General features: G+C 44.4%; 2 protein-coding genes and 1 long non-coding RNA gene across 3 annotated transcripts; 1 reads left to right on the plus strand and 2 right to left on the minus strand.

Annotated features, from left to right (window-relative positions):
- Positions 1-2,446: 2,446 nt before the first annotated feature.
- ANKRD13C (ankyrin repeat domain 13C) lies at positions 2,447-74,791 on the plus strand. The gene is made up of 13 exons (XM_073593753.1): positions 2,447-2,813; positions 31,077-31,118; positions 36,991-37,095; positions 40,150-40,235; positions 43,597-43,642; positions 47,579-47,645; positions 53,560-53,704; positions 59,026-59,157; positions 65,139-65,300; positions 67,308-67,387; positions 68,572-68,670; positions 71,241-71,341; positions 73,155-74,791. Exons 1-13 carry the CDS (start codon positions 2,552-2,554, stop codon positions 73,283-73,285), a joined length of 1,458 nt encoding a protein of 485 aa, XP_073449854.1. The 5' UTR covers positions 2,447-2,551; the 3' UTR covers positions 73,286-74,791.
- Positions 74,792-83,348: 8,557 nt separating this feature from the next.
- Positions 83,349-128,136, minus strand: SRSF11 (serine and arginine rich splicing factor 11). Its single transcript, XM_073593754.1, has 12 exons — positions 127,821-128,136; positions 117,581-117,714; positions 102,632-102,741; positions 95,934-96,026; positions 94,012-94,061; positions 93,775-93,902; positions 93,605-93,689; positions 90,362-90,487; positions 90,126-90,215; positions 89,911-90,006; positions 88,810-88,954; positions 83,349-85,633 (listed from the first exon to the last, which is right to left on the minus strand). Exons 1-12 carry the CDS (start codon positions 127,940-127,942, stop codon positions 85,436-85,438), a joined length of 1,377 nt encoding a protein of 458 aa, XP_073449855.1. The 5' UTR covers positions 127,943-128,136; the 3' UTR covers positions 83,349-85,435.
- Positions 103,218-117,567, minus strand: LOC141103776 (uncharacterized). Its single transcript, XR_012235365.1, has 3 exons — positions 116,505-117,567; positions 107,893-107,956; positions 103,218-103,246 (listed from the first exon to the last, which is right to left on the minus strand). It is a non-coding gene; the product is annotated as an uncharacterized lncRNA (long non-coding RNA).
- Positions 128,137-144,179: the final 16,043 nt, after the last annotated feature.

The raw sequence follows: 144,179 nt of genomic DNA on the forward strand, positions 1-144,179 counted from the left end.
TGAGCAAGCCTACCGCTTGTCAGATTCCACATAAACTGCTTAACAGCTTTTACCAACATTTTTGCTCTCACAGACCAGCATTGTCTGCGTTTTCCAGGCAGAGAGCAAAGACTGTCTGCTCAGGTGAGCTTAAATTAGCCTGGGGAAGAGGACCAAGACCCGAACTGGATTATGGATCAGAGATTCCTGAATGTGCATGAGAGGAGCCTAGGAGACGTATAAACCCCAAACAGGACTTATCCTGGCTCTCTGGGATGCTCTACAACAATATATATATATATATATATATATATATATATATATATATATATATATACACACACATATATAGTCCCTGACAAAAGTCTTGTCGCTTGTGTGCAAATTGACCTGAAGTGCCACTAAAATATATTTCTAATCAAGATTTTGTTACAAGAAATGGGTCATTTTAATCCCAACAGCTTTTGTAATAATGTTTCAGTGCAAAACGAAACTGACAAAATGTATTCTAATATTCACAGCTTGGTAAAGCCCATTGAGTCAATTTTTGCCAAGACATAAGTGTTGTCGCCTTGTTATATGAGCTTCACCTGTGACTAATAATGGATCAATTAGGTCTCAGGTGTGTATAAAAAGAACACCAGTACACTAGACCTTCTCAACTGCAACTAGACCTCTGCAAACATGCCTAAGATTCACCCGGAGACTAAAGTGTTGATTATCAGGAGGCTGAAGACCAGATCCACTGCTGATGTGGCAGACACCTTCAATGTGTCTCAGCGTCAAGTTCAGAGGATAAAAAAAAGATTTGAAGAGACTGGAGACATTTTGGACAAGGCCAGGTCAGGCCAACCCCGCAAGACAACTGCTCGAGAGGACCGTTTGTTGGCTCGAAAATCCAAGGCCAGCCCATTTTCCACTGCAGCAGAGCTCCACGAGACCTGGTCACCTGAAGTCCCTATGTCAACCAGAACAGTTTGTCGGATTCTGTCTTGAAATGGCCTCCATGGTCGAATCAGTGCCCATAAGCCAGCACTAAACAAAAGACAATTGAAAAACCGTGTGGCATTTGCCAAGGGCCACAGCCTGCTAAAAGGATGGACTCTGGAAAAGTGGCAGAAGGTGGATTTTTCAGATGAATCTTCTGTTGAATTACACCACAGTCGCCACACATATTGCAGGAGACCTACTGGAACCCGCATGGAGCCGAGATTTACCCAGAAAACAGTGAAGTTTAGTGGAGGCAAAATCATGGTCTGGGGTTACATCCAGTATGGGGGTGTGCGAGGGATCTGCAGGGTGGAAGGCAACATCAATTATCTAAAATACCAAGAAATCTTAGCTACCTCTTATATTCCCAACGATAAAAAAGGCCAGATTTTGCAGCAGGATGGTGCTCCATCGCATACTTCCATCTCCACATCAAAGTTCCTTAAGGCAGAGAAGATCAAGATGCTCCAGGATTGGCCAGCCCAGTCACCAGACATGAACATCATTGAGCATATGTGGTGTAGGATGAAAGATGAAGCATGAAAGACGAAACCAAAGAATATTGATGAACTCTGGGAGGCATGAAAGACTGTTTTCTTTGCTATTCCTGATGACTTCATCAATAAATTGTATGACTCCTTGCCAAACCGCATGGATGCTGTCCTTCAAGCTCATGGAAGTCATACAAGATATTACATTTGGATCTCACAGCACCACTACTTAATTTGCTGACATATTTTGGGATTTTCAGTAAAGTTGTTCAATTTCTGTATAGGCGACAAAACTTTTGTCTTGCCAAAATTTGACCTATTTGTCTTGAAGACCAGATATTAAATGATAAATCTTTTTTAAGTGAAACTAATTTATTTCAGTGCATTAAACATCATTTGGGAGGGCTTTAGCTTTTCGTATGAGCTATTTCTAACACCAATTGATTAATTAAAAGTCAGGTTAATAGCGACAAGACTTTTGTCAGGGACTGTATATACACACACATATATATATATATATATATATATATATACACATACACACACACATATATATATATATATATATATATATATATATATATATATATATATATATATATATATATATATATGTTTGGGGTTTCTAAGTAATTTTCTAGCCAAAAATATTGATTAAAACTTTTAAATAAAAAAAGTTCCAGAAAAGGCCTTGTTAGCGAGTGGGTTGTTACATTCACACAGGGAATCTTCCACCACCCAGCTACTGGTATAGAAAATCTTTGCCTATAATCTATAAATAAATAACATTCTATCACAAAAGATACAATAAGTAGTCACGTGATTCAATTTCCACTTTAAGAAGCTTTAGCCCCGCCCCTTTACACCGTTGATGCTTGGAACAGGTTGGACAACCAGCTCCGCCCCCCTTCTGTGTATCCTAAAGATTCGGCCAATCACGCAAGTGTCTCCGCCCCCCCCGCCTCCTCCCTCTGAGGTGGAAGTCTCGCGCAGGGTCGTAGCGGAGATCTCGCGAGATTTGCGCCGTAAGATGGCCGCGGGAGGTGCTCGGCTCTTCCTGTGAGGGGATGTCCCGGGTGTGAGCCGCTCCAATGACCGGGGAGAAGCTCCGTCCCCTGCGCCGGGACCACAAGCCGAGCAAGGAGGACGAGCTGCTGGAGCCGGACGAGGACAGCGGAGGGGAAGGCGGGAGGAATAAGAACGCCAAGAGCTTCTCCAATCACCGGATCATCCCGTCCAACCCGGCCCTCAGCCAGGCCTGCTTCCCCGTCCATGAGTGTGTGTTCCGGGGAGACATCCGCCGCCTGTCCTCCCTCATCCGGAGCCACAGCATCGGACACAAGGACATCCATGGTACGGAGGAGGGGGGAGGGGTCACTGATGAGGGGTATGGGGGGGATGAGGGGTATTAGGTGGGGGGATGGTCAGAGGGGTAATAAAAGGACAGTATGGGGGGGAGGGGTTACAGTTCTGGAGGTGTCACTGGTGAGGGTATTGGGGGAGGGGTGATGGCCTGCTATAGGATCTGAGGGGGGAGGGGGAGAGGTATGGGGTGTGTTGGGGGTATTACTGTTAATAAGGGGGGGGGGGGCAGTGTAAGTATTAGGTGTACGGTGGGAGGACTGTGGAGTATAGGATAGGTGTGTGTGTATATGGGGGGGGGGGGATGTTTAGATGTCGGAAGGTGAGGGGGGTCAGTATGAAGTGGAGGAATGAGGGGATTGTTATGTGGGGGGGGTGTAAACAATGGGGGGGGTGAGTATGAAGCAGAAGGAATGAGGAGGTGATGTTTGAGTAAAGTAGGGGGATGGAGTGTATGGGTGGGGGGGTGTAAAGATGGTGTTGGAAGGTGAAGGGGGGGGGGGGGAGGTCAGTATGAAGCGAAGGGATGTAGGGAAGGTTGTGTAAAGTGGGGGGGGTGGAGTGTATGGCGGGGCGGTGTGAAGGGGGGTCAGTATGAAGCAGGGGGGTTGTAAAGGTTGTGTAAAGCGGGGGGGGGGGGTGAGTAGAGTGTACGGGGGGGGGGGGGGCTCTCACACGGCTCTGCAAAAACATGTTCTACATAAGAGTTTTTGCTGTATTTCCAGTGTTTTGCTCTTTTGTAAAAAGGACATGTGACCCAAAGCACCAAAAACACAACCACAAGTGCATTTTTGATGTGTGTTCAATTTATTTTAATGTGGCCGTGTTTTTTTTTTATTTATTTTTTTTTTTTTTCACCCCCCTTTCTTTTCTCCCCCCCCCCCCCCCCCCCTCCCCCCCCACCACAAAATGCAACATTCAGGATTTTTAGAAATGCAACTGAACCGCAACGGTGAAGAGCTCCATAAGATTTAATGGTCATGACTTTATTTTTTTTTCCTGCTTTTGCTAAGGCAAGAACGAATGAAGCTGGGGGGGGGTGGGGCGTACGGTAGATGGGAGTGAAGCTGGGGGGGGGGGGCATACGGTAGATGGGAGTGAAGCTGGGGGGGGGCGTACGGTAGATGGGAGTGAAGCTGGGGGGGGCGTACGGTAGATGGGAGTGAAGCTGGGGGGGGCGTACGGTAGATGGGAGTGAAGCTGGGGGGGGCGTACGGTAGATGGGAGTGAAGCTGGGGGGGGGCGTACGGTAGATGGGAGTGAAGCTGGGGGGGGGGCGTACGGTAGATGGGAGTGAAGCTGGGGGGGGGCGTACGGTAGATGGGAGTGAAGCTGGGGGGGGGCGTACGGTAGATGGGAGTGAAGCTGGGGGGGGGCGTACGGTAGATGGGAGTGAAGCTGGGGGGGGCGTACGGTAGATGGGAGTGAAGCTGGGGGGGGGGCGTACGGTAGATGGGAGTGAAGCTGGGGGGGGGGCGTACGGTAGATGTAAGGCTGCAACTAACGATTATTTTCATAATCAATTAGTTGGCCGATTATTGTTTCGATTAATCGGTTATTAACCTTAAAAAAAAAAAAAAGTGTGGTGTATAATTTAGTTAAATATGTAAAGTTTAAAAAAAGGCAATTTATTTTTAAATATCTCTATGCAGTGGTAAATATAAATAACCAACTATATGGTTAGGGAGCAAAATATTGAATCCACTCTGAGAATAACAGACAGATGACATATACTGTATATACTATTAGAGGAGATATACTGTATATACTATTAGAGGAGATATATGCTGTATATACTATTAGAGGAGATATATGCTGTATATACTATTAGAGGAGAGATATACTATTAGAGGAGAGATATACTATTAGAGGAGAGATATACTGTATATACTATTAGAGGAGAGATATACTGTATATACTATTAGAGGAGAGATATACTATTAGAGGAGAGATATACAGTATATACTATTAAAGAGTGAATCTGGTAAATATCATCAGACTCGGAGATCAAATTTTTTTTTTTTTTATTAAAGAGCATTTTAAGAACGGTTGTTCGATTTTCTAATCGTTAGTGGGCTTAAATTGATGTTCATTTTCAACCACAGTGATGGGAAAATTTGGAAATAGAAAACTTCCTGGTGAAAGGAATTTTCAGACAGTGGATGTGGTTTTCGTTCAGAAATTACATTCATTTTAAAAACGGAATGTTAAAAACAAGTGAAAATTTTAAACAACATTCTTTCATTCAGCGAATGTACAAAGATTTTTCTTCTGAATATTCTTGTCTGAAATTTTATGCATGTGGCCAGCATAAAGCTCGGTGCACACCTATGCAGTTTGCTTTTGATCTGTTTCTGCAGTGCTTTTTGCGCATGTGATTTTGCTGCAATTTGCTTTTTTTGCATTTTTTTGGGCCAATTTGTTGTTGGGCAGATTTAAAAACACAAATTGCTGCAAAAACACATTACATGCTTTTCTGCAGCTTCTCCATTGAAGTATATTGAACCAAAAAAGCACCGTTTTGTGTTTAAAAAAAAAAAAAAAGTCCCTGACCCTTTCCAAATACGCAGCGGCTGAAAAAAGCATGGATGTGAACGTGTCCCATAGGAAACCATGTAAATGAACTGTAGTGCGTTTCTGCAAAAAACACATAGACGTGAACCAGGTCTAAGATGTTTAGTAACATAATGGGGTTAAAAAAAATAAAATTACCCCTTTATAGTACAAAAAAAGCAGATCGCTACTGTAAGGGGTTAATTTTTTACTGTAGAACTGTGAAAGTAATATTTACAGTAGCCATTTGTTGCTCTTTTTGTACTATAAAGTGCTCATTTTAGTTTTTTTTAACCCCATTATGTTACTGGACGATTAATCGATTATGAAATTAATCGATTACTATTTTCATAATCGATTAGTTGTCGATTAATCGATTAGTTGTTTCAGCCCTAGGTAGATGGGAGAGAAGCGGGGGGGGGCGTACGGTAGATGGGAGTGAAGCTGTGGGGGCGGGGCGTACGGTAGATGGGAGTGAAGCTGTGGGGGCGGGGGCGTACGGTAGATGGGAGTGAAGCTGGGGGGGGGGCGTACGGTAGATGGGAGTGAAGCTGGGGGGGGGCGTACGGTAGATGGGAGTGAAGCTGGGGGGGGGGGCGCGTACGGTAGATGGGAGTGAAGCTGGGGGGGGGGGGGGGCGCGTACGGTAGATGGGAGTGAGGCTGGGGGGGGGGGCGGGGCGTACGGTAGATGGGAGTGAGGCTGGGGGGGGGGGCGGGGCGTACGGTAGATGGGAGTGAGGCTGGGGGGGGGGGGGCGTACGGTAGATGGGAGTGAGGCTGGGGGGGGGGGGGGCGTACGGTAGATGGGAGTGAGGCTGGGGGGGAGGGGCGTACGGTAGATGGGAGTGAGGCTGGGGGGGGGGGGGCGGGGCGTACGGTAGATGGGAGTGAGGCTGGGGGGGGGGGCGGGGCGTACGGTAGATGGGAGTGAGGCTGGGGGGGGGCGGGGCGTACGGTAGATGGGAGTGAGGCTGGGGGGGGGGCGGGGCGTACGGTAGATGGGAGTGAGGCTGGGGGGGGGGCGGGGCGTACGGTAGAGATGGGAGTGAGGCTGGGGGGGGGGCGGGGCGTACAGGTAGATGGGAGTGAGGCGGGGGGGGGGGGCGTACGGTAGATGGAGTGAGGCGGGGGGGGGGGCGTACGGTAGATGGGAGTGAGGCGGGGGGGGGGGGGGGCGGGGTACGGTAGATGGGAGTGAGGCGGGGGGGCGGGGCGTACGGTAGATGGGAGTGAGGCTGGGGGGGGGGCGGGGCGTACGGTAGATGGGAGTGAGGCTGGGGGGGCGGGGCGTACGGTAGATGGGAGTGAGGCTGGGGGCGGGGGCGGGGCGTACGGTAGATGGGAGTGAAGCTGGGGGGGGGATCGGGTTCTGGGGAGGGGGAATGGTGTTCCGCTGCCAGTAGTAAGTACGGTGTTGGTGGGGGAGGGTAGCTCATAGGACAACATACTAATAATCTTTTGCAGTAGGAATGTATCCCTTCCTTCTCCAGACTCTGCACCCTTCACACACTGCGGTCCCCGTCCTGATCACACTGTAGTAGGCAGGCTGCTCCGGAGCTCGGCTCTATGCTGTGAACTGTCATGATTATTGCCATTTGTCTCCGTGTGACAGGAGAGTGTCGGAGCCGACAGTTACAGCAGAGTTCTGCCCGGACTCCGCACTGTTTGGTCTTTTTTCCATGTTGAGGGGATTGTTGTGTGAAGTGGGGGGATGGAATGTAGGGGGGGGGGGTGATGTAAACATTGGGGGGGTGGTGAGTATGAAGCAGGAGGAGTGAGGAGGTGGATGGTTGAGTAAAGTGGGGCAATAGAGTGTATGGGGGGCGGGAGGGTGTAAAGATGGTGTTGGAAGGTGAAGGGGGGCGGGGGGGGGGTGTCAGTATGAAGCGAAGAATGTAGGTAAGGTTGTGTAAAGTGTGTGTGTATGGGGGGCGGGGCGATGTTAGGGGGGGGGTCAGTATGAAGCGGAGGGGTTGTAGTAAAAGGTTGTGTAAAGTGGGGGGGGGGGGGGGTGGAGTGTAGGGGGGGGTGCACCAAAAGAAAGCTCTATTTGTGGGAAAAAAAGGGACGTCAATTTTGTTTGGGGTGCAACGTCGTACGACCGCGCAATTGTCAGTTAAAGTGACGCAGTGCCATATCGCAAAAAATGGCCCGGTCATTCAGCAGCCAAATCTTCCGGGGCTAAAGTGCTTAAATGCACTTTTTTTTTTTTTTTTTAACCTGTAAAAAGGTGTTGTGTTTGGTGTGGTTTTTTTTTTTTTTTTTTTAATATATATATATATATATATATATATTATAGTGAACTTCGCCTTCAAGCTTTGACAAAACCTGAAAGCTGATTTTTATGCAGTGCTACACCAGATTTTGCACTCTCCAGTTTTAGTAAACCAGCCTCTGACTTGCAGCGGTGATTATTGGTTTATAGATTGTTGTTGTGCCCTCGGTGATGAGCCGCTCCTTCATGAGTCATATTTACATTCTCTAATATTTCCTGTTTGTTTTTTCATGTAGATGCACCAGGTGCACATGCCTTGTGTCCACACCTGTAATGACCTAAAGCAAAATATTCTCTAGTGCTACATCTTCCCCCCCTCTTTCTGGTTCGAAGTCCTTTGGCCAGATGTTGCTCTGTAAATATTTTTTTTTTCTTCTTTTGGATCTATTGGTTTTCCTGTTATATTTGCACTCGCATGCCATGCTAGTCGCTAATTAATTCGCTGCCAAACGTAAATATGATCTGTAGCCATGTCAGGGCTGATTGTTCTTTCCTGTGCGCTCTGCTCAGAACAGCCATATTTCTTAATTCAGGGTCCTAGGAGTCCTTTTCTAAGTGGTGAGATTGAGCTCAGAATTTTTTATTGGAGTAGGAAGCTTTTTATATGGATAAGATGAAGCGGAGAAGAAGCAAGCATAGCAGTAAAATCCCAGGCTCGGTAGACATTACAGTTATAGCACCCTGGTGAGCTACCGGATGGTAAGCGGAAAGGAAAATTTCCGCTCTTTAATAATTCTACATGCTTGATGTGTTTTATAAAGCAGCTGATTTAAAATGTCCTGGTGCTGAAAATGGTCTGGTTTAATGCTGTTGATAAAGCAGCTGTTCCTTTATTTCACTGTAACTTAGATTCCGTGTATGTATGTAAAAATTAGTATTCCCATACACTGTATTTTTTTTTTTTTTTTTTTTTTTGTTTACCAGTACTTTTAGGCTCCGTTCACATATATGTGAATTGGATGCAGTTTGAACCGCATCCGATTGACATAAAATGTGAATCAAGCCTTGTTTATTCATCCTGATCACACAGGTGTTATACCTGCGAGGTCGACAGCCATAAACATTCGTCGCCTCTTCACTGTTCAGTTGGAAAGTCCTAGTCCAGACACTTGGGTGGTAGTGTCCCTAGATACCCAGAAAGCGTTTGGCCATACTTAACCCCTTCCTGCCGAGCCTACACAGATATACGGCCTCACATATTGGTGGTTATACCTGGATGATGCCCGCAGCTGCAGGCATCATCCCGGTACCGTTTTTTAGAGCGGGCAATTGGCTTTCCAGGAATAACAACCAATGCGGCTAAAAGCTGATCGATTTGTTATCCTGGAGGACATCCCCCCCTCCTGCTGCTCTGACCGGGCCGCCCGTCCCACCGGGAGACCCGATCCACGACCTGCCACTTCCGGCGGCTAGAGGCAGACTGGAACGAAGCTGGAAATGGCTTCCTAACAGTCTCCTGAATATAAACACGGAAACAACGTCACTTCCTGTTTACCTGGCTGCCAATAGCGCCGGATTAAAAAAAATATATACAGTATTCAGATTTGCCGTTTTCAGCGATCCTGAATACTTTTGAAGTTTTAAAGGAGGGATTGGAGGTCTTTTAGACCCCCCCGATCCCTCCATAAAGAGTACCTGTCACCACCTATTACCCTATTGCTGTCACAAGGGATGTTTACATTCCTTGTGACAGCAATAAAAGTGATTTTTTTTTTTTTTTTCAAAACACAACTTAATAATATATAAAAAAAAAAAAAAAAATAAAAAAAATGTTTTTTTTTCTTAAGCGTCCCTGCGAGCTCGCGCAGCAAAGAAAACACATATGTAAATCACGCCTGCATATGTAAACGGTGTTCAAATCACACATGTGAGGTATCGCTGCGATCGTCAGAGCGGGAGCAATAATTCTAGCACTAGACCTCCTCTGTAACTCTAACCTGGTAACCGTAAAAAAAATTTAAAGCGTCGCCTATGGAGATTTTTAGGTACTGTAGTTTGACGCCATTCCACAAGTGCGTGCAATTATAAAGGGTGACATGTTTGGTATCTATTTACTCGGCGTAACATCATCTTTCACATTATACAAAAAAAATGGGCTAAGTTTACTGTTTCGTTTTTTTTTAAATTCATGAAGGTGTCCCTTTTCCCAAAAAGTTGCGTTTAAAACACCGCTGCACAAATACCGTGTGACATAAAATATTGCAACAATCTCCATTTTATTCTCTAGATTCTCTGATATATATATATATATATATATATATATATATATATATATATATATATATATATATATATATATATATAATGTGTGTGTTTGGGGGTTCTAAGTAATTTTCTAGCAAAAAATACGGATTTTAACTTGTAAACTTCAAATGTCAGAAATAGGCTTAGGCGTGAAAGGGTTAATAGCGGTCCTTGAGCGGCTCGGATTCTGTCCCAGATTCGTAGCCTGGGAACAAATACTGTATGCTAAACTGATAGCTCGACTGAGGGTTAATAATACCATTACAGATACCTTTTGAAATGGCTAGGGAAACTCGGCAGGGGTGCCCACTGTCTCCCCTGCTGTTTGCCCTCGCTATAGAACTGCTGACGGCCCTCCCGAGAGCAGATAAGGATATCAAGGGATGCAGAATCAATGCATTGGAGGAAAAAACATCCTTATATGCTGATTGACATGCTCCTATATCTAGCTGAAGCAGAGAGCTCCCTGACCAGTGCCCTAGATAGGATCTCTGGATTCGGGAGGTACTCAGGATTCAAAGTGAACTGGAATAAGTCCATAGTTTTCCCCCTTCTTCTTTTTTTTTTTTTTTTTTTTTGCTCTGAGTATGCTCCGAAGTTGGCCCCAGATGTCCCGCTGCAGGTGGTCTCTTGGTTTCGTTACCCAGGAGTTGAGATTCAGCTACCATTGAGCACCTATATACCTAATAATCTACAGTGGGGATGGAAAGTATTCAGACCCCCTTAAATTTTTCACTCTGTTATATTGCAGCCATTGGCTAAAATCATGTTCATTTTTTTCCCTCAATGTACACACAGCAACCCATATTGACAGAAAAACAGAATTGTTTACATTTTTGCAGATTTATTAAAAAAAGAAAAACTGAAATATCACATGGTCCTAAGTATTCAGACCCTTTGCTGTGACACTCATATATTTAACTCGGGTGCTGTCCATTTCTTCTGATCATCCTTGAGATGGTTCTACACCTTCATTTGAGCCCAGCTGTGTTTGATTATACTGATTGGATTTGATTAGGAAAGCCACACACCTGTCTATATAAGACCTTACAGCTCACAGTGCATGTCAGAGCAAATGAGAATCATGAGGTCAAAGGAACTGCCTGAAGAGCTCAGAGACAGAATTGTGGCAAGGCACAGATCTGGCCAAGGTTACAAAAACATTTCTGCTGCACTTAAGGTTCCTAAAAGCACAGTGGCCTCCATAATCCTTAAAGCGGGGGTCCACCTATCTATCTTTTTTTTTTTTTTTTTTTTTTTTTTTTTTGCAGTTCATTCACAAACTTTTCTTCTCATGATTATCTACTCACATGTTCTGTGTAATAAGTCCGCCTGTGTCCGATTTCGCTGTAAAGAATAACTTATAAAATTCACTGAAGGCGGTTTCCATCTTCATTGTGGGCATTTGAAGCCCACAAGCATGTATTTCCTGGATGCGGTGAATGCTGTGCTCCCAGCATTCACCGAGATGTAGTGATGTTGCACAATGCATGCTGGGAAGCCTGAGACTAGCTCCCAGGGGACTGTGGGAGGTCTGGGAGAGGCTAGAAACACGCCTACTCCCATGGGAGGAAAACCAGGAAGTGCTAAGAAGATTAGAAAAAAAAGGTAATTACGGCGATTTAAATTTTTTTACACAGCATGTCAGCATCTAGGCAAGGAAGAGAATGCATAGAGATAATGTTCAAAATTTGGGTGGAACCCCGCTTTAAATGGAAGACGTTTGGGATGACCAGAACCCTTCCTAGAGCTGGCCGTCCGGCCAAACTGAGCTATCGGGGGAGAAGAGCCTCGGTGAGAGAGGTAAAGAAGAAGCCAAAGATCACTGTGGCTGAGCTCCAGAGATGCAATCGGGAGATGGGAGAAAGTTGTAGAAAGTCAACCATCACTGCAGCCCTCCACCAGTCGGAGCTTTATGGCAGAGTGGCCCGACGGAAGCCTCTCCTCAGTGCAAGACACATGAAAGCCCGCATGGAGTTTGATAAAAAAACACCTGAAGGACTCCACGATGGTGAGAAATAAGATTCTCTGGTCTGATGAGACCAAGATAGAACCTTTTGGCCTTAATTCTAAGTGGTAAGTGTGGAGAAAACCAGGCACTGCTCATCACCTGTCCAATACAGTCCCAAGCATGGTGGTGGCAGCATCATGCTGTGGGGGTGTTTTTCAGCTGCAGGAACAGGACGACTGGTTGCAATCGAGGGAAAGATGAATGCGGCCAAGTACAGCAATATCCTGGATGAAAACCTTCTCCAGAGTGCTCAGGACCTCAGACTGGGCCGAAGGTTTACTTTACAACAAGACAATGACCCTAAGCACACAGCTAAAATAATGAAGGAGTGGCTTCACAACAACTCCGTGACTGTTCTTGAATGGCCCAGCCAGAGCCCTGACTTAAACCCAATTGAGCATCTCTGGAGAGACCTAAAAATGGCCGTCCACCAACGTTTACCATCCAACCTGACAGAACTGGAGAGGATCTGCAAGGAGGAATGGCAGAGGATCCCCAAATCCAGGTGTGAAAAACTTGTTGCATCTTTCCCAAAAAGACTCATGGCTGTATTAGATCAAAAGGGCGCTTCTACTAAATACTGAGCAAAGGGTCTGAATACTTAGGACCATGTGATATTTCAGTTTTTCTTTTTTGATAAATCTGCAAAAATGACAACAATTCTGTGTTTTTCTGTCATTATGGGGTGCTGTGTGTACATTAATGAGGGTAAAAAATGAACTTAAAAGATTTTAGTAAATGGCTGCAATATAACAGAGTGAACAATTTAAGGGGGTCTGAATACTTTCAGTCCCCACTGTATCTCCCTTGTTGTTGCACCTAAGGAAGAGTGTACGAACATGGACTAAGCTGCCTCTCGGCCTCCTGGGATGAATTAACATGTTAAATGATTTAGCTACCCAGGTTCCTCTCCCTGTTTTGGCATGCCCCAATTTTATAACCCTAAGAAAATGTTCACAGAAATTAATAAGATACTCTCATCCTTTTTCTTTGGGGACCTAAACTGGCTAAGGTGTCCTTGAATACATTATTTTTACCGGTACGAGCGGGGGGCTTGGCATTACCAAACCTGCCGTGTTACTACCTGGCATCCCAGTTGACGCATGTACACTGGTGGGGCTTTCCAAAACTGGATATTGCCTCGGTGGCCATCCAGGCAGCCCAGGTCCACTCATATAAGGCATTGATTAATGTACTATATTGAAATGATCCATATCCAGAACAGGGAGCTGGCATATTGAAACTTTCCTATAAAATATTTTCTCGTGTGTAATGCTAGAGTAGGGGGCACTAGCCTAACCACCTCCCCAAACAACCCTTTATGGCAAAACCCTCAGCTCAGCAAAATATCCAAGATCCCATATGGAGCATGTTGGGCAAACTATGGAGTCTAATACGCCCATCAATTGTTTAGAGATGGGACCTTTTATAACCTTCACAGAACTAAAGACCGAATATGAGATACCAAATGCGTTCTTCTTTCGGTACCTTCAGCTGAGTCATTCAGTAACAGCGCAGTTCGGTAGGGGGGAGGTGGTACTTTCCCCCTCAAGCTTGGAAAAACTAATAGCTGAGGAGGATCACTCAAAACTAATTTCAAAGTATTATTTTACCCTGCTGACATCCTCTTCCCCCTAGTGGCTGCACAGTGGAAGGTTGATAACCGTCCCTCATGGAGGAGACCTGGTCTGAGGCCCTGGATACACTGTTGCCCTCGATCTCAGCCAGAGACAAATTTATTACAGTTCAACTACTTACATAGAATACACTATACCCACAAGCACTTGCATAAAATGGGTAGGCAGGAATTCGCCAGAATGCCCTCGCTGTAGGGTAGCAGAGGGAGACTTCTTCCATATGGTGTGGCAATGCCCCTAGTGGAGATATTTTGGAAGGCAGTCCTGAAATATCTGGAAGATGTCGGCCTAGCCCTTCCAAACATCTTTTCTCCAGCCAGATGTCTATCTAACTCGCAGAAAACCCTTTTGAGAATAGTCTTTTGCTATGCTAAGAAAGTGTTGGCCCTTAGATGGAACCCGACTCCTCCATCTCTTCAAAACTGGGTGACAAAGCATTGCCAATGTACAAATTGACCTACGCTGCTAGAGGTTGCCCTAAGAAGTTTGAGAAAGTATGGACAGGTTGGATAAAATATGTATCGGGAGACGTAGAGGTGTGGTGGCTGACGGATAGATGTAGTAGGACTAAGATGGCTATGAACAAGTGGCAGGTGAGACTTCGCATTAATTGACATAAATTATGTTGTTTTCTTGAAAGCAGGGTGGGACACGAATGAAACACAAAACTTGGTTAATAATTAGAGGTCGACCGATATGGGTTTTTCTCTGGCCGATGCCAAAGCCGATATTTAGAAATCGTGGTGGCCGATATATGATGCCGATTTTTTTTTTTGGGCCGATATATTAGGCCGATTTCTTTCTTTTTTTTTTTTTTCCCTTCATCTCATAAAATCTAACAGTTAGACCCCTTTCACACTGGGGCGTTTTTCAGGCGCTTTTGGGCTAAAAATAGCGCCTGTAAAACGGCTCCCCTGCAGTCTGTGTGAAAGCTGGAGTGCTTTCACACTGAGGCGATGCGCTGGCAGGATGTTAAAAAAAAGTCCTGCAAGCAGCATCTTTGGAGCGGTGCATACCACTGCTCCACCACTCCTGCCCATTGAAATGAATGCGTACCGCTGCCGAAGCGCCCGCAAAGCGTTTCGGCAGCAGCGCTTCAGGGGCGCACTTAACCCCTTCTTCGGCCGCTAGCTGGGTTATAAGCCGAATAGCACCGCTAAAATGACGGTAAAGCGCCGCTAAAACTAACAGTGTTTTACCGTCAACGCATGCCCGCTCCAGTGTGTAAGCAGCCTTAAGTAATAAGTGATACAGAAAATTTTTTATATTTAAACAGTTATTAAACAAAACAAACCTCCAATCAGTTCACTTGTATGTATAATTTAGATTAAAAAAAAATAACTATATCTTAAATATTAAATACACAAAAACAGGTAATCAAAACTTTTGGACGAAAAAAAATGGGTTAACTTTACTGCTTTTTTTTTTTTTTTTTTTATTTCATTAGTGTATTTTAAAAAAAAAAAATTGCGTTTGAAAGACCGCTGCGCAAATACCGTGTGACATAAAATATTGCAACAACCGCTATTTTATTCCCTAGGGTCTCTGCTAGAAAAAATATATATAATGTTTGGGGGTTCTAAGTGATTTTCTAGCAGAAAATACAGGATTTTTACTTGTAAGCAACAAGTGTCAGAAAAGATTTAGTCTTTAAATGGTTAAACTGAGAACTTCTCCACGGAGTTCAGTCTATTGATAAAAGAACCTGAAAGATACAATGTATCTTCTTATCAGATTTGGCAGGCTGCCCAGAGGAGGAGAGAAGAAAACTTCAGACAACTTGCATTGACTTTTATTACAGAAGTCATTTGCAAGTCCTGCTGAAGGTATAATCGGCTTTTTTTATCAGCACAATCTGCCGATGCTGGGCCGATATATTGGTCGACCTCTATTAATAATCTTACAGTAGCTTTACTTTGTTTTACTGAAAAGAAGCAGTAACTGTTTTGACATGATGTACATATTCTGTCCATATGCTACAGAGTTATGACTGAATTCTATTACTGTTATACTACATGTGAATATGTAGCTATGAGTAAGCACTCCTCATGAGTGCGAAACGCGTCAGCTGATCTCTGTGCACTTCTGCTGTAGTGCTTTGTATATTTCTGTGATCCAGCTTTTTATGAATAAAAGCACTTATTATCAGACCGGTGTGCGGCTTCCAGATTTCCTCGTTTTTCCTTACATGTGTATATGTACCGTGGAATGTAATTGTACAACATTTTTGAAAATCTAAATAAAATGTACCCTTTAAAAAAAAATATATATATATATATAATCTCAAGCCAGCTTTCTATGGAGCCGGTGTTCTATCGAATAGTGCATCCCCGTTGGATAAATGCCTCCGATCTGCAATAGCGCCGCCTTGCCGCAATATGTGTACGTATGGCAGGCGGTTGGGAAGTGGTTAAAGAGGAGTTCCAGTCTGAAAAAAATATTAAAAGTCAGCAGCTACAAATACTGCAGCTGCTGACTTTTTTTTGATATAGCGACACTTACCTGCCCAGGGATCCCGCGAGTCAATTCGTCAATCGGCTTTGGGAGCAGGCGCGGCCATGGCAAGTAAGGGAAACTGGCCTTCAGGCTCCACAGCCATTTTCCTACTGACATGCGAGTTGCACTGCGCTTTCTGAGTGGTCCCGCCGTCTTCTGGGACCTGTGTATGTCCCAGAAGGTAGAGGGGGGGGACGGTAATGGACATAGATGGGCGATCTTACCCGGAAGTGGGAGCGGGTACTTGTCAAAACCAGGTACCGGTGTTCTAGCGATTAGTGCCCTCCATCGAAAAATGCCTCCGCCAGGCTGCGCACGGAATGGCACTCCCAGCTGATTTCCTGATCAGCTGTTGTGACTGCGTGAAGACACATCGCAAATCGTAGGAGGTAGTATTCGACGATCTGCTAAGCGCGAGGGAGAATGTAATTGTCAGATTCTTCCTTGCTGTTGTGGGGGCCTAAACACGCCGTTTATCACACTGAACCCGCTGTGCAACAAACAGAAAAAAGAGCGTTTTAATACAGGCAAAACCATCCCACAACAGCTAAGCAGAATCTGCCAAGTATTTTCTCCCTCCGCTGTGTGCATAGCCTCAGATAATGCCTCCAATGATGTGCGCATGCGCTGTTGACGTCACGACAGCTGGAGTGACATTTGTTACTATGCATGCACATACCCATCGGAGGCATTTCTCGATAGAACACAGGCCCCCCCCCCCCCCCCCAAATAGTGCTAAATGTGGCAGTGAAGGGGGGAGGGTGCGATCAAGCTTTAAGTTGGGTATAATTCCACTTTAAACATAGGTGTATGCGTAATTTATTCATATCGGATCACTCAGTATTGGGACGTGTCCCCTACCTCTTCGCAAAAAGGCAAATATGGGGCTTGCAACTATGGATGTGAAAAAGTATAAGGTGGTTCTAAAGGCAGAAGGTTTTCTTTATCTTTAGCCCCCCTAATACTTACCTGAGCTTCCTCTCAATCCAGTGATGTGCACGAGAGCCACAAAGTCCCTTCTGTTTGGCTGAGACACAGCAGCGGGTGCCATTGGCTCCCGCTGCTATCAATCAAGCTCAGTGAGCCAATGAGAGAGGGGCAGGGCCAAGCCACGGCTCCGTGTCACACAGAGCAGCTGCTCGAGTGCCCCCATAGCAAGCTGCTTGCTGTGGGGGGCACTCGGCAGAGGGGAGGAGCCAGGAGCACCAGCGAGGGACCTTAGAAGAGGATCGTGGCTGCTCTGTGCAAAACCACTACACAGGGCAGGTAAGTATGTTTGTTATTTGTACCCCCAAAAATTTAGACTTTAATTTGTTCAAAAAAAAAAAATTGCCTTTTTTTTATGTATTAGAAGGTGAGGCAAAATTAACAATTTTTTTACCATACGTTATTTTGATGGCTTCTCCCTATTAGTTGGGATTAGTTATCCCAAAATGCATTTTTTTTTTTTTTTTTTATGTTTTCTCTTGTGTGGAAAAACCTTCTGTTTATTCAAACGGTCGACTTGGTGAACGCAGAACCGTACTGTGACATTCTCTCCAAGCAGCAGAGCTCTTTTTTTTTTTGCACACAAACTGAGCCCACTTTCACAGAGCTGAATAAATTGCCGCTATGTTGTTAGCTTTCTTCTTTTTTTTTTTTTTTTTTTTTTTACAAATTGAGTTGCATGCCTATACTTCTTGCCTTACCCCAGAGAGAAAGGAACCGTTGGCCGCCTTTTAAAAGTCGATAGCTCAAAGAATCCCGTAGAGAAATGTCTAAATTAAAACATAATGGAATTACTGCCAAGTCTTCCTGTGCAGAATGTTACTCGATCGCTACGATTCTGATGCCCAGGCTGACTAATCCTCCTACCCTTATACAAATGTGCCCGTGTAATAACCCGCACGCCGCTGGCAAAGTACTGCACATTGCGCATTTTAGCTTCCTAAACCATGTAAATATATTTGTGCCAGGTGCTTTAGCTTTCTAGGAAATAGCGATGTGCTGCCGCAGCAGCTGTGCAGATTTTATAAAACCATTCTGTCGCCAAGCATAGCGATGTGTTTAAGTTGTTACAAAGTGTCAATGTGAGTAATTATAGCATTGCTGCACAAGGTATTCAAGGTACTATTTACACTTCATTGGTTTGACCTCCTCCTGGCTTTGGCATCTCCTCGATCCACAATGCTCAATCCCCTACCACTGCCATCTTATCCACTTCTTCAAGCTCCTGCGTTTTTTGTTTTTGTTTTTTTTTTTTTGCAGTTATTAAAGTTATTTTAACAGCTTCAGCCCCGGAAGATTTTACCCCCTTCCTGACCAGAGCACTTTTTGCGATTCGGCACTACGGCGCTTTAAATGACAATTGCGCGGTCATGCGACGTTGCACCCCAAACAAAAAATAGAGCTTTCTTTTGGCGGTATTTGATCACTTCTGCAGTTTTTTATTTTTTGCACTATAAACAAAAAAAAGCGACAATTTTGAAAAAAATGCATTATTTTTTTCTGTTTGCTATAATAAATATCCCCCAAAAATATATTAAAAACTTTTTTTTTTTTTCCCCCTCAGTTTAGGCCGATATGTTTTTTTTTTTTTTTTTTTTTTATATCAAACAAGGTTTTATTGAATATTTAGTGCATACAAAAAGAAAATACAAAAGGTTACGTTGTCATGTTGACACTATAACAGTATTATAGTTATTGTCATTGAATAATAAAATAAAAAGAGAGAAAAAAGAAAAAAAAAAGAAAGAAAAAAGGGGGAAACTATATATATCATTACGTTTAAACATTTCTGGCGTATCCCGACCTTCAAAGTGTGCATATTTGGTTATTAATACTGTCCTTCCATACTTATATCTATATATCACTTTATGGTCATGCAATTACATTAGACACAGGTAGAGGATTCCTGAAGCCATCTGTCCCATATCTTGCTGTACTTTGCTGGACAACCTCTATTGATATATATACATTTCTTGTATGGTAGTGTATTATTTATCTCCACCTTCCATTCCGCTATTTTAGGGGTCTCTTGTCTCATCCATTTTTTGGCTATGACCTTTCTTGCTGCAAAGAGTGTTTCGTGTAAGAAGGTTTTGGTATATTTATCGGTTGTATCTGGAACTATACCCCAGGGGCACTGTTTGGGGTCTAAGGTTAGAGGTGAACCCATCGTGTCATGTAAAAATGCCACGATTTGTTCCCAGAAGCCTTTTATTTTAGGGCATGCCCATATGAGATGGAAAAAGGTACCTGTTTCCCTCCCACACATCTGACATGTGGTGGTTTGTGTGCGCTTGTATCTTGCAACTCTGAGGGGTGTGAGGTAGGCTCTATGAAGAATATAGAGCTGGATCAAATGATCTGATAGTTTAGGAGATAGTTTTACAAGCCTCTAATGCTTCCTCCCACTCCTCATCCTCCACCGGTCCCACCTCCCTCTCCCATCTTGGTTTAAGACCATATGCCATTTTAGCAGCTACAGGGGTTAAGAGCAAGTTGTAGAATGCAGAGATCAGTTTTTGAGAGTCTGTGCTCTTAATTATGGCAATGAGTACATTAGGTGCAGGACTAGGACAGGAGTCAGGGAATTGTACTTGTGTTGCGTGACGGATTTGTAAGTATCTATAGAACATCTGGTCCTGTATTGTAAATTCTTCTTTGAGTAAGTCAAAGGTTTTAAGTTGTCCATCTTTTAATATATGATGTAGGTAAAATATTCCCTGTGTGGACCATATAGATGTGTCCTGTATTTTATTAAACTCCTGAAGGTTTTTGTTATGCCATAACGGCGTATAGTCATTAAACTGTGAGATGTCAAGTCTAAAGGTTGCTAAATTCCATATTTTCCTATAGTGGTATAGTATGGTATGTCTTCTGTCTCCTAGTTCCATCCCTCCCTTGTCTGTCGCTATTGCATATATATCGGGTCTTTGGTGTACTGTGCCCATTTAGGACATATGAGCGTAAGAAATCTCTCACTGTCGCTTTTGTCTAGATGAAAAAGCTGAGATAGCTGTGCTGCAATGTAGTATAGATTAAAATCGGGTAGAGCAGTACCGCCTAGATCAGTCGGATTTTTGAGGGCTTGCCATGTCAATTTATGCCTGTTATTTCCCCACACAAATGTATTTAAGAGGGACTCTAGAGACTTAAAATGTTTTAGGGGTAAATAAACGGGGGTGTGCCATAAAATATAGAGTATTTTAGGTAGTAGAATCATTTTGATTAAATTTATACGTCCCCAGACTCCTAGTGGTAATTTGGACCAGACCCGTATTTTATTTTTAACTAGGGAAATGAGAGGGGTTATATTCAGAGATATATAGTCTGCAGGAGATCTGGTTATATATATCCCCAAGTATTTAATGACATCTACTCTCTGAAGTGGGAGCCTGGTTTGGGATTCTGGGGGTGGAAAACTATCAATTGGCAAAATTTGGGATTTGTCCCAATTGATTTTTAGACCTGAAAATATTCCAAATTGTTCTATCGTGTGGAGTGCATTGCGTAATGATGGGCCCGAGTCTGCCAGGTACAATAGCGTGTCATCTGCATACATGCTAATTTTTTCAGTCAGAGAGCCCATTCTAAGTCCCTTGATCTCTGGATTTGCTCGGATGGATATTGCCAGTGGTTCTGCCGCCAGGGCATATAGTAGTGGGGATAGGGGGCAACCCTGTCTCGTGCCTCTACTGAGTTCGAATAACTGAGACGACCATCCATTAGCCACCACTTTGGCCCTGGGTGCCTGGTATAGAAGTTGGACCCATTTAATAAATTTTGGGCCAAATCCATAGCCCTCCAAGCACCTCCAGAGGTACCTCCACTCTACCGAGTCGAAGGCTTTCGCTGTGTCCAAGGTCACAACCACCCGTGTACCAACTTCCTCGTGTATGGTTTGCAGGTTAATGTATAGTTTCCTAAGATTAAACGAGGTGTTGCGTCCAGGCATGAAGCCAGCCTGGTCTGAGTGTATTAATGTTAATATTACCTGATTGAGCCTAATCGATAAAACTTTGGCGAGTATTTTGATATTAACCTGTAGAAGTGATATTGGCCGATAGGATTCTGGAAACCCCAAATCTTTACCAGGTTTGGGGATGAGGACTATTGTAGCCTCTGCCATAGATGGAGATAAAGTCCCATTTTCAAATAGATAATTATACAGTTTAATAGTTTAAGGGTTAGTATTTCGCTGAATTGGGAATAGAACTCCACTGGAAGTCCATCTGAACCAGGGGATTTGGACCTAGCAAAGCTAGCCATAGCAGCTGATATTTCGTCTAGAGTGAGTGGGGCTTCCAATAGTTCTACTTGTTCCTCTGTTAGCTGTGGGAAGGACACCTTTTCAAGAAAAAGAGACATGTGGTGGGTCTCAGTGGGGGCCGCCGCTGTGTATAAATCTGCGAAGAAGTCCCTAAACATTGAGGTCACTGTAGGTGGGTCTGTTATTTTTTGCCCTCCTGAGCCATGTAGTGTGATAACCACTGGGGGTCTATCTTCGCTGTGGACCAGGTATGCAAGTAACTTGCCTGCCTTTTCCCCATGTTCAAACATTTTTTGCTTAGAAAAAAACATTTTTTGTTTGGCTTTCTGGTACTGTAGCTGATTAACTACTCTAGTCTGTAGTTTAAGTTGGCCTACAGTTACTGATGTCGGAGTGTTGGCATACTCTCTTTCTGCAGAGGACAGCGCCTTACCGAGGGCGCCAGAAGAGTCCATCTTAATTTTATTAATCGCCGTTATCAATGTATGCCTAGCAAATAGCTTAAAAGAGTCCCAGACTGCGGGTGGTGATGCTGATTCATCGTTTTCAATAAAGTATGTTTTCCATTTGTCTATGAGCTCATCATCTTCTGGTAAAAGAGACAACCAGAATGGATTCAGACGCCATGTTCGTGGTGGTTTTGCCACTGGAATATTTAATGTAATCCAATAAGGACTATGGTCCGACAGTACTCTAGGGCAAAACATTACCTCCGATAATCTTGGGGTCAATCTGTGGGAGATAAGTATAAAGTCTATGCGGGACATAGAGCCTCGGGATGCCGAGAAGCATGAGTATGACTTGGCCAGTGGGAATTTATGTCTCCATGTATCTATCAGATGGAAGGTGGAGATAAGCTTAGAGAACTTAGTTTCGGTGGGAGCGGCGGGAGCTGTTGATGTCAACTGTAGCCTGTCTAGAGCCGGGTTCAAAGTAGCATTAAAATCCCCTAGCCAAACCGCTGCTACATTTGGATGACGGGTCATATATGCTATGCCTTCCTTGACCATGGATACATTAAATGGAGGTGGTATATAAAAAGCCATGATAAGCAAGGGCTCTCCATATACTTTGGCATGAATAAATACATAACGGCCATTCGGGTCAGTAGTTAGCTCACATAATTCAAAGTGTACCGATTTAGCAATTAATACAGAAACTCCCCTAGAGTGTGATGTGTGGGTAGAGTGGTACGCCCAACCAACCCATGGCCTCCGAAGCGCCATCTGTACACTCCCCTCAATATGTGTTTCCACTAATGCTATTATATCGGCATGTTGCTTCTTCAGGAATGTGAAGACTGCTGCGCGCTTAAATTTCTCACGCAGGCCCCTCACATTCCATGTTAGGAATTTTTAGAGATGTCATAGGCCACACTTTTTAATCATTAATATAGCATTTATATAAAACAATTTGCTCTTTCTGCGTAAGGCATACAGAATCTTAACTTGCAGAGATATCTGACACAAATACCTGTAATATGGCATATGAGTACTTTCCCTTAGATCTGGCACATGTAACGTTACCTGTTTGCTATAATAAGTATGCACTTTCAAAATTAACCGAACCAAGAACATGGGAATCCCCTCCCCCCCTCCCTGCCCTACACTGACCCAAACTTGTGCGGGCATAATCCCTAAACTGGTTATCTGGGAAACATTCTAACTTCCTTATGAACAGTGGAATGTAGAACAATTGGTTCAGTCTCCGGACACTAAATAAAAGAAAAAATATCAACCATATCGCTTGTAGAACATGTGGTATGGTCTCTTGATCTTCTTGTTTCCATTTATCTGCGACTGTTAAGTTCCGGATAGAGTTCCATTGTTTAGGGTGCTGCTTCCCAGAACTGTGTGGGGTAAAGTCTCGCTGCACGATGCATGTTGGCTGTAGGACTTCTTCTTACTCCGGAGCCCTGGAGGGTAACTTGACTCTTGTGCTGTTATCAATCAGGATTTGTGCTTAAAACTTGCACTGGTTGGAGACATTTCCTGGTCGCAGACACGTTATCAATGGGACTTGATCAATTAGCTTGTTGAGGGTTAGCTCGTCGTTCCAACCAAGAGATTACTTCCTCTGGGTCCTCGAAGAAAACCGCGCGCCCTTCGTGCTCTACCCTAAGGCGTGCTGGGAAGAGCATGGAATACTTGTATTGTAGACTTCTTAGCTTACGTTTGGCCTCCATAAAACTCTGACGGCGGCGCTGTACCTCTGCCGAGAAGTCTGGGAAGATAGCTACCTTAACGTTCCCAACTGGGATATTGCCCTTCTCTCTTGCCATTCTCAGAGCAGTGTCCCGATCTTTATAGTTAAGGAGTTTTGCTATGAACGTGCGGGGAGGAGCTCCTTGTGGAGGGGGTCTTGCTGGCATGCGATGTGCCCGTTCTACCACAAACATGGGGGAAAAAACTTCTCTTCCATAAGTATTGATCAGTAGTTGTTCCAAAAAAGTGGAAGTGTCCTTCCCTTCGGACCCTTCCGGCAGACCTATCAGGCGTATATTACATCTTCTCAGCCTATTCTCCATGTCATCTTGCTTTAAAAGAAGTTGCTGTATTTGCCTTTGCACTCGGTCTGAGGATGTTTGTAAGGGTGGGATAGCATCCTCCACCTCGCCCAGCCTGGTCTGTTTCTTTCACTCTTTCCCTGAGCTTTTGAAAGTCCTGCCTGATAAGGGAAATATCTACCTTGACCTCCTCAATTTGTGCTGTGAGAGAGGTTCTGCAGAGGGTGATTGCTTCAAGAAGTTTGTCAGTGTCGCTCGAAGTACGTTCTCCTGCTCCAGTTTTCTCAGTTGTTCCCTCCTCCTCCATGTCTTCTTTTTCTGTTCGGCGGTACTGGTCTAGTTTTGCTGCCGCTGCCTTTTGTGCCTTAGATGGTGACATTTTACGGAGGTCCCAGGTGGAACCCAGAGAATCTCCACACTTAGTGTAATGCCCTGACTTGTTGATTAGTTAAAGACAAATGCTGTCCCAGGCCCTGTAGCCCTCAGTATTTAATGATAGACGGTATAGTACAGTATAGGTGCGTGCAATCTCTCCTCACCTCTTAAGTTGAAGGTATACTGGGGTTGTGTCCCTCCAGGATATAGGGGATCTCAGTGGAGGCTGCCAGAAGGGAGACACCAGGGCTGTAGCTTATGTAGAACACACAGGCAGGGAAGACAGGTGTGCCAAGATGGCCGCCGTACACCTCCTGTAAGCCTAGGCCGCAGTCCGGACCGGGAATATTTGTGAGCTTTCTCGGGTTCCCCACTGTCCAGATAGACTATGTATATCCTGCCCCTCTCCCTGGGAGAGTTGTCCAGTGGTAGGGTACTTTAGATTAGTTGGTATCTCTTCACAGGGCCGATGGATCGGAGTACCAAGATGGCTGCGGCCTCCGGGAATAGGCCGAAGCCGCGGTCTTGCTTAGACTCGGCTGCCGTGTGGGAGATCGCCGCTCCGTTCAGGGCGCCGTGTGACCAATCCGTTCTGGAAGGAGCCCGGGGTGTTGCCAGAGCCTCAGGGATGTGATCCAGCCAGTTTTTGTTGCACATAGAGTCCAGGATGGGAAGGATTAAGGAGTAGTGGACGGAGCTCTCAAGACAAGCGTCCTACTCCATGCTGTGCCAGGCCACGCCCCGCCGATATGTATTCTTCTACATATTTTTGGTAAAAAAAAATCACAATAAGCGTATATTGATTGGTAAAAGTTATAGCATGTACGAAATAGGGGATAGTTTTATGGCATTTTTTATTAGCAATGGCGGCGATCTGCAATTTTTTTATTTATTTTTTTTATCATGACTGCAACATGGCGGACACATCGGACAATTTTGACATTATTTTGGGGCCATTGTCATTTATACAGCTATAAAAATGCACTGATTACTGTGTAAATGACACTGGCAGGAAAGGGGTTAACCACTAGGGGGCGATGAAGGGGTTAAGTGTGTCCTAGGGAGTGATTCTAACTGTGGGGGGGGGGTGGTGGGCTTCAAGTCGCATGACAGCGGTCACCGCTACCAATGAGCAGTGGTCTCTGTCATGACACTAGCCAGAACGGGGAAGTGCCTTGTTTACATAGGCACTTCCCTGATTTGAGGCTCCATGACACGATCGCCAGGAGATGTCCGCTGATCCCGCAGGCCCGGTCACACTGTACGTGGCGGGCGCGCGCCAGCTCTCCCTGTCTCTTAAAGGGGACGTACAGATACGCCCATTTGCCCACCGCTGCCATTGTGCTGACGTATAGCGGCGGTTGGCAACTGGTTAAAGAGGTTGTAAACTTCCCTATACAAGTTGTACCCATAGGTAAGCCTATAATTCTCATTTCTAAATGTGTGCCGATATATTTACTGTATAATGCACCAATTATGTCATTGGCGCATGCGCTCTGAAGGAACGGCCGCCCGTGCCGTTTCCTTAGGAGCGCATGCCGTAACATCACGCAGCTCCGGCCAGTAACACAGCCAGTAACACAAACCTCGCCGCAAAGTATTGGTACTCTGTATCGGCAAGTACTTGTCCGAAAGTAAAGGTACTTGTACTCGCCGATTAAAAAAAAAAACACGGTAGCAGTGCAACCCTAACTAGTATCAATCCTCCTTTGCCCCCCCCCCCTGCAGTGATTGACAGCCATTAGGAGGGAGAGGAGGAGAAGTCATCTGCGCTATAGGTGGATGGGGGGGGGGTCACTGAGCTTGAAAATGTCTGCACCATAAATTTTCCTAGGCCCCTCTGGTAAAATGATGGGGCCTGGTACAGGAGGTTCTGTGCAACCCCCTTATTGGCAGCCCTGGAGGGCACCCATATGTGCTCACTCCCGGGCTCGCTTTTCAGAGGCACAGCAGTTTAGATACAAATCTAAGCTTGGCCTAAATCCTATCTTTGTCCAACTTCTGGTCTCGTGTTTCTGTAATGTGTGGTTCCAGCGCCTTCACATGAGGGATGGAACTAGAACAAGACAAGACAATACTTGGTTTGCATTTTCACAGGCGCAGATTTGGGAGCCTTTGGAATGAGGAAGTATTTACGTATATTGTGGCAATTTTGGTAGCGGGCTAAGCAAGAGAAATGAATCGCCCAGGATGTAGTCTGTGACGTTGGAAGTAAAGCTGAGCTTGGAGAAACACAGATTGTCATTGCTGACATCTCCAGCTAATGCCGTTTTGTGTGTGTGTTTTTTTTTTTTTTTTTTGTTTTTTTTTTTTCTTACTTGTTCAGTGCAAGGGCCAAACATTCCCTGCATTAATGTAAAAAAAAGTGTTTTACAGCTTGCTGTGCTCCTCCTCCCTAAATACTTACCTGAGTCCTAAATTGATCCAGTGCTGTACACGGCTGCATTTCTTCTATTCTCTCTCTCTCCCTCTGCTCACAGTGAGGCAGCAGGGGGAGCCATTGGCTCCTACTGCTGTCAGTCAGATGCTGTGGGGAGGAGCCAAGCTGCACTGTGTATCTATGGGCGCACACAGTCTGGTTTGGGATCGACTAGGCAATCAGACTTTCTAGGCACCAAAACACAAAACTTTTTTTATAAAAATATAACCACTTTTGTTTATTTTATTTAAAAGTTGTAATATTTTTATAAAAATGTTGTGTTTTGGTGCCTATAAAGTCCATGGTTGTTGCATTTTGCCTAGTCTGGTTTAGATAGGATGTGGCACTGGTATACTGGCTAATGCATCCACAGTACCACCCTGTGATGATGCAATACACCTATTTGGTTTAGGATCGAGGCGGCATGTCTGCCCCCAAAGCAAGCAGTTTGGAGACAGACGGAGAAGGGGAGTGGACAGCACTGGTGGGAGGGATCCCAGAAGAGGAGGTTCGGGGGCTGCTTTTGCAGGTCTATTACCAAAGCAGGTAAGTATAACATGTTTATTTTTTTTACGTTTTAAATAAATGACTTTAGAAATGCTTTAAAGCCACGCATGAATAAAAACGTTGCTTGTTTCGAGAGGTTTGTCTACTTTGACAGCCAGCAGTAGCTGTATTGGAGCTGTAGGCTGGCTCTGATGTGAACTGCCTCAGGACACTCATGTTTCTGTCCTTATAGCTGCCTTGGGCATTAGAAAATCAGAGCAGGTAGATCTGGTATTTTCACACCTGAGACTGATAATGATTACTTAGACGTATTAAAGGAGAAGTGCAGGCTGAGCTTGTTTTGGATGGGCTTCTCCTATGGGTCACAGGAGTTCAACCCGTTTTGCACTCCTGTGACCCGTTTTCAGCAGAGAGCGCTCTGAAGTCCGCTCTCTGCTGACATCGCCAAGATCAGTCCAGGCACCGCGTCATCCCGACAGATTCTGGATCTACCAGGTGCCTGGACCGACACCCCGCTCAGCCTCTCTCAGCGAGCCGCTGAGAGCCTGAGACGGCCGCTCTCCGCCACCTCCACAGCTCAGCGCTCCAATGAGTGTGGAGGAGCAGAGAAGGAGGGCTGCTGATTGACAGTCAGCAGCTCTCTGCTCGGGGAGCTGCAAGAACTGAGCCATCAACTATGTTTGATCACTCGGTTCTCAGTATAGAGGCGCCGGGGAAAAGACTCAGCATCGGACCAATGCTGTGTCCACCTAGGTATGTAATGTATGATGGGTTAAAAAAGAACCCCCCCCATACTTCTTTTTCTAAAGTGTATCTGCAATTGAACACCACAAAGCAAAAACACTATTTCACTCGTTTTTAATATTCAGAGCAAACTCCCCCCATCCATCCATGTCTCTATGCTTTATTTTGTTGAGAAATCACTTTGAAAAACATCGCCCTAGCATTTCTGGCTGTCTTGAGTAAGGGCAGATGATTTATGTAGCATTTACTTTTTGGAATCCATCTGCTCTTAGCTCAAGCATGCAGAATAGTGTGCTTAGCTGAGAAAAACCTCGCCTCCTGAAGATTCCTGGAATGTATGACATCCTTTGCCTAGGCAAAAAAAAGAAAGTAACTAAAGAAATTTAAAAAAAAATAAGTTTCAAACAAGTGAACATGATACTTTCCTATCTATTTACTAATGCTAGCAGCATGCGGATTATAAATAATCAATGTTGATTGGTAGAGTGAAGTTCTACTTTAAGTCATTTTTTTTCTTTTTAAGCCTTTTTATTTTACTGAATCGACCATCTTGAGAGATTGAGCCTTCCCATATGCTTTCTCATGCAGATGCAACACTTGAAACTAGATGTGGTTTTTTTTTTTTTTTTCCCCTTCACTCTACCTGAAATATTTATATAAAATGCTGTTTAAAGTTTTATCAGAATAACTTGTGTGTTTGCTGCCCCAGTTCTGTCAGCCTCAATATGTAAAAGGGCCCCTCTAAGGCTTTTCATGGTCCCTTTTAAAAAGGTTCTCATTTCCTTCTTAAATGGCAGCCAGTTAATTAGAACTTGCGCTCCATGACACTGGAATGTGTGCTAATGGTAGAATTGCTGCCTGTGTGCCTTTCATCTTCACGTGATGAATTATTTTATTTCTGAAAGAGAAGCCTGTCTTTTAAAAAGAAAAGTATTCTTTTTTTTTTTTTTTTTTTTTTTTTTGCAGAAGTAAGCTGCCAAACTAAGTTTTGGGGCCCCCAGGAGGCTTTATGTTGCCGTTTTAGTATGCACGGCATATTTGCAGATTTACCAAGCAAAGTGATCTCTTCGGCACTGAATAGTCTGCACTTCTGTCTTCACCTTTTTTCTTTCAGGTCCCTCAGCCATCTTGATTGGGCCAGGCTGATTTAACATAATTCCCACACATGCGCTCAGGAGTTTTGTCCTGGCACAGAATCATGGCTCAGTGTACCCACAGAAAAAGTGTATCTTTTTGGCATCCTCCTTGAGCGGGCTGGGAATGTGCGTCTTCCTGACAACCCTCTTGGGGGGGTTGGAAATGTGCGTCTTCCTGACGCCCCTCTCCTGCGGGCTGGGAATGTGTGTCTTCCCGACGCCCCTCTCCTGCGGGCTGGGAATGTGTGTCTTCCTGACGCCCCTCTCCTGCGGGCTGGGAATGTGTGTCTTCCCGACGCCCCTCTCCTGTGGGCTGGGAATGTGTGTCTTCCCGCCGCCCCTCTCCTGCGGGCTGGGAATGTGTCTCTTCCCGACGCCCCTCTCCTGCGGGCTGGGAATGTGTGTCTTCCCGACGCCCCTCTCCTGCGGGCTGGGAATGTGTGTCTTCCCGACGCCCCTCTCCTGCGGGCTGGGAATGTGTGTCTTCCCGACGCCCCTCTCCTGCGGGCTGGGAATGTGTGTCTTCCCGACGCCCCTCTCCTGCGGGCTGGGAATGTGTGTCTTCCCGACGCCCCTCTCCTGCGGGCTGGGAATGTGTGTCTTCCCGACGCCCCTCTCCTGCGGGCTGGGAATGTGTGTCTTCCCGACGCCCCTCTCCTGCGGGCTGGGAATGTGTGTCTTCCCGACGCCCCTCTCCTGCGGGCTGGGAATGTGTGTCTTCCCGACGCCCCTCTCCTGCGGGCTGGGAATGTGTGTCTTCCCGACGCCCCTCTCCTGCGGGCTGGGAATGTGTGTCTTCCCGACGCCCCTCTCCTGCGGGCTGGGAATGTGTGTCTTCCCGACGCCCCTCTCCTGCGGGCTGGGAATGTGTGTCTTCCCGACGCCCCTCTCCTGCGGGCTGGGAATGTGTGTCTTCCCGACGCCCCTCTCCTGCGGGCTGGGAATGTGTGTCTTCCCGACGCCCCTCTCCTGCGGGCTGGGAATGTGTGTCTTCCCGACGCCCCTCTTGCGGGCTGGGAATGTGTGTCTTCCTGATGCCCCTCTCCTGTGGGTCAGGAGGGTGCATCTCGCTGTGAGGAAAAAAAGATGGGTACAGCAGGTCTTTTCTTTCCTTTCTTTCCTTTCTTTCCTTTCTTTCCTTTCTCTCTTTCCTTTCTTTCTTTCTTTCTTTCTTTCTTTCTTTCTTTCTTTCTTTCCTTTCTTTCTCTCTTTCCTTTCTTTCTCTCTTTCTTTCTTTCTTTCTCTCTTTCTTTCTTTCTCTCTTTCTTTCTTTCTCTCTTTCTTTCTTTCTCTCTTTCTTTCTTTCTCTCTTTCTTTCTTTCTCTCTTTCTTTCTTTCTCTCTTTCTTTCTTTCTCTCTTTCTTTCTTTCTTTCTCTCTTTCTTTCTTTCTTTCTCTCTTTCTTTCTTTCTCTCTTTCTTTCTTTCTTTCTTTCTTTCTTTCTCTCTTTCCTTTCTTTCTTTCTCTCTTTCCTTCTTTCCTTCCTTATCCAGGAAGTGAACAGGCAGCAGCTTCAGCTGCCCACAGTTAAAATGGTTGCAGCTAGAATCAGTGGAGGGAGACTTCTGCAGCATATTTGGCAAGTACAGAATCACAGTATATATAAAATAATATGCAAAGTGGTTGGAAGGAAGCTTCAGAATGGCAAAGATGTTTTTATTACAAATTATGTGAGCAGACTGCAGTTCCTCTTTAAACTTTAGTTCTGCCTGAATTTATTGTGGATATAGTTACTGTGCATCAGCCACACTTAGCTCATACTTGCCTTCCATACTGCTTGGCAGCACTGTTCCTTTTTTTTTTTTTTGGTGCCACATTATAAAAAACTCCGATACGAGACTTTCACTGAAATCGTTCCTTCCTTGAGCCCTGTCCATGAACAGACTTGCAGCACTCATTTTGCAAGATTAGGTTAGCAGTAGTTTTCATTGGTTTTCACACAGTTGACATACCACAAAAATCTGATACTATATGGGAAAGAGACGTGTGGTTGTTGTGTGTTTGTTTTTTTTCTTTTTTTTCTTTTTTTCTTTCTAATTTGAAAATTGTCTTGTGGTATTGAGGTTTTTTTTTTCCTGATTTTGTTTATTTTGCAGGTAATACTCCATTACACCTCGCTGTGATGCTGGGCAACAAAGGCAAGTTTTATTTATGTATTTTTTTTATTGGCCTTCTCAGTACTTCAGTCTTATAACTTTTCTGCTCTGACCACCAGCTGGGTCGTTACTGGTCAAAAACATTTCATCTAATGTCTAAATTGGCTTTTGTTGGTGGAGTTGTATGTTCCCTCCACATACAATGTTGCAGCGGGACTGTGACATTGCGGTGGACAAATCAGTGCTATAAAATGCGCTTATCACTGTATAAATGACACTGACAGGGAAGGGGTTAACACTAGGGGGTGATCTAAGGGTTAACTTTTCCCTAGGGAGGTGCATTATAACTGTCAGGGGGATGGGCTCACTTGGGATAGAGAGAGATCGCTGTTCCTGATCACTAGGATCAGCCTCTCTCTCCTCCCTGTCAGAACGGGTGTCCTCCTTGTTTACATAGGCAGATCCCCACTCTGCCTTTTTGAGGAGCGATCGTGGGTGGCCAGTGGACATCGCGGTTGCTGGGCACGTGCATCTGCTCCGTGCCGCAGGCGCACACCCTGTATCTATTACACACTACAACGTACAGGTACGTAGTTTCATGCAATAGAGCCGCAGTATATGTGTGGTGGGTTGTCTTAAAGTGGTTAAAAAGGAGGTTCAGTCTGGGGGGAAAAAAAATATTTAAATTGCCGTATTTATCGGTGTATAACGCGCACCTTCATTTTATGAGGGAAGTTTCAGGGGAAAAAACCTTAAATTTTAAATAAAGAACTTTAACGCAAAATAAGGGTCAGTGCCCATCAATGCGGCCTCACCATTGCCCATCTGCGGCCTCACCATTGCCCATCTGCGGCCTCACCATTGCCCATCTGCGGCCTCACCATTGCCCATCTGCGGCCTCACCATTGCCCATCTGCGGCCTCACCATTGCCCATCTGCGGCCTCACCATTGCCCATCTGCGGCCTCACCATTGCCCATCTGCGGCCTCACCATTGCCCATCTGCGGCCTCACCATTGCCCATCTGCGGCCTCACCATTGCCCATCTGCGGCCTCACCATTGCCCATCTGCGGCCTCACCATTGCCCATCTGCGGCCTCACCATTGCCCATCTGCGGCCTCACCATTGCCCATCTGCGGCCTCACCATTGCCCATCTGCGGCCTCACCATTGCCCATCTGCGGCCTCACCATTGCCCATCTGCGGCCTCACCATTGCCCATCTGCGGCCTCACCATTGCCCATCTGCGGCCTCACCATTGCCCATCTGCGGCCTCACCATTGCCCATCTGCGGCCTCACCATTGCCCATCTGCGGCCTCACCATTGCCCATCTGCGGCCTCACCATTGCCCATCTGCGGCCTCACCATTGCCCATCTGCGGCCTCACCATTGCCCATCTGCGGCCTCACCATTGCCCATCTGCGGCCTCACCATTGCCCATCTGCGGCCTCACCATTGCCCATCTGCGGCCTCACCATTGCCCATCTGCGGCCTCACCATTGCCCATCTGCGGCCTCACCATTGCCCATCTGCGGCCTCACCATTGCCCATCTGCGGCCTCACCATTGCCATGAATGCAGCCTGATCAGTGCCCATCTGCGGCCTCACCTCAGATTCCTGCTGCCTGGGAGGGGACAGGGAGGGGGGCGGATGAGCACTGTCAGATTACATACAGCGAGAATCTCCTGTTTACTCAGTGGTCTCTTTTAATACAAAGTTTTATGATGGACAGAACACTGGTCCAATGCCGGCCCAGGAGACAGAACTTCCTATTATAAGGACTTCCGAGTAAACAGGAGATTCTTGCTGTATGTAATCTGACGGCTCACGTTCAGCCCCCCTCCCCATTCCCTCCTAGGCAGCCCAAATTGGAGTATCGGCGTATAACACGCACACACTATTTGCCCCCGATTTTCAGGATGATAAAGTGCGTATTATACGCCAATAAATACAGTAAGTCAGCAGCTACAAATACTGTAGCTGCTGACTTTAATAGGACACTTACCTGTCCACGTATCCAGTGATGTCCTTCACTAGCCTTCAGGTTCCCGGCGCTGGCATCCTAACTGTGGGCAGCCAGTTATGCAGCTTTCTGCTTCACAGCCGGCTGCCCACTGCGCATGTCAAATATGGGAGAGGACTTAAAGCGGAACTCCCCTTCCTTCCCGGAACTTCAGGAGTCTACATTTTATCTGCCCTTTCATTGTTCTTTGGCCCTCCATCAGTCATTTGTGTGTGTGTGTCATCTATTTCAAGGAACTTTGGTTTGGAAATCCTCTTCCCTGTATTAGAAAACCACTTGGAGGAGAGTTGAACAATAGGCCATTTGCATGCACATACTGTAAAAACAGCTGACTCTGGCACACAAAAATAGATTTTTGGTGGCGAGTTATTTTTACACTCCATCACACACTGCAGACAATGCAGCTGTTCCCCTTCACTGGAGCGGGCTTCACCCTTCTGCTCCTACATGACAATGTCATCATATTGTATTACCCATAATGGGAATCCTGCTTTTCAAAGACACGTACTTCTAGATATTGGCCACTGTGTTATGTACATCTCTGGTTTTGTGTGGGGACCCAACTCCACCCCACTCCCACCTGATTCCCCTTTTGCTTTGTGAACAGCTTGACTTGTTTGTTTTTTTAACCACCAGGGTGCTGGAAACAGACTTGAGTATTTTTGTACTATAGAATTATTGCCCGCATAATAATTCTATTCCTTTACAAAACTCTGGTTTGGCCACATCTTGAGGATGTGTTTTGGTAACCAATCGTCAGGAAGGATGTGCTTGAACTGGAGAGAGTCCAGAGAAGGCAACATGGAGAACTAATAAGGTGGCTGGGGGACCTCAGTTTCGAGGAACAATTCCAAACATTAAACCTATTTCCCCTGCAGTAGAGATGCTTAAGAGGGGATATGATGGTGATTTATATTTTAAATGGAACTCTAGGGGAGAAAATTGTTTAACCTTGGTTCTCTAAAGAAGACAGACACACAATGAAGTGGGATGAGAAACTGTTCAATCTTATACTGTGTAAGGGGTTCTTTACTGCAACAGCGGTGAGGATGTGGAACCCCCTTCCACTGTTTTAGATGTATTTCTTGGCAAACACAATTAGAACACACACATTCACACTCTATCTCTCAAGTGAGTAACCCCCCCCCTAAATTGGCCCCAAAGTGTCATTTTGTATGGCCACCGTTATTTCCTTCACTGCCTTAACCCTCTAAGGCCCCTTCCCCACTGGGGTGGTGGGGCGTCAGCGGTAAAACGCTGCTATCAACGGCGTTTTAGTGGCAGTATCCGCTGTGCCGACGGTATAGCTGCGCTGCCCCATTAATTTCCGCTCCAAAGATGCTGTTTGCAGGAGTTTTTTTTTTTCCCTCCTGCCAGCGCCACCGCTCTAGTGTGAAAGCCCTCTGGCTTTCACATGGAGACACTGCAGCAGTGGTTTCAGGTCGGTTTGCAGGCACTTTTAATAGCGCCTGCGAACCGCCACAGTGTGAAAGGGGCCTTAGGCATGGAGTTCACCAGAGCTTTACAGGTTGCCACTGGAGTCCTCTTCCACTCCTCCATGATGACATCACGGAGCTGGTGGATGTTAGAGACCTTGCGCTCCTCCACCTTCCATTTTGAGGATGTCCTCAGATGCTCAATAGGGTTTAGGTCTGGAGACATGCTTGACCAGTCTTATCACCTTTACCCTCGGCTTCTTTAGCAAAGCAGTGGTCATCTTGGAGGTGTTTTTGGGGTCGTTATCATGTTGGCATACAGCCGTGCGGCCCAGTCTCCGAAGGGAGGGGATCATGCTCTGCTTCAGTATGTCACAGTACATGTTGGCATTTATGGTTCTCTCAATGAACTGTAGCTCCCCAGTGCCGGCAGCACTCATGCAGCCCCAGACCATGACACTCCCACCACCATGCTTGACTGTAGACAAGACACACTTGTCTTTGTACTCCTCACCTGGTTCCCGCCACACACGCTTGACGCCGTCTGAACCAAATAAGTTTATCTTGGTCACATCAGACCACAGGACATGGTTCCAGTAATCCATGTCCTTAGTCTGCTTGTCTTCAGCAAACTGTTTGCAGGCTTCCTTGTGCATCATCTTTTAGAAGAGGCTTCCTCTTGGGACGACAGCCATGCAGACCATTTGCAGTGTGTGGCGTATGGTCTGAGCACTGACAGGCTGACCCCCCACCCCTTCAACCTCTGCAGCAATGCTGGCAGCACTCATACGTCTATTTCCCAAAGACAACCTCTGGATATGACGCTGAGCACATGCACTCAACTTCTTTGGTGGACCATGGTGAGGCCTGTTCTGAGTGGAACCTGTCCTGTTAAACCGCTGTCTTGGCCACTGTGCTGCAGCTCAGTCTCAGGGTGGGTCTTGGCAATCTTCTTATAGCCTAGGCCATCTTTATGTAGAACAACAATTCTTTTTATAGATCCTCAGAGAGTTCTTTGCTATGAGGTGCCATGTTGAACTTCCAGTGACCAGTATGAGAGAGTGAGAGCGATAACACTAAATTTAACACACCTGTTCCCAATTCACACCTGAGACCTTTGTAACATGAATGAGTCACATGACACCGGGGAGGGAAAATGGCTTATTGGGCCCAATATGGACATTTTCACTGAGGGGGTGTACTCACTTTTGTTGCCAGCGGTTTAGACATTAATGGCTGTGTGTTGAGTTATTTTGAGGGGACAGCAAATTTACACTGTTATACAAGCTGTGCACTCACTACTTTACATTGTAGCAAAGTGTCATTTCTTCAGTGTTGTCACATGAAAAGATAGAATAAAATATTTACAAAAATGTAAGGGGTGTACTCACTTCTGTGAGATACTGTATTTACATTCTCCCTCACCTTACCAACTATGTAACATGGGTTTGATTTGCCAGAACAGGAAGTTGGATTGCACATTGAAAGCAGCATGGTTTCAAAAACTTTGGATTAAAGTGATTCTAAAGGCCATTTAAAAAAAAAAAAATGAGCAAGTTATTTACCTGCTCTGTGCAAAGATATTGCACAGAGCGGTTCCATGCCTCCTCCTATGTGCCCCCTCAGCAAGCCATGTGCTTAGGGGCACCCGTGCAGGCACGCTACCGAGTTTGGCTGTGTGCGCCCATAGCCACACACAACACCAGCGAGACACGCCCCCGCTCCCTCCTCACAGGAGCTGTAAAACCAAAAGCTGCTGCTAGGTACTGGCATCTAGATTGCGATTTCAGAAGACTAGAGCTATCACTCAAATGACATGCTATAGTTTTCCCTTTTGCACCTCCCCTAGCAGCTACATAAAAGGTTATGAAGGGTAGAGGAGCTGGACTGCCACAGATAGGAATTAGACCCTCCCAGAAAAGGAGTCAAGAGGCAACTTCAAAGGCACATTTCAAGTTGTATAACAATTTTTGAAAAGGAAAACAGCGCAAGCAAATATTTAAAATAATTGACTTTTGTATGCCTTTTACCTGCAAGCTTTTTTTTTTTTTTTTCTTTTCCCCTCCATGACAAGGTCTCCTCAACCCTTCCTTACTGTATCCTTGGGCTCTGTTTCCACTTGTGCAACTTGTCCTGCGACTTGGGACTGCAAAGTCGCATGACAAGTCATACCCCATGATTTCCAATGAGTCCTATTCATATCTGTGCAACTTCAAAGTAATCCCTGTACTACTTGGGTCCCACTGTGATGCGACTTGGTCCATAGACCTCAGGAGTACACAGGCATTGCTTCAAGTTGCATCAAACTCGTGGCAAAATCATGTGACTTTCAGGTCACATTAGTGGAAACCTAGGCTAATTGGGGGGGTGGCGGCTTTGGCTATACCAAAAAAAAAGTGTTAAAACTCCATTCTGTGTTCCAGTATTACAATAACCTTTTTTCTTTGTATTGCAGAATGTTCTCATCTCCTTCTGGCACACAATGCTCCAGTCAAGGTAAAGAATGCCCAGGGCTGGAGCCCCCTGGCTGAAGCCATCAGCTATGGAGACAGACAGATGAGTAAGCACCTTTTTTGTGTTTCTCTGAATTCGCACTGTACATTAGGTTCTTCTGTCTTCTTCTTTCTTTTTTTTTTTTTTTTTTTTAAACTAAATGGGAAAGACAAGTGGGCAGTTCAGGTCTTGGCTGCGGTTGTCTTGTCTTTATAAATGCTGATTGTAAAATAATGGCAGCCAGTGTCAGGTCTCCTTATGCTGCCTGAAGCTTAGAAACTGCTGTAACTCTGCCAGGGTTTCTTCTTCCTTATCCCCTTTTTTATTTTCTTGCAGCGATAACTAATGCATTTTGGATCAATACAATGACATGACAGTATTTTGTTACATCTGTATTCATCAATACGCTGACTTCAGTGTACTAATGCCAGTAATGGAAGTTTCAGTTCAGTCATTAAAGGATCAATCCACACAAATATATATCAGTTTCTGGGTAGATGCAGTTGATTCATCTACAATGTTATGTGTCCATCTTTAGAAGTAAATTGCTCTACTTGAGTTCCTGGCTCCGCCCAAATGCGTGCGGACTATGGAAAGCCGTATTGGATTTATCATAAAAGTGGTTTTTAAAGCCTCAAGTTTTTTTTTTGTTTTTGTTTTTTTACCTTTTAATGCATTCTCTGCATTAAAGTACAAACTTTCTGTGCCTAGTATCTCCCTCGCCCCCTCCTTATAATTACCTGAGTCCGATCCTGATCCAGTGTTGTGCACGAGAGCAGCGGCTCTCCGCTCTGTCCCTTCTCACTGGGCAGATTGATAGCAGTGGGAGTCATTGGCTATTGCTGCTGTCAATCGAATTCTATAAGGAGGGGGCATGGCTGAGCCCTGCTGTCTCTCCATATTTACACAGCCAGCGGGGCTCAGGCGCAAAGGAGGATAAGGGCTGCTCTGTGCAAAACCGGTAAGTATAAAATGCTTATTTAAAAACAAAGGCCCCTGATCCTTTACGATCACTCTAAAGAGCTCTATGAAGCTTTGTTGCAAAGCCAGACAACAGTGTAGGACTTTGATTTAGGAGGCCAGCTGATTTATATAGCAGCATCCCTTCCAGCTTTAGAGAGTACAATAGGTTTAGAACCAGTAGGTGGTGGGGCAGGTTGTCACCTTAACTATTCAGTGTGATAGGGTCTGTGTAGCGTACACCACTGCCTTTTTATTTTCTTCTGCTGCAACTTCCACCAAAATGTCAGAACCACTGACATTGCCCCCTCTATCATGCGACATTGCTTGTGCATAGGTTTTGGTCCCTAAAGCACTGTGCCATGTACATAGACTGTGTGTTTCTCCACATCTAGAAATGCCTGGTATTTTGCATTGTCAGCCACAGGAGGAGAAACTGGAGAGTTGAGCAATCAAGTTATCAGTGGGTGAGATTATATTGAATGGGCAAGCACTTTATTCTAGACTAGTGGTCTCCAAACTGAGGCCCGGGGGCCAGATGTGGCCCTTTGCTTACCTTTTTATCTAGCCCTTGAGGCACTATTCCTCCCACTGACTTTAGAAATGGGGCACCATTCCTCCCACAGAGAGCAATGATGGACTACTATTCCTCCCACTGATGCCAACAATGGGGCACTACTATTCCTCCCACTAAAACCAATGATGGGGCATCATTTACGCTCATAAAAAAATATTACAACGCACGCATACAAAAATTACATTTAACTCCTTTTATTATTCTCACTGATGCTTGGGCGTTTTCTACTCCCACTCCTAAAGTCAGTAAACTGGTCCTTTGTTTAGAAAGTTTGGAGATCCTTGATCTAGTATTCCAGAAGTCCAGACTCCATGTTCAGCAAGCGATTTGAAGACGCCCTGCAGGAATGGATTTGAAGATTAACCACTCGACTACAGAGCACTTTCACTTCCAGAGCCCAGGCCAATTTTCAGCTTTCAGAGCTGACACACTTTGAATGACAATTGCGCTGTCATGCGACGCTGTACCCATAATACATTTTTATCTTTTTTTTTTTTTTTTTTTTTTTTTTTTTTTTTCACACGGGTAAAACTTTCTTTTTGGTGGTATTTAATTGCCACTGGGTTTTTAACTCCCCCCCCCCCCCCCTTTTGTCTTTTTTTTTTTTTTGTTTTTTAGAAAAAAAAAAAATTTGTAAGAAAAAAAAAAAATAACCTTTTTTTTGTTTTTTTTATTTGTTATAAAATTTTGCAAACAGGTAATTTTTTTCCTCCTTCATTAATTTTGCACTGATGGAGTGGCACTGATAGGCAGCACTAATGGGCACTGTTGGGACTGCACTGCGAGTCAGTGCCCTGATTATCAGTGTAGATGTTCCTTTAACACAAGCTGGTTGTCGGCTCTCTTCTCCCTTCCTCACGCTGTGAATGAGGAGAGGAAGGCCGATAACACAAGCCAGTTAACATCTGTCCTCAGCTGTCATTGGGCACAGCTGATCACGTGATAAATGGCCGCTGTGATCAGCTGAGTCCGTAGGACTCGCTGATCACAAAGTGCCCCGTAGAGGGAGTGCAGGCTGTGTGATCATGGGAGGAAGTCAATAGACACTCTCCTGGCAAAGGCTGTAGCTGTCATTCGGCTGTAGCGTGGATTGAAAGTAGTTAAAAAGCTAAAGCTGCCGTGTTTCACCTTCCACCTCTACAATTAAGCCCTATTGAGGTGAAACGCATCAGAGGGTGTGGATTATGGGAGGAGATTGAGCTGAAGCTGATCCCTGGATCAGAGTTGGCTGGTTGACCTGGACGGTTAGCGGCCCCGTTTTCTATATTTGATGTACACACTTCAGCTATGCTACTCTTTAGGCTGGGGTAGGTTTACTTTAACTATCGGATGTAAATGTAACTTTCCCATTAGACACGTGCTGTTCTCTTGCAAGGCTGGAGTAATGGTCATGTGTTTGTTTTTAGTTTACAACTACTGATGACCATCAGATCATTTTTAATGTTAATCCCTCTTGCACCTGTCATTGGTTTGGTTTTGTATATGTGCACAGCCGGCAGATCAATAATGCAGCCAGGAGCCAACATGTTTTTTTTGAGAAAAGCATGGCCTGTGATTGTATCATTCATATATTTCTGTTTTCAGTTACAGCACTGTTGAGAAAGCTGAAGCAGCAGTCCAGGGAGAGTGTGGAGGAGAAGAGACCGCGCCTGTTAAATGCTCTGAAAGAGGTAAATCATAGAAGCGTTTGTCAAAAGCGAAAAGGAGTTCAGTTGGTACTAAAAAATATAGAGGGCTATGTTGGTTCTGGTAAACGAGTGGTTCCTAAATGTCTGTGAAGGGGTAAGAGAAATGTGTGTGCATACATTGAAGACAGCATAAAGAAAGAAGAAAATGTGCAATTACAAGGGACTTCTGTGTCATGAAATGATTTGGATTCTTCGAATTGCTTGCACAAAGCTAAAATTAAAAAGCATAATAAAAAGACGGCAGACAGCCTTGTGTCTGAGTAGTCTGTGTCCTTACATTAAAGATAATTTCTGGGAACAAAAAACCTTTTACTCTTGCAATGAGTCCCCCCCCTACCCTGCTTGTTTTGTTTAGGTAAGGTTAAATAAGGTGTTAGACTCTCTTCCCTTCCTTGCCCAGCCAGTTGCAAGTCCCTGACATCATCCCGTGCAGGACATAATGCAGAGAAGCAGGACGGTCGCATGAGTCACAGCCGCTCACTGCAGCAGAAGAAAAAAATAGAAAATGATACGTTGGGTAGGAGAGTGGGTAGTGGAGAAGAGCAAAACAGAACTATAGAAGCATCAAGACGCAAAGCATGCCAGGGAGACTGGCATGGCACATGCCCAGCGATAGTAAACATAATTAACCCCAATTCAAGGTTCCAAGGCATGCTTTGCATGTTGGGGTCTCCTATCTGAATGTAGTTGGGGAAATGTGCACAAAATACATGGGTGAACCTAAGTAAAAATGGGCGGGGTTGTGTAAGACACGCAAAGTTATACCATAGCACTGCCCACTGTTCCTTAAAGCGGGGTTCCACACAAATTTTGAACATTATCTCTATGCATTCTCTTCCTTGCCTAGATGCTGACATGCTGTGTAAAAAAAAATTTAAATCGGCGTAATTACCTTTTTTTTTTTTTTTTTTTTTTTTTTTTTTTTTTTTTTTTTTTCTAATCTTCTTAGCACTTTCTGGTTTTCCTCCCATGGGAGTAGGCGTGTTTTTAGCCTCTCCCAGACCTCGCACAGTCCCCTGGGAGCTAGTCTCAGGCTTCCCAGCATGCATTGTGCAACAGCGTCATCACAACATCTCGAGAGATCTCGGAAACTGTTGTGATGACACTGGGCATGCACGGGAACGAGCGGTGAATGCTGGGAGCACAGCATTCACCGCATCCAGGAAATACATGCTTGTGGACTTCAAATGCCCACAATGAAGATAGAAACCGCCTTCAGTGTATTTTATAAGTTATTCTTTACAACAAAATCGGACACAGGCGGACTTATTACACAGAACATGTGAGTAGATAATCATGAGAAGAAAAGTTTGTGAATGAACTCCAAAAAAATAAAACGATAGATAGGTGGACCCCCGCTTTAATGCTAATGTTTGGGACATAAAAAGCAGCCGAACCTCCTGCTTTCCCTACCCCCAACCTTAAGTGTAAGCAAGCCCTTAAAGTGGGAGTAAACTTGTGTCGGCCATTTTTACCTACAGGTAAGCTTACAATGAAGCTTACCTGTAGGTAAAATGAATTTCTCCTAAACTTGCACCGTTTAGAACAGTGGTCATCAACCCTGTCCTCAGGGCCCATTAACAAACTGGCCAGGTTTGCAAGATAACTGAAATACATCACAGGTGATATCATTTGCTGCTCAGTGATTGCACTATTCTAGTCTGCTTCTCCCCAAGGTAATACATAAAACCTGGCCTGTTAGTGGGCCCTGAGGACAGGGTTGATGACCACTGGTTTAGAACATATTCCACAGAGCAGCAGCTGGTGATGCCACTGGCGCATGCGCTTTGAAGGAACAGCATACAGTGCTGTTCCTTCAGAGGTCTGTGCCGTAAACGGTGACATCGCGGCTCCGCCATTTTAGATGGCTGCAGCCCGTGAAGATGGAAGCCCTGTCAGCGGTGACAGCTTGCTGCTTGGGGTTTTCCTTTTAAGGTAAGTCTTATAATGTACTAGTATGTGGTGCCTTGCAGGGTGGAATTTTCTTTTTTCTTTTTTTCTTTTTTTTTTCCCTTCTACGAAGTTTGCTACTGCTTTAATGCAGCTCTATAGCCATGAATATAAATTGATAAAAAAAATGAGCTGCGCTCTTAAAGTGACATGTTAACCAAATATGCAAACCTAAAACAAAATAGATAAACAGTGATTGAAAGAAACATTATAGAAAGTAAAAAAGGATGTTAGATTAGTGACGAAACGCGTCGGAAGGAGCGACATGCTGATGTCACCTCTCTGCTTATGCCTTGTTTGCACAGGCGTTTTGTATTGTTGCCGGCCTAATTTTTTTATGAATTTTGTATATGCTTTGCAAGCGATGCTGCTTTTATATTTGAATAAGCAACCATCTGGTTTTACCTATGGCGATTTTTTTTTTTTCTCCCCTGCCCTTTGTTTCTGAGTTTACATCGCCTCTTGTACCGTGTATGGGTTCACAAGCTGTACCTCCAACCACCTTCCCAACCAAACGCCTTACTACTTCATTTGACCAGACATCCAAAGTCTTTGAAGGAAAAGGCCCTGGCTGGGTATTGGCCACAAGCGTCTAAACTTGTGCAGCTGGTAAGCGTGCACTCTTGTGTGCTGGTGGATTCACTTTGTTCGTCTCGTAAAGTCACAAAATTTTCACTGAACTTTTGGCTGCTGGTCCGTTCTCCATTGGAGGAAAAAACCCTTAAAGTTTTCAATGTGTATTGGAGGACTTTACATGAGTCACATGCTTCACTGTTCGGGACTTTTTTACTTTCTATAATGATTCTTTCAATCGCTTTTTATCCATTTATTTTGTTTTATGTTTGCATATTTGGTTAATATGTCACTTTACAAGCGTGTAGCTCATTTTTTATTTATTGCTATTTGTGTGTATTTCACTTTGAGTTGCTGCTATAATTAGGTTTGTTAAATATAAATATTGATTTTATATATTTTATCAAGCAGTATATACCTGAATTTTGACTTTGTAGCAGCCTCTTGCAATCCATTGTACAGCAGAGCTCAGACTAGGGTGGAGGGGGAGTGCATGGAGTATGCTGACAGGAGAAAACAGAGTGACAGATGGATTCATTAGTCTGCTGCTTTTCCTTTCACTATCCTCACCACGCTCTTGGTTTTGTACATTTCCAGAACTGGATGGACACATACAAATTCTTTGGTAGGTCAAACGGCTCCCATATATGTATTTAATTTGTTTAGCAGTTTGCCTGCAGTACGGCTTTAAGTGGAAAAGGTTTTCCATTCCCACATTTTGCTTGTGTGTATGTGTGATTAATAAATATATATATTAATTTTTTTATTCTTTTATTTTTATGTAAACATAATTGTCTTTCTGGCTTGTTTCCATCCACAGCTGGGAGATTTTTACCTAGAACTTCACTGGGATTTTCAAAGTTGGGGTAAGTTTTGGGTATTGCCTGATGAAAGCTTAATATTTTTCTATTTTGCGTGAGTTTTTATGTTGTGTTAATAAAGCAATTAAATAGTAAAATTTAAATAGTCCTCTGCCTACAAGAGATGTGTGATTTCTATAGGGAATCGCTCTGGATTGTTCTTAGTCAGGGTCACATTGCCCATCTGTAAGAGATCCTGGACACTTTGGTTGTGATGGGTATTGAGTTTAAAGTGCAGTTCCAACCAAATTCCAACTCCAGACAAAACTTTGTTTTGGATAGAATAAGACAGGGGTTCTAACCCTTTATTTTTTATTGCTGGAGTGCGAACAGGGGCACCCCGTACCTCAATGGCATCCAAAAATGTTTTTTGCAATAAATGGTTCAAGCATGGTAAATATTTAGTCAAGGTGTTTTTCAGGGGCTTAATTGGGGTAGACCAGGGATGTCAAACTCCATTTCATTGCGGGCCGCATCCGCATTATGGTTGCTATTTTAAAGGCTGGTTGTATCTGTAATGGGGCGTACACACGGTCGGACGGACGCCGACGGACCAAATCCGGCGGACAATCCGATCGTGTGTGGGCTTCACCGGACCTTCAGCTGACTTTTCCAGTCGCAAATCTGACGGACTTTAGATTTGGAACATGCTTCAAATCTTTACGTCGTAACTCCGCCGGACCCAGAAATACGCTGATCTGTATGCTAGTCCGACGGACAAAAAAAACGACACTAGGGCAGCTATTGGCTACTGGCTATCAACTTATTTTAGTCCAGTTGTACGTCATCACGTACTAATCTGTCGGACTTTGGTGTGATCGTGTGTAGGCAAGTCCATTCGTTAGAAAGTCCATCGAAAGTCCGCTGGAAAGTCTGTCGGACCAGTCCGGTCGAAAATCCGCCAGTGTGTACGCGGCATAAGACTATATAAATGTAGCTACTCTTTATCATCATAAATGATTGCCTCTGCATTCGATTATTACTGGTTTTAGTAATAACTAAGGACTTAAGAGGTGTAGGGCGGGTGAAGACCGGCACGTATCATGCTCACACTGCTGTAGCAGATGATGCAAGTCTGAAAAGGCAGGTATCGTCCAAAAGAAACTTTATTGAAAACTTGCTCAGACAAAACCTAGCTCTTCCATTGTTCTCTGTCTGATCAGTCTCCCAATAAAGCTTATTGTGGGTGATACCAGTGGTGTGCGACCCTCTTTCAACTGGCATAGAATTGTATTATTTTTGTAATCCTTATCCTTAAGCAGATGTCCAGAGCACCCCACCCCTCTTACATCAGATGTAAAGAGGGGGCCCCCCTCTCCCATCATCAAATGTCCTCCACCCTCCCTTACATCACAGTGCACCCTCCTTGCTTTGTGCTGTTGCTGAGAAGAAGCTGGTGCCAGAGCTAGAAGGCAAGAAAGTGCAGGATCTGAAGGAGGACCAGAGGAGGGCTGGAGTCTGCTGCTGAATGCTGAGACCAGGAGAGGTGGAGACAAGGGGGTTCTGTGGCCGCACAGAGGCGCAAGATCTGTAGGAGGAGTTTTGTCCTCTCTGCTGTCGACTGTTGAGGCGGGGGGAGCAGAGATGAGCCTCACCGTGGCTGCATAAAGAAGTGCGGATCTGGCAGAGGAGTTCTGTCGTTGTCCTGTCCAGGACACATGAAGTGTGGATTCAGCCCGCAGGCCTTGTTTTACACATGTGGGGTAGAATCTCTGCAAGGCAGATTTCAAATGGCAGTTTTTAGTGTTTTGTGTTTGTATTTTCAATTAATGCTAATAGATTAACCCTAAGGCACACTCGCATACATAGTTGCAGCAGTCTTGAGCCCCCATTCACACCTCAGTGTTTTTGTCACATGTTGTTGAAGAGTGACAACACTTGAGATGAAGAATGGGCCCGTTTAGTGGTGGATTCCTTTAGTTATATCATTTCATCCTTTATATTATATTATATATATATATATTTTTTTTTTTTAAAGTAGCAGTTGATCGTGGTTTTTTTTTTTTTTTTTTTTCTCCCCCCAAGTAGAAGGGATGAATAATAGCATGACATTTTGTTTTGTGTTGGATAAATACACCAATCTTGCTTGAACCTTTTATTAGAATGAACATTTTTGGACCTCATTGGTGCCATCTGGTGGGGCACTGGAAGCCCTTCTGTTTTGTGAGAGCTGCCAACATAATGTCAACACACAACCATCTCTATACCACTGAGTTGGATACATGACCACCTTGGGGATCCAGCACCACCCGCCCTTTTTATTTCTGCATGAAATTAAAAAAAAAAAAGTTTTTGTGCTCTGACAGGGAGACAAACCCTCCCCCTGCCAGAACACCCCAATCAGCGCTGATCGGGAGATGGTCGGCTGTTGATTTTCCAGCATGCACATCCAACATACACACGGGCAGAATGTCCGCCCTTTTTTTTTTTTTTGTTTGAATCTGCAAATGTCTCCTGACATTCTGCCCTTGTGAAGAGGTTGAACCGCTCCAGGTAATGAACTGAGAGCGAAGCCCTCCTCGGTGTGGAAATTGCAGGTTTGGCTCAGCACAAGAAAAGGAATCTGGACAGGCGCACTCCAAAATAAGCCTTTATTGTAGCAGATAGTCAAAGTTCATGTAACGGCAGAAGCAGGGTAAGACAGTGGACACGTTTCACAACATCCTCGTTGCTTAACCACTTCAGTCCCGGAAGATTTGGCTGCTGAATTTTTTTGCGATTCAGCACTGCAACGCTTTAACTTATAATTGCGCGGTTGTGCGACGTTGCACCAAAACAAAATTGACGTCCTTTTTTCCCCACAAATGGAGCTCTTTCTTTTGGTGGTATTTGATCGCTTCTGTAGTTTTTATTTTTTTGCGCTATAAACAAGAGCGACAATTTTGAAAAAAACACTATTTTGTACTTTTTGTTTTATAATAAATATTCCCTTTTTTTTTTTTTTCTCAGTTTAGGCCGATTTATGTATTCTACATATTTTTGATTAAAAAAAATTGCAATAAGCGTATATTGATTGGTTTGCGCAAAAGTTATAGGGGTTAGATTTATAGCATTTTTATTTTTTTAAGTAGTAATGGCGGCGATCTGCGATTTTATTTTTTTGGAACTGCGACATTATGGCGGACACTTGACACATTTTTGGGACCATTGGCATTTATACAGCGATCAGTACTATAAAAATGCACTGATTACTGTAAAAATGTCACTAGCAGGGAAAGAGTTAACACTACGGGGCGATCAAAGGGTTAACTGTGTTCCTTATGTGTGTTTCTAACTGTGTAGGAGGGAGGGGACTGACCTAGAGGAAGTGACAGATCGTGGTTCCTAGCTAATAGGAACTCACAATCTGTCACGCCTCACAGAACAGGGATTTGTGTGTTTACACACACCTGCCCCTGTTCTGGCTCTCGTGCCCGCGATCGCTTGTGGCCAGCGGTCATCGCGACCGCCGGCCACGAGCATCAGCACCCCGGCTATGCAGTGGGCGCGTGCCTGCTATCCCGATCCCGCGAGCCGACTTATAGCTACGACAGGTTGCGGGATCGTGCCGACCTGCCGCAGTAAAATGACGGCGGCTGTTTGGCAAGCGGTTAATCGTGATGTTGTGAAACGCGTCAGCTATCTCACCCTGCTTCTGCTGTTACCTGAACTTTGACTATCTGCTACAATAACTGCTTATATTGGAGTGCGGCTGTTCAGATTCCTTTTCTTTGTTCTGCCCTTGTGTATGGAGCCTAACCTCTGGATAAGATAATGGGAGTGGGAAGGATCCTGCGTGTCCCATGGCTGGCCAGAAGACATTTAAAAAACGGTAAGTATACACATAAATTACAAGAAGGGGTAGAGGGTGAAATTGGGCTTGAACTATTCATAGGTTCATAATATGCTAGCTGTTTAACTCTGGCTCTTCATAATCATTAAATACCATATCTTTCTGTTCAGTGCCTTTACTGTCCCGTATCCTGCCTTCCGATGCATGCAAGATCCATAAACAAGGTATTAATATCAGGTGTGTGTCCATCTTTTATTCTTGAGCTGAGTGAGGTATATTTTGTCATTAACATCGTCTTCCTAATCTTAACACCTTTTAACATACATGGTTTATTAATCTTGATATTTGGTGATTGACTTTGGGGTGTCCTTTATTAGAACATGTGCTCCTCCTTCAGAGAAGCCCCCCCCCCCATGGATCACCTTATCTCAAGTGCTGCATGATTTGTGTACATTGCCAGTACCCTGTAAATGATTATTATTACTTTGCAAATAATCTTTGTGCTCCAAGTAACTAAAAATGATCAGATCTGTTTTGAGCTTTTGGTTTGCTAAGCTAATAAGTGAAAGAACCCCTTGAGTCTGGCAGGTGCCCTCTGGGGTACATGTGATATTCAGAAGCAGAGCTTTGTGTAAAGTGTCGGTGTTAAGCCTTGCTGGGTTGGATAAAGAATTTCAAGATGAGCGCAAGTTCCACTTTTGGGTGGAACTCCGCTTTTAAAGTGATTGTAAACAAATTGCCTTGCAAAACAAACCCATTCAGTTTAAAATAGAAATGAAAGGCAAAACATTTTGTGTATAAAAATACATTATACATTAAATTTTGCCCCTTTTTCATTTTTTAAATAAGGGATCACATTCCCTCTGTACTCAGTAGCATAAGTGCTGGGGGGGGGGGGGGAGAAGCAGCAGTACTCTGAGCTTCCCGGTGAAAGGCTGTGCAGCTGGGGCGTGTCAGGACAAGTCTGATCATTGGAGGAGAGCGGGCTGAGTTCCCAGCATAACTAGAAAACTGACCATGGTGTGTTCTCCTGCTTAATGTGGTCACTTTTTATTAGGAAAGCAGAGGGACTGGCAGGAACACCAGGGATTTCACAGAAAGGAAGCAATACAAAGAGAACAGGAGACTTTCTTTTACGAGTACATGGTACAGCAGGCACATATCAGGAATATGAAGTGTTAGGGTAACGAATGCTTTAAGCTGACCATACACTATAAAATCGATCTACCATCAACTATGTAAAGTTAGGACCTTGTGGATTTCTTGTTTGTCCTTCTATTACATAGTTTTGGTAAATTTTTAAATGATTGGACAATCGTATTGTAGTGTGTATGGCTACCCTTACATGGAACTGAACATCCTCCAGGCAGAAGAAGATGCGGGTTCTAAATAACTTGCTGTGGCTTCTAATGCATACTGCGAGAAGCTCACAGTGTGCAGTGAACTCAGAGTAAGCCATTTCAGTCCAGGAGAGGAGGCTGGACAACTGCAAGACTGAAGGTAAAGCCAGAGTTCTGCTTTAAGTATTTCAGCAATTAATCCTTCCCAGTAACACTGTTAACATAGCTTAGAGCAGATAGATAGAGATTTATCTCTATCTCCACATTTTGCACTGTCCTTTTCAGATTACCCAACTATAAAATAATCTGTTTTAACAGAGTTGAGGAGTAGCTGCGAGGCCGGACCGACCCCCAAGCAACAGCCTGTATTGAGAGTTGCGGTGCCAAAATAAAATCCAATTAGATTTGCCAAGCTCCACTAGCCTTAGAGCTGCTTTCCAGCACAGGTTACCCAGTTAAGCAGGACACGGCAATGGTGGAGGATTTTCAGTTTTCTCTTTGAAAGAGGAAAATCTTTTTTTGAAGGTCTTCACAGGATATAAACTAGAGATTATTTGAGACTCCTGCATATACTGTTCACAGCAGAATGCATGTTATGATTGAATCACCATATAATAAACATATCAAGCAGTGTGACGTATGGACATCTGTTACGGCTTTTACACACAAGTGCTTGGGCTCCGCGTTCATCCCAGCTGACGGAAAAATGCAGAAACCTTAAGTGTATTTCCACTTTGCAGCCAAACGGCTACTTTTATATTTTAAAACCTGTTCCTATTCATACAGCATAACGTAAAGCAGAAAAAAAACAAAATGGTTACATTTAGAGCATGCCGTCACATTTCGTTGTGCTCTCAACCAAACTGTGAAGTCATTAGATGGCTGGTGTCATAACTGATCACATGTGCAGCACCATGACAACTGCAGATCAAAAGATGCTTAACCACTTTAGTCCTAGAGCCATTTTTTTCAATTTTGTAAAAAAAAAAAAAAAAAAATTTTTTTTGTAAATTTTAGGCGTGAAGATTACTTAAAACCCCCAAACCGCATATATTTTTTTGAAAGCAGACACCCTAGAGCAGGGGTAGGCAACCTGGGGCCCTCCCAGCAGTTGCAGAACTACAAGTCCCATTTAGCGCAACCATTTATAAAAAAAAGCAACATTTTGGTAAAAAAAGAAAATACACTAAAGTTAATTTTAGGGCATATAAATGCAATAAATCATGCTATTTTTTATATATATCAAAAATGAAAACTCAAACCAACACGCCCTTCTTGAGTTCTCACCACTGCGCTCAATGCCAGCCAGAGGGATATTAACCCCCTAAAAAGGATGTGAAAAAGAATATGAAACAAATATGTGTAAACCAATGTGTAAAAAAACTAATGGAGTAAATACAGAGCTGCCACTTATTAAATAAGCAGTACAAAATTTCCTATTGTTTCCAAGAGCCCAAATACGACCCCTGTGAATCAATATAAGTGGCGCTAAATGACAGTGATTAAACCATCCAAAGTGATCTAGTGCAACTAACTATAAAGGAAAATTAATACATAAGGCAATCTATATAAAAAAACTATACAGTATAAACTATAATGGTGGAAATTGAAGCAGTGTATGTAAAGATGTACCATACACAAAGCAATTTCAATTGCAAATAAAATCAAAAGTGAAATCAGGTAGTATAGTCCATAAAAAGTCCATAGACAGGTCACCGTGCAGGGAATGTGATATATCTGGAAACAGTCCACCAATTCACTCAGTGTCAGTGACTCCACTCCCCTTGAATTCAACACTCACCGACTAAAAATGCCTCACACTCTCGTGTTTTGGCAAAAAAGCATAGGTGTATAGTTGGTCAGCTGAGGGTGTAAGCTCCGAAATCCTTATTTATCCCAGTGTCACCTCAATGCATGGAAAAAAACTCAACATAGTGTGATACCGTAAAACATATAAAATTTATTAAACTTAAAATCCTCAATCATTGAACTCACAAGAAAACTCTTGAATCAAACCAAAATGACACTGCAAAGCAAATTCCAACTTGAATATTGAGGGGCTTGAATATTGAGGTAGATCTGAATTGCTTTATTAATGATTTTTGAATAATGTACCCATAGAGACAACCTTTCATACTATATATATATACATATATTTTTTTATATATTTTTAATTATTTTTTCATAAAAATATATTTTTTTATATTTTTTATATTTTTCATCATTCAATTGAGGCATTTAATTATGGATTTTTGATATTTGTTTATTGCATGGTTATCATGCTTACACTGATTTAGCACATTAGGAGGTATAGTGGGCTACACTTATATAGGTGGCGGTAATTGTGCGGTTCAAACTTTGGTTTTTGAAAGAGAAAACTAGGGAGTCTTCTTTAACTTCGCCTCTAGAGGGCTCTGGCACTATTCAACAGTGTAGAGCCACCTTATGATTATGTAGAGATCCACTAAGCACATAATACTTTTTAGCCACTATATATATTATATGTTTATGATGTATAGATTCATGAAGGGACTCATTATCACTTCTTCACTTTTATTTTAGTAGTAATGGGGTTTCAGGGAAATAGCCCAACTTATAGCTTTGATCGGGCACTGTATGGGTTGCACTGATTGATCACTTAATTTAGTATGTCAGGTTGAACTTTTAAGTACAATAACTCTGGATGAATCTTTTATACTATCAAGTGGGGTATGTTCTAGAACTATGATGAATATATATTGTCAACCATGATCTTAGGAATAGCGCTTTGAGTGAAAGCTTCTTGGCGATCTTTGTTTGTGTGTAACCCAGTTTTTGTAACATGGTTAGCTATACTTACTCCGACATTCTATAGGATATTTTGTAATAAAAATGCCCTCTGGTGAATGTGATCGGCCCAGCGCCTCTGCGTTAAGGACTGCGGGGACACCTGGGAACGTGAAGGGAGATTTGCATACTGCTACGTCGATAGACGTGAGGGGTATAAGAGTGGGAGGAGCCGTACCGTACAGCCAATCCCATGAAGAAGTCAGTTATGACGAAACATGTCGGGGCGTGGCTGTACGGCATCCACTATTAACAGCTAGTGAAGGACGGGACGCTGCGGTGCACCTCCGGATACCGGCGGGAGCTTTTGAAGGCGCTAGAGGAACCGCGGCTTGGGCGCGCAGGTCAGCAGGAGATTCACACCAGCAAAGCGTCAGTGAAGAGGGGTGAGAACCCATCCAACCTTTTTCTTTGGGGTCCGCCGCGACCCTCTTTCCACAGTGGTGCTGGGCGTTTCACAGAGGAGGATTGAGTTGGAATTTGCTTTGCAGTGTCATTTTGGTTTGATTCAAGAGTTTTCTTGTGAGTTCAATGATTGAGGATTTTAAGTTTAATAAATTTTATATGTTTTACGGTATCACACTATGTTGAGTTTTTTTCCATGCATTGAGGTGACACTGGGATAAATAAGGATTTCGGAGCTTACACCCTCAGCTGACCAACTATACACCTATGCTTTTTTGCCAAAACACGAGAGTGTGAGGCATTTTTAGTCGGTGAGTGTTGAATTCAAGGGGAGTGGAGTCACTGACACTGAGTGAATTGGTGGACTGTTTCCAGATATATCACATTCCCTGCACGGTGACCTGTCTATGGACTTTTTATGGACTATACTACCTGATTTCACTTTTGATTTTATTTGCAATTGAAATTGCTTTGTGTATGGTACATCTTTACATACACTGCTTCAATTTCCACCATTATAGTTTATACTGTATAGTTTTTTTATATAGATTGCCTTATGTATTAATTTTCCTTTTATAGTTAGTTGCACTAGATCACTTTGGATGGTTTAATCACTGTCATTTAGCGCCACTTATATTGATTCACAGGGGTCGTATTTGGGCTCTTGGAAACAATAGGAAATTTTATATTTTTTATATATATATATATATATATATATATATATATATATATATATATATATATATATATATATATATATATATATATATATATATATATATATATATATATATATATATAAATATATATTCTCTCTAAATATAATTAGGTTGAGAACCAACCTGTCAAGCCTTAAAATTGTCTGTCCTTGAAGGCGGCGAGAAAAATCTACCCTATATTTTTCACCCAATAAATGAAATATTTTGCGCCGGACCAGGAAGTGACATGCACATCGCTTACTGGTCCATTCACTGGGGAACCGGTCTAAGAATTGGTGTCCATAGAGCTGCCTCCGTCCATTTCAATGACACCCGCCATGACCACAGTGAAGTTCCATAAACATGGGGTCCCACATCATTCCCATTGTGAAAGTGATTGGCGGCTTCAGAGCCGTTTTTATCACTTCCACATGAAAGCAGACATTTACAAATATAAACCCACTCCCAGCCAGTATAAGCAGCTGTGTTTAAAAGCACGTGCCCCCCAGTGCTGTCCCTAGGACTAAAGTGGTTAAAATTGCATTGGTCCGTACTTCTACAGACCTAGGTCTAGAGGAAGAGTCTACAGGAGCCACGACTCACTGAAGTTGCAATATTCTGTGAGCCAGAATGCCAAAAATATTAACTGCACATTGTTCATTTTATCAATTTTGGGTGCATTTTATTTTTTACATTTTTATTTTGTCTTTTTCTAATAGTGTTCAGTTAGGTTGGACAGGAAGTTATTTCTGTTTAGGAAGGGGATCTCGTGGCGTCTTAAAAACAAGTGATGCAAAGAATTTTCAGTGCATTTGCCTTTTTTGTTTTAATCTTTCGGACTGTTTTGATTGGCTGAGTCATCTGCAGTATTTCCTATTCCAGGCTTGACACTACTCTCATAGACTTCACCGACATGAAGTGCCAACGAGGGGACCTCAGCTTCATCTTTAACGGAGATGCTCCCCCCTCTGAATCTTTTGTAGTTTTAGACAATGAACAGAAAGTTTACCAGAGAATACATCACGAGGTAAGTCAATGTCATGAAAAGGAGCAGCAACTTCTAACAATTATAAGTCACTAGTACACGTGCCCAGAGATCTCGGTTTATCTGCTACGACCTTCTGTTTAACCACTTCAGCCCTGGAAGATTTGGCTGCTCAATGACCAGGCCATTTTTAGCGATACGGCACCGTGTCGCTTTAACAGACAATTGCGCGGTTGCACGACGCTGTACCCAAACAAAATTGACGTCGTTTTTTTCCCACAAATGGAGGTTTCTGTTGGTGGTATTTGATCGTCTCTGCAATTTTATTTTATTTTTTTCGCGCTATAAACAAACATAGAGCGACAATTTTGAAAAAAAAAAAAACACAATATTTTATACACTTTGCTATAATATCCCCAATTTTTTTTTTTTATAAAAAAAGCTATTTTTTTTTCTCAGTTTAGGCCCATATGTATTCTACGTTTTTAGTAATAAAAATCGCAATAAGCGCATATTGATTGGTTTGTGCAAAATTTATAGCGTCTACAAAACAGGGGATAGTTTTATCACATTTTTTTTAATTATTTATTTATTTTTTACTAGTAATGGCAGCAATCTGCGTTTGTGTTTTTTTTTTTTTTTTTTTTTTTTTTTTTTATCGTGACTGCGACATTATGGTGGAAACATCGGACACGACACATTTTTGGGATGATTGACAATTATACAGCAATCAGTGCTATAAAAATGCACTGATTACTGTATAAATGTCACTGTCAGGGAATGGGTTAACTGTTTTCCCTGAGTGTGTGTTCTAACTGTGGGAGGAGGGGATGACAGATTGTGGTTCCTAGCTATTAGGAACTCACAATCTGCATCTCCTCTCAGACCAGAACAGGGATTTGTGTGTGTATATGTGTGTGTGTGTGTGTGTATATATATTATATTATAAATATTATAAATAAATATATATATATATATATATATATATATATATATATATCATTTATATTTATTATACACACACAAGTCCATGTTCTGCCTCTCCGTCGGCCACGAGCATCGGCACCCGTGCAGTGGGTGTGTGCGAGCGCCTGCTATACCACTTAAAGGAGCCGATGTATAGCTACGACTGCCCACGGGATTGTGCCGACCTGCTGCAGTATATCGGCGGCTGGTCGACTCCTCCACAAAGGCACAGAGGAGCACTGGACACCCAGCAAGTTTACCAGAGAATACATGAGGTGAGTCCATGAAAAGAAGTAGTGACTTCTAATATCTATATATAAAGTCCACTAGTAGACATTTACTTTCTGCTATAAAACATATCCGATAAATTTTAAAATCAAATTTCTTCATTTCGGCCAATATGTATTCTGTTACATATTTTTGGGGAAAAAAAATCCCAATGAGCTTATATTGATTGGTTTGCGCAAAAGTTATTGCGTCGACAAGCTATGGGATATTTTTTATGGCATTTTTCTTTTTTTTATTAGTAATGGCGATCAGCGATTTTTAGCTGGACTGCGACATTGCAGCGGACAAATCGGACACTGACACTTTTTTGGGAACCAGTGACACTAATACAATGATCAGTGCTAAAAATATCCACAGTTACTGTACTAATGACACTGGCAGGGAAAGAGTTAACACCAGGGGCGATGAAAGGGTTAAGTGTGTCCCTAGGGGCTGCTTGCTAACTGTGTGAAGGATTGACTGACTGGAGGAACACAGAGCTGTGTTCCTGCTTAGCAGGAACACAAGATCACTGTGTTCTCCCTTGTTAGAACGACGATTGGCCTTGTTTACATGGGCAGAACGCCGCTTTGCCTCTCTGGAGAACGATCAGCGGAAATCGGGTCTGCTGGACCTGCTGATTGGCTCCCCCTCTGGCCAATCAGCGCATGCAACCCCGCTTTCTATTGCACGAAATGACTTATAGGTACGTCGTTTCGCACAATAGCCACCCTGCCGCAGTATATCTGTGGTAGGCGGTCTTTAGGTGGTTAAAGACTTCTTGTTTCTTCTACAGTTAAAGAGAACCTCTCAAAGTGGCTGTGGCCTTACAGTGAGGGCTTCCATGAATTTGGTTTAGGCAACGCACCACTCCTGGAAACAGAAGTGGCAAGTAAGCAGCCATACCAGGATACACTAATGGTTTGGCACACATAGTGTACAAAATGTTTTGCAAAGAGTTTAACTGAACATATGACAAAAAGGCACCCAAGCTTAGTGGTAAATAACTCTTGGCCCCCACAACAAGAAATGTGCCTCTATTAGTGGACAGTATATAAAAAATAAACTATTAATCATAATTATATATCTATATCTATATCTCGTATTTATCGGCGTATAACACGCACATTCATTTTAAGAGGGAAGTTTCAGGAAAAAAACTTAAATTTTAAATAAGGAACTTTGAAGTAAAATAAGGGTCAGTGCCCATCTGCAGCCTGATCAATGCCCATCTGCAGCCTGATCAATGCCCATCTGCAGCCTCAAAGTGCCATCAATGCAGCCTCATCAGTCCACATCAATGCAGCCTTACCATTGCCATCAATGCAGCAGCCTCACCATTGCCATCAGTGCAGCCTGATCGATGCCCATCTGCAGCCCAGAGGGGACAGGGAGGGGGGCAGGATGAGCGACGACAGATTACATACAGTGAGAATCTCCTATGATAGACAGAACAGTGGTCCAATGGCGGCCCAGGAGACAGGAGTTCCTATTATAGAGGCCGCCAAGTAAACAGGAGATTCTCACTGTATGTAATCTGACGGTGCTCGTCCTGCCCCCCCTCCGAGGCAGCTAAAACTGAAGTATTGGCGTATAACACGCACGCACCAGACCAGTTAGCCTAACATCAATAGTATGTAAACTCTTGGAGGGGATGATAAGGGACTATATACAAGATTTTAGTAATAAGAATGGTATCATTAGCAGTAATCAGCATGGATTCATGAAGAATCGTTCTTGCCAAACCAATCTATTAACCTTCTATGAGGAGGTGAGTTGCCATCTAGATAAAGGAAGGCCCGTAGACGTGGTGTATCTGGATTTTGCAAAAGCATTTGACACAGTTCCCCATAAACGTTTGCTGTACAAAATAAGGTCCGTTGGCATGCACCATAGGGTGAGTACATGGATTGAAAACTGGCTACAAGGGCGAGTTGAGAGGGTGGTGATAAATGGGGAGTACTCAGAATGGTCAGGAGTGGTTAGTGGTTCCCCAGGGTTCTGTACTGGGACCAATCCTGTTTAATTTGTTTATAAACGACCTGGAGGATGGGATAAACAGTTCAATCTCTGTATTTGCAGACGATGCTAAGCAGGGCAATAACTTCTCCGCAGGACGTGGAAACCTTGCAAAAAGACCTGAACAAATTAATGGGGTGGGCGACTACATGGCAAATGAGGTTCAATGTAGAAAAATGTAAAATAATGCATTTGGGTGGCAAAAATATGAATGCAATCTATACACTGGGGGGAGAACCTCTGGGGGAATCTAGGATGGAAAAGGACCTGGGGGTCCTAGTAGATGATAGGCTCAGCAATGGCATGCAATGCCAAGCTGCTGCTAACAAAGCAAACAGAATATTGGAATTAAAAGGGGGATCAACTCCAGAGATAAAACGATAATTCTCCCGCTCTACAAGACTCTGGTCCGGCCGCACCTAGAGTATGCGGTCCAGTTCTGGGCACCAGTCCTCAGGAAGGATGTACTGGAAATGGAGCAAGTACAAAGAAGGACAACAAAGCTAATAAAGGGTCTGGAGGATCTTAGTTATGAGGAAAGGTTGCGAGCACTGAACTTATTCTCTCTGGAGAAGAGACGCTTGAGAGGGGATATGATTTCAATTTACAAATACCGGACTGGTGACCCCACAATAGGGATAAAACTTTTTCGCAGAAGAGAGTTTAACAAGACTCGTGGCCACTCATTAAAATTAGAAGAAAAGAGGTTTAACCTTAAACTACGTAGAGGGTTCTTTACTGTAAGAGCGGCAAGGATGTGGAATTCCCTTCCACAGGCAGTGGTCTCAGCGTGGAGCATTGATAGCTGCAAGAAACTATTAGATAAGCACCTGAATGACCACAACATACAGGGGTAATACTGACACATAATCACACACATAGGTTGGACTTGATGGACTTGTATCTTTTTTTCAACCTCACCTACTATGTAACGCACTATTTGCACCCAATTTTCATGGTGAAAAAGTGAGTGTTATACGCCAATAAATACAGTATATAATTTTCATGAAAAAAAACTGCGCGATCACATGCAGTGCAAATCGCATGCCATATCCGTGCAGTGCGACTTCAGCCATACAGATAGTATGGCTGATATCGCATTCAGACCAAACTCGCACAGAGCCCTTTTTTTGGTCCGCACCAGATGTTCACACCCAAGCGATTCATGTCTGAACTGACAGTTCGATATGCGAGCTGAAATGGGGGTGTCATTAACAATGTATTGACACTCCCGGCAGTTTGCATTTGGCAGTGTGAACTGCTGTGCGATGCGGGAACCCACAGTGGATTTGCAGGGTTCTCTGGTTCCTGCATCCCACAAGTAAGAACCAAGCCCAAAACTAAAACCATTCAAAGGAGTAAAATATGACTAAAACTAAAACTGCATATTGGTCAAAAGTCTAACTATAATTTTATTTAATTTTTTTGGGCCTGGAAAGTATTGCATGGTGGTTGTATTGGTGCCATGCAAGGCTCTTGCAGACTGTCAGTGTTTCACACTGGCAGGAAGAATGAATGGACAACCAGAGCGCTCAACAGCACTGTGGTAGTTCATTGAGAACTACATGCCAACAGCCGCAAAGGATGTCCGTATTTGTAGTTCATTTGTTTACAGAACTCTGAGAATGAATGATATGGCTGTGTGGGCAGAGCACCGCACTCTTTTCAAAAAGTGACAGCTGGTATGGGGAACTTCTCCCCCGTACTGCTGTCTCACACAGGCTGCAGTGGCTGCAGAAGCGGGATCATGTTACGTGTTCCATCCTAAAAAACGGGTGGAATATATGTGTAACATGTTCCCAAAGGTAAACTTATCCTTTAATACCTTTCCAACTGTCCCGTGCCGGAATGTTCTCCTGTGTGCCGGTCTTCATTGGCCGGCACATGTGCAGGAGGCAGTCACTCCGTCACACAAAGACTGGACTGGCGCATGCGCAGCTTAGTTCAGTGTTGGAGAAGACAGCAGTCAGGCAGGTAGGGGCATTCATTTCAGAAGAGACATTGCATGATTCTGGCTACTTTGTGTGTCTTTGTACTCCTTTTATAATGTGACGACATTGCTGTGTTTTGTGGTACATCATGTCCTGTGCTGACAAACCTTTTCATTATAGGAATCAGAAATGGAGACAGAAGAGGAGGTGGATATTTTAATGAGTAGCGATATCTACTCAGCAACTTTGTCTACAAAATCCATCTCGTTTCAGCGTGCCCAAACTGGCTGGCTCTTCAGGGAGGATAAAACGGTATGTTGGTGGAATACGGGAAACTCATCCTGTAAAGTCACACTGTGGTCAGATGTGTCTTAGATGAACCTTCCACCGAAGCTTTTCTCCAGATATTATTGTACTGTCTGCACACATCTTTCCTTTGTAATCTGATGGTCCTGGAATTCATCTCCTGGAGAGATGCTTGAAACCCTTCCTGATGGCCCTCACATGTAGAAAGCCTGTTGTGTTTATAAGTGCTTTACAGATCCACTATTGGTGGATTGAATGTTTGTGTGTGTGTGTTCTGGGACTATGTAAAATTCAAAATAGGGTAAATTGAATTATTTTTGATAACACAATTGCAGTGTTTGCTGGATAGTAGTATTAGCTGGAAATGTGATGCAGAGTGCAAACTCTGTATAGGATTAACCACTTGAATACTGGGCACTTTTACCCCTTTCCTGCCCAGGCCGATTTTCAGCGTTGTCACACTTGGAACAACAATTGTCAGGCAACACTGTACCCAAACTAAATTTTTATCATTTTGTTCACATAAATAGAGCTTTCTTTTGGTGGTGTTTAATCACCACTGGGTTTTTTATTTTTTGGTAAATAAACAAAATTAAAACTGAAAAGTTTTGAAGAAAAAAAAGTTTTTCCTTTCTGTTGTAAAGTTTTGTAAGTCTTTCTTCATGAATTTAGGCCAAAATCTATTCTGCTATAAACTATGGTGTGTGTGTGTGTGTGTGTGTGTGTATGTGTGTGTGTGTGTGTATATATATATATATATATATATATATATATATATATATATATATATATATATATATATATATATATATATATATATAGTGTGTGTATATGTATGTGTGTATATGTATATATATATATATATAATTTTCACACATACAGCTAGATACACAGTGGGGACGGAAAGTATTCAGACCCCCTTAAATTTTCCACTCTTTGTTATATTGCAGCCATTTGCTAAAATCATTTAAGTTCATTTTTTTCCTCATTAATGTACACACAGCACCCCATATTGACAGAAAAACACAGAATTGTTGACATTTTTGCAGATTTATTAAAGAAAAACTAAAATCGCATGGTCCTAAGTATTCAGACCCTTTGCTCAGTATTTAATAGAAGCCCCTTTTGATCTAATACAGCCATGAGTCTTTTTGGGAAAGGTGCAACAAGTTTTTCACACCTGGATTTGGGGATCCTCTGCCATTCCTCCTTGTAGATCCTCTCCAGTTCTGTCAGGTTGGATGGTAAACGTTGGTGGACGGCCATTTTTAGGTCTCTCCAGAGATGCTCAATTGGGTTTAAGTCAGGGCTCTGGCTGGGCCATTCAAGAACAGTCACGGAGTTGTGAAGCCACTGCTTCGTTATTTTAGCTGTGTGCTTAGGGTCATTGTCTTGTTGGAAGGTAAACCTTCGGCCCAGTCTGAGGTCCTGAGCACTCTGGAGAAGGTTTTCGTCCAGGATATCCCTGTACTTGTCCGCATTCATCTTTCCCTCGATTGCAACCAGTCGTCCTGTCCCTGCAGCTGAAAAACACCCCCACAGCATGATGCTGCCACCACCATGCTTCACTGTTGGGACTGTATTGGACAGGTGATGAGCAGTGCCTGGTTTTCTCCACACATACCGCTTAGAATTAAGGCCAGAAAGTTCTATCTTGGTCTCATCAGACAAGAGAATCTTCTTTCTCACCATCTTGGAGTCCTTCAGGTGTTTTTTTTATCAAACTCCATGCGGGCTTTCATGTGTCTTGCACTGAGGAGAGGCTTCCGTCGGGCCACTCTGCCATAAAGCTCCGACTGGTGGAGGGCTGCAGTGATGGTTGACTTTCTACAACTTTCTCCCATCTCCCGATTGCATCTCTGGAGCTCAGCCACAGTGATCTTTGGGTTCTTCTTTACCTCTCTCACCGAGGCTCTTCTCCCTGATAGCTCAGTTTGGCCGGACGGCCAGCTCTAGGAAGGGTTCTGGTCATCCCAAATGTCTTCCATTTAAGGATTATGGAGGCCACTGTGCTCTTAGGAACCTTAAGTGCAGCAGAAATTTTTTTTGTAACCTTGGCCAGATCTATGCCTTGCCACAATTCTGTCTCTGAGCTCTTCAGGCAATTCCTTTGACCTCATGATTCTCATTTGCTCTGACATGCACTGTGAGCTGTAAGGTCTTATATAGACAGGTGTGTGGCTTTCCTAATCAAGTCCAATCAGTATAATCAAACACAGCTGGACTCAAATGAAGGTGTAGAACCATCTCAAGGATGATCAGAAGAAATGGACAGCACCTGAATTAAATATGAGTGTCACAGCAAAGGGTCTGAATACTTAGGACCATGTGATATTTCAGTTTATTTCTTTTAATAAATCTGCAAAAATGTCAACAATTCTGTGTTTTTCTGTCAATATGGGGTGCTGTGTGTACATTAATGAGGAAAAAAAATGAACTCAAATGATTTTAGCAAATGGCTGCAATATAACAGAGTGAAAAATTTAAGGGGGTCTGAATACTTTCCGTCCCCACTGTGTGTGCGTGTGTAGATAGAGAGATATAGAGATAGATAGATATTATATAGATATAGATATATATAGAGATATAGATATATAGATATAGATATAGATATAGATATAGATATAGATATAGATATAGATATAGATATAGATATAGAGATAGATATAGAGATAGAAAATATATATATATATATCTCAATCCTGATGTAATGACAGCCTATATAATTTCTTGAGGCCCAAAAATGACAGTTGCCGGATGTCAGGAGGGAGGTGGCACCCACTGAGCAAATTTTGGCTGGTTCATCACGAAATGGCCAGGTTTGAACAGTGTATGGGCAGCTTTAGTACGACTGTGACAGTCTCACCCTGGTTATAATAAAGGGATGGATAAAGATGCAAAGCATGAGAGGAAGTCTGATCTGTACTGGACTATTTACAAGCACTTTTCCTGCTGCTGGGAACATGGTGCCCCATTTAATCCAACTGAAACATCCTCTAAACAAGCAAGCTACACTGTTAAAAATTGGTTTCTTTAATGCTGTGTGATCGTTCATGAAAGAGGGGCATCTGCCCCCCTGGATAGGGGCAATAGACTGCAGCCACATACACAGTTGAAATGCATATATGTGAGGGGTTTTACCTTCCAAATATTTGTACATTAAGCTAGTCTTGTGATTCACACATCCGGTCACTTGCATAGTCGAGAAGGTGGCCGCACTATTTAGTTTAGGAGTTCTGGAGCTTCCTGTACTGCTTGCTTTTTATTAAACTGCAAGAATTATTTCCCCAAAGCTCTTCTTTTTCTAAATTGTCTGCAAGTATCTAGCAGCATTTTAATATCCTTTTTCATAAATGCATAATTGAACTAATTGTAATTTTTTTTTTTTTTTTTTGTGTGCGACTTGGGGCCAAATAGGGAGATGTCCCTAAATTAACTTTTACTGCTTCAAGTTCTGTGTCCTCGTTTCACCTGAGGACATATTCATATCTGCTGTCCTGGTTTTGAGATTTGAAACCATAACTAAAGCCCCGTACACACGGGCTGCATATCGGGCGGCTCAATAGAAACCGGCTGATATTTGGCCCATGTGTATGTCAGCCAGTTCAACAGAAAGCAGCCGAATGTCCAGCTTCTGTCGAAGGGGCATGGCAGGAAAAGGTCTGCCGTTTTGGCATCCGATCAGTGCTCTCAGCCAATGACAGAGCGCTGACTAGTGTATTCTGGTGGTGGGCCAATAGCTCAGTGGGGTGATCTCTGTACTAACATCAGATAGTTAGTACAGGATCTCCTCCCAAGCTCTTTTAGTTTTTGTGTGTGTTGTTTTTTTTTTTTTTTTTTCATTTAGCCCGATGGGTAGTCTTTCTCCTTTTTGGTTCTAGTGCTGCTTACAGGATAGGACATTGGCAAACAAAGCTATAGGCCAGCCAAGACTAACCTCCACCAGCATGCCCCAGGTTTTTGTTAGTAACTTGGGAGTTATGGATGTCTGTTCTTCAACTGTGCTGTATAAAAGACTAACTTAATATTATTAGCACTTTTTTCCTAAAATGCCTCTTGCACACAAGTGAAGGGGGGGGGGAAGCTATTGCTGTAGCTGCTTGAAGCACTGACAGCCAAAAGTGCACACTATATGCGTTTAAACGTACATGTGTTTACACGCCTATTACCTGAGGTCTTTATTAAACATGGCTTGCTGCACGCTCGTCGTCCCCCCCCCCCCCCCAACCTTCCTGGCCCACCAGGCTGCATGCTCAAATAGGGATCTGGTATGAAATTTGGAGGGATCCTCGCACGGTACCTCCTGAGGTTCATACCAGAGGGCCTGGTATGGATTGTGGGTGACCCCCATGCCATTTTGTCCCAGCTACTTTTTTTTTTTTTTTTTCATTAATTTGTCAGCCTGCAGTAGTAAGAGCTGTGAAAATGTGGAATAGACTCCATCAAGAACTGGTTCTGGCCAGCTCAGTAGATTGCTTTAAAAAAAAGACCAGTATTCTTTCCTAAATCTACATAATATAACTGGGTACTGACATTTATAGGTAAAGTTGATCCAGGGAAAATCAGATTGCCTCTCTGGGAATTTTTTTTTCCCCCTGCTTGAGCAAATTGGCTCATGCTTTGCTTTGTGGGGGGGATCAACTGTGTATATAGGATTAAATTATTATTTTTATTTTTTTCCCCTTTTTATTGGTTTTACTAGATGGACTTGTGTCTTTTTTTTTTTTTGGGGGGGGGCGGGGGTTTCAACCAGACTAATTATGTAACTATGTAGTAGCCGGCTGACCACTTAAAGTGGTTGTAAAGGCTTAACATGTGTTACCTTTTATGCATTCTATTCAGCTCCCCCCTCAGCCCCCTCAATACTTAACTGAGCCTGATCTCGATCCTGTGATGTGCACGAGACACAAGGCTCACCCGGGTCTCTCTCTCCTGATTGCCTGACATGCAGGAGCCATTAGCTCTCACTGCTGCCAATCACCGCCAGTGGGGCGGGGCTGAACAGTGCTCTGTCTTATGGACCAGCATCCTTGAGCTGGAACTTTCACAGTAAAACCTCTGCTAAATGTTTCACTTCCCGTTGTGGCCAGAGGTACAATCTACTCTACGGTAAAGTAAGGTGTAAATTGAGCTCTAACAAGCATATTCCTCCTGTATTAAAGTGTTACTAAAACCAGAACCTGCATTCACTATATCTGGTTTCCCACAATACACAGAACATGGAAATGCAATTATTTTAGTAAATAAAAACCTTTTCTCATCTACAGTATATAGCAGTCTTGTGACTTGTATCAGTCTCTGCTTAAAGCTTGTAGGAAGAGTTTTCATTCTCCCCTAACCCTCTGTCTGGACAGTGCTGATTGGCCCTGTGCTGATCACATGCACCCTCCCAAAAAAAAAATACACTCTTTAGCAATACACACTAAACTGAGCATGTGCAGAGTGACTCCTAATGCTCTGTTCTATCACGAGATGGATTGGAGTCAGTTGAAAAAAGGGGAGGATCAGAGAAGACAGGCTCACGCAGCCTTTATACACAATGCAGAGCATTAACCCCTTAGGTTCCACAGTGAGTATAACCAGCATGCTTTACTGCATATACAGACTGATTTTACTGTTGTGGGTTTAGTAACACTTTAAATTGTATTGTAACTGTACTGTCTGCTCTCATGTTGTGCAGCTTTGTGCAAAGTGTAAACTGACTCCTGTATAATAATAATAATTATAGATACTGCAAAATAAAAACATTAACGCATGCAGTAATTTTATGTATTTTTTTTTTTTTTTTTGTGAATTTGCCTGCTCTGAGAAATATCTCCCATGAGTTATTTTAACTCAGAAATTCACACAGTATTTATCTTGGCAAACTGATTTGCCCAATCTCCTTTTTAAATTTGAAATCCCAGATCCTTGTGCTGTGGTAACCTTTTGTCTGGCGGTAATTAGAGCAACCGCTGTAACCTTAATTTTTTTTTTTTTTTTTCTAGGAGCGTGTGGGAAACTTCTTAGCGGACTTCTATTTAGTAAATGGCTTAATCTTAGAGTCCAGAAAGAGGAGAGAGCACCTCAGTGAAGAAGACATTCTGCGAAATAAAGCCATCATGGAGAGCCTGAGCAAAGGGGGGAGCCTGATGGAGCAGAACTTTGAGGTAGGTGTATGTTGGCTGCCTGCCGTCATTCATTGGAGATCACACTTTCTAGCTGTCACATCATAGCGCAGACATAGCAGAATGGTAAACCAGGTTTATCTGATGGCTACTAGAGGTCAGCAAGAAATTTTTATCCTGCTAAAGTATACCTATGAGATGAAGGAAACTCTAAAGCAGGGATATGCAATTAGTGGACCTCCCAGCTGTTGCAGAACTACAAGTCCCATGAGGCATAGCAAAACTCTGACAGCCATAGGCATGACACCCAGAGGCAGAGGCATGATGGGACTTGTAGTTTTGCAACAGCTGGAGGTCCGCTAATTGCATATCCCTGCTCTAAAGCCTCGTACACGTGAGAATATCAGACTAATGATAGTCTGTGTGGTTGTTTTTTGGGGTTTTTTTTTTTTTTTTTTGCATGCTAGTCTTATATCGAAAGTGAAGAGGTTATTTAGGCTTAGGAAAATTCATACAACAGACTAGAACTTTGGAAGTGATGTGTTGTGTTTCTGAGCATGCGTGGTCTTGCTCTTCCAATTTTTTTTTTTTTTTTTTTTTTTTTTTTTTTTTTTTTTGTGCACTAATATTGTACTGATTAAATGAAAATCGTACACTCTGGTATCATACAAGAACATTTTTTGTGTTTGTTCCTTCAGATAATTTTGGATGAACTCTTGTGATCGGCTCTCGAAAGCCGTGTACGAACGATCAGATTATTGTACGATCACTTCAAAAGTGGTCCAGTTTTTCATCGTGTGTGTACAAGGCTTTAGGGCGTTGAAGGGATGAATGCAGACATTTGTCCTGATCATCCAACGCGATTTTGCTTCTGTGATCAAAGATTATCCCATTACTTCCAGTTTTTCTGTCCTTTCTAAGCAATCAGGATTAATGAGTTCAGAAAGTTTGTCACTTCTAGTTTTTGCAAGTGATTAACTTCAAAAATCGCTGGCTTGTAATTATCAGGGGTGATGTTAAAGCTGAACTCAGGTAAACTACTAAATACATGAAGGAAAGTTTTTTTTTTTTTTTTTTTTCCTTCCAGTCCTGAGATTTACACAGCTCTGCTTCACCACAGAGCCATGTCTGATGGTAGATGAGACCTGATTTTTTTTTTCTCTGCTGCAGTTAAAGTGGTTGTAAAATGAGAAGGTTTTTTATCTTAATGCATTAGGATAATAAACCTTCTGTGTGCAGCAGCCTCTCTTCATACTTACCTGAGTACAGGGCTTTTTTTCTTAAACAATAGGTGCTGGAACTTAACCACGGCCCCACAAAACCCCTCCCCCCACACACACTCTCCAAATCACATAAAATAGTGGGTGTGTTCAGTCAAATTTCACAAAAACAGTAGGAGGGTCTTAAAGGGGCATTAAATACCAGGATTGCATTACATACAGAGTGCAGAGCTGTCACTTGTAAACACAGAAACCGGACTTCTGTGTTTACAAGTGATTGTGGTGAGCAGGTACCAAAGGGTCTGAGCCAGAGGTGTGGTGGAGCTGAGTTCCACCAAGTTCCCCTTGAAAAAAAGCCCTGCCTGAGCCCCATCATCCGAGACTCTCCCTCCTGATTTGCTGAGACACAGCAGCAGCGCCATTGGCTCCCACTGCTGTCAAAGTCAGTTGGCCAATAAGGAGAGAGAGAGAGAGGGGGGGGGGGGGGTTGCAGGTCTTTGTCCGAATGGACACAGGGAGCTGTGACTCGGCTTGGGTGCTCCCTTAGCAAGCTGCTTGCTGTAGGGGCACTTGACAGAAGGGAGGGGCCAGGAGAGCCGAAGAGGGACCCGGGAGGAGTATCTGGGCTGCCCTGTGCAAATCCATGTTTGTCATTTTAAAAGGAGATTTTTCATATATATATAGTATATATAGTATATAGTGATCTGGCGCACAGCAAGTGGTTACAGAAAAGCCCTGCAGTTCCTGGATTATCGGAAAAAGCGACACTCCTAGGGATATGCCATTGAGTGATTTATGGACAGTAAAACATGTATTCTCTCATTTACAGCCTGTACGGAGACCGTCGCTGCCCTCGCCTCCCCCGAACACAATTACCTGGGAAGAGTACATGTCTGCAGAAAGTGGAAAGTAAGTTTTGGTTCTTAAAGGGTTTTTTTTTTCTCAAAGTTTAGCTCAGTTTAACTTACTTTATTTTTTTTTTTCTTTCCTTTTTAAACCTCTTCCTAAACCTTTTTAAAATGGTTCTAAAACCAAGACCTTTCCTTACCTTAATGCATTACCTATAAAAAGGTAAAAAATGTCCCAGCAGCAGTATGGCAAACCCCTAACCCCCCTAATATTACCTGAATCATTCGATCGGGGGGGCTGTGCTCCTCTATAGTTGCTCTCTCCTTTCTCCCTGCATTCACAGGACAGAGAAGCAACAGCGGGAAGCCATTGGCTCCTGCTGCTGTCAATCAAATCCTGGGGGCAGGGCCGAGCCACACTGTGTGTGTGTGTGTGTGTGTGTGTGTGTGTGTGTGTGTGTGTGTGTGTGTGTGTGTGTGTGTGTGTATGTATGTATGTATGTCTATGCATGTACAAAACCCTGCTCGGGAGCTCGCTCACACATCTGTCCCTATAACAAGCGCTTGTTATGGTGGTAGAAACTGAAGAGGAGGAGCTGAGCACAGGCTGGGGACCCCAGAAGAGGACGTTCAGGGGCGCTTTGTGTAATTCTATTTCACAGAGCATGTAAGTATAACATGTTTGTTATTTCAAGAAAAAAAAAAGCCTTTATTACCGCTTTTAACTTGCTTGATACCACTCTCATTTGACACTCTGATGTCACTTATGGGAGTAGAGACTGGTGATCCCCCGTTTATCCTGCTCAACTGTTGAATTTTTAGGCTGTATGCTCAGGTACTGTGATCATTTTACTCTTGATTATGTGGTGTGTCCCTGACTTGGATCAAAATAAATAGGTTTCAGGTAACTTCAGTGGATGCACCCTTGTTCGTGACTCACTAATGAACAAGAGTATTGATGACCACAGCTTGTACACTTTTTTTTTTTTTTTTTTTTTTTTTTTTTTTTTTATTAAAATTTTGATAATATATAGAAAACAGAATAATAAGTATTTTGTTGTTCTACCTGGTCCTTGCCATTTGCATTGTAAAATCAGGCCCTTTGCTGGAGACAGATATTTTGATTCTACTAGGGAGGCATGGACTTTTTCTGGAAATACTTAAGTACCCAGAAACTCTGCAATCGTTTTGTAAATATATTGCTATTCAGCACTGTGTGTATATTTTTGCTCTCTTATATTTTAGGGCTCCCCATCTTGGAAGAGAGCTTGTCTGCAAAGAGAACAAGAAAACCTTCAAAGCAACAATTGCTGTGAGCCAGGACTTCCCACTAGGAATTGAATCGTAAGTGCCCTTTTATTCCGGTGCAGCATTTTCTTCATTGCTATCTGTAAGTGTAAATGGTTCTAAAGCCTTAAAGTGGATGTAAACCCTCTCCTATACCCAGTGACGTTAACAGCCTCAGATGATACGCAGAGATGAAACCAATCTTCCTACATAAGTTTTACCTGTGTATCTTCTGCCTTTCCCTTTCTACATTCTTTAGAAAGTGCAGTTGGTGTTACACGTTTTGTTTCCTCATTCAGCAGTAGGTGTGGAGTCTGGGCTTACACTGTGTGAGCGCTGATTGGAGGAAAGGGACACACACCTCCTCCACATAGGCAGAGGAACTAAGGAACATGCAGAGCTGTAGTCTGAATAAATCAGCTCCTCTGCTAATCTCCCTCTAAGCACCCTCCCCGACACATTTCCAGTTGCTGTCCTCTCCTGTTTCAGGGAACTTGTCAGAAGTGACTGCTGATAACGGAGGAACAGAGCAGCAAAAAGAAATGGCACTCAGAGCTTTGGAGAGGGATAAGTAAATACTACATATATATGTGCCTAGGTCAGATTTCATTAATGGGGTTTACATTCACTTTAAGGTTTTTCACCTTAATGCATTCTATGTTTCTTACCTGAGCCCGATCCAATCCAGCGATGTGCACAAGAGCAGCAGCTCTCACCGCTGTCTACCTCCTATCTGGGCAGATTGATCACAGCAGGAGCTATTCAGTCCTGCTGCTGTCAATCAAATGCTGTGCTGCCGGTCGAGACCGAGCCACCCACTCGTTATCATCACTCAAAGTGCAACGGTGTGCTGAAAATTGACCTGGGCCGGAAGGGGGTGAAAGTGTCCAGTGTTGAAGTGGTTGGCTTGGCTTGATTTCACTGCACACTTGAAGCTTCTCACGGTAATTCAGAGCACACCTTTTTTTTTTTTTTTTTTTCTTCCTGGCTGGAGCATGTCCAACATCTAAACTTTTCCTCCCCAGCCTGACTGTCCCTGGCCCACCCCTTTTTAATCATTGGATTTCAGTTCTTTCGATCATGAAGGCTCAGCATAACGTGTTTTCCTAGGACAGGGGTGGGCAAACTGCCACCCTCCAGCTGTTGTGGAACTTTGTCCCATGAGGCATTGCAAGACTGACTGACAACAAGCATGAATCCCAGAGGCATGATGGGACTGAAAGTTCAGCAACTGCTGGTGGGCCACAATTTGCCCACCCCTGGCCTAGGAATACCCACTCCTCCAGACTGACATCCACCCATTAAGATTTGAGATTTGTATAACTCCTCACAAGAGCCACCCCACTGCTTACATCAGGGCTGAGGGCTCTTGAAAAGATGGAGGTGGTGGGGGAAGGAGGAACCAGGGAAGGCAAAATATATGCAGATTAAACTTCAGCTGTAATGTTGGTGTAGGAAGATTTGCTAGGTTGTCCTAAAAACTTTATTAACCGCTTGCGGACCGCCCCACACATATACTGCGGCAGGTCCGCCGCTCTGTGCCAGATCACGTATCTAATACATGATCTGACACTTCTGTGTCTGGGGCGCACGTGCTCCGCCGGTGACCTGCTGTGATTGGACACAGTGGGAGCCAGTCAGTGGGTCTGGCGGATGGGACCCATCGATCGTTCAGGGAACAGGCAGAACTGCGGTCTGTGTATGTAAACAAGGCATATCGCCGTGCTGTGAGGGGAATGTACTGATCCTGTGTTTCTGCCAAGCAGGAAAATGGATCTTTATCTTCCCCCAGTCAAAGCACCTCCCACACAGTTAGTAAGCACTCCCTAGGAACACATTTAACCCTTTGATCGCTTCTGATGTTAACCCCTTCTGTGCCAGTGTCAGTGCAATTTTTTTTAGCACCGATCACTGTATTAGTGTCGCTGGTCTCCAAAAAGTGTCAAGTGTCAGTCAGGTGTCCGATTTGTCCACTGCAATATCGCAGTCCCACTAGAAGGCGCTGATCGCCGCTATTACTAGTAAAAATAAATAAATAAAATCCCATCGTTTGTAGACACTATAACTTTTGTGTAAACCAATCAATATACGCTTATTAGGTTTTTTATTTTTACCAAAAATATGTAGCAGAATACATATTGACCTGAATTGAAGTAATTTGATTTTATTTTTTTTTTTTTAATTGGATATGTTTTATAGCAAGGTAAAAATGTGTGTGTGTGTGTGTGTGTGTGTGTATGTATATAGTGTCTTTTTTTTTGTTTATAGCGCAAAAAATAAAAAAATGCAGAGGTGATCAAATACCCTCAAAAGAAAGCTCTATTTGTAGAAAAAAGGGCAAACGTTTTATTTGTGTACAGCGTCGCACGACCGTTCAATTGTCCATTAAAGTAATGCAATGCCGTATCGCAAAAAATGCCCTTGTTAGGAAGGACGGGGGGGGGGGGGGGGGGGGGGGGGTGTTAAGTGGTTAAAGGAGAAGAGGGAAAAAGTGAAATTCTGGCAGTATAAGCCCTTGGGATCTATCTATCTTTTATTGGTTCCTTCTCCTCATTGAGATTGCAGATTCGGTTGTACACATTTTGGGGTCTATATAAACACAAGTAAAATATTTCCTTTTCTTACAGACTGCTGAATGTTCTAGAAGTAATTGCACCTTTCAAGCACTTTAATAAACTTCGAGAATTTGTACAGATGAAGCTTCCTCCAGGTTTCCCTGTAAAATTAGGTACGTAATGTTAGTAGTTTGTGACACTGACAGAATAGAAAGTTAAATATATACGACAATGGGTTGTTTGGACAAAGTGGTTGTTTGGGGGTGGTGGGGGAGGGGGCATCATATCATTAATTGAAATGCATTTTTCAGGTTGAATTAAGGTTGACATAAATTGGCTGTAAAGGTAAATTTTTTTTTTTTTTTTTTTTTTTTTTTTTTTTTTTTTTCCTTGCCTTCGCTGCATTAATGTAGATAACCTTTTAACATCCGTGCCCCCCTTTCTTAAATACTTACCTGAGTTTGATCTTAACCCAGCGATGTGCCCATCTGCAGCAGTGCTGCTTGTGTCTCTATCCTCTTCTCACAGAATGCTTGGCAGTAGCGGGAGTCATTGGTTCCTGCCGTTGTCAATCAAATCCTGTGACCAGAGTGCGGGTGGCGGGGCACTGTGTGTCTCGAGATTGAACCTGCACAAAGTGCCCCCATTGCAAGCGGCTTCTTAAATAGGTAAGAGTTGGAGCCACCCAGCGATGTCACCTGGTGGCACCTCCCCCCTGTGACGTTGGTGACCCAGCATGCACCGATTAATGTCACCAGCGGTTTCTCCGCTCCTTAGCTGTTTCAGAACTGTCACATGGCGAAGCAGGCGGATCACAGGAGCCTTCGGCGCAAGCGGAGTTTTTTTCTTTTTCAGGTGCGGCAGACGGCGTGATTGACGATGGGTCTACATCGGGGACATTGTTGTTTTATTTTTTAATAAAGGAATTGTCAAACTTGTGTAGTGTCTTCACTTTTTACACTTTTTTTTTTGGTGAATGGGTAGGTGTGGGATCTGGGGGGCTTCTAGATTCCGATAAGACCCCCCCCCCCCCCGCCCGCAGACTCTCACAACCACCGGCCAGAGTTATGGGGAAGAGGCCAGTGAGACAGAAACACCCCACCCCACCCCACCCCACCCCACCACACCCCACCCCACCCCACCACACCCCACCCCACCCCACCACACCCCACCCCACCCCACCACACCCCACCCCACCACACACACACACACACACACACACACACACACACACACACACACACACACACACACTCGCTGGTCCGGGGAAGCACGCTGACTCATTGGTTTGGTAAGGACGCGGCGGCCATCTTCCCAGCCCGTTTCATAAAGGGGTTGTAAACCCTCAAGGTTTTTCACCTTAATGCATTCCATGGAAAGGGGGTCTCTGAGGGGGCACGCAATGGGAGGAGCCAGGAGTGCTGTGGGGGGGACACCAGAATAGGAGGATCGGGGCCACTCTGTGCTAAACCCTTGCACAGAGGAGGTAATTATACCATGTTATTTAAAAAAAATTAAAATCTTTACAACCCCTTTAACAACCAGCTATACAATGTGTTATGGAGACTCTTGCGTTTTTGGTGCGGGTCCATTGAAGTCTATTACTCGCTTAACGCAATCTGCTGTGGGGAAAAAAAGTCCCCGGTCCTTTCCAAATACGCAGCGGCTGAAAAACGCATAGACGTGAACGTGTACCATAGGAAACCATGTTAAATGGACCGTTTAAACTGCAAAACGCATAGGTGTGAACCTAGGGTCAGTAAACTCTTCCTACAAGGTTGGAAACTCATAATTGCTTGAAATGTATTTGTTGCATTAACAGTTACCTTGACCATATACACCTGAACTCAATTTAGAGGGACGGTCTACTATACTGAGCCATATAACGGGTGTGTAATGGTCAGGTGTCCAAACATTTCTGGCATATTTTACATAATTTCCCAAATAATGTGTTTTTTTTTTTTTTTTTTTTTTTTTTTTTGGCAGATATCCCCGTATTCCCAACCATTACAGCCACTGTAACTTTTCAAGAGTTTCGATATGGAGAATTTGAAGAGTCCATCTTTACGATACCGGATGACTACAAAGAGGATCCAAGCCGTTTCCCCGACTTATAGATCTCATAGAGGATTTGGGTGTAGAATAAGATTCTATATGGGGAGAAATTGGATGAGATTCTTTGGGAAAACACAGAGCCTATGCGATCTGTGTTCTATTGCAAGCGAACCGTTTCTGATCGATCGTAATCTGTGATCCATTACCTCTAGGATCGATAACCAGCTGCACAGTCCGGCAAGCCAGGGGCATTATGGGACAATCTCAATAACCCCCACCCTTCCTTACACTTTCCTTTTTTTTTCTCAGTTTAATTCCTCACTGCAGCAGCGGATCATCCAGTTGTGTTCAAGGACTTTTTTGACACTCAAATCTTGTATAATTCCACCTTATATTTTAGGGTGAACTTTTAAATAATATCTTTTCCATAAATTATGCTTTATGTAATATTATGTATAGATTCCTGTTTGCTGGATATATATATATATATATAAAATAGAAGGTGTGTCCTTCTGTAGTCTACTTAAAAATATTGACTGAATACATCAGTGCAGACCATCACACTCACAGGGGAGGCCAGAGGCTTTGCTCCAGGGTGGGTGCAATTTTTATTTTTTAACACATTGACATTTTTTATTTAACTTTTTTTCTTTCTTTTTTTTTTTTTTTTTTGTAAGGTAATTGACCTTTTTATTGGCAGAAGCATCTGGTGTTTTTTTTTTAATTTTTTATTCCCCCCCCCCCCCCCCCCCCCCCTCATAACTACCTGGGATGCATGTGTCACCATTAAAGGCTGCATTGAATTGATTTTTGAGCAGTACATAGATTGTTATCCTAATATGCTGGAAAGGGTTATATTAATTTGTTTCAGAAGCCAGACGGTCTCTGGAGGGGGGTAACCGCTATCATGCAGCAGCTAGTCAAACAAGCTTTAAAGGGGCTTTTTAAAGGTCTATTAAAAGGGACAGAACACGCTTGTGTAAAAAAAAAAAAAAAAGTCTTTTACTAGACAACCTCCTAACCTGTTTTTAAATATTGCAATATTGATCATCTTGTTGGGAATTTTGTAAATGAAAACAAAAATTCCCTGTAAGCAATTTTTTGCTTTTCTTTTAAAAGGACTGCATTTTATCATAAAATAATTACAAAAGGAAAAAAAATGCCGCCAATGGTACTGTATGTTGATGGGAATTTTTTCCGTGTGGTTTCCAGTAAGATCTGTGACCTTGCTGGGATGGAAACCTTTATAATGGACATATAATATGTGTATCTCACTCGGTGCACCCTGGGTAATATGAAGCAGATTTTCAGGCTCACAAGTCAGGTCTTCCAAAATGTTGCTTTTTACTGAAAGGGAACGAAGAGTCCTTTACCCCCCCCCCGCCGCATTGAAGGTTGTCCCCGATCCCCCATCACTGCAGAGATTTTTACTGGAAGATGTACACTTTGTCATACTTTTTTTGTTTTTTGCTGTTTGTTTTGTAACTAGTAAATGAGTTAATGATAACCATTTCTTGCTGAAACCACACCTAGTACTGGTTTAATTAAACAAAGATCAATCTGTTTTATTCGGTTTGTGTGTATTGTTTCTCTAGATTTTTTTCAAGTTTGTTTTAGAAAGACATTCGTGCAGACATCCAGTGGTGGCCCCTCCATAAGGGACGCGCGCCCCCCCAATCCATCCGCCTGGGCCCTAATCTCCATGCAGAGCGCCGGACGCATGGATTTCAATGGAGGTGTTTTTTTTTTTTTTTTTTTTTTTTTTTAGCACGTGATTAGAGCCAGAGGCTCTAATTGGCTTAAAAAAAGGATGGGCTCGGGGGCACAGCGCACTGTCCCCCGAGCCCACCCACTTGTATGGCATTAGCAAATTAATATTCCCTAATGTCTTCCTGCTTCTCCTCCCGGCCAATCAGGAAGTGGGTCCTGAAAACTTGATTGGCCAAGAGGAGAAGCGACTACTCGGGGGGAGGCCAAGACCTACCTGAATGGGGTAAGTGTGGGGCTGGTGGGCGAATGCAGCGACAATTGATCAGGGGGCGGCAGGTTTGTTTGCCACCCCCCCCCACCCAAACAAATGAGCACCAGCTGCCACCTCAGACATCTCAATATGCAGCAATAGTATTTGTATCATAAAAAGCCGTTTTTGAGCTCCAGTCAGTTGCTCTGCTTAGGCTGCGATAATGATGCTGGTCTGCTGCGGTCAAGAGAGCATTTCCTGAGTCACCTCTCCCCCTGTGGCTAGACTGCAACATTGTAACTTTGTGGTAAGCCACAAGGTCAGAGGCTGCAGCAAAGGCTGATTTTGTTTTCAGACAAACAGCCAAGAACTGCACAGGCACCAGGATTTAAATTATTAAAAGGAAAGAAAAACTGCTTAATAACAATGAAACCAAACCACCCTTTGTAAAACCAATGATGAAAGCTGCAACTCCTCTGTGCGATATAAACACAGTCCTATTATATTCAAAATGTAAAGAGTTGCGCTATGCATGAAATCCAATATAGACACAACATATAAATGCACTAAATGAATGCAAAAAATAAAAGGTACATAAAGTCCAGTGGAAAATACTGTGAGGAAATAGTCCAGTGGAATTAAAAAAAAAAAAGTGGATCATAAAATAAAACCATAAAATAAGGTAATATCCTCTTCATATGCGACTATTATATAAAGTATATATATGTAGTCACCAAATGTGGAATCTTGACTGCAGCACCACCACCTGTGTGTATGGTAAAAGAGTTTGTTATTAAAGAGGTCGTCTGCCCACCGCTGCAAAAATTAAAAGCCAGCAGCTGCTGACTTTTAATAATGGGACACTTACCTGTCCTGGAGTCCAGCGATGTTGGCACCGCGGCTGATGTTTCCATCAGCTGTCAGGTGCTGCCGCCTCGATTGCGAGTAAGGGAACTCGACAGTGTAGGCTTACGGCTTCACGCCGGGAACCCTACTGTGTGTGCGCGGGGCTCCAGTCCTCTCTCCTAATGGCCAGGGAAGGAGGAGGGAGCCTGAGAGGTGACGCAAATATCTGCGGCTGAGGCTCCCGGAAGTGGACAGGATACCTGTAAAAGACCATTTTTTTTTTCCCTCAGTTTAGGCCGATATGTATTCGTCTACATATTTTTGGTAATAAAAAATCGCAATAAGCGTATATTGATAGTGTCTACAAAATAGGGGATAGATTTATGGCTCCCCCCCCCACATTACTGACATGGTGGACAGATCAGACACTTTTGACATTTTTGGGACCATTGGCAAATATACAGCTGTCAGTGCTATAAAAATGCACTGATTACTGCATAAATGTCACTGCCAAGGAAGAGGTTAACACTAGGGGGCGATCAAGGGGTTAAATGTGTTCCCTAGTGGGTGTTCTAACTGTAGGGGGATGGGAGTGACAAGAGGAAATGACAGATCGTTGTTCCTAGCTAGTAGGAACTCACGATCTGCCTCTCCTCACGGAACAGGGATTTGTGTGTCTACACACATGTCCCTGTTCTGGCTCTTGTGCACACGTTCACGTGTGGCTGGCGGTCATCGTGACCCCCGCAGTGCAGTGGGCGCGCGTCTGCTATCCCGCTTAAAGGGACCGACCTACAGCTACGACGGTTTGAGGGATTGTGCCGACCTGCCACAGTTTAATGACAGAGGCTGGTCGGCAAGAGGTTAAATAATATTTACCTTTTTAAAGTGGCTGTAAACCCACTCATCATTTCTAAATTACGGTACTTCCAAAGTGCTGATCTGTAAGGAAATACATACCACCTGCATGTATCCTTACCTGTCAAATAGCTCCCCTTTAGCTGTTTGGAGCCCTGCAATACCCTGGATTCTGTGGGCGGGTCTGTTGTCCAAGGATTGGTGGGTGGAGTCGTGATGTCAGACTCCTCACCAACCTCTACATTCCCCTTGGTCATTATTTCTTATACTGAACATCTGCTGGTCTCGTGGGTTATGCCCCATGATCCCTAACATCCAGTCAAAATCCAGGAAAGTCACCACATGACTTCAGCATGCCCAATCATGCTGAAGTGTGGAACAGCCAATCCTGGGAGAGCTGGAGAAAAAAGGAGGGGGGATGTGAAGCACACAGAATGCCTCTTGCACTGCATGAGATAAGGAAAGCACCTGTCACAGCAAAGGGGAAGAAATGGACACCTATTTCTCTGTCTGTTTTTATCTTACTGAAGAAAGATAAGAGGATTGCTCAGAGCTGGATTACCTCTTCGTGGCAAGACTGGGCACAGATGAAATGACATCCTCTGCTGTAACAGATATGGGTCTTAATTAAAAAATGTTTTTTTGGGTTTACATCCACTTTAAGATTTTACACTATGTGGAGCATTTTATGTTTTTGGGGATCAAGCAATATTTGGATGATCTGCACCTTTGGCTGTGGAAGGATTTTATTAGAACGGTATTGAAAGGCCCTGGCTCGATGTGTCGACCTTCCGTCATAGAAGATCCCATATAGCCGGTAAGCAGGCATTTTTACCATACACAGGTGATCGTGCTTCAGTCAAAATGCAACATTTGGTGATGGATTGTGACTACATACTTTTTTTTTTTTTATATCCTGGTCACTAGGGATGAGCCGAACACCCCCCTGTTCGGTTTTAAAAACGGCAGTTTTTTTTCGGGAGCAGTGATTTTAACCGGTTCAATACAGGGCAATTTCACCCCCTTCCTTCCCAGGCCAATTTTTAGTTTTTAGCGCTGTCGCACTTTAAACGTCAACTGCGCGGTCGTGCGACGTTGTACCCAAAAAAAATTGACGTCCTTTTTTCACCACAAATAGAGCTTTCTTTTGGTGGTATTTGATCGCCTCTGCGGTTTTTATTTTTTGTGCTATAAACAAAAGAAGAGCGACAATTTTGAAAAAAAACACAATATTTTTTACTTTTTGCTATAATAAATATCCCAATTTTTTTTGAAAAACAAATTTTTTCCTCAGTTTCGGCCGATCCGTATTCTTCTACATATTTTTGGTAAAAAAAATCGCAATAAGCGTATATTGATTTGCGCAAAAGTTATAGCGTCTACAAAATGCGGGATAGATTTATGGCATTTTTTAAAAAAAAAAAAAATTTTTTTTATTTTTTTAGCGGCGATCGCAATTTTTTTTCGTGACTGCAACATTATGGCGGACACATCGGACACTTTTGACACATTTTTGGGACCATTCACATTTATACAGTGATCAATGCTATAAAATTGCATTGATTACTGTGTAAATGTGACAGGCAGTGAAGGGGTTAACCACTAGGGGGCGGGGAGGGGTTAAGTATGTTTCCTAGGGAATGATTCTAACTGAAGGGGGAGGGGACGCTCAAGGGGAGGAGACCGATCAGTGTTCCTCCGTTCTGGGAACACAGATCGCTCTCCTCAGAGATGACAGGCTGTGGATCTGTGTGTTTACACACACAGATCCACATGCCGGCCTGGTTAACGGGCAATCGCGGGTGCCCGACGGACATCGCGGCTGCCGGGCACACGCATCGGGTCCCGAGCAACGCGGCAGGCGCGCGCGCCCCCGCCCCCTAGACGGCCGGGAATCCCAGGACGTCATATGACGTCCACCCAGGATGGGAGATCCCATCTGTGGACGTCATATGTCTATAGCTGGGTAATGAAGTGGTTAATAATGCTTAAAGTGAAACAATAAAAGTGTAATATTCCTTTAAATTTCGTACCTGGGGGGGTGTCTATAGTATGCCTGTAAAGGGGCGCATGTTTCCCGTGTTTGGAACAGCCTGACAGCAAAATGACATTTCAAAGGAAAAAAAGTCATTTAAAACTACTCGCGGCTATTAATGAATTGCCGGTCCGACAATACACCTAAACGTTCATTGATAAAAACGGCATGGGAATTCCCCACAGGGGAACCCCGAACCAAAATTTTAAAAAAAGACGTTGGGGGTCCCCCTAAATTCGATACCAGGCCCTTCAGGTCTGGTATGGATATTAAGGGGAACCCTGGCCAAATTTTTTTTTTTTTTTTTTAAATAGCGTGGGGTCCCCCTCAAAATCTATACCAGACCCTTCAGGTCTGGTATGGATTTTAAGGGGAACCCCGTGCCAAAATTTAAAAAAAAAATGGTGTGGGGTCCCCCCAAAAATCCATTCCAGACCCTTATCTGAGCACGCAACCTGGCCGTTCGCAGGAAAAGAGGGAGCGCCCCGCCCCCCCCCCCCCCCCCCTGAACCGTACAAGGCCACATGCTCTCAACATTGGGAGGGTGCTTTGGGGTAGCCCCCAAAACACCTTGTCCCCATGTTGATGGGGACAAGGGCCTCATCCCCACAACCCTTGCCCGGTGGTTGTGGGGGTCTGCGGGCGGGGGGCTTATCAGAATCTGGAAGCCCCCTTTTAACAAGGGGAGCCCCAGATCCTGGCCCTCCCCCCTATGTGAAATGGTAAGGGGGTACAAAAGTACCCCTACCATTTCACAAAAAAAAGTTAAAAATGACGAGACCCTTTTTGACAATTCCTTTATTTAAATGATTTTTCTATCTTCTTTCGGTTTCTTCCTCCGGTGTTCTCATCCAGTATCTTCCTCCGTGGCGCCGGTGTCTTCTTCCCTTCTTCTCGGGCCACTCCGCATCCACCATGATGGGAGGCTCCCGCTGTGTGACGCTTCTCTTCTGAGGCGCGGCGACTTCCTTGTCCTCCCACCTCTGACGTCACGGGGAATGCTTCAGGGAAGTCTCTGGCATTCTGTGATGCCTTTTGAGGAACCCTCAAAAGGCATCCGCATAGCCGTGATCTAGACCAGTGTTTCTCAACTCCAGTCCTCAAGGCGCCCCAACAGGTCATGTTTTCAGGATTTCCATTATTTTGCACAGGTGATTTGATTAATTTCACTGCCTTAGTAATTACCACAGCTGTTTCATCTGAGGGAAATTCTGAAAACATGACCTGTTGGGGCGCCTTGAGGACTGGAGTTGAGAAACACTGATCTAGACATATGGTCCCCTTCCCATGACTTGACCCAGAAGGCCCTTCTTGCGGAGTTAAGGAGGGCTGCAGATTTAGCCATGTTCCTGACAGATTCCACTGCTGCATCTGCTAAATATGCCACAGCCTTACCTATTATTTCTAGGTAATCTGACTTCCTTAGAATCACTCCCTCTAGAAACATGGGTGGAGAGCCTGCCTAACCATGCATCCACATTTCTTGCCACGCATGCTGACACCAAGGCAGGAGCCATGACTGCCGCATTGGCATCCCACGCCCTTCGCAAAAGCGTCTCAGCCCTTCTGTCCATTTGGTCTTTTAAGTTGCCCGAGTCCTCAAAGGACAAGTCAGATTTCTTAGAGACCTGTGACAGGGCTGCATCTAACTTGATGGACTTGAAAAACTTCTGCTCTTCTTCCTCTCCAAAGGGAAACCTTCTCTTCCAAGTCTTGAGTCTAAGAACCTTTCTTTCTGGGTCTTTCCACTCTCTCAGAATCACCTCCTTTAGGGCCTGATGAACTGGGAATACCCTGGGTTTTCCTAATTCCCTGTACATCTTATCCCGGGCCGTCGCCTTAACCGGAGGCTCTGGGATATCCTCAGAGACATAAATTGCCCTGAGTAACTGCCCCATGTCTTCCAAGGGAAAGAGGTGGCTACTAGCTCTAGGACTGTCACTATCCTGGCTATCACAATCTGTTCTCCCCCTCCTCCGAGTCTTCCTCCGGGTCCTCAAACTCCTCAACTCCAGAAGTGACAGAGGATGGGGGTTTCTGTGAGGTTTTCTGACCCGTCTGAGATACCTTCCTGAGAAGAAGTGCCTTCTCTAGGACAGGATTTCTCTATCATCCGACCTCGGCACTTCCTTAGGTGCTATAACTGTCTTGAGAGATTGGAGGGTAGAAAGCATCTCAGATTGTACTGCAAGGAAGTCCTTCATAACCTGTGAGGTTTCAACCTTACTTGACAGTTTATGTATGCACCTATAACAATAAGGTTTAACATGGTCTTGTAGGAGCTTTTTATTACAGTTCCCACACCTTTTTGGTCTTTGGGGAGGGGGTTTACCCCCTAGCCTTGTGAACCCCTTGAGCAGAGCCGCTAGGGTCTAAGGAGACAAAAAGACAGATCATCACTTAGTCTTCAAGTCCTTTCTCCTGTGCCCCCCCATGGTGTAAGTAAGACCCCTCTTACCCCACCACCCTCCAAACGGAAGAGGACTCACCACCTGTGGCTTCTTCCTGGGCTAAGGGTGTGACTGTGTCGTCCTCTCTTTCCATACCAGCTCCTTGCCTGTTCCATACCAGGGGGTGATCTGGGAGGAAGAAGAGTGAACACCATGAGTCCTCTGCCTGTCTCTCCGGAGTTTTGTGGTGTCTGCTCCTCAGACGCCGGTGATCGGCGCCATTTTGTTGGAGGACCGCCCTCAGAAGGGGGATTTGGCCTCTAGCTTTCTGGAGCCACCATTTTGGCGTGGACCGGAAACTGTGCCATCTTGCTCCACCTGGCCAGAACGCTTACTTCTAACAAAGGAGTATTACAGCGTTCATCATGGGACAGACCTCCAACAGCCCTGCCCAGCACCACTGGACACCCTGGGCCAACGTACTCTACCCCTTCAGCAGCCTTGACTCCACCACAAGCTCCGGTTCCTTCAGCACCCCTGTACTTGACTGAGTGGAAGGTAAAGGCATGAGGTATGTGCTCACAGGAGTTCCGGGATACCCCTCTGTACCCAGGAGGCTCCTTGCCGGGGATGAACCTCTCCCCCGGCCATTGGAGGCCCCCTGAGAAGGGACTAGACCCTGGCTGGACCCGCAGCCCTCCCCGGCTTTGGTGTCCAGCTCCCGGGGGGGGGGACAACCATCCGCTACTAGCTTCAGGTCTATAAAAAAAACAGCAAACATTTCGCTGCTGGGAAACACAATCAAGAACTGAGGGTGCAGGGGGAAGGGAGGGGCATTTTAACCTCGTAGTTGATTGTGTTTCCTTTCAGGTGGTCCCGTCATCTCTCAGGTTATGCCATCCTGGAAGATGACTAGAGGAAAGAAAAATTACTGGGAGGGCACAGCGTGGCATGATCGTGCAATTGTCAGTTAAAGTAACGCAGTGCCGTATCTCAAAAAATGGCCTGGTCATGAAGGGGGTTAAATCTTTCAGAGGTCAATTGCTTAAGAAGATTCACAAAAACAGCGCTACTGTGTGACCCTCCAGACATGTCTGGGACCACATTTGAAGTTAACAACCACTGAATTTTAATAATATACCACACCTACACCCATTTTGTCTTAGGTTGCACCAGTTACAAATATATGCACACTCAGGTATTTTAAATTAGGCAAATACAGGGATAAAAACCCCTGAACCCTACAAAGGCAGCATTTGATCAACACGCGTGCTTGTCGCGAATCTGGAGAGGTATTGATCAGAGGGCATACCAAGTGAAATATGGATGATCCTACGTGACCTGCGGTGGATTGTACCCCAATATAGTGCAGCTATATATTGAAGCTCTTCACAGTTTATACTATTATTCTAAGGGACTCCCTGGATTTTATGTATTATGTCACCCTTGGTCCCAATGCTATGTTTACAACTCAAACTACCGCTTCATTTCACCGCTAGTGCTGTTAGTCTGTCCCGTGCAGGTGTGTGCCTAGGCCCGCATTAGACATTTTGGTTGACCTGCTGACATGATCTGACTGGTTAAACCTTAATCCATTTGGTGTCTGGGTCCTGAAGAAGCCATTTTTCTAAACATCAACCGTGCAGAGAAAACCAGATTAATCCACTCAAATCTTGTATATCTTACTAACCACATACAATGTCGTATCGTATGTGTATGGTCTAGTTCCCCCTTTATTTGTTGGGAGAGGACACTAGTTTGATGATTTTAAAAATTGTATAATAAACTTTGTAAAATTTTAAACCTGTTTCCACTTTATGGCGTTACATTCCGCCTTTGTATTGTTTTCAGGGTTTTTTTTACCTTGGTACTTGCCTAACTTTTGTCTAGATTTTTTTGGATGAGACCTAAGTCCCAATATATTTATTCAGGTATTTTAAAATCGCATTGTGTCTTAGTTAGCTTGAAATAATCCACAGTGCATGCACACAGATAGAGGAATACACAAACCATACAGTCAAAAAAATTAACACGGCTTACAAATAAAATGAAACCAGCAATTCTGGTTTATATATTTTATTATCAAAGTTTCTTGTAAAACAAAATTTCAGGAACTGTACAACGAGATGGCACAGACTGGAAACTAGTTTTCGTTACTGGGTCATCAACCAAAGAAAAAAAAAAAAAAATAATAAGCTCATGGTTTTTGAAACTGAAAAATAAAAAACATTCACTGACTACTGTGTGTAAGAATGGAATCACCATCAGTATACTACAGCACTAAGAGAACACAATCAGCGGGGTACGTTCTGGAAAGGGGAAAGAGAAGACCTCAACAGTATACAAAAATAACCAATTAAAATGCAATACTTTTTAAATTGATTTACACAGCAAAAAGTTTAAGTGAACGGGCAAGACATAAGTGTTAAAACGCTAGCAGGCTTGTTTAATAAGGCAGACCAAACAGCAATGATGTGACAAATCCAGGACAACATGCTATAACCTGGAGCTGACCTCAGATTTACATTTACTTCAGACATATCTGTTAAAAAGAACAGGCAAAGGTTCTCTTAAAAGCTCATCTGCACTGTAACATTTTTCCATTGGAGTCATGGGGTCCAATCCTTGTGTAAGCTCTTGTGTTAGCACTTACTGTGACCATGTTTTGGCCATGGCTATTGGCCTCTCAGGCCCAAGCACTGAAGCCTGGTTGGATAGGTTGAAAGTCACATGCTCCTCCATACCCAATGGTATCAAGAGCCAGTCACTTTGCTGAGGTGGGCAGTGTTGTGATGGGTTTGCACTGGGGCTTTTCATGGCTATTATATAGTCAGAAGAGGAGGGGATCTTCTGAAAGAAAAATGGTCAACATGCTAACCTAACAAAAAAAAAAAAAAATTATATAAAAAATAAAAAATTTTATGCAGCATTTGGCCTATCATTTCTAATTCAAATTCAATCAAGTCTTTAAAAAAAAAAAAAAAAAAAAATCATGTTTAGAACACATGGCCTCTCCCGACTAATATAAACAAGCCTTCTAATGGGCATCTACTTTCACAAAGTACAAAGTCCTCACACATTTGCAAAGCCCTTTCATCCTTGATGGGTAAGGTTTATCCATTTGATTCTCTGTTCTGACTGGCTAGGCCGATCAGCTCAGATTCCTTTGGGTGTCACAGCACATCTGACAACCCCTTAATCTCCAAGTGGTCTGTGTTGCGCAGTCTGCAACTACTTTCCAAACACAACTGACCAAAGCTTACCTTCTCTGAGGGATGGTAGCCCTGAGCAGAGTGGAAACTGTAGGGGGCTTCTGCTTTCTCCCCCCTTCAGTTTTTCTTTGTCTCACTAAACATCACTGCTTTATGTGCTAGCTTATTGAAGAAGCCTATTATTTTTTTAATTTTACCTGACTATATCCTGAAGATCACAAAAAATATTGAGGGGGTCATTCACAGCCTTCAGATTAAAGCATGGGTGCTCAACCTGTGGCCATCCAGCTGTTGCAGAACTACAAGTCCCATCATGTCTCTGCCCTTGAGAATCATGCTTGTAACGGTCAGCCTGGGACTTGTAGTTCTGCAACAGTTGGAGGGCAACGGGTTGAGCACCCATGGATTAAAGCCTTAACGAAACCCCACATTAAACTGGCAGATTGTGTCTCATTCCCATGAGCAGAGTAAGGTTCCAGTATCCATTCTGCTGCACGCAAGAAATGCTGGCTGTGAACACGGGGGGTGGGGGGGAATGGTCTAATGACTGCAAACACACATATAGCTTTCTCCCACTAAAGTACTGCGTAGATCTGTCTAGCACACAGGAGAGAGGAGGGAAGGGAATGGGCAGCTAAGTAGCAAATGATTATAATCATGCGAGGTGTTAGACGCATGCAACGTATTTGTTAAGTTGCATCACACTAGAGAATTGGGGTGGTTTTTAATTTTACAAGTTTTTTTTTTTCACCACACAAAACCGGTTATCCACTTCAATGTTTTAGATAGACAAACCTTTCAGCACAGCTCTAGTAACATAAGGAAATGTACATTCACCAATAGCTCAGTGTTGCATACAACCAAAATTAGAACATTAAATAGAAATAAAAATCACATAGTAATAAGGAGAGTTAATCGCTCATATCCATGTCTTCCTCGTGATGATCGTCTCCATTCACTTTGGAGTCCTTAGGAGAGTCGCTGCGCGATGGCTCAGCCACAGACTCGCAGTCTTGTGGCCCGGTGGCCTCTGAAACCATGTACTCTTCTCGCTTCTCCTTCTCGCTGTCGTAGCCCTGCTCCTCTTCATCATAATCCCGGGTTACCTGCTGCATGGATGGAAAAACAAGATAAGACTCTAAAATATGACCGATTCTTTAGTGGTGCAAGTACTACACAACTAAACCACCTGAGCACTAAAAGATTTCATCCCCTTCATGACCGGGGCATTTTTTTTTGCTATTTAGCATTGCGCTACTTTAGCTACCAATTGCTGGGCCATGGAACATTGTACACAAGTGAAAATGTTTTTTTTTTTTTCCACACAAATAGAGCTTTCTTTTTGATCACCTCAGGGTTTTGTTTATTATATAAATGAAAAACAAAAAGTTTTCAACCCCCCCACAATTTTCTATTATAAAAACATAACCGAGAAAAAAAAAAATAATTTTAGGCCAACATGTATTCTGCTACATGTCTTTTGGGGGGGGGAGAATCCCAATAAGTGTATATTTGTGCAAAAGTTACACAAACTATGAGATAGAAATATATAAATATTTTTTTTTTTTTTTTTTTTTAAATAAAACTAATGGCGGTAATCAGTGGGACTGATAGTGCTGTGGGCAATCTGACACTTTGTGGAAACTGACAACACCAGTGACACTAATATATAGTAATCAGTGCAAATACTATACACTTTAACTGGATAACGACACTGCCTGGGAAGGGAACAGAGGGAGATCAAGGGGTTAAAGGTTTTCCAAACAATGTATAAGGTGTGTAGCAAGGTCCCAGACTTCCTTTAGTTTAATGAGAACCTCCAGAGCCAGGAACGGCTGCCATCCTTCTGTATAGAGCGAGTTACAAGGCATGATGGGTGTAATGCAAGATTCATGAGCGCCAGACACTTCTTGAATGCAAAGAGATTTATTTTCTCTTGAACAGAACTGTGGGAGAGGGGGTTTAGGGCCAGGAGATCCTTTAGTAGTTACAATGGTAATTAGAAGACTCAGACTTCTATAGGCAGACAGCCATGCAGGGAAAGGCACATCTGCATATGTAGGCTTGCTGTCTCCTATGGCAACAGTCCTATAACAGTTTCTAACAAGTTGTAATGAACTTCTTTACTTTCACTTCTTGTAGATCTTCACTCCACTGAGCTTCCAGTCTCTCTCACTAGACTGACTGATTCACTGCCACTGGATCCCCTGAGCTCTTCCAATCTTCTTACGGAGTATCTTCCTCAAGCGTCACCCCTGCTTCCCTGCTGGGTCCCTAGATTGGCACTCCAGATACCTCTCAAGAGTCACCCCACTGGCCTGCTCGGTCCCTGGCTTGGCACACAAAGCTGCTCTGCAATCATCACCTCCACTGGCTGGGTCCCTGGCTTGACACCTGCTGAAGTTTCCCAATTCTTCACCATCCCCGTTTTGTGAGAACACTGCTCCAGTACTTGCTTCAGCTACTCACTGTGGTCCCTGGTAAAAAGGTGTATGGTCCCTTTGTGGCGACAACTTCCCCTCTACCTCCGACCATGACAGGTTATCTGGCCGGCAGAACCGTCACTTCTGGTTGGAGTACAAGCCGCAGTCCCAACCCTAAGCTGCTCTCTTGCTTCTGGATAGACCCTCAGACAGCCTGGCAGCCAGATTTCCCCCGGGATAGGCCCAATCTCCGGCCTAGAAGCCCGGGACAGTACAACACACGTCCAGTCGTCCAGGTGGCACAGAACCCCGATCACCTGACTCCACCCAAATATATAGATTCTCCTAGCAGGCCAAGGGATTTAAGAAAACCCCTGCCCATTGGCTGAGATACCCTATATACACCTAATCTGTCCTTGCTTTGCCCTGGTCTTATCTAATGTCGCTAGGTACCCGGTCACCCAGCGGCAGAAGAGAGAAGTGCAGCAACTCCAAACTTAGGGCGAAATCAATTGATCCCCAAAAACTGGCCAAGGCAACTATTCCTGGCAGGTAAATTTAGGCACAACCCTGCCTAAACATCAGGGTGCTACATCTGTGTTACTTTTTACTAAATATATCTTTGTTTCTGCTTTGGAGGAAGAAAACAGATCGTTCTCTCTGTACAGAGCCCTGTGTTGATTGTCAACACAGGGCTCTGGGCTATGCTTGGACACAGCCGGATCTACAGGTACCAGCCACAAATCATTGGCCGGGACATGCCAAGTCCCACTGTGTTCCATCACAGCAGAGCTGAAGGACTCCCAGAAAGCCGTGACATACACAGGTACGTTATGGTGCCTGTACGAGCCACCCCGCGCAGTATGCAAGTAAACAATTACATATTCAAAAATTTATTATTTTTGGACATTTATATTTTTTGTCTATTCAAGTGGGCATTTGTTAAAACCGTGTACCAAATAAAAGCTTAATGTGTCCTTAATGTAAGACAGCAAATTAGAATCAAATTAACACCTAAATTTGGCATCTAGTGGTCCTTGACCTCTGCTCAAGAAAGGGATAAAAAGAAACAACGGATTTCGCATGATTCCATTAATAAAATACATTTAAATTTTAAAAACTCATGAAAGAATATTTATGCTGAAAAGCTTTTAAAAAATTAACCTCACTGATATTCAATTGTTTGTAGATCATCCAAAATGCCAATTTGCAATACTTCAGTCAAGTTGTAGGATTAACATGACGTCACTTTGCCTATTTAATCTCCTTAGCTACAGGCCAATTTCCCTATGTGGAGTTGACAACCTATACAATAGCCACCTATAAATGTGTTCCTGCCTGTATCCACCATCTACATGCATGAGTGAGCGAGTGGGATTTGCCCCAAGCTGGTTGCTATAATCTGACACAGTTTCAGGCAAATCCTACATACTATATGTGGAGCTTGTGGTACAGCTGAAAGCAAGGAAGGAGAGTGACTGCAACAACTGCACACAGACCGTGGCATTTTTAAAACACAAATTGCTAACCAATGTTTTGTTTTTTTTTACTGACTAGCTAATAAGCATGCTGGGAAATATATATTTTATTTTCTTTGCTCTGAGCAAAGCCCTTTCATGTGCATTTTACTCTAAAAGCTAGTCATGAATTGGCGTGGTTGCCATTTTTGTTTAGCATGTCATAATTGACCGGCTATGAAGGTAACTGAATACTATTAGCAAGGCAACCAAAAAGCTGCCAGGAAATTGAAGACATTTTTGTACAGATAAACATTAATTATAGGAAACGGACACTTTGTTAAATTGGACCCATTACTGAGAAGATAAAAAAAAAAAAAAATTCCACAAAAAACCCCAACTTACTTTCACATCTTTTTCACTTTCTGATCTCCGCTCACGCTCCTTCTCTTTATCTTTATCTTTGCTCTTTTTCTTCTTACTGGACGATCGTTCTCTTTCATCCCTGTTCCTCTCACGTTCCTTATCCTTCTTCTTTTCTTTTTTGTGTCTGGAATTCCAAGGTTGGAAAAAGTTACACAGAATTGTCCAATGTACAATATTTCAGACGCTTAAACAGTGTTTGAATTCCTGCCTCTAGACAGAGAAGCCAACTAAGCACAAAGTGCAAAATGCATTGCAGAATCTGACAAAAGGAACTCTATCAAAAGGAGAAACATGGAGGCTGCCATTGACGGTCTCTAGAAACCGTCATTTGACCATGATGTAGGTTTTGTTTGTCAGAGGTCAGAAATGTCATCTTCCATAGTCTCGCTAAACTTTTTTTTTTTTTTTTTAATGAAAAATAAGGGCATGTATCAATTGGCTTTTGTAGCAGAACCACTTTGCTCACAATACAAGTCTATGGGAATACAAAAGCAGTTTGAAGGTCAAAACAAACTATTGCATGAGTGTTCCAAACTGATGTCAAAAGCCAACTCATCGACACCCTCTAAACTCCATGGACACGGGACCTAGCATGCATGAGCACTTGCAAATCTGTGTTATATTTTGCTTTTCCATATTTTAGATTATCCAAACGCCATCCTGCAAAGGCTGAGCCATCTATTTAATCAGCATTATTGGGAGGCGATGAAGTTGTTAGCAACTTTATTCCCTGCCAGGACTGTGCAGGTAAGAGGGTGGTTCTGTCAGTGCCCTAATCCTCCCTCTTTCCTGCCCTATCGGAGACTTAATTTACCAAAAGCAGCTGTCAATTAGAAAGTGCTCCATCCTTTTAGGCCTGATTCACACCTATGCAGGTGCATTTTGAGTTTTTAAATACAAGCTTTTGATCCATCCACAAGCAAATAAGCATTAAAAAAATTAAGATTAATTGCACGTATAAGCTTATAAGAAATTTATTGTTGATATAGTCTGGCAGTCTTTAAAAATAACTATATTGTCTCCTTTACGCGAACCATAAAGGGTAGAAGCACATACACGTTGGGTGGCTAAAGAAATTACCTCCTTGGTGAAGGAGAGCGCGAGTACTTCCTCTTTGGTGATCTTGGCTTTTTAGGAGACCGAGACCCACTTCGACTCTTCCTGCGCCTCCGATCTCTGTTAGAAAGAAAAAAAAATACATTAGGCAATGCATTTAAAAAAAAAGCAGATAAATCGGCAGATTCTTATTTCTGGCAACGCTACATTAAGATTTCACACACAGCAAGAGACCTTACCTGCTTGCGCTTCTAGACCGCCTGCTTGTGCTATAGCTTTTGGGAGGCGTTTTGGATCGTTTTTTTTCTTTTTCTTCTCGCTTTTTCTCTCTAAAACAAGTTAACAATCAGTGAGATATTGAGTCCAGGAGTACAGAGCTGTTGGTTTTATGACCATGTGAAGTTAAAATTAAATTTTGGAAGGGGGAAAAGTCCTGGAAAACGGACTACATAGGAAAGGGATAGTTGACAATTACCTGGACTTGGATCGAGTGCGGTGGGGTCTTTCCCGTGAATGTGATCTTCGCCTGCGTGGGCTCTTTGATCGCCGCCGGCTTCTAGACTTTGAATGAGATCTTCTCCTTGATCTGCTTCTAGATCGCCTAAGCATGCAAGAGAAACATAAAAAGATCAGAATTAAAGACTGATTTAAGCGATTTTTTCTTTCACTCTTTAAAAAGCCAACCTGTGTGTTTGTGCAGAGCAATGCAAAAATGGTCCCTTTAACCGCATTGCACATACATACACACACACACACAAACACAATCTGGCTCTTCAGGATAGGGGGCTTGCTCCCGCTGTGCACACACACACAGCGGAAGCGCAGGGGCGGGTACCACAGACTCAATGTCCGCTGGCACCCCCTGATCATCAAGCAGAGGCAGAACGGTGGTCTCCCTACATAAACAAGGCAGACTTACGTTCTGTCGGTAGGGAAGGCGTGGATCCTATGTCTCTGCAAAGCAGGGACAAGGATCCATGTCTTCCCCTAGTAAAAGCCCCTCCCACAGTTTAGTAAAAGACGTTATACACAGTTAACCTCTTCCCAGCCAGGGTCATTAGTACAGTGACAGTGCATATTTTTTTTAGCACTGATCACTGTATTAGTGTCACTGGTCCTCAAAAAGTGACAGAATGTTGGCTGCAATATCGCAGTCCCGCTATAAGTTGCTGATCGCCGCGCCATTACTAGCAAAAATAAAAACCCCATAGTTTATAGGCGCTATAATTTTTGCACAAACCAATCCATAAAGGCTTATGAGGATTTTTTTATACCTAAAATATGTAGCAGAATACACATTGGCCTAAATTTATGAAGTCATTTGATTTTTTTTTCACTTTTTTGTACTGGATGTGTTCAGCAGAAAGTAGGGCTGGGAGATTTTCTTAAAAAAAACTCGATTCACGATTCGAATTTTTTTTTTTTTTTTGGAAACTGCGCCGGTCCTGAGGCGCTGCGGGTATGAACTTTTAGGCGAGGCTGTGGCTTCGGCCTAGTCCGCGGCGTCCGGCCTCGCGGACTAGGCCGAAGCCGCAGCCTCGCCTAAAAACTCCATGCCCGCAGCTCTTCAGGCCCGGCGCGGTGAAAAAAAAAAAAAAAATCGATTTGTTTAAATTTTGAATCAATTTGACCTCTCAACTCGATTCAAGATTTAAATCAATTTTTTTCCCAGCCCTAGCAGAAAGTATAAAAATAGTTTTGTTTCAAAATTGGTCAGTCGTTTTTGGAGGAAGTCAAGTGGGTATAGGGGACGTCCTTAGCAGCATATATAGATACTTTCCTTTTGCTCTCCTGCCATGCTGGGAGCAAAAAGACCGACTTGTATGAACTGCGAGTCAATAGAGCCCCCCCCCGTCACATGGAGTGAGCCAAGTGCTCCTCCACCTGAATTATCAGATATTGCCTTAGGCTCTAGTCCAGTGATGGCGAACCTTGGCACCCCAGAGGTTTTGGAGCTACATTTCCCATGATACTCAACTACACTGTAGAGTGCAAGAGCGTCATGGGAAATGTAGTTTCAAAACATCTGGAGTGCCAAGATTCGCCATCACTGCTCTAGTCTATAGGCTACTTGGGTGGATGGATTAAAATAGACCCTTTGCTTTATCTCGAATCAGAAAAATAGGGCAAAGTTATATAGTGTCCGTTATGCCCCCTGATTCTCAACCATCCAGTCATACACCCCACCCAACCATTGCCAAAATACCCTGGGGTCAGAGCCCAAAAGAAAAGAGATCACCACATCTGCTACAAGACATTACTCAGGCCTAGTGGTTGACTACTAAGCTCAAACAATGAATCAAGATAGCAGGTCCCATGATCTTCCATATCCAGAAGAGCCAGGTATTTTACAGTGACAGTTACAGAGGGGTGTTTAGGGGGATGCAGAAGGGTAGATTATAAACTGGCCAGGGGAAAAGTATTGTCACTGTGTCTCCCAACTTAGTCTACTAATTCAGTGGTTCTCAACCTTAGTCTTCAAGTACCACCAACGGGCCACGTTTTCAAGTTTTCCTTTATTATGCACAGCGGCTTTAAATCAGCATCAATGACATAGTATTGATAAGAGCTATGTTATCTAAGGGAAGTTCCCAAAACATGGCTCGTTGGGGGTACTTGAGGACCGAGGTTGAGAACCACTGAGCTAATCAACGAGGGCTAAAGCCAAATCAGTGCAACAATGACATATTAAAAAGGGCAGGTGTACTTTTGTGCTGAAGATGGACAAAATACTTTCTTCTCTGCCCTGATCATCAAAATAGTAAACTGTGGGCTGTGGAGGGGGGAGAAAGCCTTTGACACTCCCAGTAAAGGCTCAAAGTCTACTTTTACTACATTAAAGAGGTTGTAAAGGCAGAAGGTATTTTATTTTAATGCATTCTATGCATTAAGATAAAAATGCCTGTGTGTGGCAGCCTCCCCAGCACTCCAATTACCTACCTGACCACCTCCTCTCTCCAGCAATGTCCACGATCCCCTCAGCCATCTAGTACACTCCTCCTGATTGGCGGAGACAGAGCAGCGGTGCTATTGGCTCCTGCGGCTGTCAAAGTCAGTCAGCCAATCAGGGGAGAGGAGGCGGGGCCAGGTCGGGCTCAGTGTCTGTATGGATAGAAAGGAGCTCTGACTCGGCTTGGGTGACAACCTGTAACAAGCTGCTGGCTGAGGGGCAATCAAAGGAGGGAGGGACTGGGAGCAGCAAAGAGGGACCAGAGAAGAGGATCTGGGCTGCTCTGTGCACTGCAGAGGAGGCAAGTATAACTTTTTTTTTTTTTTAAACAAAGGCGATCCTTTACAATCACTTTAAAGAGGAGCTCCAGGCCCCCACCATAAAATTAAAAGTCAGCAGCTACAAATACTGTAGCTGCAGACTTAATATTAGGACACTTACCTGTCCAGAGATCCCGCAATGTCAGCACCCCAGCCGATTTTTTAATACGCTCTCGGGTGCTGCCGCCATACCTTGTAAGGGAAACCGGCCCCCTAATGCGCAAATTGCGCTGCGCTTTGTGAATAGACCGGCGGCAGGGGAAAAAGGAGCGGGGCCAAAATTCCGGTGGGGGGGCTTGGAAAGCAAAAGATCGGAGCTTCCCCTTTTGGGTGGCACTCCGCTTTAAGCGCAGTAATGTGCACTGTGGTTAAAGGGTCTCTAATCTATTGAGGCAAACTAAGCATCATTTATAGGTCTCTTGGAATCGGATGTAGAAAAATCTCTCACCTGTGTCTAGAAGAAGAGGGCGTCCTCCTCCTCCTGGATCGCGAACGTGACCTTGAATGCTTTTTTGACTTGTCATCTTTCTTGTCTGAAATCAAAATATGCAGATAGCTCTCAGATCCCTGACCAATCAACATATAGAAAGTCGCACAGGACCTGGCACTGCCACTTACCTGGCTCAATAGCTGCAGATATCAAGGACTGGGCCTCCCGAACACGCTTCATTGCCTCTTCAATATCTTTATTAGAGGTATCAGACTTCAGGCTTGGTGACACTAGCCCAGCTGTCACATGATTCAGCCTAGAAACCAAATACATGTTATAGTTCACTCAATGCACATACAGAATGAGAAGGAGTGTGCAAATGAGAAAGCTGTGGGCTTAATAGTTATAGGGAGAGCAGGACTTACTTTGGATCCACTGTGCTCATAAGCTTCAACAGCTGATCTGCTGCAAGAGACTGGAACCAAACACACAAAAACACATTAACTACAAAATGACATTCAATGGACAGAAATAAAAAAAGCTAAGCTTTCTAAGAAATGCAAAGATCCCTTCCAATACAACCCTGCCCGGCCTTCACAATATACCTATAACGAACGCTGGTCATTTGACTACCACTGAAAGAAAACGATTGATACTGAGAGAAACGATGACCTCCAAAACAATCTACAGGGCCATCCCCTGGCTTCAATTGTTTATTTTTACACTGCTCACATGAATACCCAAAAAGTTATAATATTCCAATGACTGTATTGGAGTTAACATTTTTTTTTTTTAAAGCATTTAAAAGGGGTTGTAAACTCTCAAGGTTTTTCACCTTATTGCATTCTTGTGAGTTAAGGTGAAAACCCTTCTGTAGTGCAGCTGCCCCCACCCCCCCTTTTTACTTACCTGAACCTGATCATTCCATCACCGGGGGCTCAGGTCCTCATTGGATAGCAGCACAGCCATTGGCTCCCGCTGCTGTCAATCAAATTCAGAGACACGGGGGAGGGGCAGAGTCCTGCTGTCTATCAATGGACGCAGCAGCAGGATTCGGGAGCGCGCCCACACGGGTGTCCCCTTAGAATGCAGGTCTCCGAGGGGGCACTAGATGCGGGGAGGAGCCAGGAGCGCCGCTGGTGGACCCCAGGAGGAGGAGGATCAGGGCCACTCTGCACATCCCTGAGGACGTTTATAATGAAACGTACGTCGGAGGTACGTGGTCACGTGATTTTTACCTACATCCGGATCTCTGGTTTTCTCACGCCGGGTGGAACGCACACCGCTTTTGATGTGGTGCGACGGGTCGGTGATCCCAATCTTACCCTGGCAAGCGAGCAGCCCCAGTGTCGGGTAGGCACCCACAAATGTAAGCAGCCATTTGGCGATTTTAATGTATCCTTAGCTTTTTATTAAACGATTTTACACTATGGAGACTGTTTGTTTCACATATATCCCATGTTTGAACGATTGGGACCGGAGGGGTTCTTAGCCTAATCAACAACCAGCTGTCCAGCCATCCATGTGAGCAGGCACAATCCTGCAAAAGCGCTAATGACTCTTTTTGAGTAAAGGGGTCATTGGTATCTGGTAAGCAGATATCTATTTCTACAAGGTGCATTATCTTCTTCTTGGCTGAAGGAACTTTTTATCTAAATCGACAGGAAGCTACTGGCTCACTTTGGAAGATACCATTATAATTTATAAATTTATTCACTGCATATGGAGATAGTATATCACTGTCACTGAAATTATCACTGTTATTTTTGGGTTATTTTCTATGGTTTACAATCACCAATTGCCATATATTGCATATTTATATTTACTTCTTTTTAATTAAGGTTTTCACTTACTACATTTATTAAGATTTAATGTGTTGCTATTCAAACATTAATATATTAAAAATTTATTTTATTTACTAATTAGACATGTATTAGCGCCCCCTATCCATCTACTTACCACTCTGCAAAACCCTTGCACAGAGGGGATAAGTATAACTTTTTTTTTTTTTTTTTAAACACCTTTACAATCCCCTCAAACTCTTTTCATGACCATTTTTCACCAGATTTAAACGCAGACCAAGATGTCCAGTAAAAGTGACAGCCCCCCATTCACAACAGAGCGTTTTGTAGCTCGAAAAACACTCAAGCCAAACCTTGTACTTATCAATTGTCTTTGTTCACACTGGGGTGCATCAGGCGCCGTCACTCAATGCCTGAGGCTTGAAAATATATACATAAGCTATTTTTAAGGCATTTTTTAAACCCACAAACTTCAGTGGGAGCACATGATGACATGCAGGATACAGCAAAGTGACATAATTTAACGGTGAAAAAGGAAAACCTACCTGTGAATTTAGATTGGCTCCTGGAAGAGTGAGAGCCGCAAGAGTGGGATCCAGTGTAGGTGCTCCCAATGCAGAAAGTGGAACAGCTCCCATCTAGAGGCAAATAATATCTGCGTTGTTATCCATAAACATGCCTATTCTGTATACTGATTGCATATAAAAACAGGATTGTGTGGTACATCAAATTGCAACTATGCCTATAAAATGCCAGATGAAAACGTGCCCAATCCGCACACATTTACCTGAAGGTGTTCAACATTTTACCTTCTGGCATGATGTTTGAAGTTTTCAATACAGTTTATCACTACCTGACTTAAAGCGTATCTAAACCAAAGAACAAAAATGTTATATATTGAAGATTGCCAAGTGATGGTCAGTGGGTTTCAGTTTTTGCCCATTTTACTTTCATTTGGCAATCCTGCCACTAACACTTCCTGTCCTGGGGTGGCAAAGCTCACTTTGTACTGTAACTATGGAGGAGTATATTACTGTCACCATAGGACAGGAAGTGTAGGACTCCAGAACACCTCCCCCTCCGCCATTCTCCACAACATAGGTGAATGAATTACACAGTGCACAGGACAGATTTCTAGCAGGATCACCAAGTATTTTTTTGTACTTAGCGAATAGACATATCAAAACTTTCAAATGGTAAATTTAACAAACCTAAAAACAGGCCAAAAAGGCCTATTGTTCAAGTCTGCATACACTTAAAGCAGAACTTCACGTTTTCTAACCCACCCCCCACCATACAGTAAAACCTTGGTTTGCGAGCATAATTCGTTGCTATACTTAGAGGCTCCTCTTATCTTTTTTTATACTCCAGTTGTGACATGACGCTACTCTTATATCAAGACATCGCTTGTATATCAAGGCAAAATTTATTAAAACATTTTGCTTGTCTTGCAAAACGCTCTCAAACCAAGGTTTTACTGTATTTGGCAATTTTTTTTTTTTTTGAATATTGAGGGGGGGGGGTCGGAGAAGCAGATACCTAATTTTCAGATATACCTGCTTCCACTGGACGTGCCTATGCACATTGCAGGTCCCAGAAGGCTGTGGGTCCAAACAAAGTGCAGTGGGGAGCCAGCTGTGAAGCCACAAGTTTTTACAGCTAGCTTACCACAGTCAAGATGCCGGTGCTTCAAAGACCAGTGAGGACTGCACTGGATCCCTGGACAGGCAAGTGTCTGTTTATTAAAAGTCCGCAGCTACAGTTTTTGTAGCTGCCAACGTTTATTTCTGAAAACCAGGCTGCTTTAAGATTAAAGTACAACAAAAAAAAAAAAAAAAAAAAAAAAGGCAAAGATTTTTTGTTTTGTTTTTGACCAAGTGGAGCTGGATTAGAACCCCTGTCCGTTTTATTGCAGCCTGTGCCCCATTAGGGAGATTCACCCTATTTGTTTTGTTTACCATTATTATTGAAAGAAAAAAAAAAAAACAAAAACACACACAACACCGGATTGTGTGTTGCTCGCCGTAAAAACCTCTTCTCCGAGTTCATTAACGGACATGGCTTCTCTTCAATTCTTGACTATAGGGTTTAAAGCACGATCTACAGGAATAGGACACTCGGTAGAAAAACAACACAGCGCCCCCTATGGGCAGTCCTAGCTGGTATAGACCCCCTTTCTGCTGTAAGCAAGCCAGTTAAACTCAGGAAGTGGGGTCAGTGCTGGGTCTCTCAATGAACACAGAAAGTAATCCCATTTTGTCCTATGTTTATTGAAGGACACAGCTCTTGACCCAAAACAGTGGGGTGGACAACAAAACAACTGAACACTGGACCAAACAGGCAGACATGCCAAACTACCCACACAAACCCCCTTCCCCCCCAGGGGAACAAGGAACCCTAAACAGTGGCCTGCAAAACCAATGGCGGAAAAAGACCAACTTGGTAAACTTTGGTAAGAGTGTACAGACGATCAGGTAGCTGGTTTACAAACCTGAGAGACACCAGATGTCGGAACATGCAGGAGGCACCAATCGCTCCGGAGGAGTGTGCCATGACTGGGAAGGGCGAAGCCCAACCCTTAACATTTGAAACCTGAACAATGGTCTGCCAAAATCCCACAGGAATAGGAGGGGCAGAGCAGGCCACCAGGCCAATCCAAGGGTCGTCTGATCGCAAATAAGGAATCCGACCTTCGAAAGGAAGCCATAGCAGCCAGGTATACACAAACTGCCTAAAGTACATCCAAGGAGAGCAGTGCAACCTCCTAAGGATGCAACCTGTTGTTGGACACTGAATGCAGAAGGAAGTCTTTAAATCAGGTAGAAATCCAGCTCCACCTCGGGAAAGGAGGAGGGACACAGATGGAGGACCCCCTCATCCCTGTGTAAGACCAACAGGAGAGAAAAAAAAAAAAAAAAAAACCAAAAAAAAACACCACACACACAGGATAAGGTCCCCAATCCCAACACCCTCTGTGCAGAAGTGAACACAACCAAAAAGGCACCAATGGGGAAACATAGCCAAAACCCTCAAAGGGAGGCTTCTGGAATGACCGAAAGAACCAAGGTCAGTTTCGACAGCGGCAATGGGGAGCACACAGGAGACGCCACAGGACAAACCCTTTGGATGGAGGTACGAATCAAGGAGTGCACAGCCAAGGGCCATAAAAATTAGGATTGCCACGGCTGAAACCTAGCCGTTATGGTACTCAAGGCAAGCTTTTGTTCAACGCCCCATTGAAAGGACGAAAAACCAGAGGCACCACAAAGGAGCATTAACAGACACCCAGAGCCTTGCAGATGATGTAAGCCTTCCAGGTGCACTGAGTAAGCTCCCGGAAGGTAGACCTGCACGCTTACAACATAGTCGGGATTCACCAAACCCAAAAACCTGACTCAGAACCAGGCTTTAAATAGAAACGCAGTCAAAGCCAGAGATGGTAAATCAGAATGAAAGATTGGCCTTGGGTACCACATATTTTACTGAAGGGGCAACCCCACCAGAAGGACTGGAATCCCTTTGGCCTCTACCCTGCACAGCTATTGAGCGAGGAACTCAAGAGGAGGAAACGCATAAATGAAAGGATACTGACCCTACTGCGCCACCAGTGCACCCATTGCATCCGCCAGGGGGCCCCTTCCTCTGGCCACGAACCTCGGCACCTTCCTGGAGTAGGTGAGCCTCAGTAGAAGCAGCTGCAGTCAGGTCACCTGTGGGAATTGCTCCCCTGAGTTGTCACCGATATGCACCATCCCAGGGGAGTCTCTCCCTACATGCAAGAGTGGACCAACCCACCCTGCCATTGCGTTCTCCCTCGCAACCAAGCGGGAGTGAAGGAGCGAATGGTCTAAGGTGAAAAGGCGGTCACCAATGTCCCCTGCAACACCGCCCATCTGGGGGCAGGCACCAGGCTCAACAGCGACACTGGTATGCAGAAAGGGCACCTGCCCATAAGCAGCCTAAAATTGGAAGGAAGTCTGACCAAATGTGTGCACCCGTGAGAAAGCCCAAAAACAAAGTCCCCTGGCAAGGAAGGGAGCCAGAAGCAACCACCCCCCTAAATCGAGTAATCTAAGCCCATCCAAAAAGGGACAAGAGGCAATACCCACCCGCATGGCTCCTGCAGCCTCTGGATTCCCAAATAAACCCAAGAAGGGGGGAGGAAGGTGCATATGCAGCAGTGTACCAGTGGACGCCAAGGCCAGGGCCTGCCTGTCCATCTGGGGGTATAGATATGGCCACCAGTGAGGGAGATGGCATACAGACATACATACCACCCAGTGTCCCATCAGGTACACCCCTTGACACTTGAAGCCAGATGAAACAAGGGGACCAGGGTACCCAACCCCACATCAATTCGCCCCAGAGGGTATAGGGGGGGGAGAGGTGGGGGGTAGTGGGAGAGAGACCATGGAAGGGACTCCGCAGGGCTGACCACCAAAAGGGAGTACCCATGACCCACGAGTGAACGGGGAGGGAGGAGCGGCATCTACATACTGGTCCATGGAGGTTGCGGGAAACACTCCCGAGACAGATCCTCCTCTTCACTGAAGTTGGGGGCTGTCGGCCAGGGCAACACTGACACAAACTGCAGGCATCCAGTCAGGTGTGTCGGGTTTGCCAAATATGAGAGAGCATGGTTTAAATAGCTAGCAGACCACCCCCACTACACAGCTAAAACCAAATGCATTTGATGACTGAGGAAGCCCAATTATCGGGCACTACGCGTCTAGGAGGGAGTGCATGAGCCCGTGACGTCACGCCGTCATTGTGCAATGGCGACACGGCTGATGTGCATCATAAAGCAATTGTTTTTTAATCTTGCAAGTGTATTTTATTGACGTGTATCTGCCTTTATATTGTATGTAATCCATATGTGGGATACAAGCACATTGAGAGGAGCTGGAGATTTATCCTGGAGTCGAGGAGGACTGGAGAGCAGTCACTAGCCGAGTGGATATGAATTAAGACTACAAATGAACATATACTTATGAGCAGGTTTTTCACCTGGGGTGTGGAGGTGCACAACTCACTGGAGGAGTAACAGGGATAGAATATCAATAATACTTTTCTGGGGAGCACTGGACTTCTTGTTTTTGATTAATTGCACTCTTTCAGATCATATTTTTTATTAAGTCACAACTCAACTTTTGACTTTTCGGACATGCACTAATTTTTATGGATTTGAGATTTATATGCAAATTTGTTTTTGTTGCGCTGCACCGATTTATATTTTTACTATAAGGGTGTACAGCTAGCAACTTCATATACACCATTATTTAATGTATTTTATTTCAAGTATTGTAGCTTAACCACTTCAGCTCTGGAAGATTTGCCCCCCTTAATGACCAGGCCATTTTTTTGCGATTCAGCGCTGTTACTTTAACAGATAATTGCTCAGTCGTGCAACGCTGTACCCAAATAAAATTTATGTCCTAAACCCCCCCACACACAAATAGAGCTCTCTTTAGGTGGTATTTGATCACATCTGCATTTTTTTGCGTTAAACAAAAAAAGACTGTCAATTTGAGGAAAAAAAAAACAAAAAAACCCAACTTTAACTTTCTGCTATAAAAAAAACATCCAAAAAAAAAAAAATCTAAAAAGTTCCTCGTTAATTTAGGCCAATATGAATTCAACTACATATTTTTGGTAAAAAAATCCCAATAAGCGTTTATTGATTGATTTGCGCAAAAAGTTATATCGTCTACATACTAATGGGATATTTCTATTTTTTACAAGTAATGGCAGCGATCAGCGACTTATAGCTGGACTGTGATATTGCGGCGGACATTAACACTTTTTGGGGATCAGTGCTAAAAAATATGCATGCCACTGTACTGACTACACTGGCTGGGAAGGGGTTAACATCAGGGCCCAAGTGTTAAATGTGTACCTAATCAGTGTTTGTGTCTACACAGTGTGCTGTGTTTACTAAAGGATGTGCTGGATTTTATATCCCGGCTTTGCAGGAAAACAAAACCCACCACATCCCCACTGACAGGACAGAGCTCAAAGGGTTAACTGTGTGCCAAGCTAGTGTTTTTTTGTACTATAGGAGGTGCTTTTACTAGGGACATAACAGCCATCTGCCTTGTTTACATAGGCAGACCAGCGTTCTACCTCTGTACTGAAGAATCGGCAGGTGCAACTGGACAAAGAGTCCGTGGTTCCCACTGAATAATAATAGCAGGAACGAGGAGCCAGCGGCATGCATTTGCACCTGCTACCCAGAATACTGAATATACACACACATGTGATCCGGCACAGAGGTGCTGCCCTGTAGCAGTAAAAACAGCTATAGGGCCGACCTTAAAGCGGTGTTTCACTGTCTCCACATAGTCAGGTTGAAAAAAGACACAAGTCCATCCAGTCCAACCATAAAAAAAAAAAAAAAAAAAAAAAAAAAAAACGTACAATCCAATATACCCAATACTATACCCACAGTTGATCCAGAGGAAGGCAAAAATATTTTTTTTTTTGTTAGACTGACAACATTTAAAGTATTTTAATCTTGAACTTGTTCCGTTTCTACAGCGTACGGCTCTCAGTTTGCTTTTAGTAAAAATAACTTATAAACTTTCCTGTTGTCGGGTTTCATCTCGCCTGTGGGCATGTGAAGCCCACAGGCATCCTCTTCCGGGATACGGTGCTGCTGATCGACCAGCATGCACCGCCCGTTCTAGCCCCGATCTCAGTCCTGTTTAAATCTCACGAGATTTCACGGCGGCTCTCCGCAATGTCTCCTGGGATGAATGACAATGAGATCCCAGGAGACAGTGCGCCGAAGAAAGGATATGACGCAAATACCCGCAAAGTCCACGCCCACAGCCGCAGGGACAGAACAAAGGGAAAGACAGATTACGTAAGGTTGGGGAAAAAAAAAAAGAAGGTCCATATGGCACTCGGTGTTACCTTTAGAAGCCACCGAGATGTTTAAAAAATGGGTGAAGATCCGCTTTAGGCGGTTAATTTGAAGTAGGTTAGAGGTGGTTGTGCTGATTGTATATAAAGTATTTTAATGCTGCAAAAACATTTAAAATTTGCTGTGAAATGGTCAAAGCGGATGTTTCCATTACTTTGTTAATGGATAGTCCAAAAAGTCTACTATTGAAAAAGTTTATTATTACCTTTTGATGTGTTAGAATACCTGTTATTTTTGCTGTAAACTGATGTGTAGAAATCTAACGCTACAGCAATAAAAATCTTTAAAAATAAATTATATAGAACTATAAAAACTTACCTGACTGAGGGGGTTCGGAGTGGGCAGGAGTCCTCCGCCTGGTAGCAAACTAGTGACTGCATTAGCTGGGGCCACAAGTGTTAAAGCTTTGGCCTCATCGGGAATGATTCCTGCAGAAGAACACATCTGTATTAGCCACACCATTCACAGGAGGACTTAAAACACAAAAATCAAAAAAGTAAAGAAAAAAAGGAAAAAAAAAAAAAAAGAAAAAAAACTGAAAAAACACCCAGAAATTCACTGATCCATCACTCAAACTTGCTGATTGTACTTATTTATGGCTGTCATGTTCATGCTAGCTCTATCTACATTTTACGGATAAAGTGAAAAAGAAAACAATAAAAAAAAGAAAAGAAAAATAAAAAAAAAATAAAACACTGGGCTTTTTTCTTGACTTTCTACACATGGTTAAAAAGTTCTAGAGTAAGAAAAGAGACTGCACAATACACACTACTGCTGCTTTGTGTTAACACTGCCGAGGTTTCATCACCTGTACGGGATTTTTAATTCATGAACCAAACGTAAGCAAGCACAGTCGGTTTTCTCCGTAGGGGGGGTGTGCTCTCAACTTTTCAAAAGCTGTTATATGAACAACGACTCGTGTCGGCTGCTTCACTATAAAGCACACAGAGAAATCAAGATACACAAGACAAAAAAAAAAAAAAGGTCGGTTTAGGAGGTAATCATATGGAACAATTTACTAGCTCTTGTATCATACCTACCACAGAAGAGTGTGTGAGTTTGTAATGTGTTGTACAAGGGTGTTCGGGGGGGTTTAAAATTAAGCCCTTTGATTTCTAACGCTTTGCTTACCTGATGAAGAGCGATAATAAAGATTGGGTAGGGTTATGGGAGAAAGCATGGAAAGGATGCCTAATCCATACGCAAGGTGCATTTGTGTCAAAATAGATACATCACATACATACAGCAGGGAGGCCATTTTGAAGACTGTACCAATATTAAAAGTGTACCTGTCATTCTGAAGACACATTTCTGCAAAATAGAATGCTTTTTGTCTATCCTAAAGTCTACTTCAGCTCAGATCTTGCTGTTCCCATTACAATAAAGCTGTACCCTGGCCAAAAACCAAATTTGGGCATGTGCACTTTAAAAATAAATGTGCTGAACCCCTAGCGCCTGAGCCTTACAGTTCAAGCCGGAGTACCTTGACCAAATCACTCGCTCGATGCCTTGTTCACCGAGAAACACCTTGCATTCTTTTCACAGAGTGCTAGGCATTCTGTGATTCGAGGAGGGAAGACTTTAAACAAACATAAGAACCTCCTCCATTCACAGAACACCTTGCATTCTGTAAAAAGGTTGCGTCAATGAATGAGGCATTGAGTGACCTGCTATTATCAGTGTACTCCAACCGGAACAGTTTCAGCATTTGCTATACTTAAGGGGTGAATTAAGGTAAAACGTTTGAAGAACGCTGCACCCTTTGCACATGGCACAATTCATTTGTGCCAATTTTCTACAGTGCACACATCCAAAGAATCTTGAGGCCAGAGTTTGGCTTTAAAGTGGAACTAACCCCACCAATTTAACAGTTTCTCCAAAAGAATTTCAATATGGTTTACTAAATTCTTAACCTGTTGCTGTTGGCTGTACCCATACATGTGGCAGTACAGCAGTGGGCTTTAAATGCTGTGCTGCCATACATTTGCGTACAGCCAGCGACGCAAATTTTGTGCTGGGAGCATGACCACTATGCACGCCCAGTACTGCGACGACGCTTTCACCGACAGCTTCCAGCTCACTGTTTACAATCAGGTGCCGATAGAACAGGCTCCCGATCACATGATCAGGAAACCCAACCCTAAAAGGTCCAGCAGTAAGTGTTTAATTAAATGTACCATTGTTTTTGTTACTGCTTTCATTTACATTATGCCCAACAGTGCATGTCTAGTGTAAGCTACCTTCAGTGATCCGTAACCGTCGTAGTTGATAGTGTGCTTATGTTGGCTCTCAACAGAAATTTCAGGCTCAATATGACTGGCACCATTGCTGGTCACATGTGCAACACCATGGCAGATCCAAACAGAGGCCAAGATGGCATCTTCCTCAGCAGGCAGGAGGGCTAATTTCCACTTGAACATGCTCTTCTAAACAAAGACCAATGCATACTTACCCATATAGCACCGACCATTTGCTCACTATATCCTCTGACAACATCTTCTATCCCTCCTAGTTACAGCCTCTGACCCCAAGCTATGTTGGGAAAACCACCCACTCCTGTGTTACACTCATGTGCCACTGATTCTGAGCAGGCCATGTGCTGAGTCTCATGAACTCCGGAAGGAAAAACCCGCTAGTAAGTGAAGACAGCTGCTGACATCAAAAACGTTTAGCATGGGGAGGTGGCAAAATTAATCTTCGCAAGAGATTAAAAAAGTGCGTTTGCATCATGTGACTAGAGTATGCAGTCCAGCCCAGAAGTAGGGGTTTGTAAAAATAAAACTGCAATAGGGTCATTAGAAGACAAAGCAAACAAAATCTGTCAGTAGAGACTGAAGCTTATAACCCTCCTGAGCAGCCCATTGAGCAGATTCAAAGTCTGTGGGTGCCCAGCACTACCAAACAGCACATACCATTTGTCATAGGACCCACAATCTATGGACTCCGATTGGTCAACCTGCAGCTTTTTAAGTCTGGACCCAATAAAATACTCATATGAATTAGGAACAATGCAGTATATGAGTAAACAGGACCGGCTTAAGTTACATAAGCTGGCAGCTAATCCCTATATTACGGATTTTTAATATAGTCTAGATATTTAATATGTATACAAGCTTGACCCCATCCCCTAATTACCTAGGGGTAGAATCCATATTGCTGGGCATGTGCATCTATGTGCACTGAGATGAAGTGTTGGACATTCACTACTTTGGCTCTGATGACGAGGGTCTGAAACGCGTCAGCCACCACAGACGCCTCCTGGTCTTCCCACACTATTGGAAGACTACAGCAGACTTCAAAGAGATTGGTCCCACTTGCTATGATATGTGTACATTTATCATGTGTTTGAGTGTAACTTTTTATTCTCAAAAAAAAATATTACTGGGGTAATGTGCTAGGTCGTTGCGCCCTTCTCTTGTTGTTTTACAGTCCCGAGGATACGCATTGTCTTGAGGGGGCAGCAAGACCATTGGCACTGAAGAAGAATTCCTACCCCTGTGTATACCATTTTGAGCACATGAGAGTGGCTTTTGGTTGCATGCTAGTTGTGGTAAGGGGTTTAATTAGGCACAAGCTTTAGATGCCCAACCATAAACTGTACTCATTTTTTGATTGTTTCTCAAATGGGAAATATGAATGTCACAGATTTCCCATTTATAAAAGTTATCTTTGCAACTTTTATATCAATGAACCATATAGACAAATACCCAAATTACATTTAATAGGAGGGAAGGTGGCAAGTATGCAACTCTTTTTAAACCAAATAAATCTTCTAATTTAAACTCCTAGTTGGACAAAATGTGGACAAGTACAAAAGAGCTAAAAGCTTTAGAATGGAGTGTGTTGAAAAACTTTGGCTATGTTAGGTAGGCAATAGATTGTGCAATTTTCTTGAAAGGAAAGAAAATTCCTCGATTGCCCCATCAACAGTTAGTGTTGATGGGGAATCCATTCTGCAGAGCTATTTGTGTTCCGCCGGTGGGGAACCTTCCTGCTGGCAGAACATGATTAGTGTTGCCGGTTATAGCCGGTGGCAGTAATCATTCAGGAAAAACTAGACAGACTGACTTGTGTACAACCAGGCTGCCCATTCATGGATTGAAATTCCACCAGTTCCTTGCTGAACTGGTTGAGTTTCGGTCCATGTATGGCCAGCTTTAGAGGCGTAGACCATATTTTTGAGGAAGTGCCATGAGGCAGATAAGATCACATGACTGCAGATTATAGTTGAGGTGGACTTTTTTTTGGGTGAGAAAACATAACTCCTGGTTAATGCAAAAACAAAAAACTGACTTCAGGCATGCTTGCCTGGTAAAGACAGCATATGAAAATCTGAGTATGTGTTCCTGCCCAGTACAGGAGTGCATTCTTGGGGGATCTAGATGCTAACCTTTCCCAGGATCATGGAAGGTGGTCCAATTACATCATCCCCGCTAGCAGGAAATGGATTCGATGGCAGGCTGTAAGGGAAGTGGTTTTTCATTCTCCCCCCTCACTTTCACCAAGTGTTTGTTCCGGCGGGCGGACTACCTAAGCAGACCTTGCCTTTCTCCCAAGGTGTACCTCAGCATCCAATGGTTGAAAATGCTGAAGATCATGGTCTGATGGCAATCCACTTGTCTGTTTTTCTTTCCTAAAAACCACAAGCAAAGTTTATAACCCTTTCAAACTGCATCCTTTGCACATGTCTGATACAAAGTGACAGGTTCACTTTAATAATTGGTAAAGGGATATGACCTCGTGTTTGCAGCACTGATTGGTGCAGTCGAAAACAGGTCCTCACTGTATGTTGGTGATGACTTAAGACCGCACATTCAGTACAACGCCAATGTGCAATATTCCTCTGCCCTCCCCCTTCCAACTGCCTGTATCCACCCCCAAAATCAGAGCGTGAGCAAAATCAACGAAATGGGGGAAAAAAAAAAAAATTAAATAAATGCAACTATAGATTTCCATATACCAGTCGTTTGTCTTGGATTAACAAAGTGCGTGCGAGCATTAAACATACAACATGTACAGGGCACTTAAGAGAAACTGGACAAGCTGGAGAAGAAAACGGTTGAGTGGTATTTTCAGCAGGGCCTGGTATATAGTTCAGGCTGAACCAGGGAAAAGAACTGTAAAACACAACAACAAAAAAAGAAAAACCACTGTTAAATAAGGGTCATGGTTCCTTCCACCTACGCTGAGAGCTGCAGATCTTAAACAAATTATATATATTTACACTGCATGAGGCAGATTGCTGTGTTCTGAGAAAAAAGGGGGCCCAAGTCTTTGCCAATTTCACCATACATCACAAATATCTATGGTATATCTCAGGGGACAGTCATGCATTGGTCCAGAGACAAGAGTTGGCCAATATTTAGGGAAAAAAAAAAAAAAAATTAAAAATTAAAAATAAGACAGCATCTACCATAAATCATGCACTGGATAGACCAGTCTGGGTTTATTTAAAAACTTTTTTTTTTTTTTTTTTTAATGTGACATTAATTTAGAAGAAAACTAACTGAAATAAAGTAAAATGAAAAAAAAAAAAATAATAATAAAAAAAAAAAAAAAAAAGCAATGAGGACCCTCACCAGGTATTTTTCATGCGTCATGGTTTAATTTTTTACACTGCCGCTTTGTTAGAACCATGAAATACTGCGTGGATATGTTGAAATGAAAGAAAAGAAGAAACAGACAAAAAAAAAAAGAAACAAACATTAACCAATACACCTGAAAACCAGCCCATTTCTAAAGACCTTTATTTTAAAAGCCAGAGAGCAAAGAGCATTTAGGTCCAGTAACCCATAGCATCTAATCAGGGAGTTTTATTTACTCTGCCTATGCTAAACTGCTCACAGTCACCTTCTGATTGGCCACTATGGGTAATTGCACACCAATGCTCTCTGTAATGTTGTTAAGACCTCAAAGGCAGCGTTCACCTTTTTTTTAGAAAATAAATAATAGTATGCAGTCAAGTGGCTCCAGCAGTGTAAGAAACATGGTCTAGCTTAAATTTAAAAAATAAACACATTCCTCTCCATCTAGCTTAAATAGTCACTATTATAGAAAATGCAATGAAGGTGCATCACTGGGCACTATAGCAAGTGCCGCTTGATGCAACTGTATAGTATATTTTATTACAAGGTGAACTGTCCACTGGCCAGCAAATATCCAGGTATGAGTTGTCTAATTTGCGTGGACGAGCCTTAGAAACATATGAAAAAACCCCACACTGGTAATAAAAATATAATATATATTTATCCATCTTAGTTTCCATGACATACCAGTAGGCCAATCTCTGCTTCCACAAGCCTGTCAAAAAACTACCATTCTGACAGATCAACTCTTGGTCCTAGCATAGGAGCTGTGACTCAATGCTAATTTTTGAGCAATCAGGCAATCTTCTTTGTTCACAATCAGGCGCATGTGCCTTTTCTCCCCATTGCAAGAGTGGCTTAGCTCAGTGCTACTACGATGGGTGGAGTGAGAGGGAGAGGAAGAGGGAGAAGGGCTTGTGATGCTGAGGATGGCCCATGTGCTATGCATTCCAGATCCTGGGCAGAGTGAGGCTAGTTTTTTTTAGCCAGGTTATGGTATAACCAAGCTTGGCCTACAGGTATTAGGACATTTCATCGAGCAATGGGGTTTATTTACTAAAGTTGGAGCGCGCAAAATCAGGCTCACTTCTGCATAGAAACCAATCAGCTTCTAACCTCAGTTTGTTCAATTAAGCTTTGGCGATCAGCTTCCAGGTCGTATCGCCAAAGCTTAATTGAAGAAGCTGAGGTTAGAAGCCGATTGGTTTCTATGCAGAAGTGAGCCTGATTTTGCAATTTCCAGCTAATAAAACCCACTGTTGTAAGCTATAGTTTTTTTTTTAAAGCACTAGAGCCCCATAACTGCATAGTACGTTTTATTACAAAGGTGGACGCAGCCTTTTAAAGGGTTAGTTCACCCAAGAAGAATATTTCATTTTTGGTTAAAAACCAGCAAGCGGAGTTTGTGGGCACTATTATTGTCCACAATTACAAAGCTTGAATATTCACCATTATAGAAAATGCAACGAAGGTGCATAACTGGGCACTATAGCAAGTGTTGAGTTATGCAACTGTATAGTATATTTTACTACAAAGGTGAAATGTCCACTGGAGTCAACTGGCCAGTAAATATCCAGGTGTGAAATATCCAATTTGGGTGGTCCAGCCCTAGAAATGTATGGAAAAATCTCACAATGGTAATATAAAAAAAATCACCTTGAAATACATTATTACAAATACAGTACTGCTGGAAAGTGCCCATTTCATTTTAGCTTTTGTCAGAACAAAATGGCAGACATTTACCAAGTCTAATATGTCAACATACATTCCTACTTATGCCTGCCACCCAGGACACTCCATAGAAGAGTATGTACTGCTTACAGCATCATAGCTGACACTTCACCAGCTGCAAAAGTGAAAGCAAACACACACTTCCAATGGGCGATGCTTTCCTTTCCACATTGTTTGCAGTTGAAACCGTTTCTCCATCTTTATTACTAATAGTCAGTGATCCTCAAGTAGTATGCAACTAAGCTGGTTAGAACAGATTAAAAGTTTAACTCCAGTCAGCTTACAAAAAGGAAGACCAGATCCAAATTCTTATTCAGTCTAGAGGGGATGTAATAAAGAGAATTGCTTACCATACTCCAGACTTTCTCCTCCTCACCAGTTATGGTATGACTACCACTCCCGCAAAGCCACTTTTTCAAGTCAGGAGGCCACCCCTCTAATTGGGATTGCCTACAATGCAGGAACTAGTGCAACCACTGGTGGGATCAAAGAGTAGCGCCAACTGAAAAGGGATAAAGCAATTATTTCTCTATTACATCCCGCTGGACTGAGGTTCGGTTCACATCTAAACTGGCCACGGCATGCACAGGAATGCTGTGCGTCCTTGTTCTGTTACAGGGAGGAATCAGGGCTGAATCTTTTCCTGAATTCAGCCCTGAAACAGAGCCAAAGACGCACAGAGTTTCTGTGCAGTGCGCTCCGCAACCGCCCCAGAGATATGTGAACGGACTCCATAGAGAGCCAGTCACATTATCTTGCTATGCGAATTGGATCCTGGGAAATCCGCATAGGTGTGAACCCAGCCTTAAACAAGCATTAGATCCTCAATATGGGAGAAGCGGGCTACTTTTATGTAAGCGGACCAGAGTTCAGCTTCAGTGCTAAGTCAGTCATGAGATAAAGCTGGAGGATCATCATGACAAGAAGGCAGATAGCATTTTCAAAAGCAGCACTGAAATGCCTGCCAATATATTTCTTCCCATGAAAGTAAACCCTTTTAGCTTTTTCAGTGCTGCCAAAGAGCAGAAACCACACAGCCTCTTTACCTTATATCTACAAGGCTCTACCCCCCCTGTTTATAGGCCTAAGCCCTACCAGGTGTCATCCACTTTTCTAATAAAACCTCAAAAGGACATACAAGGGTGCTTTCACTTCACAGGGGGTGGCAGCACGCATGGACTTTCAGACAGCCTGCTAGAAAAATTAAACTAGTTTTCAAAATGACCACAGATGTGGGTTTCCGGCACACAAAGGGGTTGACTTACTAAAACTGGAGAGAGCAAAATGTGGTGCAGCTCTGCGTGGTAGACAATCAGCTTCTAAATTCAGCTTGTTCAATAAAAAGTGTTACTAAACCCACAACAGTAAAATCAGTCTGTATATGCAGTAAAGCATGCTCGTTATACTCACTGTGGAACCCAAGGGGTTAATCCTCCGCATTGTGTTAAAAGGCTGTTTGATCCTGTCTCTGATCCTCCCCTTTATACACAGTCCCCAAACTATCTCCTGATAGAACAGAGTTTTGGGGACAAGCTGCACATGCTCAGTTTGGTGTGTAGAGTTTTATTTTTTTCTTGGGAGAGTGCATGTGATCAGAACTGTTCAGACAGAGGGTCAGGGGTGCTGCAGCCTCATAGGATAATCAAAGGAGGAATGAAAACTCCTACAAGCTTTAACCAGACACTGATAGAGGGCATAAGAAGATTGCTATATTCTGCTGATGAGAAAAGGTATTTAGCAGATTGTTACTAAAATAATTGCATTGCTGTGTACTCTGGGAGACCAGATATAGTGAATGCAGGCTCCTGGGTTTAATAACATTTTAAGTTTACAAAACCTGGAAGCTGATTGGTTTCTTTGCAGAGCTGCACCAGATTTTGCACTCTCCAGTTTAAGTAAATCAACCCCAAATTACCAACTTGTGGTGTCTGCAGGACTTTTACCTTATAAAAACAGAAAACAAGTTTACTTCATGTATTCTACTAGTTTAAAGCTAACCTTCAGGCAGATGAAAAAAAACAAAAAAACAAAAATTAAAAGGAGATCAGAATTCATCATTATTTTTAAAATAAAATCAGTGTAAGTACCTGAATTTTAAATGGCATCAGCCTCTTGCAAGTCTACTGTACAGCAAAACTCAGACTGGGAGAGAAGAAGCATTACAAGGAGCCAATCATTTGCGCTGCAGTGCTTAGGTGCTAACAAGAAGCATTCTGATAGAGAGCAAAGGGACAGATGAGTTGTTTAATCTGCTGCTTCTCCTTCAAGAGCCAATCACAGAATGGGGGAGGTACAAGACCAGTTAGAATTACTTTGCTGCATCAAAGAAAAATTAGGTCTTCTGCTCCGCCAGGCAGGGCTGTGCAAATAGCAAGTCTCAGGACCATATGGACATAAATACAAATCCTTTGACATGTAAAACCTCCTATATTACGCATTTAATCTTGATATTTAGCTGCCTGGAGTTCAGCTTTATTAAAAACAAAGCTATTATGATTTTCTGAGGAGCCAGCATCAGTCTTTGACCTTACGTAGCGATCTTAAGATTGTGTGGAAGAGAAAGATACAAATGTCAGATTTTTAAGTGACGAGTGTCAAGTAAACAATTTGTACACCTAACTTTCTTTACAGATAAGTATTCTGAAACGGAGAACGTTCAGCTGTGAGCTGTGCCTTTTTAATGCCTCTTAAACTGCTTTGTTACATGCATATAACGTGTGTATGATGGTGGCAGAGGCAACAGCTGTAATGAAAGGGATTAGGAAGGAAATCGTACAAGTCCCATCAAGTGTTGCTTAGCATGTGACAGGGATATATAGCTAAAGCAGGATATTTATAGAAAGTCTATTTTTGAAGCGAGGAGGCACTAAAGAACCAAGTCACTGCACTGCTAAGACTGAATAAAAACATTCTGGCTACATCATAGCTCGGGAGAAAACAACCTAAGATTTTATGTGCTTAAATGGAAGAGAGATATGGTCTATAAAATATATTTAATATGTCACCCCCCCCCCCCCCCCCAGATTAAAAAAGACACACATTAACTATGTATAAAATAGTTTTAGTTATCATTGCTTGTAAACCTACTTGAGTTTTGCAGCTCAATGTCTGTGCAATTTTGAAACAAGCATAAAATGCACTAAAAGCTATTAAGTACGCAGGGGTTTTAATGTACAAGAGCAAAAGTTCATACTTGAAACCTAATTGTGAGGCTTGATACGTATACCACAATGTTCACCTGCACACTAACCTGACCAAGACTAATCTGCAACTATCTGGTTTAGCTTATGTGTCAGTTTTCCCCAGTAGATGTAAAGTCAGAGGTTCTGATGTAGAAAACCACTGGTCCTATCAAGAGTTTGAGACAATTAGCTGATAAGGCCCATTTAAAAGTGTATGTAAACCCAAAAACTGTTTAAGACCGTTTTACCATCAGGCCTATACAGATTTCGTAAAGGAAATTGCTTTTTGGTGACCTCTTGCAAAGTTTTATTACCTGAAGATCATGCTAATAAAAAGGATTAGTCCAGCCTAAGCTTGTTTGGCTGTGCTTCTCCTATGGGTCACAGGAGTGCAATACGTTTTGCACCACTGTGAAACGTTTTTAGCAGAGCGCGGACTGAAGTCCGCTCTCTGCTAACGTCACAGGAATCAGTCCAGGCACCGTGTCATCCCGACAATGGAAGTCTGGATCCGCCAGGTGCCTGGACTGATACCAGTCTCAGCCAGCTGCAGGGAGGCCGAGACGGCCGCTCACCACCCCTCCACAGCTTAGCGCTCCAGTGAGCGTGGAGGAGCAGAGAGCTGCCGATTGACAGGCAGCAACTCTCTGCTCAGGGAGCTGCGAGAAACGAGCCATCGACGATGTTCGATCACTCGATTCCCAGTGTAGGGGCGCCGGGGAAAAGACGCAGCATCAGACCAATACTGCAGCCACCCAAGTATGATAGGGGAAAAACCCCAAATCCATACTTCTCTTTTAAAAGCACTTCCTGTTGCAGGCTGACCTTGCTTAACCGGTTCCCGACTTGCGCACGCCGATGTACGTCGGCAGAATGGCACGGCTGGGCAAATGGGCGCATCCGTACGTCCCTTTAAATTCGCCGCCGTGCCACTGCGTGCGCGCCGCCAGCACCGTGAGTCGGGTTGCGGGTCCCGCAGACTCGACTGCCGCGGGGATACCCGCGATCGCCTCACGGAGGGTGAATGGGGAGATGCTAATGTAAACAAGCATCTCCCCGTTCTGCCTAGTGACAGTGTCACTGATCTCTGCTCCCTGTGATCGGGAGCAGAGATCAGTGATGTGTCACACGCATGCCACCCCCCCCCCCCACCCCCCACACAGTTAGAAACACTCCCCAGGACATACTTAACCCCTTCACTGCCAGTGTCATTTACACAGGAATCAGTGCATTTGTATAGCACTGATTGCTGTATAAATGACAATGGTCCCAAAAATGTGTCAAAAATGTCCGATGTGTCCACGATAATGTCGCAGTCACGATAAAAAAAAAAAAAAAATTAATAAAAATGCCATAAAACTATCCCCTATTTTGTAAACGCTGTAACTTTTGCGCAAAGCAATAAATGCTTACTGCGATTTTTTTTTTTATACCAAAAATATGAAGAATACGTATCGGCCTAAACTGAGGGAAAAAAACAAAAAAAAAAAAACCAAACACCTTTAAAATATTTTTTGGGGATATTATAGCAAAAAGTAAAAAATAATGCGTTTTTTCAAAATTGTTGCTATTTATTTATAGCACAAAAAAAAAAAAAAATTAACCGCAGAGGCAATCAAATACCACCAAAAGAAAGCTCTATTTGTGGGGAAAAGGACGTCAATTTTGTTTGGGAGCCACGTCGCACGACCGCGCAATTGTCAGTTAAAGCGACGCAGTGCCGAATTGCTAAAAACGCTCTGGTCAGGAAGGGGGTAAATTCTTCCGGGGCTGAAGTGGTTAAACCACTGCCTTGCAATCAGCATCTTCACTCTTGTCACATGCACTCAATTAGTTGGCTGTTGGGTTGAATAACTGAACAAGGGCCCAACTGGCAACTAAGGGAGCATGTATGGACAGTTGGCAAAGCTGCAACCAGAGAATTTTGGCTTTAAAGTGCACAATATCACATTTAATGCACTAGGTATCACAGAGGAGAGTGTGTGAGCATTAGTAACCGCTGCACCAATTAGTTTAATGACAGTGGCTTAGGGGACCTATGAGGTTCTCAGTTCCAGCCAGGACACTGTCTACATTGAGTTTGCATGTTCGGTGTCCGTGCTTTTCTTTTGACACGCTAAATATATGTCCGTGACTAAAATGGCTCTAGAATGTGTGCAGAAGAGAAAAGGACCTTAGATTCTAAGCTCAAGAGCAGGGATTGATGTGACTGAATAGTTGTGTTACATAAATTGATGCCTCTATAGAAGTATCTGTAGTATTAAACAACAGGAACCTCTGGTTACCGACAGGATCCAACGGGTAAGAAACTTTTGAGACTATAGAGATATATAAAAAAAAAAAAACATACAGAAAGTCATTGTTAAACATTTTATGTTTTCATAAATTTGAAGCCTCTTAATATGGCAACAAACTCAATGTGGCCATTAAAACCACAGGCACACATTATTAACCCACCGACTATTATAGGGCACCTCATTCATGACTGATAAAGACTGACGGAGACAAGCTTATGCTCTATGACAAGAGCAAAGTGCTGTTACTCAAGTCTTGAGAACCCAAAGGAATGCTGATCTTACTAGGAAATAGTAAACCTGACATTTGTGAACAGCTGTACTGTGCTGGCTGAAAACACCAACCACTAAAGAGAAACTTACTTTTGCAACGGAATTCTTTTTATGAACACAGCAGCTTAAAAGACTATCATTCATAAAACATGTTTGGTTTGTGAAACTCTGACCCTGGGTAAGACTCAAAAAGGTATTTTGTTTTATTATCCACATAAGAAAGTCATCAATAGTCTAACCAAAGCTGTAATACAAGACTTGTTTTGGTGACATGGGAGGCTACTGTCGAGTATTTGCAATACAACTCCAGACAAAATGGTGACGTCCGATATGGAAGGTGGGGGGGGGGGGGGGGGGTGTAGGTGTTTAAATAACACCGTGGTCATCACAGCAACTTGCTGCAGCGATCCCTACCCTTGGCAGAACTGTGACAGGATGGGATTTAAAGCTGATCTACCAGTAGGACTGTTTCCTTACAGAGGATACATTAGTGGTCACATAACATTGTGTCCAGCATCCTGAAGAGTAAACTAAAGGAACCTTGTTGCCAGACCATCCATTTCAAAAACAATATTCTGGACAGATTATATTTGCATCTAACATATTTTATGCATGCCATTTACTTGTATAAGCCTCCTTTTGTGTAGATATCCCAAAACCAGAGACTGCAGCTGGGTGCCACCATCTTGGATGTGATGTCAGTATCCCAGCAGACTCAAAGCTGTCACTCCATGGACAGGCTAAAAGTTTTTCCCTTTGCACCTCCCCTGGCTGCTTCATAAAAAAAGTTTTGTAGGTAGGTGAGGGGGCAGAGGAGCTGGGCCAGCAAATATAGCAATTAGATGCTCCCAAAAGAAGAGCATAGGGCTATAAACTACAAGGAGGGAGCTGTGCTAGGGAATGGACTTATCCTGGAGTGGTCAGATTTTCTAGCAGGTTCAAAGGCATATTTGCAAAGGGGGGGGGGACACTAAGAACCTAAAAACACTCTTTGCTTTTACCTGAGATTTAAGTTGCTGAGAGGGTTTCTTTTTAAAAGTGAGTCTACCAGTATTAGGGAGTCACATGATACTGTACTGTTGTGTTCAGCATCCTGAAGAGTAAACGAATTTATTGATAAACGCACCTTAATCTGTTACAGTCATAGGAGAGAGGGAAGACCACTCTTGGCCAGCAATGAATAAATAATTGAACCTTGTCCAGATCCACCCAGAGGATAAAATTCCATTTTCGAAGGAGTTGCCAGTTTAGAGAAGTTGTCCATATATCCTTTAAGTCATTTATCCCGCAATTGTTTTCAGATACAAAACCTCACAAACTAACAATACTAGATATACAGAAAATTCAGCCATTAAAAAAAAGAAAAGAGAAAAAAAAATAAAAAGAAACATTGTTAGCATGTAGTTACAGCATGTACAACACACGAGTGCTTGCTGGCGTCTAGTTAATGTCTAGCATCCCCTGAAGCAGAAGAGGACCCACTTTTTTTCTGCCATCAGGAAGGGCTTTGCAAATGCCTTCTCCACTACAAAAATCACACACACAAATAACAGAGAAGAGAGTTCATTATTCGGCAAATACTGTGAGGTATTGAAGGATGCAAACTTCAGAAAAAGGGAGAGAGGAAAATTTTACACCCTGCACCCATTCAGCACCTCTGCAAGTTACTGACTTACAGAACACCAAGACTGATCTGTGGTATACCTGAAATTCTATCAGCCAATGTGCCAGTTAGAAGTATAGCTTTTATTAAAAAATGGTGACCATGCTACAAAGCGAAGCAATGTCATTACTTTTCATCAAGGGAGACCACTGCTTTATGTCCTTGTAAAAGGAACAGTAAGACTCCATATTGATGCAACTAATAACTGTAATGAGATTGTAAGCTCTCCAGGAGCAGGGCCCTATAAAACCTTCCTCTTGTATTGTAACTGTACTGTCTCCCTTTTATATAAAGCGCTATGCAAACTGCTCACGCTCTAAAAATATAGTACAGTAAATATGAAAAACAGGATGTAGGCGGTGGAAGACTAAGAACTGGCAGAACAGCCTCAGGATATTTTTGAAGAAAAGAATCAGTGTATACCAGAGATCTTTAAACAAAAAGGACAAGCATGCAGACTGTGCACTTATGGAACCCGAAACAGACATCCCCATCCCACCTTCCCTCAAAAGATGTGAAAACCCAAGTAATGTACAAACCTTCAGCGTAAGGAACCACTATTAATGCTCGGTCCACGAACACGGTGTTAGTCAGATGCTGGGCCACCACCGCAGACTCTGGATCATGGAACTTTACAAAACAGACACGAGATGTTACAGGCAAAGGAGACTCACTAAAAAAAGGAAAAGGAGAAATCCAGATGAAACACATGAAAAATATAAACAGAAGCACTGGGGGAGATCTAATATATAAACCAGTATTGGGACGATTTAGGCAGCCACTCAAGATTGCAGTACTCACCGTTTATTGATATCCCTACAAGAAATTAAAGTTATTTATTATCGAGATTGGTGCTTATGGGACAGCTGTTTTCTGTCACGGGAGATGCCGCCAGTTCCTGAAAGAGGTGCAAGTTCTGGTATAAAAGTATGCCTCTATCCATACTGCAAAATGATGCATTTATCCCAGAACCAGCACTGCTGCTAAAGGAAACAGCATACTACAGCAACAGATGTGAGCCCTGACTGTTAGAAGTTACTGCAGTCCACACAGGTATAAAACTATCAATGAACGCTGTTTTTTTTTTGTTTTGTTTTTTAAAGAACAAGTTAACCTTTTAAAACAAATAAATGCAAATTTTTTGCAGGTGAAAAAAGCGCATTTACTTTTCTTTTTATTTATTTATATATTTTTTTTTTTTTTTAGGAGCCTGGAAAGCATTCAACCAGCAGATAACTGATGCCATGCAAGTCTCCTGCAGACTGTCAGCTTAAGCTGTCTGTACATCATACGGGCAGGCAATTTTACACTGGCAGGAATAATCAATTAACTAACACCACTGTGTTGGAAGGTGGATGGGTTGCAGAGGCCGGTCCATCTGTAACATGTTACAAAAGTGACCTTAGCCTAAAAGCAGAACTCGACCCAAAACGGGAAGCTCTGCTTGTTCGCCTGCCCACCCCCACCACATTTGGCACCTTTGACAGGTACCACTTCTGGCTGAGTTCACTGCGGCGAAGTCAGCCAGAAGTTCGGCCCCCTTACTTTTCCCCCGCCAAACGATTCAAAGTGCGCAGTAGGGTACCGGTTTCCCTTAGAGATGGCGGTGGCAGCACCCGAGAGCCGATTGAAAAATCGGGTCGGGTGAAGACACCACTGGATACGTGGACAGGTAAGTGTCCTAAAATGAAAAAAGTCAGCAGCTACAGTTTTTGTAGCTGCTGACTTAATTTTTTCTGAAGGAGCATGGAGCTCCACTTCAACATGAACTACCCTGCTGGATGACACCAACCCATCAGTTTGCAAAGTGTGCCAGCGAACGCCAATACCTTACAATAAAACAGTTGCAATTATATTAAACCTTTAGCTCAAAAAAGCATTTCAAAACGGTATTTGTAGTACATACACCCCTCAACCCAGGATAAATGAGTAATGGACCTTAAACAACTTTGTTAGCATTCTCATGACAGTAGTATGGAGTCTACTAAATGTCCAGTGCATTATAAAAAATTAGCCAGATACACAGGAGATGGTTTACGAAGGTTCCATTCAAAACACCAAGCTGTATACTGCAAAGGAAGCGGTGTGTACTGACGTGCATTGTGGCGTTTTAAACAGCCCGTTTAAAAAAAAAACAAAAAAAAAAAAAACACACCACACAGTCAGCCATTCACATTAAAATGGGACAGATTGAAATTTATCACAACGTGACAATTTTGGGAGCCATTAATAAATAGCACTTCAGAGAGCAAAACACACAATTCATTACTAAAGTGCAGAGCCACAAATAGCCACTGAAAGAACAGAGGCTGTTTAATTAAAAAACTTGAACTTGTGTTCATATTGAATGCCCAATTCACGTGCAATGGAAAGAGAAAAGAAAAAGGAAAGCTTGCTAGCAAAAGGCTGGTTGAAGTGAAAACAGCTTCACCTAACCTATGCAGGGTATATACATTCAGTGTTAACCAGAGTTAACACTGGGGGGAAGGGAGGAAGGAGGAAGAAATTCCTTTATCAACACAAATGGAAGCAGGGATTTCTCCCTGCTGTGCTATTGTATTCTGACAGGGAGGGAGGACTAACCCATCAGAATACATTGGCAGAAAATGCTGATATTTCAGCATGACCATTTGAAAGAAGCCAGTTGGAACGGCTTATGGTTAGTCAGCAGTACACACGAATAGAAAGTCAGCTTGTTCCTGCTGATTTTTGGGTGGTTGTATACCCTGCTTACTAGCATTCACAAGGTAAACAGTCTCTGCTCATATTGTAAATCAACTCCATATTGCATTTTAAGCCACCCCTACCAACAACATGGCTCTGAAAACCCTGCCGTCTCTACAAAATGTAGTACCGATCTAAAAATAAATGCTACACATCCTATGCTTTTTCCAGGGACAAGTAAAAACAGAGTGCTCTCACTTTATGCCCTAACTGATCACCAGCATCCAAAGACCAACTGCTTAAAGCACTAAAACATATTTCTCAATAGCTACAAGGGATATAAATTCACTGTGTGTGCGCACCAAATGCCTTTACAAAAAAAAAAAAAAGTAGCTGTGACATCACTAGGCTGTAAATAGCCTGAGCAGAGTTGTGGGAGGGGCCCAGCAGGCCCAACATAACACAGGCTGCCTGTAGAAAACTACAGAAAGGGGCGGAGACAAGACCAGTCACCCTGCACAAGCAGAGAGCAGCAGTGACCGGTCTTTATTACAGGAAGCTCCTGCACAGAGGTAAAGTCTCACACTTGAAGAAATTAAAAAGCACACCAAAACTGAAGACTGCACAAACCTCTTGTATACAAGTTTGTATATCCTGGAGTTCAACTTTAAAATAAACCACTCCCCAAAACACATACTGGGGTAGCCTTTGCCAATCCCCTCCAGAAGAGGCTTGCTGCCTGGCTCAGTAAGGCTTGCTTTACTGACCTGAACAAGTATGCCTACTTGCAAAGTCAGGCATTCAAATGCTCATTTCAGGTAAAAGGAACAATGTATTGAAAAAAGGGAGGATAAACATGACAGCCAGTATTTGCAGAAGAAGCAGCACCAGCCACCTCCAGGTTCTCTTTAAATTCATGTACATAAGGGTCCTTTCACACTGGGGCGGTTTGCAGGCGCTATTGCGCTAATAATAGCACCTGCAAACTGACCCGCAAGTCCTCGGGGTTTTCACACTGGAGAGGTGCGCTAGCAGGACGGGGAAAAAAAAAAGTCCTGCTAGCAGCATCTTCGGAGTGGTGAAGGAGCGGAGTGTATACCGCTCCTCCACCACTCTTGCCCATTGAAATCAATGGGACAGCGCGGCTATACCGCCGGCAAAGCGTTTGCGGTGATTTTTACACTTGCTTACTGGGCACTTAAACCCCCCTCCTGTCCAGACCAATTTTCAGCTTTCAGCGCTGTCGCACTTTGAATGACAATTGCGCGGTCATACAACACGGTACCCAAATGAAATTTTTAGCATTTTTTTCCCACAAATAGAGCTTTCTTTTGATGGTATTTGATCACCTCTACGGTTTTTATTTTTTGTTAAAAAAATTTTAAGACAGAATTTTTGAAAAAAAAAAATATTTTTTTTTATATTTTGTTATCAATTTTTGCAAACAGTTAATTTTTCTCCTTCGTTGATGTACGCTGATGGGGCGGCACTGATGGGCACCGATAGGTGGCAGTGATGGGCACTGATGGGTGGCGGTTATGGGCACTGATGGGTGGCGGTTATGGGCACTGATTGATGGCAGCACTGCTAGGTGGCACTAATAGGTGGCACTTGTGGGCTTTAATAGGTGGCACTTGTGGGCTTTAATAGGTGGCACTTGTGGGCTTTAATAGGTGGCACTTGTGGGCTTTAATAGGTGGCACTTGTGGGCTTTAATAGGTGGCACTTGTGGGCTTTAATAGGTGGCACTTGTGGGCTTTAATAGGTGGCACTTGTGGGCTTTAATAGGTGGCACTTGTGGGTTTTAATAGGTGGCACTTGTGGGTTTTAATAGGTGGCACTTGTGGGTTTTAATAGGTGGCACTTGTGGGTTTTAATAGGTGGCACTTGTGGGTTTTAATAGGTGGCACTTGTGGGTTTTAATAGGTGGCACTGGCAGATGGCACTTGGAGGCACAGATGAGGCATCTGTGCCTCCTTCCTCTTCGGGACCGATGTCCCTTTGACATGAGCCGGTGATCGGCTTTTTTTTCCTCCTCACGCTGTCAGCGTGAGGAGAAAACGAAACCGATCACCGAGCTTTTGTTTACATCGTGTGACCAGCTGTCATTGGCTGACAGCTGATCACATGGTGAGGGGCCGGGACCGGCCCCTTACTCGGATCTGTGATCATCCGAGTCTCTGTGACTCGGTGATCACAGCGCGCACCCTGCAGGGTGCGCGCGGTGCGCGTGCATAGGGGAGGACGTCATATGACGTCCTCCCGGAGATTGAGGTCCGCGCTGTAGCCGTCATTCGGCTATGGCCCGGACCTCAAGTGGTTAACCCTTTCTCGGCCGCTAGCGGGGGTAAAACCGCCCCGCTAGCGGCCAAATACCGATTGTAAAGCGCCGCTTACAATAGCAGCGCTTTACCGCCGACACCACCCCCGCGTGAAAGGGCCCTAATATAACCCCTTTGCCTAGCTGAAATGACTTAAAGTGTTACTAAACCCACAACAGTAAAATCAGTGTGTATATGCAGTAAAGCATGCTTGTTATACTCACTAGGGTACCTAAGGGGTTAATCCTCCGCATTGTGTATAAAGGCTGCGTGATCCTGTCTTTCTGATCCTCCTCTGACTCTAATCCATCTCGTGATAGAACAGAGTATTAGGAGTCACTCTGCACATGTTCAGTTTGGTGTGTATTGCTAGAGAGTTTGTTTTTTCTTGGGAGGGTGCATGTTATCAGCACAGGGCCAATCAGCACTGTCCAGACAGAGGATAAGGCCCCTTTCACACTGGGGCGGTGGGGGGCGTCGGCGGTACAACAGCGCTATTTTTAGCGCTGCTGTACCGTCGTTCTTGCAGCTGTATTCGGCCGCTAGCGGTGCGGTTTTAACCCCCGCTGGCGGACGAAAAAGGGCTAAAATCCCTCGTACAGCGCGGCTATAGCCGCGGTATAGCCGCGCTGTCCCATTGATTTCAATGGGCAGGAGCGGTGAATACACCGCTCCTTCACCACTCCAAAGAAGCGGTTTGCAGGACTTTTTTCACCGTCCTGCCAGCGCACCGCTTCAGTGTGAAAGCCCTCGGGCTTTCACACTGAACAAACAGCGGAGACTGTTTAGGGGCGGTTTGCAGGCGGTATTTTTAGCGCAATACCGCCTGCAAACTGCCCCAGTGTGAAAGGGGCCTAAGGGGATAATGAAAACTCTACAAGCAGAGACTGATAGAAGTCACAAGGCTGCTATGTACGGATGATGAGAAAATGTATTTATCAGTTTATATTTACTAAAACGATTGCAGTTCTGTGTACTGTGGGAGACCAGATATAGTGAATGCAGGCTCCTGGGTTCAGTAAATCTTTAAAATCCTATTGACCCTGATTACCAAATGCAATTAGCACGGCACAACTGAAAGATCCCTTTAAAAGCAGCCATCATAGCTACAGTCACAAGGGTATAACAGCATACTTTCTTCTTACACAGAGATATGGATGCCGATCTATTGGAAATAACACAGGCATGCTTAGCTTAAGTTTGCAGTGGTGTCAAATCAATTTATAGGTTGCATGCTCATGAATATTAAAGCGGGGGTCCACCCACACCGCCAAAAAAAAAAAAAAAAAAAAAAAAAAAAATATTAAAAGCCAGCAGCTACAAATACTGCAGCTGCTGACATTTAATACATGGCCACTTACCTGTCCCAGGGTCCAGCGATGTCAGCAGGTGACGCCGAGAACCCGCTCGATTCTCGGCAGCTGCCGCCGCCATCCTAGGTGAGGGAATCAGGAAGTGAAGCGTTGCGGCTTCACTTCCCGGTTCCATACTGCGCATGCGCGAGTCACGCGTCCCAAGTGGTCCCCGCTCTCTCCTGGGAGCTGTGTGTTTCCCAGGAAACAGCGCGGTGGGGACGGGAAGAGGCGTAGACTCCCATGGGAGTCTATGCCGGAAGTGGGTGCAAATACCTGTCTTAGACAGGTATCTGCACCCCCCTCCCCCCTGAAAGGTGCCAAATGTGACACCGGAGGGGGGGGGGAGGGTTCCGAAAAGCGGAAGTTCCATTTTTGTGTGGAACTCCGCTTTAATGCAAGGAGCAAAAATTTGGTGTTCAACAGCTGCATAGATTATGACAAATTTTAACTGCTATGAAAACCATCCGGCATTACAAAGCACTAACCACCATTGTCCAGCTGAATGGAAGAAGAAAAAAAAAAAAAAAAAAAAAAAAAAGCAGATACTCAATTGTACAAGCCTGATCCAAAGCCTCCCTTGTATATCAATACACATCTATAAAAATGCATACAGTTGCACTATTGTTTAACCACCAAAAGTGTATTTAGGCAATTCATAATGTCCAATTGTAGAAGCAAATCTCTCACCCCCCCCCCCCCTTAGATGACCCAAATACCTGGCCTGCTTACAAAAAAAATAATAATAATATTACAGCACACTGCCAATAGCTAATCATGTGACACCTTAATCCTCCCATACAAGATATTTCACTACTAGAAAAGGTTGCAATGTTCTCGCTGCCGCAGCTTATCTGTGGCAAACAGTGACATATGCTGATCTGGGTAAAAAAAAAAAAAAGTCTCTATATAAACTAAATGATGCAGTTGTGACAATTTAAGAAAAGCACTTTAACTTATCAACTATAATGCCACAATAAATGCATAATCCTAAAATGTAAATTTGTGATTAAGGATTTGCTTTGCTCAGAAATCGAATATGAGCTCAGATTCTAATCCTTGAAAATCAAAAAAAACATTTAAAAGAAAAACATAGTATCCAAAAGCGTTACAGAATACATTCCTTCCATGTAGTGTTTTATCTGCACAGCCCTGCAGGATCATTATATAATGTTGACAAGCAAAGCCACACCTGCAGTATAAGGCCTCATGCACACTGGATATTATAAAAACTCCAATAGCCTTAGCTGTAGAATGAGTGTTGCGGCATTTTTTGCAGCAAAACTATACTCCCACAAAAGCTTCTGGTTCAAAAACGCTGATAAACGCAGAATAGCCATGTTTTTCAGCTTTTATCAGAGTTAGAGCGTTTTTACAGTTGAAAAAAACTCCTCTTAAAACCCACTAGTTCTGGGGGGATAACATACTGGGGTATTGACTGGCTGCAGGAAAAAAAGGTCTGAAGCCACAAACATCTGTAAAAACATCCAGTGTGCATAAGGTCTAAGATTGTTACTTGACAAAACCTGCAAAGATGGACTAAACTAGAAAAAAAAAAATGTGTGCATGCTTAAATAGAAATTCCACCTGTTTTTTTGTTTATTAAAAGTCAGCAGCTACAAAAAGTGTAGCTGCTGACTTTTAAACACACACTTACTTGTCCCACGGTCCAGCGATGCGGCCGCCCGAACCCTTGCTCCTCCCCGCAGCGCCGGCATCATTACTGTGGGCACCCGGGTGTGACAGCTTGCGGCTCCACAGCCGGGTGCGCATGCACAAGTCACGCTGCGCATCCCGAGTGGCCGGGCAATCTTCTGGGACATGTGACATAAGAAGATTGCATGGAGGGAGGGGCTACCTAGACGGCCCGTAGCGGAAGTGGGAGATGGGTACCTGTGAAAAACACGCACTGGCACTGAGACTCCTGCGCACGTGACTTCATCGCAGCCCGGCCATTCAAGCAGCCAGACACCGTAAACAATATTGGGTGAAGGTGCAAACCTTGTCAGCAGGCCGCTGGAGGACTTCATTCTAAAGTATTTCATAATGTGCTAGTATGCGATGCATACTAGCACATTTTGATATTACCTTGCAGTTCAGTTTACTATCGCTTTAGTGCAATTTTAAATTGGACAAATATAGATCAAAATGTATACTTTTTTTTTCTACCTTAACAATAAGTTATGACAGAAAATCCCAAATTGTGTTACCAGAACATGAATAGAGGGGTAAACTTCCAAAGGGGACACTAGTTCTGGTGACAACCAGGGATTCCTCTCCACTTCCTGTTTTGGCTAAGGGACAGCAAGGGAAGGGAAATCTTCCCAATGGGATACCAGGCAAAAAAATAAAAATTACTGGGGTTAAAACCCTCCCTAACCATCCAATGGGGGAAAAAAAAAACAAAAAAACAAAAAAAAAAAAAACAAACACACTGCCTTTGGTAATACTTTAAGGATTCATTCACACTTGTATGGAGACCGGCGTATTTCTGCATTAGAAACGTGCTGACAGATGGGATACACAGAAAACAATTGTTTTTGGTGCACAGAAATTAATGGAATGTCACTTTACAATAAACCTGAAAAATATTAAAAGACATAAAAGATAATTAGTGCCTTGAACTGCTCCCCAAAGCCCAACTCAGACACAGGAAAACTGAACATCATTCTGTGCAACTAGTGTGTACAGCCCTAAAGAGAACCTGTATTTTGCAGATGCACAGCACCAGGTACACTTCACCAGCGACCACACCAGGCATCAGAATGCAGCCAACCAGCGTACACAAAGCTCCCGGTACTGAAGCGGCGTTGCGGGCGATTGTTGGGCCAATCATATAAGTAAACCCTCATTACCCTCAGAAAACACACGGCCCACGGTAAAGAGAGCCTGTCACCACTGTTGCTCTGACCTCACTTCCTGAAAACATAAATAGAAAATAATCTGATGCCTGGAGGATTCATTACAGAGAGGGAGGCAGCACAGTCAGCACCCAGAGAAATGCTCAACAACATGAATGTCTGGAGGAAGAAGGCAGGAAAGGGGACACCACTGGGTCACATCATAGGAGAGGCCCCGGGTCTGTTCATTACCTACATCACAACCTGCAACTGTACTGGGGACAGGCTCTCTTTAAAGCAAGAAAGGGGGGGGGCATGCTGGGTCTTGTAGTTCCTGATTAGCTGCAGGACCCAACAGGCCATAGGGCCCTTAGTAGCTGGTGGGACCCGCTGCGCCATATAGCAGAGGGGGCTCAACAGCGCCTTGTAGTCCCTCGGCTGCTAGGGGCCTCATTGTACAATGTAGCAGAGAGGCCGTGCTGGGCCCTGTAGCCCCCAAACAGCTGAGGGGCCCCCGCAATGTCATGGAGCAGATAAGGAGCCCCGCCAGACCCTGTAGTCCTCCAGCAACTGAGGGGCACTGCTATGCCACGCAGCAGGGAGAGACCCCACTGGGCAATGTAGTCCCTTAGAAGCATGGGGGCCCCACGATGCCCTGCAGTACCAGAGAAACGGAGGGACCCGCCAGGCCTAGCAGAGGGGCCTCGTTGGTCCCTGTGATCCCCTAGCTACTGGGGGCTCTGCTGGGTCTTGTAGACCCTTAGGAACCCCTTTGTGGCATGTAGCAGAGGGGGGCCCCCAAAAGCCGGGAGGCCCCTGCCATGGTTCAGCAGCTGAGGGGCCCCATCCTGGCACCCCCAGCAGCTGAGGGGCCCCATCCTGGCACCCCCAGCAGCTGAGGGGCCCCATCCTGGCACCCCCAGCAGCTGAGGGGCCCCATCCTGGCACCCCCAGCAGCTGAGGGGCCCCATCCTGGCACCCCCAGCAGCTGAGGGGCCCCATCCTGGCACCCCCAGCAGCTGAGGGGCCCCATCCTGGCACCCCCAGCAGCTGAGGGGCCCCATCCTGGCACCCCCAGCAGCTGAGGGGCCCCATCCTGGCACCCCCAGCAGCTGAGGGGCCCCATCCTGGCACCCCCAGCAGCTGAGGGGCCCCATCCTGGCACCCCCAGCAGCTGAGGGGCCCCATCCGGGCCCCCCCAGCAGCTGAGGGGCCCCATCCGGGCCCCCAGCAGCTGAGGGACCCCATCCGGGCCCCCAGCAGCTGAGGGACCCCATCCGGGCCCCCAGCAGCTGAGGGACCCCATCCGGGCCCCCAGCAACTGAGAAGCCCCATCCGGGCCCCGTGGTCCAACAGCTGGTGGACCCTGTAGCTGCCAAGAAACTGTGGGGCCCCAGCAGGCTTATGGGAGGGGCCCCGCTGGGCCTTGTAGTACTTGAGCAGCTTAGGGCCCCCATAGTAGAGGACACGCAGATCTCTTTAGTCCCTCAGGGCTCCCCTCACGCCTCACACACGCCCGCCCCGCCCCCTCCCGGGCGCCATTTTTGGCCAGGCCCGCTCCGCCATGTCGGGCTCCCCTCACATCCTCGTCGGGTCACTTACTCGGGCGGGAAAAGGTGCAGCTCCTCGATCTTTCCCAGGAAGCCGAAGAGGGTTTTCATCTGCTCGGAGCTGGCGCTGGGGGACACGTTGGTCACCTGGATGACGTCTGTGCTGGAAGTCATGGCGCCTCTCCTGCTCTAACACACAACAAGAGGGACACACACACACGATTAGTACAGGTCGGCGGAGGGGGGGATGGGGAGCGACAGCGGCCGGCTACAGCGAGCAGCACACCGCCGCCATCCAACGACGACAAGAACCTGACTGGGCCGCGGACTCCCACAATGCACCGATCGCGCCTGCGCACTGAGCACCCAGCCTCCTCAGACTGGGGGGGAAGAGAGACCGCCCTCCGCTCTGAGCATTGGCCACTCCCCCCGCAACGGCAGCCTCGGCCTAAGCCACACCTCCACACAGTCGTCTCCTTTCCCGCTCAGACCGCGCCCTCTTTACCTCAGGGACACTTCTCCACGCCTCAGCCACGCCCCTCCCTTTCTCTCAGAGAGGTTTGCTCGGTGAAGGCGCCACAGTATGTGTGGGAGCTATAACAGGGTGACAATAGAGGCTGTGGAGCCTACTACAATGTAAATCTCACCTTCCTTCAATGTAAATCTCACCTTCCTTCATACCTAACCTTCCTCAGACTGGGACCATGAAGTAATAAATATATTTAACCACTTGCCCCCCGGAAGGTTTCACCCCCCCCCTTTTGACCAGGCAATTTTTTTGCGATACAGCATTGCGTTACTTTAACTGACAATTGTGCGGTCGTGCGACACTGTACACAAATAAAATGTATGTAACTTTTGCCGCAAATAGAGCTTTCTTTTGGTGGTATTTGATCACCCCAGCTGTTTTTATTTTTTGCGCTATAAACAAAAAAAAACAATTAAAAAAACAAAAACAAACATTTTTTACTTTTCTGCTATAAAACATTCCCAGTAAAAAAAATAAAAAAAAATTAAAAAAATTGAATTTCTTTATAAATTTAAGCCAATATGCATTCTACATATGTTTGGTAAACAAAATCCCAATAAGTGTATATTGATTGGTTTGTGTAAAAGTTATAAAGTCTACAAACTATGGGATAGATTTGTTTATTTATTTTTTTACTAGTAATGGCGACAATCAGTGACTTAGGCTGGGTTCACACTGCTGCGGTGCGGGAACGCTGCGAATCTACTGCGGATTCCTGCATCGCACCAACTCGCACGGCAGTTCACACCGCCATATGCGAACTGCTGGGGAGTGTCATACAATGTTAACGACACCCCCAGTTCAGCTCGCATATTGCACTGCGAACTGACAGTTCGGACATGAATCGGTGAACACCCATGCGATCCGATTCTGGTCCGAACAAAAAAAAAGGTCCTGTGCGTGTTTGGACCGAATGCGGTGCGATATCAGCCATACTATCTGTATGGCTGATATCGCACCGCACGGACATCGCATGTGATGTGAACAGCAGTGCGCTGCAAATCACATGCGATGACTGCCATCGCAGCAGTGTGAACCCAGCCTTATAGTGGGACTGCGATATTGCGGCAGACACATCAGACATTACCTGACACTTTTGACACTTTGTGGGGACCAGTGACACCAATACAGTGATCAGTGCTAAAAAATACAGTGGGGAAAATAATTGTTTGATCCCCTGTAGATTTTGCCCACTTACAAAAAAATGTTTAGGGCAAACTCGGCTTGGGGTCCCCCTCAAAATCCATATCAGACCCTTATCCGAGCATGCAGCCCGGCAGGTCAGGAAAGGGGGTGGGGACAAGCGAGCGCCCCCCTCCTGGATCATACCAGGCCACATGCCCTCAACATGGGGGGGGGTGCTTTGGGGCAGGGGGGCCCTGCGCCCCCCACTCCAAAGCACCTTGTCCCCATCAACCCTAAGGGCCTGTTCCCGACAACCCTGGCCAGTAGTTGTCAGGGCAGGGGGCTTATCAGGCCCCCAGATCCTTGCCCTCCACCTTATGTGAATGAGTATGGGGTACATTGTACTCCTACCCATTCACCCAAAAAAAGTGTTACAAGATAAAAACAGTACATGTACCTCAATGTATGATAGAGATGGAGACCTGACTGGCTCAGATAAAAGAGCATTAATATGTACAACGTTATTGTTAAATATTGGATGTTGATCTCTTCATTGATTTGGATATAATTCCTATCTGATGTATTGTATGAATAACATTTATGTGCGCAATAAAAAATTTTTGAAAAAAAAAAAAGATAAAAACAGTACACAGGTTTTTGACAAAGTAATTTATTAAAGCAGCTTTGGCATCTCTTCTCCTTCCTATTTCTTCTCCCTCCAGGCATGTCTTCATCCTTCGGTTCTTATCCCTCCGCTGTTGACTTCCTTCAGTTCAGTTCATCTTCCTCCTCTGATGTCTTCCACTGCCGGTTGTCCTCTCCCCACTGTCTTCTCCCTCTGCTGGTTCTCCTCTCTCCGCTGTCTTCTCCCTCTGCTGGTTCTCCTCTCTCCGCTGTCTTCTCCCTCTGCCGGTTCTCATCTCTCCGCTGTTTTCTCCCTCTTCCGGTTGTCCTCTGGTGGCTGTCTTCTCCCTCTGCCGATTCTCCTCTCTCCACTGTCTTCTCCTTCTGCGGGTTCTCCCCTCTCCGTTGTCTTCTCCCTCTGCCGGTTCTCCTCTCTCCGCTGTCTTTTCCCTCTCCTGGTTCTCCTTTCTCCACTGTCTTCTCCCTCTGCCGGTTCTCCTCTCTCCGCTGTCTTTTCCCTCTGCCGGTTCTCCTCTCTCCGCTGTCTTCTCCCTCTGCGGTTCTCCTCTCTCTGCTGTCTTCTCCCTCTGCGGGTTCTCCTCTCTCTGCTGTCTTCTCCCTCTGCTGGTTCTCCTCTCTCCGCTGTCTTCTCCCTCTGACGGTCCTCCTCTCTCCACTGTCTTCTCCTTCTGCCGGTTCTCCTCTCTCTGCCGTCTTCTCCCTCTTCCTGTTCTCCTCTCTCCGCTGTCTTCTCCCTCTGACGGTCCTCCTCCCTCTGCTGTCTTCTCCCTCTGACGGTCCTCCTCTCTCCGCTGTCTTCTCCCTCTGCCGGTTCTCCTCTCTTCGCTGTCTTCTCCTTCTGCCGGTACTCCTCTCTCTGCCATCTTCTCCCTCTTCCTGTTCTCCTCTTTCCACTGTGTTCTCCTTCTGCCAGTTCTCCTCTCTCAGCTTTCTTCTCCTTCTGCCGGTTCTCCTCTCTCTGCTATCTTTTCCTTCTGCCGGTTCTCCTCTCTTCTCTGTCTTCTCCCTCTGCCAGTTCTCCTCTCTCCGCTGTCTTCTCCTTCTGCCGTTTCTCCTCTCTCCGCTGTCTTCTCCTTCTGCTGATTCTCCTCTCTCTGCCGTCTTCTCCCTCTGCCGGTTCTCCTCTTTCCGCTGTCTTCTCCTTTTGCCAGTTCTCCTCTCTCAGCTGTCTTCTCCTTCTGCCAGTTCTCCTCTCTCCGCTGTCTTCTCCCTCTGCCGGTTCTCCTCTCTCCGCTGTCTTCTCCCTCTTCCGGTTGTCCTCTGTTTGCTGTCTTCTCCCTCTGCCGATTCTCCTCTCTCCACTGTCTTCTCCTTCTGTGGGTTCTCCCCTCTCCGCTGTCTTCTCCCTCTGCCGGTTCTCCTCTCTCCGCTGTCTTTTCCCTCTCCTGGTTCTCCTTTCTCCACTTTTTTCTACCTCTGCCGGTTCTCCTCTCTCCGCTGTCTTTTCCCTCTGCCGGTTCTCCTCTCTCCGCTGTCTTCTCCCTCTGCTGGTTCTCCTCTCTCCGCTGTCTTCTGCCTCTGCCGGTTCTCCTCTCTCCGCTGTCTTCTCCCTCTGCTGGTTCTCCTCTCTCCGCTGTCTTCTCCCTCTGTTGGTTCTCCTCTCTCCGCTGTCTTCTCCCTCTGACAGTCCTCCTCTCTCCGCTGTCTTCTCCTTCTGTCGGTTCTCCTCTCTCTGTCGTCTTCTCCCTCTTCCTGTTCTCCTCTCTCCGCTGTCTTCTCCCTCTGACGGTCCTCCTCTCTCTGCTGTTTTCTCCCTCTGACGGTCCTCCTCTCTCCGCTGTCTTCTCCCTCTGACGGTTCTCCTCTCTTCGCTGTCTTCTCCTTCTGCCGGTTCTCCTCTCTTCGCTGTCTTCTCCTTCTGCCGTTTCTCCTCTTTCTGCTGTTATCTCCTTCTGCCGGTTCTCCTCTCTCTGCCGTCTTCTCCGTCTTCCTGTTATCCTCTTTCCACTGTCTTCTCCTTCTGCCAGTTCTCCTCTCTCAGCTTTTTTCTCCTTCTGCCGGTTCTCCTCTCTCTGCTGTCTTTTCCTTCTGCCGGTTCTCCTCTCTTCTCTGTCTTCTCCCTCTGCCGGTTCTCGTCTCTCCGCTGTCTTCTCCTTCTGCCGTTTCTCCTCTCTCAGCTGTCTTCTCCTTCTGCCGGTTCTCCTCTCTCTGCCGTCTTCTCCCTCTGCCGGTTCTCCTCTTTCCGCTGTCTTCTCCTTTTGCCAGTTCTCCTCTCTCAGATGTCTTCTCCTTCTGCCGGCTCTCCTCTCTCCGCTGTCTTCTTCCTCTGCCAGTTCTCCTCTGTTTGCTGTCTTCTCCCTCTGCTGATTCTCCTCTCTCCACTGTCTTCTCTTTCTGCGGGTTCTCCCCTCTCCGCTGTCTTCTCCCTCTGCTGGTTCTCCTCTCTCCGCTGTCTTTTCCCTCTCCTGGTTTTCCTTTCTCCACTGTCTTCTCCCTCTGCCGGTTCTCCTCTCTCCGCTGTCTTTTCCCTCTGCCGGTTCTCCTCTCTCCACTGTCTTCTCCCTCTGCTGGTTCTCCTCTCTCTGCTGTCTTCTCCATCTGCCGGTTCTCCTCTCTCCGCTTTCTTCTCCCTCTGCTGGTTCTCCTCTCTCCGCTGTCTTCTCCCTCTGACGGTCCTCTTTTCTCCGCTGTCTTCTCCTTCTGCAGGTTCTCCTCTCTCTGCCGTCTTCTCCCTCTTCCTGTTCTCCTCTCTCCGCTGTCTTCTCCCTCTGACTGTCCTCCTCTCTCCGCTGTCTTCTTCCTCTGATGGTCCTCCTCTCTCCGCTGTCTTCTCCCTCTGCCGGTTCTCCTCACTTCGCTGTCTTCTCCTTCTGCTGGTTCTCCTCTCTCTGCCGTCTTCTCCCTCTTCCTGTTCTCCTCTTTCCACCGTCTTCTCCTTCTGCCAGTTCTCCTCTCTCAGCTTCTCTTCTCCTTCTGCCAGTTCTCCTCTCTCTGCTGTCTTTTCCTTCTGCTGGTTCTCCTCTCTCCTCTGTCTTCTCCCTCTGCCGGTTCTCTTCTCTCCGCTGTCTTCTCCTTCTGCCGGTTCTCCTCTCTCTGCCGTCTTCTCCCTCTGCCGGTTCTCCTCTTTCCGCTGTCTTCTCCTTCTGCCAGTTCTCCTCTCTCAGCTGTCTTCTCCTTCTGCTGGTTCTCCTCTCTCTGCCATCTTCTCCCTCTTCCTGTTCTCCTCTTTCCACTGTCTTCTCCTTCTGCCAGTTCTCCTCTCTCAGCTCTCTTCTCCTTCTGCCGATTCTCCTCTCTCCACTGTCTTCTCCCTCTGCCGGTTTTCCTCTCTCCGCTGTCTTTCCCCTCTCCTGGTTCTCCTTTCTCCACTGTCTTCTACCTCTGCCGGTTCTCCTCTCTCTGCTGTCTTTTCCCTCTGCCGGTTCTCCTCTCTCCGCTGTCTTCTCCCTCTGCTGGTTCTCCTCTCTCCGCTGTCTTCTGCCTCTGCCGGTTCTCCTCTCTCCGCTGTCTTCTCCCTCTGCTGGTTCTCCTCTCTCCACTGTCTTCTCCCTCTGTTGGTTCTCCTCTCTCCGCTGTCTTCTCCCTCTGACAGTCCTCCTCTCTCCGCTGTCTTCTCCTTCTGTCGGTTCTCCTCTCTCTGCCGTCTTCTCCCTCTTCCTGTTCTCCTCTCTCCGCTGTCTTCTCCCTCTGACGGTCCTCCTCTCTCCGCTGTCTTCTCCTTCTGCCAGTTCTCCTCTCTTCGCTGTCTTCTCCTTCTGCCAGTTCTCCTCTCTCAGCTTTCTTCTCCTTCTGCCGGTACTCCTCTCTCTGCTGTCTTTTCCTTCTGCCGGTTCTCCTCTCTCCGCTGTCTTCTCCTTCTGCCGGTTCTCCTCTCTCTGCCGTCTTCTCCCTCTGCCGGTTCTCCTCTTTCCGCTGTCTTCTCCTTTTGCCAGTTCTCCTCTCTCAGCTGTCTTCTCCTTCTGCCGGCTCTCCTCTCTCCGCTGTCTTCTTCCTCTGCCAGTTCTCCTCTCTCCGCTGTCTTCTCCCTCTTCCGGTTGTCCTCTGTTTGCTGTCTTCTCCCTCTGCCGATTCTCCTCTCTCCACTGTCTTCTCTTTCTGCGGGTTCTCCCCTCTCCGCTGTCTTCTCCCTCTGCTGGTTCTCCTCTCTCTCTGCTGTCTTTTCCCTCTCCTGGTTTTCCTTTCTCCACTGTCTTCTCCCTCTGCCGGTTCTCCTCTCTCCGCTGTCTTTTCCCTCTGCCGGTTCTCCTCTCTCCGCTATCTTTTCCCTCTGCCGGTTCTCCTCTCTCCGCTGTCTTCTCCCTCTGACGGTCCTCTTTTCTCCGCTGTCTTCTCCTTCTGCAGGTTCTCCTCTCTCTGCCGTCTTCTCCCTCTTCCTGTTCTCCTCTCTCCGTTGTCTTCTCCCTCTGACGGTCCTCCTCTCTCCGCTGTCTTCTCCCTCTGACGGTCCTCCTCTCTCCGCTGTCTTCTTCCTCTGACGGTCCTCCTCTCTCCGCTGTCTTCTCCCTTCTGCCTGTTTACCGAAGGATCGGCGCTGTGTGTGATCACAACGGGAGCGAGCCGTACATACATGAGCCGGTGCACTGGTGTCTCCCTGTAGCACTAAAACTGCTATGGGGCAGACCTGAACTGGTTAAAGGGTTAGTTCACCTGCCCACGCAGGTTAGGGGTGTCTGTAGATAAAATCAAACTGTGCAGCTCTGACTAAAGATGAATAATACCCTTGCTATAAGTGTAGGCCATTTACATACCTCATGAAGCCTGACTAGAGTACTCCCAGGACGTTGCTAAGAAATGCCTAGCTGTTACCGTTCACCTCCGCCATCACAGGAGTGAGCTGTTACTCTGATTCAATCCCCCTCACATGCTCTTTCTCCTTCTGAGCTCAGCATTTGGGAGCTCGCTCCTGTGATGGTAAACAGTAACAGCTAGGTATTCCTTAGCAACGTCCTAGAAGTTTTCTAGTCGGGCTTCCTAAGGTACATAATAGGCCTACACACCTATAGCAGGGTCATAATCCAACTTTCGTCAGAGCTGCACAGTTTGTTTTTAGCTAGACACCCCTTATTTGCATCGGTAGTTTTTTTTTTTTAAAGGAAAGATGAACTAACCCTGTAAGGCCCCTTTCACACGGGCTTTCTGATCAGTTTTTTAGGTGGACCTGATTGGACGCTCCATTCACTCTTATGGGGCAGCGAATGTCAGCGGTGACATGTCCGCTGACACCCGCTGCTATCCAATCTGATCCGGTCCACCAAATCCAGATGGATGGTGACCCTATTTTCCATTCGCCTGGCGGATCGGATGGGGTTGGATGAAAACGGACAGGTGATCTGTTTTCATCTGATCTCCCCATAGAGGAGAGCGGGACTCTGACAGGTCCGTACATGCACAGTGAGCGGAGACAGACCTATCATCTGCCTGCTTAGTGGGGATCAGCGATCGATCCCCCTCTGAGCAAGCGGAGTCCATCCAGGTCACAGTCCGGACAAGCCCGTGTAAAAGGTACCTAAAGCAGTAGTAAACCATAAAAAAAAATGTCCTCTGCAAAATAATGTCCTAATCTGCTAGTATGCATCACATACCAGCACATTATGAAAGTCTTACCTAAGAACGAAAACCTCCAGCAACACGTTGTCACCGCGGACAGGGCTTCCATCTTCACCTGGTCTTCCTTCCAGGTTCGCAGGCTGCGTCCACTTGATTGGCCGAACACGGCTCTCTCAATGGATCAGGCTCCGTTCATTACCAAGCCATTTTTTGCTATTCAGCACTGCACTACTTTAACAACTTGTCGACCAGCCGCGGTCATTATACTGCGGCAGGTCGGCTCTATTGCATGAATCGCCGTAGGTGACGCAGGTGGCGGGGCCCTATTCAAAATATACAGGATGTATGAAAAAAAAAAAATGAATGGTGATACATATTCCCTCCTGCAAATTTTAACCACTTCCTGCCCACGCTATAGTCGAAAGACGGCTACAGCGTGGGCGTACTTTGCTGGGAGGGCGTACATGGACGTCCTTCCATAATCGTGCTGCCCCCGAACCCCCTGTGGCACGCAGGCAGCGCGCTCTGTGATTACTTAGTTCTTCAGACTCACGGATTGGGGTAAAGAGCCAATCACAGCGGCCCTTTACCACTTGATCAGCTGTGTCCAATAACAGGTGATCACACATAAACACAAGCCAGTTATCGGCTTTTCTTTCATCAGGCTGACAGCATGAGGAGAGGAGAAGAGAGCCGATAACCGGCTTGTGTTAACCACTTCAGCCACGGACCATTTGGCTGGCCAAAGACCAGAGCACTTTTTGCGATTCGGCATTGCGTCATTTTAACTGACAATTGCGAGGTTGTGCGATGTGGCTCCCACACAAAATTGACGTCCTTTTTTTCCCACAAATAGAGCTTTCTTTTGGTGGTATTTGATCGCCTCTGCGGTTTTTATTTTTTGCCCTATAAACAAAAAAAGAGCGACAATTTTGAAAAAAACTCAATATTTTTTACTTTTTGCTATAATAAATATCCCCCAAAAATATATAAAAAAATATTTTTTTCCCTCAGTTTTGACCGATATGTATTCTTCTACATATTTTTTGGTAAAAAAAAATCACAATAAGCGTATATTCATTGGTTTGCACAAAAGTTATAGCGTCTACAAAATAGGGGATAGATTTATGACTTTTGTATTATTATTTTTTTTTTTTTTACTAGTAATGGTGGCGATCTGCGATTTTTATCGGGACTGCGACATAGACACGTCAGACAATTTTGACACATTTTTGGGACCCTTGGCATTTTTACAGCGATCAGTGCTATAAAATTGCATTGATTACTGTAAAAATGTCACTGGCAGTGAAAGGGTTAACCACTAGGGGGCAGTGAAGGGGTTAAGTGTGTCCTATTGTGTGTTCTAACTGAAGGGGGGAGGGGACTGTGCAGGGGAGATGACAGATCGCTGTTCATACTCTGTATGAACAGACGATCTGTCTGTTCTGCCCTCAGAGATCCGGAAACTGTGTGTTTACACATACAGATTCCGGTTCTCGGTGTGCCCCAAGCGAACGCGGGAGCCCGGCGGTGATCGCGACCGCCGGGCACTTGCATTGGCTCCATGGGCGAGCAGGCGGCATGCACGCGCCCCCTAGTGGCCGTCTATATTACCAACGTAACATGACGGAGATTTGCGCAGCTGGGCCATGTTGCCGCAGTACAACTGCGGCGGCTGGTCGGCATGCGGTTAAATGGACATCGGCACTGAATATCAGTGCAATCCCAACAGTGCCCACCAGTGCTGCCAATCTGTGTCCACCAGTGCTGCCTATCAGTGCCCACCAGTGCTGCCAATTGGTGCCTATCAGTGCTGCCAATTGGTGCCCATCAATGTCACCATCAGTGCTGCCTATCAGTGCCCTTCAGTGCCAACTATCAGTGCAGCCACATCAGTGCCCACCAGTGCCGCCTCATTAGTGCCCACCAGTGCCACCTATCAGTGCCATCTCATCAGCGCACATCAGCTAAGGAGAAAAATTACCTGTTTGCAAACTAAAACAAACTGTGGTTTTTCTTGTCAAAATGTTCTGTCTTTTCTTGTTTGTTTATCAAAAAATAAAAACCCCAGTGATGATTAAATACCACCAAAAGAAATCTGTATTTGTGTGAAAAAATTATAATAATCTCATATGGGTACAATGTTGCATGACCGTGCAATTGTCATTTAAAGTGCAACAGCGTTAAAAGCAGAAAATTGGCCTGAGCAGGAATAGGGTAAAAGTGCCCAGTAGACAAGTGGTTAATAAAAAATAAAAAGTATAAAAGGAAGGGTAGTCATGGCTAGGCCTTTTTTTCGGGCACCTCAGCTTCCAGGTGCTGCATGCAGTCAGCCCATCGAAGTCTATGAGGACGCAGCGGCTGGTCCTAATGTGGCAGGCGTTGGGTGAGCGGCCCCTAACGCACACTGTCTGTGTCCATGCAGCAACTGCATCCTAATAGGCTTCAGGCTCCGCTCACATTACTGTATTTGGAATAGTGGGCAGAATCGCACAAATGCAGTTCTATGGGGCTGCTGCACCATCAAGACATACTGCAACTGCGTGCAATGTATGCAATTGTGGTGTGGTAGTCCCACAATCATCCACTTGCCCTCCGGAAGGTTTACTCCCCTTCCTGACCAGGCCATTTTTTGCGATGCGGCACTGCGTTACTTTAACTGACAATTGCGCAGTCCTGTGACGCTGTACCCAAATAAAATTGATGTCCTTTTTTTTTCCACATATAGAGCTTTCTTTTGGTGGTATTTGATCACCTCTGCCTTTTTTATTTTTTGCGCTATAAACAAAAACGACGGACAATTAAAAAAAAAAAATATATATATATATATATATATATATATATATATATATATATATATATATATATATATATATTTTTTACATTCTGATCAAAACATATCCAATAAAAAATATTATAACATCTACAAACTATGGAATATATACTTTTAAACTAGTAATGGTGGCGATCAGCGACTTATAGCGGGACTGCGATATTGCGGTGGACAAATCCAACACTAACTGACACTTTTGACACTTTTTGGGGACCAGTGACACTAATACAGTGATTAGTGCTAAAAATCCTTGTTTACATAGACAGACTGCTGTTCTGCCTGTGTACCAAATGATCAGCAGTTTCCTGGTGGACATCGAGTCGACGGGACCCATTGATCATCTCCCCCTGTGTAAAATCGCAGCGGAAGCGAGCCGCCGCCAGCCCACCCTTGCGCCCTATACCCAGCAGTGCAGAATCACGTATAAATATGTGATCCTACACAGCGTGGCCACCCTGTAGCAGTAAATGTGCTTTGGGGCGGTCAGCAAGTGTTAAATCATTAGCTGTCAAACACCTCTGAAAAGCAATCCTAGTGGACACTTCTGGTAAGTGTCCACTAGGATAGACACTTCTGGTAAGGACTGTCGTGCCTCTGAAAAGCGATCCACGCTTGGATAGCTTTTCAGTGGCACTTGACAAGCGGTAAGGTGGTATGTCGGCTCCTCAACATTTGTTTTAACCCCGTGAATGCTGCACAACTGCAGTTGTGGGGCAGTTCCAGTACAGCCTCACGCACCTGAACCGGTTGCATTAGTGCCCGTAAAACATGACAGGGGATATAATTCCTCCTACAACCAGAAAACAAAGCATCGCGGCATGTGTACACCCCTGGCTGCTACCTTTGCAGCTAAAGGGGGAGCAGCTGGGGAAAAGTAAAAAGACAGCTCAATTTTTAATAGCCCCCAACCAAAAGTATATATGAGCCCTAAAGGTAAAACTTTTTTTTTTTTCAGTTTTGGATAGATTGGAGAGGGATTGGAACACCTGTCAGGTTTTTATTGTAGTCTGTATCCTCATTAGCAGGGCCGGATTAACCTCTTTGCGCCAAGCACACACAAATATGTGGCCTCTTGGCGACCAGCCCTTGGTGCGGAGCGGCTGCATATTTGCGTGCAATAGTGCTGATAGAGCTGCGTGGAGAGCACGCTCCCTGCGCGCTCCTGACACAGTTACTGGGGCCAACCGACCGCCGTGACGGCCAATCACGGCAGTCACATGACCATAAGTCCCACTCCGCCTCCTGGCATTCTAAAGCCCTTAAAGGGCCAGCATGCGCTGGCTCTAAGGGGTTAACAGCATCATGAGAATTTTGGTGGGCCTTTTTATAGAAATAAAATGAAAATGCAAACATTTTTTTGTTAAAACAAATTAGATATTTAAAAAAATTAAAATAAACAGAGAGGGGCCGTGAGAGAGGGGGGGGGGGGGGGCTGAGAGAGAGGGGGTGGGGAGGGGGAGTGAGAGAGGGGTGAGAGAAAGAGGAAGGGTGAGAGAGAAAGAGGGGTGAAGAGAGAGGAAGGGTAGGGGGGGTGAGAGAGAAAGGGGGTGAAGAGAGAGGAGGTAAGAGAGAGAGAGGAATGGTGGGGGGGTGAGAGAGAGGGGGTAAAAGAGAGAGAGGGGGGATTAGGGGGTGAGAGAGAGAGGAGGAGAGGAGAGGGAGAGGAAGGGTGAGAGAGAGAGGGGGGGATAAAAGAGAGATAGGCGGATGAAAGGGGTGAGAGAAAGAGAGGGGGAGGAGAGATAGAGGAAGGGTGAGAGAGAGGGGGTGAGAGAGAGAGGAAGGAAGAGAGAGAGAGAGAGGAAGAGTGAGAGAGAGATGAGAGAGAGACGGGGTGAGAGAGAGAGAGGAAGAGTGAGAGAGAGATGAGAGAGAGAGGGGGTGAGAGAGAGAGAGGAAGAGTGAGAGGGGGTGAGAGACAGAGGGGTGAGAGAGAGGAAGGATGAGAGAGAGAGGGGTCAGAGAGAAAGAGTGAGGAAGGGTGAAAAAGGGGTGAGAGAGAGAGAGGGGATGAGAGAGAGAGGGGGTGAGAGAGAGAGAGAGAGAGAGAGGGGGGTGAGAGAGAGAGAGGGGGGGGTGTGAGAGAGAGAGGGGGTGAGAGAGAGAGGTGGTGTGAGAGAGAGGGGGATGAGAGGGAGAGCGAGAGATAGAGAGAGAGAGGAAGGGTAAGAGAGAGAGGAAGGGTGAGAGAGAGGGGTGAGAGAGAGAGGGGTGAGATAGAGAGGAAGGGTGAGAGAGAGAGAGGGAGGGGGTGAGAGAGATAGAGGGGGATGAGGGGGTGAGAGAGAGAAGAAGGGTGAGAGAGAGAGGAAGGGTGAGAGAGGGGGTGGAAGAGAGGGGATGAGAGAAAGAGGTAAGAGAGGGAAGGGTGAGAAAGAGAGGAGTAAGAGAGAAAGGGGTGAGAGAGAGAGAGGAAGGGTGAGAGAGCAATGGGTGAAAGAGAGAGAGAAAGGGTGAGAGAGAGGGGGTGAGAGAGAGGGGGGGTAAAAGAGAGAGAGGGGGATGAGAGGGGTGAGAGAGAGAGAGAGGCGGAGAGATAGAGGAAGGGTGAGAGAGAGGGAGGGTGAGGGGGGTGAAAGAGAGAGAGAGAGAGAGAGAGAGAGAGAGAGAGAGAGGAAGGAAGGACCTCCCGCTGCTCTCCTCCTCTTCTCCCAGCTGTCAGAGGTGGATCTCGGCCCCCTTCTGCAGTGCTCGGATCGGGGAAGAGCACTCCAACAGGTCACGGAAGCACAAAGTGGCGCTATAATGAAGGTATTTGGAACAATTATATTACAGAAACACACACATTGTACATTATATACTACTGTAATAGCATTTTAACAAGGGTTCACACTAGGAATTCCTGACAGGCAGAGAGAAGAGAGAAGACAGCACATAACATAACAAGCCCTACACCAAAAATAAGCCCTACTATGTTTTTTGTTGCCAAAATTAATATAAGACCCTGGCTTTTTTTCGGGAGAAAACACAGTATATAGATCAGACCAAAATGAGAGACAAATGAGGAGGAAAGAGGGACAGAGGGACTTTGTTCAAAATCAGGGACAGTTGGGAGCAGGGCTGGCCTAAGACATTGTGCTGTCTGGCTGGGTCCAAGAAGAAAATGCTGCTCCCCCCACCGCCCCCCCCCCCCCCCCAAAAAAAAAGAAAAATCACGCCCACCAAAATGAATGAATGAATGAATGATTTTGCATAGCGCTGCAAATGCGAACTGAATCGCCTCAAGGCACTAGATCTGTCCTGTGTTGTCAGCTTCTTAGAAGAGGTAGGTCTTGAGTTTTTTTCTGAAGGCCTGATGGTTTTCTTCCATGCGAATGTAAGTCGGTAGAGCATTCCATAGCTGTGGTCCTTGGACTGAGAATCTTCGTTCTCCCTTTGTTTTGTAGCGGGGTTTGGGAATAAGGAGGAGGTTTTGGTTAGAAGATCGAAGACTGCAATTGGGTGTGTAGCGTTTTATTTTCTCGCATAGGTATTGAGGAGCGTTTCCTTGTGTACATTTGTGGGTGAGGCAGAGGGTCTTGAAAGTGATTTGATTCTTTACGGTTAGCCAATGTAGGCTCCTCAGGGAAGGGGAGATGGATTCCCAGGGTATTTTCCTGTTAACAGTCTTGCCGCCGTGTTTTGGATGAGTTGTAAGCGTGCAAGCTGATATTGGGGTAGTCCTTTGTAGAGGGAATTTGCGTAGTCGAGTCTGGAATTAATGATTGTTCCAACTACTGCTGCTTTGTCTTCTACTGGAACGAAGGGGAAGGGTCTATGTAGCAGGTGGAGAAGATGGTGAGATCTGCTGACTACTGATCCTATTTGTGCATCCATTGACATTTCTGAGTCAAAAATGTCTCTGAGACTCTTGGCTTTGGTGCTTGGAGAGATGGTCTGTCGATGGTCTGTCCAAAGATGGTGGGAGGTGTCCATGGGGTCTTAGTTTTGGAATTTTTGTTTGCGTGTTAGAGAAGAAGCTCTGTTTTTGATCCGTTGAGTTTGAGGGAGCTAGTGGTCATCCAGTCATCTATCAAAGTGAGGCATTTTTCTAAGGGCTGATGATCTTTTCCTCCGGTGATGCGAAAGTAAAGTTGAGTGTCGTCAGCATATGAGTGGAAGCAGAGGTCCGATTTTCTGATGATTTTGAGGAGTGGGTGGATATAGATGTTGAAGAGCACTGCTGACAAGGGTGAACCTTGAGGGACTCCACAAGAGATTGCGCGGGTTTCAGAGGTGAATGTTCCTAGTTTCACTGTCTGAGAACGATTTCCTAAGAAGCATGCGAACCATTTTAGATCTGAAACTGTGACTCCTGCTACTTCTATGAGGCGAATGAGTAGAGTATTGTGGTCCACTGTATCGAACGCTGCACTGAGGTTCCAACAGTACCAAGAGACGTGATTCTCCGTCATCAGCTGCTTCGAGGGCGTCATCCCATATTTTGAGAAGTGCCGTTTCTGTGCCATGGCCTGGGCGGAAGCCTGATTGCAGAGGGTCCAAGAGTTTGTGTGTGTCCAGGTGGTGTTGTAGCTGTTGTACTACTGCTTTCTTCATAATCTTTGAGATGGTGTTAAGGCTTGTTATCGGTCTGCGGTAGTTAGGGTCCTTAGGGTCGAGGTTGGGTTTCTTTAGCAGGGGTTTGACGATGCCATGCTTGAGGGCGATCGGAACAGTCCTTTCTTTGAACAATTGGTTTATGAGGTGTGTTATAGTAGGAGCCAAGATGTCGGAACATTCTTTCAGGAGTTTTGTGGGAATTATGTCGTTTGGTGATGTGCTGTCTCTGAGGCTTCTGATGATGTTTTTGGTGGTGTCAGTGGTGACTGGGATCAGCGAAAAATTTGGTGATTGTGTGATGTTCGTATCAATTTTTTCTTTTTGCTTTAGTTGAATGAGGGTTGTTTTTTTCTGTTGAATTGTTTTGCGGATGTTGTCCATTTTGTCAATAAAAAAAATCATTGCAGAATTCTTGGGTTTCGTTTCCTGGGGGCTCTAGGCAAGTAGGGTTCATAGTCTTGGCGACTATTTTGAAGAGTTCCCGAGGGTGGTTTAAAGCTGTTGAGATGGTGTTTGAGAAATGTTCCTTTTTTTCTTTGAAGATTGCTTTGTGATATTTCTCCGTGAGTGCTTTGTAGTTTGTGTGGTTTTCCTTTGTGGAGTTTCTTCTCCAGGCTCTTTCAGCTCTTCTGCGTTCCTGCTTCAGTAAAGTAAGAGTGCCATTAAACCATCCAGAGTTTATTTTGCAGATGTGTGTTCTACGTTTTGGAGCCACTGAGTCCGCTGTTTGTAGTAATGCCTTGTTTAAGGAGTTGAGTGTTTGTTCCGTTGAGTGGTTTAAGTTTAGCATTGCTATTTTGTTTGATAATGTGGTTTTGAAGAGTTTGGAGTGTAGTTTCTTCTGAGATCTTGTCCAGCGTGTTGTTATTGCGTGTTTCCGTTTTTGGAGGGTGGTGTTGGTAGCGATTTTAAATTTGATAGCGTGGTGATCCGTCCATGGTAGCGGTAGGTTGTCGAATATGGTCCTGGTGGTCTGTAACATAGTAGTATGTGAATAGTGTCTTGGGGTGTTGTTTGAAGATATAGGGTGAATGTCTCCATGAAAGGCACTGAGTTCTGTACAGTTGGTTTGATGAGCACGAGGTGAGATTTGAAGATCACTGCTAGGCCTCCTATTTTTTTCCTTTTCTGTGCTCAGTTAGGATCCTGTAGTTCTCAGGCACTAATTCGGTTAGGATGGCGTTGCATTCGGGTGTTAGCCAGCTTTCCGTAATGAAGAGGCAATCTATGTTGTTTTGGGTGATGAAGTCGTG

The sequence above is a fragment of the Aquarana catesbeiana genome, linkage group LG07 (genome assembly GCF_042186555.1).
Source record: "Aquarana catesbeiana isolate 2022-GZ linkage group LG07, ASM4218655v1, whole genome shotgun sequence".
NCBI classification, from domain to species: Eukaryota; Metazoa; Chordata; class Amphibia; order Anura; family Ranidae; genus Aquarana; species Aquarana catesbeiana.

Excerpts from the sequence above, each read along its gene's own strand:
- ANKRD13C (XM_073593753.1), top strand. The coding sequence starts at position 2,552 with ATGACCGGGGAGAAGCTCCGTCCCCTGCGCCGGGACCACAAGCCGAGC. Across the intron at positions 53,705-59,025 it reads ACCAGAGAATACATCACGAG|GAATCAGAAATGGAGACAGA; the intron begins GTAAGTCAATGT and ends TTTTCATTATAG. Across the intron at positions 65,301-67,307 it reads TGATGGAGCAGAACTTTGAG|CCTGTACGGAGACCGTCGCT; the intron begins GTAGGTGTATGT and ends TCTCATTTACAG.
- SRSF11 (XM_073593754.1), bottom strand. The coding sequence starts at position 127,942 with ATGACTTCCAGCACAGACGTCATCCAGGTGACCAACGTGTCCCCCAGC. Across the intron at positions 102,742-117,580 it reads AGTGGTTCCTTACGCTGAAG|GAATCATTCCCGATGAGGCC; the intron begins GTTTGTACATTA and ends GTTCTTCTGCAG. Across the intron at positions 90,007-90,125 it reads CGGTCTAGAAGCGCAAGCAG|AGATCGGAGGCGCAGGAAGA; the intron begins GTAAGGTCTCTT and ends TCTTTCTAACAG.